Here is a 106,114-nt window from a genome sequence, read left to right on the forward strand (position 1 = left end):
TAATAATAATAATAAATAATTCCTTGCATTCCAATAGGGTCTTCGCACCATTCGGTGCTCGGACCCTAATAATCATAGATATGGTCCTTTGTAAATGATAAAGATGGTCTAATTTGCATGTTTTTTAATTAGATGTTTAATTTCTAATCAAACGTTTGTTTTCCAAAAATGTATAATTTTTTAAAATTTTAATTAAAATCTAATACCAGGGGATCACAGTTAAAACAGTGACGATGACGGTAATGACAAAGTGAAACGTTTTATTTGTTATCTCAGTAGGAATCAAATTGTATTAAACAGCATTAAATCTGAGTAATTTTAGCGTGCATCTCCTTGAGACTGTCTAAGCTGGCTTCAGGTCCATCTTCTGAAGTTACATATCCAGGGTAAGTGGGGTAAAACTGGCGAGACGGTGGTTTAGTGGTGTTTCCTTCTGCCCCTAACGACGGAGGCAGAAACAATGGAATCAACTTGGCGTGAGCATAGTCAATCTCAAAACCCTCGAAAATAAGCCCCACCCCCCAGGCACCCAATCCCTCCTCAAGGAGTTGCGACACCTTCTTCGTAGCCAAAACCAGGCCTGCATAATCTCCTGGTTCTAGTCTGAATATGTCAGAGGTCAAAGGCCGGCGTGGGACCAACACAGTAAACCCTGGAGAGTTGGGGAAAGGAGTGAGAAAAGCCACGTGAGTTCTGTCCTCCCAAATCCGCCACTGCTGCTCCTCGCCACGAACAATACGCGAGAACAGGCCGGGGTGAGCTGGATCGTCCCCGAGGAAAGTCACATCAGGTGGGGCGTCAGGGGAGGAGAGCCTGGCTCGAATCTTACTCTGGATTTCAGTGAGTCTGGAGTCGCTCCATCGAGGGGCGGTCTTGGAGGTGCAGTACCCAGGGTCATGGGCATTGTGCTCCTCTTCTCCAGCCAGGTGAGGGCGCCACTCTGCATCCAGACCATGCAGGGGGAGGATACGGATCTGCAGCGAACACCATGAAAATAAACGTTCCCTGACAGAAGTTTACAGAGCAGCAGTTCTCTCTACAACCAGCTACTTAAAGCTGCTGTTTGATACACATTTGGGCTGATGACCAGTATAGCTGTGGTACAAATAAACTGGTAAACTGCTAAATTAAACAGGCATATTCTCTCTCTCTCTCTAAAAAGAATGGGTTCAGCTGAATTACAACATTGTGACTTCAATATCTTGAGTCTTGTTATATCTTCCATAACAAGATGCAGTCCTGCTCATCATCCCTGTAACACCACCACATGCTGTATATACAGTTTGATGTCTGTACGGATTAAACAAACATGAGATGATGCGTTAATTAGTGAACTGTTAGGTGGATGATTAACTTTGTACAGAAGCAAGTTAAGGCTTTATGCTAAGCTATCATTAACATATCAGCACATAGGCACAAAAGTCACCTTGACTTCTCATATAACTCTCAGCTAAGTATTTCTTCACAAAATATTTAAAATACATTTTAACACACTATTCATGAACTTATTAGCATTTTTGATTCTCAATAGTCTCACTAGTTAATAGTATTAACATCATTAGTGTATAGTGTGCAACATCCACTGACTGCACACTGTAGTGAACCAGTGTGCAGTCAGTGGATGCACACTGTAGTGAACCAGTTTACCAGCTGATCAGAGAAACTCTCACCTGAACAGGTGTGTTTCTGTGAGGTCTGCTGACCAGCGCACACCTCCGAACCTTCAGCCTGTCACACAGCAGCTCAGCAACAGCTCTCGCCCCCAGCAGCCAGGATAAATACTCTGCTTCCTGTAGGTGGAAGATGCTGCCTCCTGGGCTGCCAGGGCTGCTGCTGCTCTCCAGAATCACAGAGCCGGGGGTCCAGGGTCGGGGGTGGAGGTAGGCCACCAGCCCCTCCGACTCCCAGATGACATGACAATGAAGAGTAGAGGACATGCTGCAGAGCCGGGAGGAAGAGGAGATAGTAGAAATGAGTGGTTTTTCCTAAGCAATTTTCAATTACAATGAAAGTCAAAAGAAACACATTTTTTAAAAGAGGGGAATTTCAAATGTATTTCTCAAAGTTAAAAGTTTTGCAATAAGAACGAACAGCGATAAATGCAGCTACAGTCAGCCACATCAGTGCTGATGACATGAAACGGGCACATTAAAAACCACTTTTAGCCTAGAAAACACACTGCAGCATATGAATGGTTCACTTCATCACGCCTCCTACTTCCTCTGAATTGCCTCCAGCTTCTTCTTCTATGATAGAATTATTAAAAAAGGGGGCTTTCAAATGTATTTCTATTTTCATAGACGTGGCATCAGGTAAAACTAACCGGTAAATCCAGAATATTAAGCCATGCATCACTGCTGTTGTTTTTATTGTTTAGTGTTATCTTCATATTTACTAAAACTAGTTTGTCTGGGGGGAAAAAACAAAGTGAAACAGTATCTTTGTGGATATATTTGGAAAACATGCCTGGTTTTACAAAATTGTTATGTAGAACAGGAAAACATATAACTAACAGATTTTTTAAAACATGGTAAAGATGATTCTTTAAATCTCTGTGTTGGTCTGTAGTCCCTAAAATCCTTCTAATCATAATTTTAAACCTTAACAGTTTGCTTTTATAATAATCCACTGTGGGTAAGTTAAAATATAGTTCAACAGCCAACCAGCCACAAGTTTAGAATATTATCTGAGTCTAATAAGTGAGCAGATGCATGATGTTTTGTGCTGCAGAATAAGTAACAATAGTTTATTTTAACAAATATATAGTAAATATATAATACACATATCAGTTTATCTGTGTGGGTTGAACAAAGCCTTACTTTTTAGTCTGTTTGGTGACTAATGCAGTTTTTTAAGATGTTTGTGATGAACATGTGATGAAAATGTCCAGCTGTTGATCACACATCTGTGACTCAGGCTCACGTGACGGACGGCTGGAGCGCGAGGTCTTGTGATCTGCAGCTAATGTCGTTTGCTAATTTATGGTCGTAAACTACGTTATTGTGACCTTCTACTGGAAAGTTAAACGCCATTTACAAAAAAAAGTTTATCCAGAGTTAAAGAAAGTAAAGTTAGTTCCACCTTCAGTAAGCCGCACTGCACCGAAATACCTGAACTAGTTATAAAGTTATTCATCTCTCAATAAAACTAAAAACTCTGCCGACTTCCATTAAGGAGGACGGAGTCTGCTTCAAATATATCTTCCATTACCTGAAGTGACCTACCTTCTGCTAATGAACCTCGTAAACAGCATAAAGTTGAAGCAAAGCTGAATGTGAGGCTCAAACCGACCTGTCTTCTTCTGCTCCTCTGAGGTCCAAGTTAAAAGTCTTGTAATAAAAACAAACAGCGATAAATGCAGTCAGTGCTGATGACACGAAACAGGAACATTTAAAACCAACTTTTAGCCTAGAAAACACACTTCAGCATACGAATGGTTCACTTCATCACACCTCCTACTTCCTCTGAATTGCCTCCAGCTTCTTCTTCTACGATAGAATCATTTGCAAACCTGCTTAGAAACACATTACTGCCATCTGTAGGACGGAATGTTGTGGAAGCCCGTTTCCGCCACTTGGAAAAAAAGTCAAATGCTATCTCATAATATTTATGAGATACAAAGTCATAATTATGACTGACTATCTCATAATTATTATGAGATAGTAAGTATGAGATATTATGAGATAGTAGAACAAGGCTTAAATCAGCAGTCTGCCAACTTAGGGAGAAGCTATTTATTATTTAGAGTTGTCGTGTACTGTGCATACAATGTGTGTATTCAGAGGCACCCAAGTGCAAGTTGACTGAAAAGTTTCCACACAGAATGATAAAACACATAAAAGCAGGTAATCGGTAAAGCATAAAGTTAATCTTTTTTTGAATCCTTTGTTTTAATGGTAGAAGTATAAATTCTTATGGTTTGCTTTTCAAAATGCTTGACACAAACTCTTGACAAGACATGTTTTGCTTTAGTAGAGGGTCAGAATAACCTGTGTCAGGACAGCTTAGTCATCAGGCTTGCAGGTCACCCACTACATTCTGATAAAAGACTGACAAAGGCTCACTTCTGACTCATACTTTAGCCTTTTGAACTTGAACTGCCAGAGCGTTCAGGCCTGCTGACCCCTTAATAGGAAATAAAGGCCACATCGTAATGTTTCTTTTGTTTTAACAGCCTTCATATATTGATTTATTTTTCTGAAATTTGGAACAGAAAATCTTCATTTGCAGTTATAAAAAGCGACATCAGAGGGCATCCTTGAGCTGCAGACAAAGAGCCGTGACTTCCTCACTGATAGGAAAGAGAGCAACACTACAGCTAGCATGAAACATTTTAACTTACTACGTATATCTATGACACATTCTGTCCACACTAATAGACTTTCCTAATTAAAGGCGTTAGAATTCCTCGCAGCGAGCAGAATCTTCTCTGTGGCGCATTGTGACCTACAACTCACTTCCTCCTTCTGCAAAATGTCAACATAAAAAACTCACCTCTCAAGTTACTATGGAATGAAATGACTCATGGGGCACACCCACATACTTTTACACTTGAGAACCCTTAATGACATAATGCCTGTCCTTGTCTCTAATCTTATCATCGCAACTACTACCTAAACTTAATCCTCACCCTTAATCTAAACCTACCTTGAGATTTTAACTTTTAATCAAGTCTTAACGTTCAAACAGCAGTTTGAGGAAGTGAGGACCAGACGTAAAGTCCTCGCTTTCAAAGCACGTCCTCTTTCTAAAGCCCTAAAAGTTCCTCACAAAGACACACATAGGAGGTCATACACTGTTATACATGTGAGCCAAAAAGCTTTCACTGCCACTTTCAAAACGTCTGATGTAAATAAAAGGAAAATGACAAAAGATTACTCCCCTCATGCAACCCAGTCACTGTAAACTTCTCATGTTGTAGAGATGGTTGTGTTATATATGTGTGTTTACCCTATGTCAGGAGAAAATGTGGTGTACAATCACTGTATTTAGACACATGATAATATACTGTTGTGTTTTTAGACAGGGTACATTTCAACATAAATTCAATAAGATTTGCACGTCTCACATAAAAGACAGTGAAGTAGAGTGAACAAATGTGTTGCCCCACTTTCTGGGAGTAAATCTGTCTTCCTAATCTGCTGCCCATGACCTCCGTAATGAGCTCAGCTGCTCAGAGAGCTTCGCTGAAGGATGTCAGCTGAAGACCAGCACGATGATTCACTTTGTCAGGGAGGGCAGAGGGTCAGACTGGGTGAAACTAAGAAGTAGATACCAAAATACCTGAAAGTGTTGTGTAAGAAGAAGCAAACGGGGTCTAATGCAGTTTTCAATGAACACAGGTGAAGTTTTTGGTGAAAGCAACAAGAAGATCATCTCAAATTACTCATTATTAGAGCTGCATAGTTGAAGGTTGAATCCCCTTTTTCATATTTATGGTATAGTGAAACAGGAGCAGGATTCAAAAAGTAAAGACATGCCTATACATTCAAAAGACACAAAGGACAGCTTCTGTACTGCATTATGGGAATTTAAGAATTTTAAAAAATAAGTAAGGAAAATGAAAATAAATATATAAATGAAATAATAATGAGGAAGCAGCTGAAAAACATGTAAGGGGACTTAAAAATGTCCAAATGCAGCTACACAGACAATGGTGGGCATTCTTGTTTCACTGGCTGGTGCAGGACAGACATGTGATGTAAGACACTCAGCCTGTATCTGAAGACAAGCCAACTGACCTGCAAACAGTCTGATTGTAGGAGGATTGAAGTTTCCTCAGTATGACAGAAAGTGAAACACCCTCCCCCTGGGTGATGCAAGGGCTAAGCAATCTGGGAACTGACCTTTTGCTTTGCAGTATCCGTATTTGTGCACTTATTTTGCTTAGCATCTGCTTGATGCTTTTGCCACATCCAGTTAAAGAGTGTTTTCAGCTGCGTGCTTCCTTGTCCTAAATGGCAGGAGCTAAAGTGTTGTCATGTGTTCCAGCCTTCACCTTCTTCAGCAAACTCAGCACATTCATAGTCTGATAGAGCTGTTTCACCACCCACTCGTTTTCTTTCCCGTTTCTGATTTCCTGTCTTAACATAATCGTGCCGTGGTTTAGTTATGGCCTCAGATCAACGCTAATTGTCATCAAATGAACCTCATGATAATATTCATTAAAATCTGCTCATTTTCTAGGAAAAAAAACTATTTAATTCATTTCACTGATGTCACGAGTGGGAAAGCTCTCGGATCACCGTGGGCATCTGAAATGGAGCATGAGTCAGTTTTAAAGTTTAATGAGGTAACTCAGTCGTTTCTGTAGAGTGTAGCTGATTTAGCTCTGAAGACTCTGTGATACTGGAGACACAGTGTTGATATTTAGCTATAGCATATTTAGATTATTATCACGTGTCAGTTTTATCTTCCCCCTCACCCCCACAGCTCCCCTTTCTCCCATCTGCCCTCCCACTCTGTCTCCCCTCCGTCCTCGGCACGTGTGCACATGTCCAGGACACGCTGGAATAGTGGTGCTCCGTTTCAGCCACTTTTGTTTGTTTCCCATTTACAGAGTCAGGGCCAAACAAACACCAGAATTTTTTAGCACACCCACAGAACGGACAGCTAATAGAAGCAGGAGACATTCACAAATTTGAAAAATAAAGTGTATTGACTTAGGATCACTAACTTTAGCTTTAAGGTTATAAAACATTTGTCTCAACTCTTGATCATTCTGTCATTCAAATTTGTCCCAGAGCAACATGAAAATCCCTACAAGTTACAGCTTACTCAGAAGATGTTAGTCTGAAGGTAAATATAAAATAACCTGAGAAGGAAAACTATTTGCAGCATAAAATGCAATCGAGGAAAATGAACATAACTGATAAAACACAATTTTACTTGATTTTTTCCCCCCTGCTTTTACTTAAATGGGATCTTTATTTCTTTGTGGTTAATACCAGAAAACAGTGTTACCCAGTGTTAAATAGAACGATGTATTCTGATCCAGTGCTATTCTTTGCCGTAGCATTCATGATTTATTTGTTTAATGTAACAGCAAAACCATTCAACTTACAAGTGAATCTGTAGTGTGTAGTTAACTACTGAGTTAAAGACTGTTGGGAGTCACTACCTTAAAGTAGGATTTGTTTAGTCTGTGTTCTACTTTATGTAAGACGCTTATTGAACTGTCCTCACCAACAGTGAAGACTTTATTTACAGTTTATTTATCCTCAAAACAACATCTGGATGGATGAAAATTTACAGTCCTATATGTTTTTTTTCCTACAGTTTTTATGCTTGAGTTTCTATTTGTAAATATAAATGATTTAAACACAAGAATAACTCCCCCAAGTGGTATCATACTCCCTTAAAATCATCCTGTGCTTCGATTACTATCAATATGGCAGTAACTGCAGGTGGAGCTCGTACAAGATTATCCCCCATATGACGCCCAGGAGCTGCAGTTAATATCAGCCAGGAATAGACCCATGAATGTGTCAGATTGCTTGGCCATCACAGTGTACAGTAGACAAACTATGAATAGCCTTACAGCCTTACTAGGTTTCATCTCTATGATGAGCCAAATGCCATTACTTGTAATGTAATGTGAAATGCAGTTGAGGATTGTTTGGCCTGCCTGAGCTAAGCTGCTCATGACATTAAATTACTAGCTGTGCACGTGTATAAGTCAGAACTGGTTTTACTGGGTTGGCTCCAGGCAACAAGTCTGAGAAGAAACCAGAAGAGGGCTTCAGTCTGTGGGAAATTTATTGGCATGTTTTTGTTTGCACACACCCAACCAGTACAGCCTGTAATAAATCCTACCTCCATTAAGGTGATCATGGTTAATATAGGATAATCTGTACTGAGAATAGACTAAATATTAGACTGTGTAACACAAAACTACTCAACAGCACCAAAAACTATTGCTTAATAAATACAGAACCCACTTATAGTAGTACTGAGAAACAATTTGGAAGAAACAAAATAAAAAGTCAAGGAGCTCCAGTCTGTACTTTCTCTGAGAAGTGTAAGAAATTTAGTGTTTGTGAATTTTAGGAAACACACTTTCTTGCTGAGAGTTACTTGACAAGATTGATCTCATCTCTGACAATAAATATGCTACAGAGAGCATACATTTAGCCTAGCTTAGCATAAAGACTGGAAACTGTGAGAAAGCTAGCCTCACTCGGTTCAAGTGAGCTAACAAAATCCTACTACACTAGCTTTATGGTCTGTTACATTTGAAATAAAGAGCTAAAATTTCTGTATTCACTGTCATAACTCTCAACTGGAAAGTCCTGAGTTACATTTCTGTTTGGGAGAGTCAGAGGAACCTCATCGACCTTTAAAATTCAGTATGGCTGCTTAGAACAGTGACAGTAATGGAGATGCAGTGTTTAACAACACTTCTGTCTCATCTGTGTGTCATTAAATGAGTCGTACCCTGAGTGTAGACATGTTGTCACACTGTTTGCATACACAAAACACTATGTGGCTGTTATCAACTGGTATTGCTAACAATGGCCAGCAATGGCTATGCAAAAAACAACTGTTTTCTGTGGACATCCATCTTAAAATTTGTGTCACTCTTCACTCTGACCTCTGATTTAGTCGGACATAGCAGTAGATGTGTTGCATGTATCTCATTCATTTAACAAAATACATTATTATTATTATTATTATTATTATTATTATTATTATTATTATTATTATTATTATTATTATTATTATTATTATTATTATTATTATTATTATTATCATTATTGCCTTTATTTAACCAGGTTTGTTGTTTTGAGATCCAAGATCTCTTTTACAAGAGAGACCTGGTCAAGAATGGTACATACAGCTAAAAACAACAGTTTTAACAAACAATCACATTTAAACACAGACATAAAAATTACAAATGATTAGTTTTACTAGATTAGTTAAAATAAAACATTTGCTCTCAATTAAAACATTTGCACTCCAGAAGCCGGGATATGATTGGATTGATCACAGCCTTGAATGCATTCAGAGATACCAGATATTGGAGTTTGAGCTCTGACTGCAAAATGTTCCATGTAGTTGGAGGAGCAGATCTAAAAGCTTTCTTCCCCATTTCCGTTCTGACCTCAGGAACAGTGAAATGAGGCTGTAAGCCCTATTATTCCTGATTAAAAGAGATGATAAATAAGATGGGATCATCTCAAGAATAGCCTTATAAATCAAGAAATACCAATGTTGGAGCCTGCGGACATGTAAAGAGGGTCAGTTTACTTTAGAATACAAGACACAGTGATGTGCTAAAGCTCCACAGTTAGCAATACACCTCAAAGTGCCATGATTTTATTGTATATTGTAGTTTTATTGTTGCGTTGCAACAGCAGATATTTCAGATATTTTCATTTGTCAGTTCTATTTAAATACATGCAAGTGTGCTAAACACAAAACAAGCATCCCAGTGAATGCCACAAATATTATTTCAAAGATTCTGTTCTTAAAAAGGATGGAGGGTGTTACTATTTACAGGACAACCTCTGCCGCGATGTAAAACAAGACTTCACTCTAATTAAGGCATGAAAACCTCCTAAAGTGAGACACATGACTGCACACCAACATGCAGTTCCTGGCCTGACACTGTGTTCGTCTAATTAGATGAGACACTGTGCTGTGAACATATGAACTGAATGAAGCTTTTGTGATCTTGATTACTATGGAGCCCAAGAGGACGTGAGGGGACAAAAATAATCTTTGCTTGGAGTCACCACACCCATCATCATGTAGCAGAGAAGGAATTTTCTGTCAAAAATGACAACCAGTACAGACAGTCACATTTGGAGGACACTTGCAGGCTAAACTTAGTTTTAAATCAACTTCTCAATCTTTGTAAGGTCTGTGTGTAAAGCATGTTCAGGGCTTCCCTTTCAGTAACTGGACTCCACATGCATGTAAAGCTCAGTCCTGCCCTGGATTCTTAAGGTCACTGTCACGTGGAGATGAAACATATTTTCAAAGCACGCTCAAACCCTGTGTCTCACACCCACACACACCTGGATTTAAAATGTGTAAATATTGCAGATGTCATTAACCAAGCAGAAATTGCATCCAAATACATTATATTTAATCTACACCCTGGTATTGTAATCTCATATATTAAACACTGAAAAATAGTCCATATACAACATTCCTCAGCTCCACACTAAAGTCAGAATAGGTGCTTTGCATTTGAAATTATTCCAAAGATAGCCTCTTGATATATCTTATTTTCTTAAAAACATGAAACATGCAAATGAAACATTACATAACATGCACTACAAATATGCAAATACAGACAGCAAGACTACATAGACATTTACATTCAGGTGCCTAAGATAAGACTCAGAGGTGTTTTGATAGACAATGTAGTAGTAGTTCTGTCATACCACATTCTAAGCAGGTTTCCAGTAGATGCATGCTGGAAACGGGACAAAATAAGGTTTACTCAACAGTGAGAGTGAAAAACACGCAATTTTTCAGCGTGTTGTTGCTGGTCATTGTTCCACCACAATGCAACGCACAAAGGAAACGGAGGAGAAAACTAAAACTCAGTGTGGTTGATGTGAAGCACCTCCAGAAAGATCTTGTAAAACAAAGAAGTATTAAAATAGAAGAAAGACTATTTCTCTGTGTGAAGTTTAACTAGCAGTTTGTGACAGCATTTACAGTTATCAGGTAGGATAGAATTAAAAGTACTTCAATAACCTCCCTAAACTCCAGTGCGGATTTTTTTTTTTATCTCCCTACAAACATATTTTATACAAGCTCACTGTGGTAATTCTTGACTGGGATACTGTGGCATAGCAGTCATAATTTACTGTTATTTTTACTGTGGTGTAATCATCCTGAGTGGAGGAAATCAAAGACAGATTTTTCTTTTAACAGATACAGTAATTGAGCAATTAGAGAGACCGGAGAGTAAAGGGTATGTTCATGTCATTAGTCATCGACAGTCGCTGCAGTTTCAACTTGGAATCAACTCATTCATAGCTGAAACATCAAAGTCGGAACAATTATCTCTCTTTCTCTTTCCTGTGAAGCTCACTCCTTCTTATCTGTGTCTTCTCAGGAGGGCAAGGCCTCTCTACTGAGGAATCTATCAGGGAGGGTGTGTGTGTGTGTGTGTGTGTGTGTGTGTGTGTGTGTGTGTGTGTGTGTGTGTGTGAGTGTGTGCTTAGGGGGTTTTACTGTCAGGACTAAACTTACACAGCTGCTTGACAGACGTCAGCACACTGAGCTGGCTCTACACCACACACAATGACGAGTTTTTTTTCATCTTATATTTACTTCCCAGAGGTTTTACTGTTATCATACTCACTTAAATAAGAGTCTGTCTTAATTTCTGCTTTTCTGTGTTCCTTTTTTGTGTCCCCAATGAAATATTTTGGCCTGCAGCTCACCACAAACATTTGTGGCACTCCAGCTCTGGATGAAACTAAATGGAGACATCTGTGCCTTCCCCCCCCCCACCTCTGTTACACCCACCTGTGAAAGCCACCCTGATAGACTAGAGAGTGTAGTCTGGTTTCAGAATTACAAGGACCTTCCCGTAAAACAGTAGCCCAGCTGTTTCTCTCTTTCTTCCTCCTCATCTCTCATTTCCTGAAAGACTTTAGCTTCAGGCGGCGAAATGTGACCCGGCCTGAGCTTCTTGCAGCTAGTTCACCACTTGGTACTTGCTGACCCAATAACATCAAGGGAAACTACATACACAAAAAAGAAAATTCATTGATTTAGTCTTTTTTTGTTTACCTCTGCTTGGGACTGATCTTTAGGATGTGGAATAGATACACAATGTGTTTACATTGGTGGCCGTTCCTTCTCCTCCAACAGACCAGTTGGTTCAACTCGATGCAGCGCTCAGGTTGTTCTAAAGTACAGCAGTCACACTCTTATTTCATGACTGTTTAATCACTCCAACTCAGTGTGGGCAGAGGATCAGGATTCACGTGTTGAAATTGCAAATAGTACACTGCAACTCTGTGGGACGTGACTTTTCCTATCACGGACTTCATTTTCAAGGTTTCATGTGTGAATGTGTGTGTGTACATATATATATATATATATATATATATATATATATATATATATGTGTGTGTGTGTGTGTGTGTGTGTGTGTGTGTGTGTATATATATATATATGTATACACATATATACACACACACGGTATTTTATGTCTGTTATTTCACTATAGGAAAGTCTTGATGTTCTCTGCATTTGGGAAGGAAAAATTGTGCATAGATCAATATTGACAGACTTCCCCAACACATAAATGAGTGTAAACACACACATAATACATATAAATATATATGTAATTTCATAACTAAGTTAATGTATTGTTTTCTACACTAATTGTAATACTGTTAATATACATTCAGATGGCAAAGTAACTAAATTATATTTGAAAATATCTGGCCCCTGTATTTCAACAGACTCAGCTCTCATTGAATAAAGTACTTCACACATCACTGGAGTACTGACAGATGTTTATTAGAAAAAAAGAAAAGCAAAGCATTTTACAAGCCAAACACCTGTGCTAAGAGACTGTGCTACTCAAGACATAATTAGGTTTTATCCAGCGTTAAATAACAAAAGCCAATTGGCAAGCAAAGGAGGATTAAACTATGTACACGAAAAAATATGTTGACAGTGTAACGTCAAGAATTCATAAATAGGCTGAGGCCCCTTTCTGGACTTGAAGCTGTAAAGAGGAAGGTCAAATGGGGTGACAGTAGGTTAAAACAGGACAGTGACATTGTGGTGGTGGTACCTCACTTTACTGACACTAATTTCACTAAAGCTGATCTAGGGTGGGGCACAGAATTGATACCGGGAGAGTGAAGGATTATCTTGTTAATGAGTTATAAGTCTAAAACACTACTAGATGCTATGGTGGCTCATGTTTTGCATGCCTAGTCTCCAAAGACAAACATACACTCTGCCTGTTTGTACAAGTGTCTTAGTTAAATGGGGACTACACAAAGGGATCCAACTAACAGGGGACTGAGAGACAAGCATGTACAGATGCTTCACCTGACTACCTCCCAGCCCCCTGCTCTACACTAATCTCATCAACTTCCATGAGCTTTCCATTTTTCATCCAGCCATTCCCTCATTACTGTCCAGTGGCAAGTTTCATGCATCCACTCTCACACACTGATCTAATTTCTTACAATATACACTCCTAACACTACAGTGGATTTCTTTGTTGTGACATGTGAGTATTGGATCAGAAACTTGACCTCCATCTCTGCTCTTTAACAAGAGATCGAGCCACTTGACCTTTCTGTTGTCTAAGCCACTGAGCTGGTCTTTCCACGACGGTGCTTACGGACTTCCTCCATCAGGTCCTTGAGGTACTGGATCTCTCTGCTGATGGACTCTGCTTTCTCTGACAGCTCACAGTTCCTCTTCTCCAGCTCTTCACACTCTGTGAGCAGCAGCTCCTGCTCGACCCTCTTCTTCTGCCTGTAGCGAGTAGCTGCCGTCTTGTTCTGTTCCATCTTCTTCAGTTTCTTCTCCACCACTTTGGGAGCGCCAGACACTGATTTGACCCGGGATGCCTTGGGGGAGGAAGTAGCAGTGGGCTCTGGTTTGGAGTAGGGTTTGGTCCTAGAGGAACCAGCTGTGGGGGAGGGAGTGCGAGGAGGAGAGGTAAGGCGACCTGGTGAGCCGGCAGCTGACTCGATGCCAGAGTCACTGTCGCTGTCGCTTGATGGAGAGGTTTTGATGGTCTGATCAGGGAGCAGAACCGGGGACGATTCCTCTTTTTTGGCGAGCACCACCAAATAATGACCAGAGGCAGGAATGGAGAGCACAATGGGGCTGGGTGTTTGAATGATACCACTGGGATCTGGGATGATGGTGGCAGTGAGGGGTGTCACAACTTTCTCTGCATCCAGGACATCCACTTCACTTCCCAGCTCCAGTGTGTAGGCTGGAGAGGAGGGGCAGGGAGAGGGAGGCTCAGACTTCACAATAACCTCCTGAGCAGGAGCCACCTCTGTCTTCTTGGCCTCAGGTGCCTCAGGGAGAGGGGGCTCTAGAGGCAGGGAGGGGATGCTGGGCAGTGACAGGCCCAGCTCTAGGCTGCTTTGTGGGTCGGGGATGGTCACCTCTAAGGAGTCGAGATCCAGATCCATGTGGGAGTCAAGTGAGGCCAGGAGATCCTCGGGAGAGCTGGGAGATTCATCGGCTGAGCAGGAGCCAATGAGCGAATCCAGGTCGAATTCACTCAGGTCTATTTTCTCTGACATCCAGTCCATGCCCATGAAAGCATCATCTGCTGACAGAGAGGATTGTTAATAGTTAAAATGGAAACAGATGTAAAACAGAAGCACTTCAGCCATTTTGAAGTGACTGTATGGCAGCTTCATTTGCAATGAACACAAAAGCAGATTTTATTTCACTGACATTCCCTATCATGATGACCTTATTTACACAACAGATGACCTCAATTTCAAACTGGTCTGACCCTCTCCCTCCCTCTTTAACGATTCTGTGATGCATTAAAATATCCTTAAACTGATGCCAGTAACCACAAAGTATACGCGTCACTGTCACAAAGCCGGTCTGAGCCAGTCTCAGCTAGTCCCTTCAGAGCCACACCTACAAGTTGCTAACCAATGAGTGTTCCACATTACACAACACACCTACCAATTACTCACTCATGGCTTTAATTTTGATGCTCATTGTCTAGAAAACTACACAAGTCTGAACATCTTATGTACAAAATTCATTAACTCACTAAAACAGGCATATCATAGTGTGGCACTGACTCTTACAGGGACAGCCACTAAGTACAAACACATTTTAAAATCTAGGTAATTCTGCCTGCAATGCACCCTCAAATGTTTACCTAACAAAACCACACATAAAATATTTACTGCAAGTCTGAAAGCAATTAACATTCCCAAACTTTAAGACATGGATAAAGAGATGGAAACATTTCCAGGTGGAGAAAAGACCTTACTAAGACAGAGAATAAGCTTTTGACTTAAAAATCTTCTGAATATCTGCTACATTTTGGCATAAAACTTTCATTTCTTCATTTGTATGTATTTTCTATAGTTCAACTGAACCATTCTTAGAATCATTAGATTCTCTTTGAAGACAACTGGGAAGCATTATGTTGCTGAATATCTAATAGAAGTCGTAAAGTGACTCTCACCCTCGCCATTGTCTGCTCCAACACGGGCGTCGAGCAGATCGCCGGCACCGAGCCAGGAGAGGGACGAGTCTGTTCCGGCCTTGGTTCCCAGGAACGAGGAGGAATGGGTGGGAGGAGGAGAGGGAGGTGGGGACAATGACAAGGTCTGATAAGGAGACAGGGAGGATGCATAGGAGGAGGAGAAAGAGAGGGGAGGCGAAGCTGGCTTCCCCTCTAGAGAGGAGGAGGGAGAAAGAGCTTCTTCTTCATCTTGGTCCAGAAGGGGCCCCATGGGGTCAGCCATCAGAAACAAGGGCCCTACAAAGACCAACTCCATCAGTATCTAACTCGTCATCCACCTTATTCTACACACTAGCAGAGACACATTAAAAAACAATCCACAGAACAATGCCACAAAATCAAATATGTACCTCTGTTTTGACAATGACGTGAAACTGTGCTTAAAATTTCCTTTAATTCCCAATGACAGGTTTGAAATTACTCCACCTATTATTCAAACTGGCTGCTTTGTATTCAGCAATGCTGGCAGCTGCTCTAGGGAACATGCGTCATCACAACACCAACCTGAGTACAGGTCCTCCACGTCCTCCAAGGCGAGCTGGGAGAGTGTCATGGCTGCTGCTGGTCAGTGGTAGCCGTGAAAAGGTGTATGAAAACAAAGGTGAGTCTGTTGACGTTGTCAAGTCGAGGGGTTCGGTACTGCTGTCGACGGCAGCAAAGCTGAGGGTGGTTGCCGAGAGAGACCTGGGTGACGGAGATACACAAAAGGCACATCATATTATTGGGAGAAAATGAGGAATTGGCAAAAACATTTCTGAGAAGTTACTGCTGAATATAAAACATCTGTATTTGTATTCTCAAGGGTGTTGGAGCATAATACAGGGTGTCCCAAAAAATTTGACATCATTTCACAGGCCAATAATTTTGGCAATTCTTGTTGAAATGACCTAAAATTTTCACAGAATATATAGAAACATCAAGATTTTATATTCAATGTTTTATATTTGTTCTGTTTTAAGGTTGATCCATGCCATTCACTCCCAAAGAGAAGTCATATTGCGTCTTGGAATATGCTCGCACACAGTCGCCCAAGACTGTGCCGCGTGCCGTCAACACAACATTTGGAAAAACTTCACCAACTGGCAAACAAATTTGGACTTGGTATCAAAAATTTAAAGAGAAAGGCTGTTTATGCAGGGCTAAAGTATCTGGATAATGTTACCAAGACATGCTACAGCGTGTTTGGCAAGAGCTTAACTACAGACTTGACGTGTCACAGGCGGCGCACATATTGAACACTTATGAAATCATTCCCATAATAAACTTATGATGTTCAAAACCTAAACTGTTGAATTCCATTGAGCTAGACTTGGTAGTTTCCAAGATAATTGCTTTTAAAATGATGTCAATTTTTTTGGGACACCCTGTATATTGAGGCGTTTGATAATCAAAGTCACATGGCAGGAAACTTTGTCGAAAAATTCCCTAAAGCATGTGTACTTCCCGAAACAAGTACACATTTCTCCACTGACAACCCTCATGCAAACTTCCTCATTGGGGTGTTCTCGTGTCGTTCAGACTGCTGGCGTTGTCTCGCGTGGGGGAGGGAGAGCTAATAATAGCTAATCCGCTCCTCTGAGGTGTCACAGGCGCGTTGATGGGAAACACTCCGCCCTCCACCGGGGGAAAACATTCCCTAATTTGGTCATGATTTGGCCGGTAACTCCGCCCTCCCGCATGAGTCACCGTGGAGATGTGGGAGGGCAACCGCCATTTTCACAACAGAGCAGTCTGAGCGAGGCGGGGATCAGAGAAAAACGACAGTGCGCGCCATTTTGGACACGCCACGTTGTCAGTGAATAATATATACAAACACTACAAATATATGAAGATTAACACCAGCAGTCGTACTACCGGTTTCATAAAACAATAAACTCACATTACGGCCATTTATTGTTTTCGTTTCCCGTCGAGGTGACCGTGAAACGCCTTACAGATTCAACACAAAACGACACTAACTGTAGCCGCCTGGGACTACTTCGGCTGACGGTCTGTAATTCGACACTGACTCACACCGACTTCAAACCAGGAAATCCACATCTCAGTTTTCATTTCCTCAGTAGTCTTTCGATACAATTTCATTTTCTTAACGCCACTCAACAGGTATGTTAACTTTATTCAACACCTGCCAGCCCAGCCAACGTGTAAATTTCGGACGACGGAAGCTCTAAATGTGAAAACATCATTAAAAATACTTACGCCATTTTGCCAAAAATAGCCAGTGCACTTAGCCGTTGCACTGCCGGGTTGTTGCCGCTGCAAAGATCGCCGCCGCACGCCTTCACACTGCCATTTTAGCGCGGTAGAGCTGCCTCTAAACCACGATATTCTCTATGTGTTTTGAAGAAACGAAAGACGGGCGGAGACAGGCGTATGAGTATATAAAGAGTCGAAGCACTGCCGAGTGTATTCCTCCGCAGCGTCACTCCAAGGGTGGGTTTGCTGTGTTTAAACTGGCAGCGCGTGTGAGAGGAGCTTCCGATTCAGCCAATAATTTTACAAGCACTCAAAATGGTAGCTCCGCTCAGCTGGGCAGGGGTTTAGCCTAAACAAACACATCCTCCTGAGCGGGATCCCTCCGCTCGACTCTTGTTTGTAATTGGTTGAATGCATATCGTCTATACAGCTGACAAAATAGATCCATATGGCAAGTGACTTCCTACGTCAGATGTAGGTCAAATGCAGAATGTAAACATTGAGGCAGGAAATTACCTTGTGGGTCTTTTACATTGAAATAAAACCTGGGAAATATATTACGAAATATATCTGATATTTTCTCATTTGTTGCGAAATACTTTAAATGTTAAATCAGTGCTATATTTTGAATGTCCAGCGCGTCCTGTTGCATATGTCTCAAATTTACCTTGACCAAACCTTTGTTATTTATTTATTCATACCAACAATCTCAGTAACTCAGTCGTAGTCTGGATTTTTACAGATTTTTTTTTTCCATCGGCTGCCTTGTCCTTAAATTGTCCACATTAAGTTCCAACCTAACTAATTATCTAGGTGTTATACACAATAAGAGCTGCGTGTTGATATCTGTTGTATTTCCAGGGCTTTTCTTTGTTCGTGGCCTCTCTCCTTCACTACGTATCTTGTTCCTGTGTTGGTTGCTGATTTCCGCATTGCCAGTGTGTAAGTTTCCAGTACAGTCATTGCAGATGGTGGTTAAACTTGATGAACTCGTCTGTAGGTCACAGAGTTTGGAACTTCACTGCCCCCTGGTGGTCGGCTTCAGCTCTTCAGTGGTTTATTTTCAGACTTTCAGATGAATACATGATTAACAGAGTGTGAATTGGACATTTTACTAGATCCATTGTTTTGATTAGGAAAGTATCTTGACACAAGCATTATGCAATGCGACTAAGAAGTTCAAATATTTAAAGCGGGAGAGGTAAACACAATCAGTTACACACTGTATTCATAATTATTACATCCATCCAAAGCAAACTGTTAAATCTAGCACTAAAGCTACAAAAATATGTTTTGACCTGCTCCGTGTAGCAATACCCCGTATCAAACCCAGCGTCTTTGAGTTTTTGGAAAAGCGCTTTATAAATAAAATTTATTATTATTATTTATTATCAAACCAAAGCCTGTAGTAACAACTAAATGCATAAAATCAGACAAAAGATCTTCAAGTGAAAGAAAAAACATCACACTTCTTAACAATGCTCACTGAACATGTCTTTGATTTTGATGAGCTCATCCAATCCCATCTCGAGATCCTCTGCCAGCCTGCGGATTTTCTTTGCAAACTTTGACTCGAGGCCCTTCTTCACCTTTGGCCCATCTTTTTCTTGGACGAAGAAGAAATCCATCCCGAGGGCGAAGCCTTGTATCAGTCCAGATGCTTTACTGTTTGCCTCCAAGGCCAAGGCACTTGCCCCTCCTGTGGCAGCCAGCTGCACCACCTTGGTGCCCCTCATTGAATCCATTTTGGTTTCACTCAGGGCAGACAGACCGTGCGACCTCAGTTGCTCCATGCCCTCACTGATGAACTTCAGGCAGGCCTGAATCTCTATGATGAGCTTCTCGTAGCCGTGCAAGGTCTTGTCGATTTTCTTTTTGTCCTGCGTCATGTTCACCTGGGAGGACAAATTTCATGATGTGTTAGGCTGCAACTTTAGGCAGATGATGGCCTGAAAGTGAAAGCTAAGATTGTGTACTTTTCAGGGTTATAGCATTTTTTTGTTTTAGAATTATGTACCATAAAATTACGGTTATAGAGAAATGAAACAATCTTGATGGAAATGTCACACTGGTAACAATGTTTTCTTTGTGCTTTATATAAAGGCAGATTTTTTTTGGCATCTTTGTCTGAAATACTTCTATTTTAAACACACTTACTATATTATACAGGCACTATAAATACATTTTCTTTTTGTGTTCAGTGTTCTCATCTGTTTTCCTCATGGAGTGCATACTTATCTAAGTAAATGTTGTGAGCATGACGTTCTGTCACTTGAGCACCCTGAAGTAAGACAAGGTGATTTAAAAAAAAAAAGAAATCTTCTACATCCCATTACATGTTCCCAGAATGTGCTTTACGCTGCCTTCAAATCTGTAATATGTATAGCAGAATACAATCAATAAAATACAAGAACGTTTTAAGAGAGAAATGGCAAAAAGTACTTTAAAAACAAATGGAAATAAGATTGAAGAACATTTTTAAAGAGCCAGACAATCTGCTCAACATGCACAAACAACGGTTTAAATTCAGACTTTCACTACATCTACATGATTATTGCTGCTAAAATAATTTATTACAAAGATATTATCACAATATCTGCAGATTTTTAAAAATTAATATTCATCTCTAACTTTGGTTGTTGTGTTTTTATCCTTTTTTGTCAAATAAATTATTCTTTAAATTCTAGTACAGCAAAGTAAATAAAGAAGAATTTCTCTTAATAGTAAAAAGGCTGATGAAAGATTCTCACAGCCGAATAACTGCCTGCAATACAATGTCAACTGAAACATCTTGTGGGAAGCAGGGTGCTGACTACTGTGTCTGCCTCGTTTTTACTGTTGTTGTTTGTTTGTTTGTTTAACATTTTATGGGGCAGCTGGCAGCGAGCATTACCATCACTTACTGTGTTCGAGTGTCGACCAAATATATTATTGGCGCTGGATTATTTACAGTATTATAACGCGTATTGTTAACATGAAATCTTTACTACATTTTTAAACCCCTACTTCAAGTTTAGTATTTTAAATTTGTGTCAGATCTGGTCACCTTGTTTGCGATGGCTGCAGATGCACCAGTGACGCCGCCGGCTGCAGCCACCCCGACTCCGACTGCAGTTAGTGCCAGCGAGGCTCCCAGAGTGAACGGAGACAGAATCACACCAGCAGCTGCCGCCACACCTCCTGCTACAGTTGTAGCTCCTCCTGTGATGCCAGCAATCTTTGTCCCCTTTGAAACCTTAAATGAAAAAAGAAACCAATGAAGATAGTTTTACATTCATTTAATTTTTATATAGAGTTTAACTCTCCTACTAACCCGAACAAAAAGTACTTTTAATGAAAGTTAAATTAAAGTAGTAGTAGAGTCTAAAACTTGAGAGGCTTAGCCTTTACATACTGCATTTCATTTACAGCTAGTAATAATTCAAGTTATAAAACTGAGTATCATTTAGTAATGCAGGGCCTTTTATTTTCATGTGTGGTCTTGTTACCTTGTCTAAGTTGTCAGCAACGCAGCGCAGCTCGTGAATGTGTTGTTTCAGGGTTTCATCACATTCAGACATCTTTTTGATGTAAACCTGGATAGTGTTAGAGAGCTGCTCAGCTTTAACCATGATGATCCTGGAATGTATTAGAAGAGACAAATTTAGGTCGAGTCATTCTGTGTGCTTTGGATCAGTGAGACACATCATCTATCAGGCTGAACATTAATGTGGATTTCAAAAGAAGTATCACACTATTAACTAACAAATAAGCCCTTATTGGACATCAGGACTGTTGGTGTTGTCAGTCTGTCGATCCGCCACTTTGCCCAGACTGAAATGTATGGATCACCATGAAAGCAGATGCAAATGACCACGGTGCCCAGAGCCTATATCTTAATGACTTTGGTGATGCTGAAACTTTTCCTCTAGCACCTCCATGATTAGTTTTTTCATTCACTGCTGCAACAGGATTAGACGTTTGGAAATACTCTAAACTGCAACCTCCTGACCATCCCAAATACTTGTTTTTTTCCTCCCAAAACATACTCTCTAACTGACAAGTTATGGATTTAAAGGCTTATTCAACTCAAAGCTGTACATAGTTTCTATTTTGTAAGTTTTTGTGGACTACAAACACTACATCCCTTTGGAGTAAACAAGTGGTGCTAATGTCAAACAAGGCTCCTATAACTGTAGTCCTGTAAATGCAGCCTCCTCTGCTGCAGACATATTACTCAACTTCTGGGGCAAAAAATAAAGCAAATGTGGAAGTGGCAAAAACTGCAGTTCCTCAAATGGCCACTTGAGGCTGCTTTGAAATGGAGTCCAATCTCTATAGGCCCCCATGTTAAAATGCCTAATTTTACAGCATAAAAAAACATGTTAACAGCACACTACAAAAAAGATTTTGGTCTTCAATACTAATTTTCCCATTCATGATACTGGTATGATGGGTGAATATTTATGTGACTCGTCCTTTTGAATTGTATTAAGGCCTCCATTTTAGCATACAGGTGGGTCATGTCATTGTGCAGTCCTTGGTCCAGAGACGTTCCACCTCTTTGCTCATTTCTGATTAGTTTGTCAGGCACTGCCAAGATTTGACGTCCGGAAGCACCAGACTGGGCTTCAAAACTGCTGTTCAGAAAACCTAAGGACGACTTCATGGAGGAGTTGTCCATGTTTACATACAGCTTTGTGAGAATCCATGGCATTCCCTTCAGCCACAGCTGTGCTGTATGTTAGTAGTACCATGCTAATCAGCAATTGTTAGCATATTATGATGTCATGGTATACCTGCTTAACATAGCATGTTAGAATGGTCAGCATGTTAACGAAGCACCACTGTACCCGCCACACAGAAAGATGTAATAATCTACTTACTCTGCATCTGTCGCCCGTCTACGTTTGAGGTCTTTGGCCAGAGTATTCCAGGCTGTAAGTCAATGAAACTGCAGATCAGCAACAACCAGACATCGCATCACAACATCGTCAGAAAGAAATCTTCTCAGTGTGGCGTTTCACTCACATGTGTATTCATTGTTGCAAGTGGCAAGAGCGTTGGCATCCTGATTAATGAAAGCAGGTTTTAACACACTAAAATACTAGCCAATCATTGATATCAATTCAGCATGATGGCATATTAGGGCCACTGTAGGTTTAAAAGAATAAAAAAAAATCCTTGGGGGAAGTGGGGTAATAATAGTAATAATAATAATAATAATAATAATGGGATTTAAAAAAAAACAATAACTCAGAATTTTGAGATTAACGTTGTCAATTTACAAGAAAAAAGTGTAAAAAAATCATAAAGTCACTTTACAAGAGAGAAAAAACAACAAATTCTCTATAATTAAGACTGCAAATGTTTGAGGGACAGCACTGCTTGCCATGATGCAACATGCCTGCAGTGAATAACAATTAAAATATACTTTGCAATCAGATTTAGCAATAAGAAAATTGTTATGTTTTTTAGCCAGAATCACCGTATTATAAGCACTGAGAAGACACTGACATAACCTGGGTCTATTCAGATGAAAACCTCATCCTGATTTGAATGAGGTGATCAGAACTTACAAAAGGCAATGGATCTAAATGGACAAATACAAGGATGTTGCTGATTTTACCTTCAAGTAATTCATTTGGGATTTGTGGTCCAGCAGGACGAAATACAGTAGATCATCAAATGAATCAGTCCTCAAAGTGCTGCAAGAGCGCAGCATCAGGACAATAAAGGGCCTCATGCTATTTGGAACATGAAGTCCAACAAGAAACTGAAGCCATAAGAGATGAATGGCAGAAATGGGTGAGATATGATTCGACTTTGTAAAATGAAATGATGGGGTTCAAACAAAAACAAACGAAACAGTAACCTATTTTTTCAGGGGTTTTTTTGTCATAAATTTGCATCTCTTATTCTCAGAGAAAATGCACTCTCAGAAATTCTTTGAGTGTTTTTCCCTGTAAACTTCTCCATTTCTGACTTGTAAATTTACCACTGTACACACTTAGATCTTGGAAATTTTGTGGGTTTTTTCTCACCCACTCCCCCCAGTTCTGCATTCTACTGTTTTTACCTACAGTGGCCGTACTGCGTTGGTGTAATTAGGTCCAGTAATGGTTGTAAATGATTACCAGGCTTTCATAGCCATGTTCAAGCTCCTGTTTCAGCAGCTCCACAGGCGGCAGAGGAGGTTGTTCCTTGCAGTCATCTTTAGATGGTTGTTTGACCACCGTCTGAGAAAACATGTGACAATCCAGTTTATCAGGTTACTGTTAAACTTGTCAAGTGTGTGTGAGCAGTGTTTGTATTTGTCATCGTGAATAGTTTGATTTTGATGACAGAGATATGCTGTCTTATTTTCATTCTTTGAATGCCTTGCCTGTCTGCATGATCTCCTCATGTTTGATCTTGCATCAATTTTACATTTCTATTACACATTTACTGCTATTCATGGAACCTTTCAAAACTCAGTCAGGGGTTTTCTCCTTTACAGCTGGTATGAATGTGTTCCCTGATCCACTTGATCCAAAGTGCAGAAACTGTGCTTTAGATGGAGTGTCGTTCTATCATGTAATTGAGAAGTTTAGTGCTTTTACCACCTAAACATTAGACCTAGGATATTATTCTTGGAAAATATTAGAAATCCCACATGTTGTGGCTTCTGTAACTAAAAGTTTGTTCACATCTGCCTACTAGTGAGCTGATTAGTTGATGGACAAACGCTACATGAACATTAAATGTTGCTGCTGGAGTTTCCAGAGGCAAAGTCCCCTATGTTCACTCGTACTAATAATAACTGAGGTCAAGGCTGGGTGCTTTGACAAAATATGATGGGAAATCTCTCATTAGCTTCAACTGCTTTTGCCATATTAGCAGATTTTGAAAGGGAAGATGATGTAAAAAGAACATAGAACAGTGGTACCTTTACTATTTCCACTACGTCAATGCCAGTTTCACTTCCTCCCGGCCTCTTTTTAACAGTCACCTTCTTTGGTGGCACCGGTGGTGGAGCTGAGCGACCCAAACCGCTCTGAGTTCAGATGGGAAACAAAACATTGAGTCACCGTGCAGAATGCTGAACTCCGGTTTAAGACTCACACTCTGACACAAGTGCAGCTTTTTAAACACAAACCTCTGGAGATTTGGAGGGTGACCGAGGAGTGGGACTACATTTTACCGGCTCGTCGTCCTCCGTTTTAACCGGACGATAAAAGTGTGTCCTTGGCACGGGAACAGGAGGCTTCGGCTGCAGACAAGGATATAGCTCAACCACTTCAATGCATCCAAACACAAAATCTGAATGGAATATCTGATGGCACGTTGCGCAACATATTACAAAGAAGTTGACGCATTTGCAGGACTTGATTAGGAACAGGCTGCTTATGTGGACAGTTATCAGTATTTTACAGCTGAAGTGTACAACTTTAATGCATGTTTTTAGAACTTTAAGGATTCATCTAAGACGTATGCATATACAGTATATGGTTCTAACTGGATCAAATCCTGTGCTCTAACTGTTCCTACTTAATAATTTCTGTCATTAACAAAACATTTCAAAGCTACTGCTCTTTAGATTCTTATCAGCTATTGTTTTGTGTTGGGACAAAATCGTGAATATAATCGAGACATAACATTGCTAATCTAAATTCCTAATCTGGACTGTGATATTAATCAAAGCAGACATGGCCTCCACAGGTTTAATTCAGGACCAATGAAGCATGAACGAGTCTGGTCTGACTTGCCAAGCACGTCAAACTGACTCCATCTCTGCAGCAGCTTTTACAGCTTTCACTTTTACTTTCAACAGAAATCTCAGCTACTGCTAATTTTATTCATTAAAACATGGTCAAAGACATTCAATATCAAAGCACAAGTGTTTATAGTGCTGAAATTACATAACTGTTATCTTCTATGAAATAAACAAGCCAGTGTAATAGCTATGAATACTTGGTTAATTTAGGCTCTAATAATAAATCTTAGGAGTTATTGAGGGCTTCATGCTGCAGGTTTATGAATAGAATTATACTTATTAATACAGAAATAATATCTCAAGATGGCCTCAGATGTCTATGCAGTCAGTGGAATGGAAATAATAAAGTGACACTATTAAGCACAGTTAAAGATGTTTTCAAATGTTCCGAATTTAGAGAATTAGTAAATCAGAAGTTTACTGAAATTACAATATTACATACATAATATAATTTTACCTTTCATTGTTGACATCTAGCTGCTAACATACTGGTTTTCTTGGCTATGATTTGAAAATATCAGTGTAAAACTGTCTTTTACCACCTCAGTGCAGCTGAGCAAGATCATGTTTATGGTTCACAAAGCCTTTCAAAGAAGAAATTTAACAACAACATATTATATACAATCACACAAACAGTTTACAGTGAGAGTTTTATTCTGGAAAGAGTCTTAAAAATGTCAGTTCAATACTGCTTATTTAATTCCACCACCTTCAGAAAATCTCAGAATAAGTCTCCCTACTTGAACACCACAAGTAGTTTATTTTCTGTGATTCTGATGAAATGATTCTCCATCAGAAGGAATCTGCATAGCCACCTTTTAGTAAACATTTTTGTAGCTTAAAACTTTTATACTCTAAGCATAACATTTAGTTTCATTCCATTTCTTACCTGTGGCATTGTGTAACTCTTGCTGTTGTTGCTCTACGATCACTCTCCTTTGCTGTACTCTCACTGGCTCTTCAAATTTCAAAAGCTCATCCCATAATCTGAACGGGTTAGACGTAAAAATGATTGACACGTTGTGGCTCAACTGGTATGCATTCACTGCAGTTCAGGCATCTGCGTTTGTCTTGTTGCTATTGTTGCAGTGAAAAAGATCTTTTGCAGCCAACTGCACGTTCCACAGATAACAAATCTGATGTCCTTAGAAAGCAGCACACACTGAATGCACCGTTTCACATCTCTACAATACGATGCACAGTGATGTACACTGAATATTTTACCTTCCAGTGACTGTTCACAGGTGAAACCAGTTTTTCTGAGTCTAATTGGCTGCAATCATTGTTCAACTCACAAAGAGACGTCTATTTTTTAAAATCCTTGTGTGTGAATTGACTGTCATTTCAACTTGAACAAAAATATTATGTACCATTTTAATTTCCGTTGTATTGAAAAAAATATGACGTCTGAACTTCTGCTCACCCAGAGAATACAAATAACAATAAAAACATTTGGAGGAAAACATTTGGAGGAAAACAACCAATAGAAAAACCAGAGGAAAACAGGAAGTTTGATAAATTCAATAAATTTCTTGTAATTTTGCATCTTTTTTTGACAAAAATATTTTAATGTGTGACAATAAAATTACATAAGTATGACTACAACATCAGGTTTGCATTGTTTAAGTATGCCCTGCTTTTACTGAATGCACATATTTGAAGCATCTACAGTAAGTTTTGCAAAAAATACCTCTTGAAGTGAATTTCAACCAATCATTTTGGCCATGATGAAGCTTTTGGCAGGAAAAACACTGAAGACTCCATATTTCCCGTATGCAAGAGAATGTGTCTGCAGTACATATGAAGAGAAACCAACTTCCAGAACATACTTAGATCCACTTTGACCCAGAAAAAGCAGACCTGGTGAGTAGTGGAAATTCACTGTATTAGAGATAACAAGGAAGCACTGCTGCCTGCCTCACTGGGCAGGTTCTCCCTCTGACATCTTGTATATCACAGTGACTGTCTCTCCTGCTGCAGGAAAGCGATTTTGTGCACATTAAAGGAAAACCAAGGAACAACAATCCTGACTGTATGGTGTGTATTGATAAGTTGAAACCTCCACAACAGGAGCTTCAACTGTGGCTGCAGTGTCTTGGCTGCGTCTCTGTGCTTTATTTCTTCTCCTCGACAGTCCTGCCAAAGTATTCCTTCTGGAACTGCTGGAACTCCTCCTCAGTGAACAAAGACTGTGTCTCCTTCGCCTTCTTGGCAGGTCTGTCTGGGCGATTTCTGGACTGTCTTCCTGGGAGTTGATTCACAATCTAACAGACGGACAGACAGAAATCAAGTCACCACTTTAGAACAAACTCATTTGCAGATAATAGAGGTAGTTTGGCAAAATTCATGATGACATTAGCTGTGAATCTATGTTGGTTATCCACAAGACAAAAATAATGAGGAACCCAGAAGAACATCTAAGATTCTGCTTTTGTTCACAGATTTGTTTTCTCTATAAAGTACAACTCCAGCAAATCCAAATGATAAACTATTAGAAATATGAAGAATCACACATGAATCATGAGACATAAAACTCTTGTTGGTAATTCAATCAGGTCTGTTTTAAAAGGCCAGTACATTTGCACTATTGCACCCCACCTCTCTCAGAGTGGTATGTTACAATTCACCATTTCAGTGCATGAAGATACCGTTCAACAGAGTTAATTTCCCCTTTGTTCTAATCCCAAAATGAATGTTATATACTTTATGTTCTCTGTTGTCTGTCCAATGAATGCAACTGTAATTACTTATTTCATATATTTCAAGTCTTTTGTGATGATAATTCCTACTTTGTCATGTCTGCTATAGTGAGTCTTGTAACTGCAGCCAGGATGACTTTCTTCACTTTGTATGTGGAACCCTGTTCTACTGGAATCATATTCACTCTAAGGAAACTGTGAGCTGTTTCTGGCTTTACATTCAAATTGATTGTATTTCTGTCTTTCTATTTTACCCACTGTAGGCACATTATATTACTGGTAAGTTAGATAGCTGAAATTGTATTGTTGAATCCTGCCTGATCTGAAGAATAGGGGATTCATTTGCTCTTATCTGGTACCAGTGTGTCTCTCAGTCCCACCTTGTGCCGATGTTATGCATGGAGGGGAAACTGTTTAGGAAATCTAACATTTAGTTGCTTCCATTGATTCTTACGTTGTTTATTTCTCTACCTTTCAGAAACCAGACAAACAAAGGCATCTTTCTACACAATCTGTAGAGGCTTCCTTAAGTAATAAACTTCTCTTCACTGGAACTTCTGGACTACTTATGATTAAACCAGTCTGTCAGTGGTGGGCTGAGATATCCCAGAAACCCGGTGTAGAAAAGTAGCCACTGTCAGTCCTTGTCTTTCTGTGATCGTGTGCTCAGATCCCTCTTAAATCATTGTATTTAATAGTTTAATAGTAGTACTATGAATTTTAAACTGAAAATTGTAAGCACTAGTAAGTCTAGTGCCAAATAACACAGCTACAAATGCACTGTAGTAGTGACAAACTTCAACAACAGTAGGTGTGTTATTAGTCTTTCTTACCTTCAGTGTATCAGAATCTGTTGCTTTGAAGCCAGTTCCCATGAAGTACTTGAGGTTAGCACTCAATTGGCTCTTCCCCTGTTTCTTCCTGAACTCCTCTACAAATAGCACCAAAGGAGAAAGAGATATGTAGAGCAAGAAGGTATAGCAGATGTTGCAAAGCAAAACAAGCACCATCAGATCACGTTACATCACCTGAGTACTAGACAACAGAAGAACTGGAATTAGGCTATCACTCTGGGTCAGTTTGTGTCAACTAAGCGAAGGCGGTTGCTGAAACATCTCAGAATCTGTTGAAACTTTGTAGGAACGATCTTTAGCATCTGAAACTGACATATGCCATTTGTTTTAGCTGAAATTTCACCATTTCCTTAATTTTTTTACCCAATAGAAATCTTCAATAAATGTCGCGTGAATTGGAAATTGAACGAAATGCCACTTTCAGATATCCGTATCTCATGAAGTATAAGTCCTACCGTCTTCAAACTTTCAGGACATGTTCAGAAGATGACCATCCTTCCCATGTTCGACTATGGCGATGTCATCTATAAAATGGCCCCTAATTGTGCCCTTAACAGGCTTGATGTTCTCCATCATTCAGCCATCCTCCTTGCCACCAGTGCATCTTTCTCCACCCACCATTGTGACCTTTACAAACTGGTGGGTTGGTCCTCCCTTTACACCAGGCCACTCCAGCACTGGTTTCTACTCATGTACCAGACCCTATCAGAGAAGACACCTCAGTACCTCTCCATCCTCCTACATCCCTCCCGTAACAACGACCACCTGAGGTCCAGTGATCTCATAACACTCTCTGTCCCCAAGGTTCTCACTGTCTTTGGCCAGAATTCCTTTTGCTTTGCTGCAGCAATCGATTGGAATTCCCTCCAAAAATCTCTGAAACTGTCATCACTTCCATCACCTTACATCTTTAAACAGAAGCTGCAGCAGACCCTAGCTGACCGCTGCACATGCTGAATGTTTCACTGAATTGCTAACATTAATTTGGGGTATTTTTAATCTCTGTTTAAACACTTGTGTGTCCTTTTTTTGTAGATGTATTGTTTATTTGTTAGCTTTCTTCCTGCTGGGGCCTTTTGCCAGGTCATCATTGCAAATGAGAAATTGTTCTCAACTGGTCTTACCTGGTAAAATAAAGAATTTTTTTAAAAAAAAGGTTTCCGGTGGATGGAGAGAACACACCAGCCACCTGGTATATTGAACGACAGTGTGAAATGCAACCAGTCGACTGACCCACTGCAGATTTGATCCTCTTGTCTTTGACAGTGGCTTTGCTCTTCCCGGGACCGAGGCGGCCCTGCAGCCTCTTCACCTGCTTGGTGACTCCCTGCCGCTTGGTGCTCACCAGCTCCATCACTGTGGCTGAACTGGGAGTCTGCTGCTTCTTCTTCTGCTTCCCTTTACTGACATCTGGAAGGATGACAGAGAAGATAATGTCAGCTGAAAACAAGGTAATATGGTACTTTATGTTGTGGGTAACTGGCCGGTGTAGTATAATGTGCTTCATAACAACATTTAGTCCAATTAAACCATGTAGTCTGTTGGTTTTAACTCCACAACAGCGAATTTAAGAATGTTGGGCCATTAATTTTGAACATGTTGAACGACACCTGAATGGTTTATTTCGGTTACAAAATTACAGTACAATAATTTCATTTTGTGCGTTCAGTTATCAAAAAATATTATACATTCTTACAGGAAACTTCTTTTCTTTCTCTCTCTCTTTCCTCCAATTTGTGCTCAACAGTAACGATTTAATAACACTAAAAATGGACAACGCCGGTCGGAGCTAATGCTAATGTTAGCCGGCTGCAAGCTAAGAGGCTAATCTGACCTTTAATGTCGTCGCTCAGCAGCTCCAGGCCTCTTCTGATCAACGACGCCGACATCCCGGTTAAATACTGTGTTGTTCCGTTAGTCTGCCAGCTACATGTGGAGGAATGTTCTCTTTCTGCCCAACAGCAACATGTGAGTTCATCAACAACCACTGAGCTCCGCGTGTGCGTCGGTTGAAAGCGCTCGGCTGGACAACAATCGAAGAGGCACCAAAGTTCCTACCTGGCTAAAACAGCAATACTACTACTACTATTACTATTACTACTACTACTACTACTACTACTACTACTACTACTACTACTACTACTACTACTACTACTACTACTACTAATAATAATAATAATAATAATAATAATAATGGACAATAATCAGCATTTATTAATTTAATACATAAGACAACTCAAGCAAAACTAAGAGAGTTAATGAAAAGTAGAGTAGGTTTTCTACTTCCAGCCCCTTCTACACAAATGTTTAGAGAAAAATCCAAAACATTAAAACACTGACTGCAAAAACTGAGAAGAGTGCTGCATGGGGTCAAAGAGGTGTATTATGTGCAAGAAAACTAAGTCAGGCTATTTAAAAATATAGGTCGAAGCAGTGCACTGAATTAGAAGAGGATGAGAATTAACCCATAAAGTTGCCTAAACTTTATGGGCTAATAGCAAGGCAGTCCTAATTGTGCACGATTATCACCATGGAGGATGATAGCCTAATAATAATTTAGATTTCTGTTGGGTTTAAATTAAATGTGCCATGTTGTGATGAAGTGACCTGCACACTGGGGTTCTTTTTTTTAATATTACTGAGTTTAAACAAGCAATTTGCAGACTAGTTACAGAGTAATGCCATTACTGTAACGCGTCCCCGCCTCCGGTCACTTCCAGCTGTTGGAAAGTGGGGGCGTGATGGATGTTACGCGCTCTGCCTCTCCACCGTGCGCTCGCTTTATCTGCCGCTGTTAACCTTTGGCACAGGATCAGATCCATACAGTAAAACTACAGTAAACTTTGCAGCCTCTTTACCTCTCAGGACTTCGCATGGCGCTTCAAGCTAGAGCTCTGGTCACCTCTAAGTGGCTTGCGCAGGCTGTGCAGGTTCAGGGGAAAATGCGCATTTTGGACACTTCTTGGTATTTGCCCAAACTGCGCCGAAACGCCAAGAGCGAGTTCAAAAAGAGGCACATACCAGGCGCGGCTTTCTTTGACATAGATCAATGCTGTGATAAAACTTCCCCTCTGGACCACATGCTGCCAACAGAGAAGATTTTCGCGGATTACGTCGGGCATTTGGGAATAGACGGCGACACGCACGTCGTGGTGTATGATGGCAGCGAGTTCGGCGCGTTCTCGGCGCCCCGAGTGTGGTGGATGTTCCGGGTGTTCGGGCACAGTGCGGTCTCTTTGCTCAACGGGGGGCTCAGGAACTGGGAGCTGGAGGGTCGACCGCTGACCGACCAGCATGTCAGACAAACAGCGACCGAGTTCAAGGCCTCTCTGAACCGCTCGTGGATAAAGAACTACGAGGACATCCTGGATAACCTGGACACCCAGAAGTTCCAGGTGGTGGATGCCAGGCCCACGGGCAGGTTCAGAGGACTGGACCCTGAACCCCGAGACAGTGAGTAGCTTCTGAAGAAGTCTTTATGATGTTGATGCTGCTCTGGTTAGGTCTCCTTAACCACACAGCAGAACCAAACTGAAAGCAGTGGTGCAGAAATGATAGCTTCATCTGGTCTTCAGTTAGGTTTGAAGGCATTCTTAAATGAAAGTTAGATCAATTTCAGTCTTGCATGCTCCACTTTATCATTTGCTGTATCCTTAAAAATTGCTTTGATCCTGACAGCTTCATCAACATTCAGCTAATCACAAATTTATGTTATATTTTAAAGAAGACATCAATGAACATTTTCTTTTGTGCACATTTCTTCAAACAAAACAAATTCAAATTACGTTTTATCTAAATTCTTTGAAAAGATTTTCAGGTCATTACCACCAATTCTTATTTTGTCTCATTGTTATCTTGTTGTGTAGCACCCTGGGGTCTTCAGACTGGGGCCCCATGCTGAGTGCTGTGTGTGTCTTTGTTCTATTTACTGCAGCCTCTTAAGGATAAATCCACTGACAGTGACGGTAGTGATAAAGATAACTGAAGCACTAACATCTGTTTCTGTCACCACGCTCATGAAATGGTTACAAAATGACACTGACTGCCAGGATTTAAGGTGTGATTCATGCTTCATATGAATGAGACACTTCTTAAGAATTATTTCTAAAATAATACACAGTAGACTTTTCAAAAATCACAGTGTGATAAGTTACACATGTCAAGCTCTGCTATTTAACATGATTTTTTCATGCTGCTAAATGTGAGAAAATGAGTCGCTATAACTTCAGTGGCAAGCTTTTAAATTTAACCAACTAAACTATAAATGATATAATTCTTCATTGTCCATGTGGTGATTTTGTCATTTCAATGTCCCTGTTTGTAAGAAGAAATTGTTTGCATAAATCCAGTTATGTGTGTTTAAGTCTCTTTGATCAGAGACTGCTTCATTGATCAGAACAGGAGAAATGATATCACTGCAGTATTCAATAGTCTGTTTCTTTGTGAAGATGTATTGTGTGAATAATTCCGTTATTCAAACAGGAACTTGCAGGATGGGAGACATGATTGATTGTTAGATCTTCTGCACTAATTGCACTCTCTTTGAAGCATCATTCTATGAATATAAATGCTTTAGTCAACGTTGAATGTTGTTTAGTTTGATCCATACTTTTAGTCATTTATTCCAGAAATCTACTTTGTTAAATGTAGATATTTTCTAGATGGATCTCCACCGAATGTCTGCAATGAACGTCAACTGTTAAAAAGTCATGGAGTAGCTCTTGAGATTATTACCTTGTACTTTTCGTAAGTGTTTCTTAACAGCGGTAGTTTTATCAGTAGTTGAATAATGTTTTAATAATGTAACCATGCTTCTACTTGATTACAGATTTCTTCATTATGCTTTAGTTTTATTTTATTTCATAATGTCCAAAAAAGACAAATGGGATATTTAACAAACAAACGAACATACAGAAATGAAACAATCGGACCTCATGAAAAAAATAAAATAATAGTCCAAACAAGAGCATGCCATTGTGTGCTAGTTTGGGCTCAGTGTAGAACAGGCTCACTGTGGAAAAACCTTAATGTTCCACTTCCTTGTACGGAGGCTTTTTGCAGAGTTTGCTCTGGACAAACACACACAGTGATCTGGGCCTGAATCACTGAACAACACAAACACTCGATGAGAGGGAGCAGACAGGACATACTCACATAACCATGCATTTTACTGACCCATATGCTCACACTCACTGACACACACACAGACACACAGACACACAGACACACACACACACACACACACACACACACACACACACACACACACTGCTGGACAGCAGCAGACAGAGTGAATGGTCTATAGTTTATATACTGTCCATCCTTAGATATGTGGATCTTTGCAGATAGCAGTTAGACTAGAATGCAGTGATAAGACTCTAATAGTGTGTGTTATCTAAGTGAACACACCTCTCACACACACATGTGCCCGTATATTTGAATATTGTACTGCACACACACTTTAACTCCATCTGTTCAAGCTGCCTCAGCAGTGAACTCTGATCTCAGGCAAACTGATTGTTGCCATTGAACAGAGAAGTTTTCTGTGCTGTGTACAGTCCAGGGAAAAACAAGAAGGCCTCAAAATCCTGTTTTTACAAAAATAAAGTAATGCTTTTATAGGATTTATCAACTACATTTATCACTTTGGAGAAAAACTTTCAATTCTGTCTTGGCATCAAACCTCAATATTAAGCAAACATTTTCTTACATTCACAGTTTAGACACTTTACACTTTAACATATAATATGTTAAGACAATATTCAACATTTGAAAAGGTCCTTTCTGTCAGATGTTGAAAAGAAAGTTAAATCACTGAAAAAAAGTTTTATATTGATAAACAAGCTAACTGGTAAAAAATGTGTAAAAATATAAAACAATACTCAGCCATATAATCAGCAGATGACAGTGAATATACTGTCTGCCCCAAAAGGTTTGTGTTTCTCCCCCTCCTGCTTTTAAAGTTACTCTTCTGCAAATAAACATTTTTTGGTGGAAACATGAGGAAAAGGTAAAAACTGCTTCATAAGTCTGGTTTTTTAGTCCACATGGTCCTTCCTGTGGCCAGAAGACCACAGAGTTTACAGTTTTGTCAGTGATCAGAGTGATGCTTGGATGAAAGTGTGCATCTTTTTATCTTTCTTTGAAAGTGACACTGTCATCTTCATTCGCTGACTTTGCACAGTCTGTCGTTATCCAGCTCTACTCCTGCTGAGTAGCTGATACCGGGGTGCAGCTGGGATGATGTAACACATCTTGTGACCTGTGACCTCTTACTCTGTATGATGCATGCACATGGGAAAGTTAGTCGAATAATCTGATCTAAGATGTTCTGTGAGGGAGAAACTGTGGGGGCCACCACACACTGGTTGTGTTGGAGGTTGGGGGCTTTTGGTATCAGCATGAATGCTGAATGTTAATAATAGCACTGAAAATGACTTAATTCTGTTCATGTGTCCCAGTAAACCATGACAGCGGGACAGTGATCCAACGTGCACAATACCAGGACCCTCAAACTTAAGCACCAAAAAAGGAATTTATAAGGAGTTGATGAAGTCTACACCTGTGACTTTACCACAGTAACATGTCAATAAGTTCTCCACGAGAAAGGTTTAAAACACACTACTAGAACACAATGCACAAGACCTGTCCTGGTCCACACTAACTGACAGATCCCAGCAGTAAAGCAGGTACAAACACTAATCTTTATCATGATGAGAAACATAAAATTCTTGTTTTATTTGTGTTTTTAATTACTTTGGCTGATATGCAGGCAGAAGTTGGGTGGAGCTAGGCTGAAACAGCTTCAAACTGATAATATTAGGTGTGTTTGTCTTCGACTTTGACTGACAGTAGTAGTGCTTGTTTATATGCTCTCATTCAGCTAAACTGTCATTGCTCAGACAATCACAATCAGTATTGTTTTAAAGGATAGAAGCACTACATCAACAGCCTTCCATCCACAATTCATTATTTTTTTGTGGTGGGAGGATCAAACAACCTGTGAAAAACAGGTTGTTTTCACTACTTTGAACTCGTCCAACCTAATGGAAACTGCTAGGTCTAACTCTGCATTTACTGAACATTTACTCAAAGTTGGCTCTAATAATTAACCAGCTAATTAAAATGTCAAAGAAGTTCTCGGTGTGGCTGCATTTTGTTCAAACAGATGGCCTGAAAGTTGTGTGTGTGCACTTGGTAAACAGTAGTTAGCAAAGTACAGTCAACTTGGCAGATCATCTAAGTTCAGTAGGCTAGGTTGTCTGTGGTATATTCCTTAATAGTTCTTATGCTGGGATCATCTGTAATATAGTTCAAAAAAAGATGAATAACATCAGACAGTAAGTACAATTTAATTTGACAAAGATTTTCTTTAGTTGACTACAGTCTTAATCCAATCCACATAATAATAACAAAGGAGAATCAGATGCAACCAATCTAAGAGGAGAGTGAAGAATATGTGAAATAAGGCATAAGAAAAGGTTTAGTCAGACAGTTGGTGAAAGTCCCTGTGTGGGAGGATCGTGGCTACTTAGGATCTTTGATAAAATGCTGCATTGAGAACAGCTCGACTGGTGATACAGGATCTGCACCATAAACAGCAAACTGCTAAACAATGCTGGAGATAAATGAGTCAGAGTGAACTCAGAGGGCACTTATCAAATCTGATATTCTTTATTTGGCCACACATATCATTTACAATACCGTTAGAAAACATGCCTGTGTATAAGTGGTTGCTTTTAGGGGCAAAACAACCTTTTCAATGCATTTTATTGTCTTTCAGCTTGTTTTTGGTTTTCCAGCCTGCAACTCTTTCTTTTGATTTTAGTTCACTGTGACTGCTCACATTAGTGTGGCTTCCAGCAACAGCATGCAACTGTTTTTGATAAAACTTCCTCTGTACACTACCTGCCCAGCCCCAAACAGGAGACACACAACATTAGCGATTAGCTGGTAAACAGTGGGAGACTTTAAGCAGCTAAAGAGCTATGAATTTTTCTTACAAGGTGGTGAAGATCAAAGAAGAGTTACAGCAAATCAGAGGTAATATTCAACTTTTTGTTGGCATGAAATTGAAACCAAACCAGTGGGTAAATTAGACACTTAGCTTTCTTTCAACTTTTAATGTTAGTACTACTATCACAAAAATGCCAACTTGAATTACCATCTCTGAAAGTATCTACAAACCCCAGACCCTGTGTGGGACAGGACTGTTATATTCTACTATGTGTTTCTGTTGATCTGTCCATATCCTACAATTTTAAAGTAAATTGAGAGAACATGTTATCATAAAAAATATTCTACACATCTGTTCTTTTTGTGGTTGACAGACACAGAACCAGGCCACATCCCCGGCTCCATCAGCGTCCCCTTCCACTCCTTCTTGTCCTCTTCAGGTCACTTTCTGCCCAAGGAGCAGCTCCAGGGACTCTTCTGCCGGGCCGGCGTGGACCTCAGCCGCCCTATCTGCGTCTTGTGTGGCTCTGCTGTAACTGCGTGCCACGTGACGTTGGCGGCCCACGAGTGTGGCCACCCAGGAGTGTCGGTGTATGACGGAGGGTGGTCGGAGTGGTACACCCGTGCAGTGCCCGAACACGTCATATCGGAAGGCAGAGGGAAACATCTGTAACTGGATCAAACTGGGGCTGGATCACAAGAAACTCTTTACTTGTTGTTGGGGAAAGCATGCTAAAATTTAAAGGAGTTTGCCATTTTGGATCTTGTGTCTTCATGCTATGAGGCTACAGACAGTAATGGGTTAGATTAACTTTAACATAAAGACTGGAAACAGGAGGACACACGGACTCTTTCTCAGCCAGATGTTTAAGACTAGGCCCATCAGCACCTCTGAATTTTTCTAATGTACACACACTATATGCTTTGTTTGATCTGTGTAAACAGAATTGTTAAACAAGTCCACGATATCTGCTTCCAGTCTAAGCTAAGCTAAGTGTCTGCTACCTGTGTCTTCATATTTAGCATACCCAATGACAACTCGTCCTTTAATACATTACCAAGGACACTAAGCAAGACTCATTTAATCAGTCTTGAAGCTGAAGAAGGTTTGTATACAGCTAATGTTTGAATAAAACAGATGTACTTTGATTCACACAGAGTCTGGATTTTTTAACGTATCATTTACATGTACTCTTCAGTAAAATATGTCAGCACATTCATATAGGCTGTAAGACTGACAAAAAGGGCACAAATCTGTTCTGAGAGCAGAGTCTTGTTTGTCAGGTCGGTAGGAAATGCAGTTTGACCATTGGACTGAGCTGAATATTCAGGATGCTGATTAGAAGATCACGGACAGACTGGAGTGTTTGTTTTTCTTTTTAAATAAGATGTCCTCTAGTGACAAAGAAAAGAGTTTGTGTCCAATAGATAAATAAACTAACTGGGTCAAAGCATCTCCACAACAGCAGGTCTTGTATGCAGTGGTTAGTACCTATCAAACGTAGTCCATCAGAACAATCAGTGAGCTGGTGACAGGGTTATGGGCACTGCTCAAGATCCATTGATGGATTTCAGTAATGAAGGCTGGTCTGTGGTCTGATCCCTCTGAAGAACTACTGTATCTCAATTTGCTGAAAACCTAAATGCTGACTATGATAAAAAGGTGTCAGAACACAGCATCACAGCTTCTTGCATATGGAGCAGTAAAGCTACAGAAAGCTCATACTGACACCTCTCCAACTGGACCATGGAGCATTGGATGAAGATGGTCTGGTCTGAAGAACCGTCTTTACATCTTGTGGATGACCTGGTTCATCATTTGGAGAGGAGATGTCACCAGGATGCTCTGCAGAAGAAGCCTGAGGAAATTTGATTCTACAGACAATGTTCTGCTGCTAAACCATGAATGTGGATTCTGCATTGACAGATAGCAGCTATCTAGCCGTTGTCACAGATATCATACATTGTCATGGCAATTGCTTCCCCCACGTTCTGCCACTTGACAAAAATTGTTCAGGAATGTGTTGTGGAACATGATAAAGAGTTCAAGGTGTTGACTCTGCCTTCATATTCTCCAGATCTTAGTTCGATCACCCCACCTGGCAGCTTTCAGGACTTTAAAGATCTGCTGCTAACATCTTGGTGCCTGATACCACTGGACACCTTCAGAGGTCCAGGCCACAACAATTCAGAGCTTTTTTGACGACACAGGTGGCCCCTCAGCAATATTAAGTAGGTGGTTTTAATGATTTGGGTGATCAATGTATATGTTTGAACATATCTCAGAATCTGAATGGATCCTCCAAATTTTCGGTTACAATACACTATTTAAAATGTTAATCACTTGTATTTTTTTGTTAAATGTTTTTTGTATGTAATTCTTTACTCAACATTACTATCCAGAATTCTCTTTGTGTCTTTCTTAAAATTAAAGATATTTATTGTCCTAATATCTGAAACATAGTCTTATAGTACACACATTTGACACCAACATCATTGTGAAATATTATCAGTGTTCAAACTTAATTTGCGTAGGAAAAAAATAAAAATGTGTTTCTAAATGTATCTGCAATGTCAAGTGACTGGGACATCTGTGAGTTAAAAAGAAAAAGAAAAGGAAGTGAAAGGCTCAAAGTTTCCGCATTTCTCTTTTCATTTTAAGTGGTCCTTTGTTAGAGTAAAGTGATTCCCTATCAGTACGGCTGAAACATTCTGTTGTCTGAATGTTGTACAAGTCACACAAAGAGGAGTCAACCAAATTCATCTCTGCTGTTCCACGCTGAGGGAGTCGCCACATTTTTCTGGTCCTAACTGGTGAGTGTGTTGATCTGATAAAGAAATTATCTCTGTTATCTCACTGGAAACACAAGGTCCCCTGGCACAGTTTTTGGAGCTAGGTCACATGGGGACTACGCTTCAAAAAAAAATCTTTATTTTGTCCAGTTTTATTACTTGGTTTAAAAAGTGTATTTGCGCTTTTAATAAGTAATAAAATTGAGTGTTTCTTTTAACAAACAGAAGACATTTTCAGGACAGTTAGTAATGTGTAATGAACAATACTTAGTCAACATTATATTAGGGTCTTTGCAGTTTTTTAAGCACAACATCAAACTGTCTGATTTTCTGACCTTTGCGACAGTCATATGACAATGTTTTTAGCTTCCACTGGAGGGCAGCACAGTTTCAGATCAGCGTTTAACCACCTTTGACAGTACAGCCTCAGTATGAGCTCAGATGATAGTCTCGTCATTGGTGAATAAGACGGTTGGACTCTAAACATGCAGAGGTCACTAAGGCTGTTCAAACAGAGAAGTGAGAGCTGCTGTTACGAGAACAGAAGTTATTTCTTTCTGTGGGTTTACAAAAAGCTGAAGTTAAATGTCTTGTGTGAACTGAATGGGTGAGGTGATACTGGACAGCTTCTGTTTTTACCCGCCAGTGTGTTGTAGAATCAACATATAAAACTGACATATAATGGAGAATAAACCAAAATGACTGTTTCAAATGTAAGAGTGGACTTAGTTTTTCCACTAGCAATAGGAATGTTTAGCAGGTGTGTTCACTGTTGTTTTGCCACGCTTCTGACGTAAAGAAGATCACATGTGATGACCAATTAATGCAGAAAAGCGAGTAAAACCAAAGGTTCACTTCCATGTTTTTGCCTCAAGGCCTCCCTGTAAAACCACAACTTGTAGTTGGGCTTTTGTTTGGAGAAAACAAACAAGCTATGATAAAATGAGGTGCTGGTTGGCAGCTTTTGGTACTTTGTTGCCTTCAGCAAACTCTTGTTGATAAAACAATGTTGCTGTTCTTCTGTTTTTGTAAGGACAAGAAGAAAGATTTTATTTAATAAGCTTCAGAAGTTAGGGAAGTTAAATTTAGTTACCGCTGGACACCCATTTTTTCATGCTTTCAGTCTGTATGCTAGCTGCTTGCTGTCGCTTTATATTTATTGTACAGACACAGCAGCGATATCGGTTTTCTCATCTGAGTCTATGCAAGAAAGCAAATGTTTCCCACAAATGTTAAACTAGTCTTTTAAAATGGACTTTAAAAAAGACTGAAAGCTAATTTAATTTAATTTTGGCTTGTGATATACATAGAATTGTTGCCACAGACCGTTACGAAGGGCAGTCGGACTTTGCGCATGCGCGATTCATCCGCCGTCTGGCCGCGGAGCGATGTGGATCTCCTCCTTTATATACAGTCTATGGCAGCCCTATTCAATTAGCGGCCCGCGGGCCACATGCGGCCCGAAAGCAACCCTCGAGTGGCCCTAAAGCAACTACTGAGTGATTGGGCTGAGAAAAACAGAAAAAACATCTTTCAGTAACACTGACAAGTTCTTACAAAAATTCCAACATTATTGCAAACATTGAATGCAACACCTAGCAACTAACCCACAATGCATTGTGTTGAGGAGACGCGTTTGAAAAGTTAACATTAGCAGTTCTATAGAGGTGAAAATAGCATCATGTCTTTTTCTATCCTGAAACGACAAATCGGCGAGGAAAACCGTCGGTTTAATCCTGCGTGGACTGACAAGTATTTATTTATTTACCACCAAGTCCGAACGCCAAACCAATGCGTTTACTCTGCAACGAGTGCGTTTCAGCGCTGAAAGATTATAATGTCCGAAGACACCACGTTGGAAAAACATGCCGCATTTCGGACAAACTTTCCCGAGGGATGTCATGAGAGAGCGGCTATAATTTAGAGTTTGACTGCATCTTACAACCGGAGCTGTACTACAATGAAGCGGACCTGCACAGCTCAGGAAAGGGCCACGAAAAAGAGGCCGTTCACAGACTTAGAAACTGTGAAGGACTGCATGTTGGCTGTCGTGGATGAAGTTTTAACGGACGATAAAGTTTAGACGAGTGTGACATCTGCTATCAAACAGGTCTGACACGTCAAACATTCTCGCCACAGATGTCTTCGAGACATGGTAAGTGCAACAAAGCAGCGTGCTGTAGCAGACACTAAAGGTAGTTTTATGTATTTATGTGACTATTTTCTGGTCACTTATTAGAAGTTTAATATTTAAGAAAGACATTTTGTTTTGACAGTTATTTCACTTAGTTGCACTTTATTATGCACTTTGACGTCAGCTTTATTTCGTTTCAAAGGGATAGTAACTATCACTGTGCCTACTGTTTATTTTTTTTGATTATATGCACTGAACATGTGACTGTCTCAGATGAGACCAAATATGGACAGGGACAAACTCTGTTTTTTATTATTTCAAAAGAAGAATAATGTCTCAAGTTCTGAAAAGTTACTGTTAAACAAGTTACTTTTTAATGCACTTTGAGATGTGACCAAAACAAAAGATGGTGTTTCTAATCTACACTTAGTTTTTATGTTCATATGCACCTTAACCTGTGCTTATATTTACCTATCAAAATGTGTTGAAGTTGTGTTTGAAATGTAAAATTTAAAGAAGCAGTATTTCAGCACAGGTTTAGTTTAAGTACTGCTCTTCTATTGTGTTTATGTCCTTTTGGATGTGGCAATACGTTTATAAACATCCAGTGTGTTTGTTATCTGATCTGTTTGTGTTTATTTTAAATGGTTAACTTTGCTCACTGTCTGCTAAAAACATCCGGCCCAGCTCATGTTCTTAGTCTGAAAATCCGGCCCGAGTCAGTTTTTAAGTGAATAGCCCTGTTCTATGGTCTCCTCTGATCAGACAGTGGGATGCTGCTGGTTACTGGATTGACCGACTGTTCTTTGTGAAGGGGAGGAGCTCACAGCGCCACCTGCTGCTCGCTGAGGACAGTAACTGCAGAATGATCCGAGCTTTCGTGTCAGTGTCTCCAAAACGTCAGAAAAATGTCGCTAGATTTGTCACTAGTCGCTTTTGCCAAAAAAGTCGCCAGGAGGCTTTGGAAAGTCGCCAAGTTGGCAACACTGCTGAGAGCAGGTGAAGTTTGAAGCAGGCAAGTGGCTAACTGGTGGACTAGCAGGAAATAGCTGGTTGGATGTGCTAATGGCTGAGGTAGATCTAAACACTCTAGAGCGAACTGAGGTAGAAGGTGAATGAGCCAGCACTTTTGGGCAGCTTCACGGCGTGCCTGACACAAAACATTTTCTCTAAGCTGAGGGTCCATTGCCCCTTTCCAGGGGCCGTTCATGGAACAGGAAACGGAAGGCTGAGGTCACTGTCCAATCCAAAATGAGCAGAGTGCTGGAAGATATGCTGATGGGAGTTGACTGGAGGCTTCCTCTAATTCGAGGACCTCGCCGTCCCTTAGGAGTTAGGTTTATTGCCTGTCCGGTTCCCACGAAAGGAGACTCCCAGCCATACGCAGGTGAGTTGAATGGCCTTGATTTCTGCAGCTGAGTTTTATCACAGCAATCAGCACCAACGCAGACAGGTGATGCAGGACAGTGAGAGACCAAGGGAGACAGGCAGACAGATACAGAGGGGGACAGAGGGACAGGACAAGCAGGGAGAGAGAGAAAGGAGATGATATAAGAGGGAGAAGGAGAAAGAAGGGCAGGGGCTGGAGCAGGGATCAGAACACAGACGTTTGGTTCATGTGAATGTAAGGACTTTAATACGATTTCATCAGTGCGTCATAGCCTTAGTCACCGTTGTGTTGCCTCATTTGGCAGCATATAGTGACTTGACACATCAAAATGGAAAAACCTTGACACTTTCAAGATGAATTTGCAAATTAAGGAAGAATAGAGGCATGAAACTAAGGCTCTCTGAGTTATTGATGAGTCTACACAACGCTTTGCAGTTTTTAGTTCAATTTGTATCATCAAAATGAAGCAAAGGAAAAATGGGTTATCGCTATTATTTTTTTCAGGTACTTCAATTGAATAACTGTCTCTCTCTGTAATTTTTAATTGTTAATGTTGTTTTTTTGTTGTTTTTTAGAATTAGATTTTTGAACATTTAAAAAAAGAAAACCATCAGTTTTTTGCTTGTGGTTGGACTGTACCATTGGTGCTCGGGAGTCTCCAGCCAGTAATGGACCCTAGAACCTACCACAATATACAGTATGATATAAACTGAGACACAACCATGCAAGAAGTTATCAGCTACACCAAATGTTAGACATTCATAAAATGTAACATCCCTGTCTGTACCATCATTAGACCTTTTTATTTTTTTCATTTATTCATTAATCCATTTATTAGCATGTAGACTATATTTGGTTTTTATCATTACACACTTAAGCAAGTATTTGAAGGCTACAACTATGAAATCCTACCACTGCTTACATGGACAGACATGATGTGAACAAAGAAGCAAAGTGTAACATGAACAATGAGGCGTCTGTGTAGTACAGGGATTTAAGGTCTAGTTTTGGAAAGCACTTGACTATCATTTCACACTACATGTCATAGTAACACTCTGACACATATTTAGAGGAAATAATAAATTGAAACTCGGTTTCTGCTGTGCCTGGGGTTAAAGCGTAAGTTGAAACGAACAGCAGTAAAGAGGGAACAGAAAGAAGCTAAGCAGTTCAGCAATATAAAGAAATAGGGATTTCCACTGTGTTGTTTCAAACTTTTTGAAACACGACAGGCATGTCACGAAGGTAGTAGCACCATTAGGGGAAACCACATAACCACGTCTTACTCAGAAACCTTTCCTATACGTCACTTTTGATCCTGAGACAAGATAGCTGAAGGGAAACAGACATTTTCAGTCAAACCTGAATGATTCTACAAACATGTAAATGATCAGTCACGAAGAACTCAAACAATAAGGAACAAGCACAAGGGTGAAAGAGCCAGAACACTACTGGACAGGTAGGTTATTGTGTGGCTTAATTTTGATTAACAGCTGTTCTTCTGATGTAGATCAAGCATCTTTTTTCAGTATAAGGAATGAATGAGACTGTGGCGAGAAATGATGAAAAAACAGACATGATAACGATGTTGGAGAGGCTAATAACGATAAGCGGTTTTAGAGTGAGCACACATGTTCGCCGTACTCTAACCATGATAATGACATCAGCTGTGATGGTGACGAAACTGCAAGTTTTTTTTTTTTTTTACTACTGTTTTTAAGCGATTTCACTGGTTCTTACAGCTGCAGATGTTCCACTGAAATGACAAAGTTTGGGTGTTTAGGCAGTTTTTGTGGTTGGTAAACCTGCCATTAAAGCAAGCATACAATTTTAGAAACTTTTTTAATGAATGTGTATTAGGTGCTGACAATAACCTTATGTTACTGCAGGGAGAATGTTTGCTCAAATGGCTTTTGAAAACTCATACAGAGTTATTACACACTCTAACTGATATTTGACCAGCAAAATATTTAGATCAGATTAATATAATAATACAGCATATGAAACACCTTTTGTTGTGCTGACAAGAAGAGCTTCAGGAATTGTAGGGGGAAATATTTAAGCTGAAACATAATTATAATAACTCGTTAGCTGGAATCTATACAAGTTAGGGACTGAAATGTGAACACAGATACAGTGGAGCCACTAAACTTAAATCTATATACATTCATTAGACTAACAACATTTATTTAAACTAACAGCACAATAACAACTAACTGTGACGTAACAATAACACACATTTAAACAAACAACAATACAAAACAAGCAATGTGGCGAATGAGAGTGAGGGAAAAGGGAAAGAAGAGAACAGGATATTACAACATTGGGGTCAATATTAGGGATTAAATCCAGTGTAAGGGATGAATAGACCACACCTGGAAGCAGCTGCTAATTTGATGGTAGGCTAATTTTGAATTCTAGGAATTTGTGTTTTGGGGAAAAAAAGAGAATTGAGAAAGTTTCACCAAGTTTCAGTGACTGGAAGTTACTTGTATGAATGCTGTGATGCTGCGGTGGTGCAGCTGATGGATTGTCTGCATTTAAGAATTTAGGAAGGATTTAGGTCGGACTCTTGGGAAGTAAGACTCTGGAAAACTCTTAGAAAGGTTGACTTGGTAGTTTAAGGTGTGGTCTTTAAAAAGGCAGTATTAACCCTGGACCAACTTCCTGATGAGGACTGATGTCCAGATGTCCCTCACAGAGTTACGCTGTCAGATAGTTTTTGTGGTCCATGTAATTTCAAAATAGTACAATATGGTGACACATCGTTTACATGTGTGCACTCCTGATAGACAGCTAATCAGAACAAGACAAAATACACCCATATGACATGAATCATTGTTAAGCCTCCAGTTTATGATGTGAACTTGCAAATGAACAACAGATTTAAAAAAGAGGGCATGGTGTAATGATAATTCTAATGATGTTATGAAAATCACTGTTCATAGTTCAAAGTTCTGATGTTTCATTGTGGCATTGTTGGCATGAATGACATCCTTTTGAAGTTGCCATCAAGATTCTGACCCCCACTTTCTGCAGGGTCAGAGGTCGGTCAGAGTGTTTCTAGCAGGATTTGTTCCCTCGTAGGCCTGATACTTACTGGAGGTTTGAGCAAGTCAGTCAGTCAGTCAGTTGCATCTGATGGTATCAGTGACATGAATTAAGTTCTTTATCCAGCTCCCTGTCCAACATTGCAGTCAGAGGTTCTTTGCCTTCCAGACCAGTGTCGTCTTCTAAAACCTTCCTTAATGTTGTCCTAGGCCTGCCAACCCTTTTGACAGCATCAGGTTTCCATAGCAGCACTCGACCAGCTGCTTCACTGTGTCTCACCACATGTCCATCCAGGGCTGGTCTACGTTGCCAAATGATAGTTGACCAGCGTGGATGTGGACCATACAGTGACTTGTTGGTGAGGTGCGATTTCCAGGAGATGTTTTGTACCATCTGTAGCATTCTGGTATAAATCCCATCAATTCTTTTTAAGAGAGTCTTCGTTATTGACCAGTCTCTTGGCTAAACAAGGCCCAATATGCATCCTGGATGTCTGGAGGTGTGTGCTGTGGAATCTTCTGAAGGTCTGCTTTCTTGTGGCCTCCTCCTAAATAACACAAACTTCACACCATCCTGACAGATCTGGAAGGTGTCTTCCTTTAAGACTGCATATCTGGTATGGTCCCTTAGCATCACTGTTCCATTGATCACAGTTGATCCTGTCTACAGTTTGTGATTGTAAATGGATAAAATTTGCTCTTTTTCTGTCTTGAAGTTTAATATGGTTTATTGATCCTGCATTATTAATATTGGCCAATATACAGGTAAAAAGCACTTTGAGATGACTTTTCCAAATGGAAAATTTCAGCCCAGTAAACAGTTAAAAATATCTACTGTCTTTTTACAAAAAAATTTATGAAGTTGCACACAAAGATTTCATAGAAAAAAGGAAGGAATGAGAAGCTCAGAAACAGTTAAGAAGAGAGCGACTAAGAATAAGGGGAAAGCCCGCTTGAAAATGAGAGATGTGGTGTATGTGGGAAGATGACAGGAAGTGGAAGAAGCGAGAGATAAAAAGCAGACGGTGTGGAGGAGTAACAAGAGATAAAGAAGGGGCCCACACTTAATTTAAAGGTCAATGAAATGGTTTCATTATTTTTTACATTATTGCCAAATAAACTAAAGTTTACAGTCTGTGTGGCTGTGCTTTGACACTCAAACACTCACAACCTGCTGGTAGTTCGTACCTTTATTCTACTGATCAGTGCTGCTCTCTCAGGTTAAGCTGTTCACTCCTACATGCTACATCCTGCTGTTGTGCCTCATGATAATTTCTACCACGCTCAACCCATCCAGTTACGGAAAATAGCTATGGCTTTATAACCAAACCAACACAATCATTGGATTCCAGTTAATAAAACTAGTGTGGTCCTGCAGTTTACTGTAGAGCCATGTACCAAACAGATCCCTCTGTGATGTCTCTGACTGATCGTTTTTCAGGGAATCACTTGTGATAAATGGGATCTTTTCCCAAACACTGGCAACTATTCTGTCCTTAGCCTTCCAGAGCTACAGAGACATGCACTGACAATGTAAAGGGATCTTAAATATCTACATGTACACTCCCTCTGATTAACTGAATAGCTGCCAAAGCTTACTTTCATGTACCCACATCTAACCTCAGTCAACTCAGCTGGTGACATGTTGGTGGTGTTTGTACTGAAATCAGCCCTGCAGGATACCAAGCAGCTCCATTGGTGGCACTGTGTCACTTCGGTTAGTGATGAGACAAAAAATATGATCCTGGACGCACAATTTAAGCTATAGATTCAGAAAACTTTATAGTTCTGAGTTTTAAGGCTCATCAGATGCCACAATACTACATAGTGGTTTATAATACTCTGCAGTGCCTTGTAAGATGATGATGTGCTGCATTATGACAAAAAATGAGCCAAATTCACATGAATGATGAACATCGTTACTTCATTTGCACCTGTCAGTTTGAATGGAGCCTAAGTCTGGTGATCTGATTAACCTAAAAATGGTCATTGAGACTCTATAATGATCACCCTCTGCACAGGACTATTATGAGAGAAACCTGTTGTCGCAGCTGTTAGTATTAATGCGTCTAAATGCTAGAAGGTCTGAGAGTAAAAAGAAAAGAAGCTCATTTTCTGCCGTTTAGAGGTTGGAACCTCAGAAGCCTCTGCACCAGTATTGTCAAGAAAAAATGCAGCACAAGAAAAGATGAAAACACTTACTGCATAGTAAATGAGCTGGCGGTTTTTTTATGATTGGAAACAAAAGTTGCTTTCTGGGAAGGGGCTCGGAAGTGGTTTGTGTGTGTGTTTAGTGTGTGTGTGTGTGTAGTTTGTGGTTGAATTTGTGTCTCGCTGAAGCAGAGAGGAAAGAGAGGAAGAAAGGAAGGAGAGAGAGATAGAGAAGAAAAAAGAGTCAGCTTTTTCGTATTACTGTTAGACCACATTAGGGAAAGTCCAAAATGTCAGAAGAAGATAGATCTAAACAGGACATAAACATACCTCAGTGTAAAAGGTTAGGTGAAGGTAGACTGCAGGACCTGACATATTGAGACTAGACAGAGTTGTTGATTTGATAATGTGACCATTAGTGCTGCTCACCCAGCAGGTTGTTTTTCATCATGTGACTAGTGTTCATTGCTGAAGCTATTCATTTGGAAAGTCAGTGGACTGTCCAGCATGTCTTTGAATCATGTTATCAGTCTCATGACATCAGATGTGATTCAAAAGAAGTTGAGTCTTATGAAATTAAAAGCTTGATAGACTCAGTTGTCAGAAGCAGTGCAGACCAGAGGTTCACAGCATTTCTGTGTTTAAGGACCAGACAGCAGGTATCATATCTGTGATGGACCAGTTGGGGAGTACTTCACTACACACCTGATGTCAATCTACTACTCATGTCATGTTAAGATGTATGAAACCTGGAAAAAGCATATCTTAACCTTAACTACTGACAAAGACATGAAAATCAAAACGGAACTCACCATTATTGTGAGCTTTGAGCCAGTTTCCTGGAGACAAAGATGCCGTATCAATGTTTATGTGAGTGTTGGTGGCCGTCAGAGCTCCAGCCGCAAAAAAGTACGGGGATGGGAATGTCTTCAGTGTCTTTGTTGAGAAATGTGAGTATTCTCATTAACTTTAACCAAGAAGGATGCAGTAGATTTAAATTTGTAAATATAATCTTTAGTTCTCCATCTTTTAATAACTCCAGTAGTTTTTCCTTTTGTGCAGATGATGGAAACAGTAGAAATAAAACAATTGCCTCACATCCATTGCAGAGAGGAAATAACTCTCATACTCTACTGACAGCAAGCTAACTACCTTGCCAACTTTTGACTCAGATTTGACCTTACCAGTAAAATGTTTCCTTGTCTGAAAAAAATCTAAAAATTCAGCAAAAAAATCCCCCAATTTTCTGAAAATTTGCAAAACATTCAGGAAGAAAATTCCAACAATTCCTTAAAAGTTTCCCTTAAAAGTTTTATTTTAAAAAAATCCCCCAAATTTGGCAGAAAATTCTTGTAAATATTTTCAAAAAATGAATAAAAATCTTCCAAAAAAATCCTAAAAATATCAAAAGTGATTCCATATATATCAGTAAAACTTCTAATATATATTTTAAGAACAGTCTTATTAAACGACCTCCGACCCAGTACAGGTTTGAGGCACCACTGACGTAGACTTCTTCTACAGCAGACAGAGCACAGATGTGATAATGATGGCTGCATCCCACTGGGTGGTCCTGGGTTGTGGTCATATTAAGCTATCTTTCACTGCAGGAAATTGTGTGCTGTTTTAGGGCAACCTGAACCTTTGTACATGTTGTTTCTGCAAGAACCGACCCTGTAGAACCACTTTCAGGGTTCTTATTAGGGAAGATAAAAATACCTAGTGATGGGAATGTACTTAGTGATCTGCATAGCCCTGAAAAACTGCTGGGCACCTCTGAGTGTCGTTAAACTCAGACAAGACAAATGCTGGCTAGTTAAACTCAAAAAGGACTTCAAGTGGCATGCTTCTGCACTCTTGATATCTTCATCAAATAGAAGTCCTCTGCACTCTAAAATCTCTTTTAACAATGTAAAATTCACTATACAGACTGACATAACAAACCCTCCATTGGTCTTTTTGCTACACGCTCATAGAACTGGCATTACATCCAGTAAATGCTTTTTTTGTTGTTCTGCACTTGAGTTATTGATGTGGTTCAAGCTGTTGGATCCTTTATCACAATGGAAACAAAAAAAGACTGAAAGGGTTGATTATGGGACCGTTTCTATAAATATTCTGTAAAATGATTACAACTGAAAGCTACTTATAATTATTTTTTGCTTGGGAAGGATTCTGAGTGAAACGTTAAATTCTATAAATGCTTAAAAAACAGTGCTTCAGTGCTTTCTGTCTTATTCCTGGATATACATGTCATTTTTCTACAAAAGGGAAGGAAACAATGCAGTTCCACAATGTCTTACAGCAGCAAAATTCTGAGTAATGCACCATTTACAGCAGAACTGTGACACCAACCATCTGTTGTCGAATGATTACACAAGTACAGTTGCAATCTCACTCTCTTATCACCGGCGCTTTAGTCATCAATTATCCTTTATATCTCTCATTGACCTCCAGGTATTGTCCATTAATGTCATGTTTATGTCATTTTTTGGACTATTTAACAGCAGCCCTGCTGTAGAGCATGCTGGATCACTGCCATGACTTACTGCAATGCTTAGGAAGGAACTGAGTTGATGAAATCTGCTCCACCTCTACTTTTCCTGCTTTGGCGAGTCAAAATGTCTGGTGTGGAAACGTTCCAAGAGCACATGAGTAAGTCCATTTAAAACATTAGCATTTAGCATTCAGCTTCAGAGCTCTGATAGACAGCTATCAAAGGGGAAGATTTTATTTTTGAAATGGCATCAATGGAGCACTTAAACATTTACACTTCCAATAAGTCTCTTTTTTTCTTAAAGGCTGGCCAAATTCAGCAATATCCTGGATTTTAGTACCTAATTTTATTCAACTATGAAAAAAATAATGCAGTCTGATAGTGTCGTTTGCTGAAACATTTCATGTCTGGTAAATGTTCAACAACATAAACCCAGTTTGCTGGAATTGCTAAAATGATGTTACAGTGCTATTCTCAGAATCACTCCTCATTACTATTAAATAATACATTATTAGCATTTATTAGACTTTTTCAAGAACTTGGGATAAATATACAAATACTTGTCCAAATTCTTGACCGGGCATGTCAGTCAGAAAGAGGGATTTAGCTAATGACATCATATGACTTGTTAAAAAAAAGAGTTGACTCTATATATTAATGTACATCATGAGAGAAACTGACTGTTTATTATTGTGATATGACAGGAAACCTCAAACGATACTTTGATCAAGAGCGTAACAGCTGTTTTTCATAAAACTGTACTTCACCTTATTTGTCAGACAAAAATTCTGTTTTTCTGATCAGATAAGTTTCACTGAAACCAACCCAACTTACAGCAGACAGACTCTGAACAATGGTTACAAAACTGTGAATACAGCTAAGTAGTTTTTAATCAGCTATAGCACAGCAATAGCTTGGGCAGTCTACTACACAGTGCTGTGAACAGATTATTTATGACTAGATCAGGCAGACTGCTCCTAATGAACATGAATATTTAGCAACAGTAATGAAATACATTTGTTTGATAGCTGTAGATGGGCACACCATTGTTATGTGCATAGTCCAGGGAACAAAAGAGGAACATCAGCAGATATAAGCATCCCATCACATCCCTGCACTAAGCACCATCTGTAAAATCAAATTCAATTCAACACAACAGCTCAACACGCCCAGCTGAGCGTCACTTTGTTGGAGTTCTCCTTGGAGAATGGAAAGGTGGCCTCTCTGTGACTGAGTGTTGTAGAGGGGAAAACTCTGACTGGTGTTTGTGCTTATGCTCTGAACATTAGTTCAGAGTATTCAGCCTCCCTGGAGGCTCTGGGTGGTTCCTGGAAGGAGTGCTGGCTAGGGACTCCGTAGATCTCCTAGGTGACTTCAACGCTCATGTTTGCAGTGACGGAGAAACCTGAAGGAAGTGACTGGGAGGAACGGCCTGCTCCATCTCACCCTGAGCAATGCTTTGTTATTGGACTTCCAGTGTATGCTTTCTCTTTTTTCCTACATTTCTCTCAAGTTTAAGAAGATCCCCTTTGTCACAATGCAAGCCAGTCATAGCTTGGCCATAACAAACGCTGTGTTTGAGCATAAGGCAGAAGTGTACCTGGTACCAGAGCACCTTCAGCCAAAGGTTGGTGATCGACTTCTTAGTCGTGTCATCAGACCGTATGTCTCGGACCTTCGGGTGAAGAGAGGAGTGGAGCTCTTAACTGATCACCACCTGGTGGTGAGTTGGATCTGATGGTGGGGAAGGCTGCTGGACAGACCTGGTAAACCCAACGTATAGCGAGGGTGAGCTGGGGATGTCTGGCGGAGGCCCCTGTCCGTAAGGTTTTCAATTCCTTGATCCGGATGAGTTCTCCTGCATTCCGGGGAAGGTTGGGGCCATAGAATCAGACGTGTTCAAAGCCTCTGTTGCAGAAGCAGCTGTTAGGAGCTGCAGCCAGAAGGTCAGTGGTGAGTGTCACGGTGGCAAGCCAAAAAGGAAGCTGTCAGACTGAAGAAGGAGGCTTTTGGGCCCTGATTGGCTAGAATAGAATAGAATAGAATAGAACAGAATAGAGTTTATTGCCATTTGCACAGGTACATCACAGTACAGGTACATTGGAATTCCTGTACGTGACTCCGAGTCGAAAAGAAATTTAGCAACAATTAAAATAACAAGAACCCTGAGATAAATCACACTAAAGCACATTATCAGTGCAAATATTAGCATAAATAGATAAACAATAAACACAACAATCAATAAAATACTTGTTTGCAAAGATACTTATTGCACATCATGAGGGTATTGCACATTTGTCCATTATAATGTGTGTGATGTCACCATATTTTGATGTTATGCCGTGTTATAGCACTTCCCCTCCCTGGAAACAGCTGTTATGAAAACGCTGTACGGACTCTGATGCTCACTGGTCTGCTGTGTCTCAGACCGTAGTCCGAGTTCCCCCACCAGAACAGGCCATGAGCTGGATGGAGGTTGTCCTTCAGAATGTTCTGCGCTTTCCGCCGGTTGCCGAGGTAGTTAAGAACCTACTCGGTGCCAAGTACAAGTGTCTTTAGATCAATGCAAAGGTGGCCGTTTATTATCGTTTGACCAAGCTGGTGAGCAGCTAAAGACAAAAATTTATTTCTTTTCCAGAAAAACATTATGTTTTTCAAAATAACGTGGAAAGATACTTACTGAAGCAGTTTTTTCATCAGTACAGGACGTTTTTACATCCATGGCTCTGCTAGCAGGCCTTGGATGCTGTTTGTCAGTCTTTATTAGTACTGATGCTAACAATAATACTGAGGTTGAGTGGTCCTCCCTCTCTGTAAGGACTAACATCATTGGGTTTTACTTATTCATAAGGCTCTTGCTACTGTTTTACCCCAACACATTACACACGGATGTTTTTTATTGCAAGTCCTCATTGAACACACTCTAATAACCACATTTTGCTGCAGGTGCCAGGTATTTTTACTGAATTTGGGAAGTCCAGTTTCACTCATTGTGCACCTGCAGACAGGAAAAACTTGCAGAACAATTTAAAGCTTGTTTATTTCACTGCTGTTTTTGTTTGACCTGACTGACTTTGTCTTAAAGCTTAACTGCTCTGTTTATTATTTATGGTTTTATTATTGTACTCATTTACCATTTTTTAAATCAGGTTTCTTACTGGTATTCCTACATTTTCTGCCTAATTGTATTCTTGCTCTGGAACACTGTAAAAGAGGCCTCGACCTCACTGTTACTCCGAGTTTAAATAGAGATGGATTGATTGAATGAATGATACGAGCAGTTACGGCAGAGTGACCGGAATCTTTCAGAGGATCTGTTCAGTTCTGGTTCCCTTTTCTTCCCTTTTTATAATCAAATGAGAACATGTTTATTTATAGCATTCATAGCCAGATTATTGATACATTTGCTCGTTTCATTAATTCCACACAACTGAAAATGTACACTTCAGTTTTTAACATCCATCATTCTGATGATAACTTGACATTTATATTGACTGAGGTAATGATCGGAATCTAATTATTGCTGCTTTTAGAACTGTGGGTGTCGTTAGCAGGAAGTACACCTGTCAGATTAACGGAACATTTGGTTTCTCAGAAAAACACTCTGACCTTTATTAACTCTCATAAACAGGTGACCGGAGAGACAACAAGTAAGTGGGCTTTCCCCTGTCAACCGAAATGGAAAAAAATAATACTGTGCAAAAGTTTTACCTGTTAAAATAAAGTGAGCTCGCTTTACCTCAAATGCATTTAGTTTAACAAATAATCATTTAAAAAGCTTAAGTTAAAACTAAATTTGTCACAATCACCCACACAGTACACTTGCACACAATTTCTTTCCATCACTTTGCAGGCAGGTTGGTCTGAACATTTTGGAGAATTCATCACAGTCTGTAGACTTTTGGCTGAAGCTGGTCTTTTTGAGACTTGTATGTTTGAAATTGCTGTCGAGCTGCAAATTTAAGTTAGATACCCCCCGAATGTGTTGTGTAATTGATAAGAATTAAAACATTTTGAGGCATAAAGCTTTTGCACTTAGTATGCAGTAGATATAAATGCTGTTTGCAAACTGCAAAAAAGCATAAGAGGGCAGCACAGTGGTGCAATGTTTAACACTGAATCTCTGAGTTGACTTGGTTCTTTCTTTGTGGACTTTGCATATTTTCCCTTTGTGGATTTTCATGCATAGATGAACTAATCATTTTTAAATGGCTGCAGGTGTGAGCGATGGTTGTCTGTCTGTGCTGGACTGGTGAAATGATCACTGGGATAGACCTCTCATGACCCTCATGACCCTCAGGACAGGATAAGCAGGCATAGAAAATGGATAGAGGAAAGAAAATGTGGCTTTAACATGTTTTTACACAGTTAAACTGTGTGAAAAGATTTTTCAAAAGTGAAAATTTTTCAAAAGTGAAAGTTGTAAATGGGGCTAGTGGGTTGTGATAACCACATGCCACAAAATCCTACCTGAAACACACACACACACATTTATTTTTCATCCTGTTTTTGAGTTTAAATGTCAGTGTGCTTCTGAAGCAAAGCAGCCACTGTTCAGTACATACCAGTTGATCAGTTTGCCACAAACGGCAAGTATGGGTAAAGAAAAGAGCACATAGCAAAAACACATTAAATGACAGACTGTGTTTCTGTGTCTGTAGAGTTGCACCGGGTCCATACATAAAAGAAATTGGGGAAATGACGGACTGTAGTGAAGTAAAGGTGCATAAATAATAAAAACACTGAACTAGCCAGTATGCACCGGTGTGGGTTTTTTGTTCGTTTCTCTTGAACTGTGTCAACTACTAGATACAAAGATAGGATCAAAAGAGGTCTGAGTATAAAATACATCCTTATTTGTCTGTAGAAGAACTAATGTAGAATGCACTAAAATGTTAATAGATATCATCTCAAACACTCAAAGGTGAGAATTTTCACACATTCAGATGTTTGTCAGGAAGGGGGTTGGATTCAAATCGAGAGTGGACTTAGAAGATCCGTCCTGATTCGTGGTTGAATTTCTAAGTAGTGACTTTCAGAGATCTCAAACAACGTCTTCTGTCTTATCTGCTCTCGGGGCGTTACTTAATGTATGACAGCAAAACTTTATGTCTGGTGTTTTTCCACAGAGCATCAGATGGAATCAAGTCAGCATTAGAGGCAGATCCTGGGCAGCTTTAACAGGTAAGACACCGATGATCATATTTTATGCTTCTTTATAAGATCAGGTTGTTTAATGTTCAGTAAGTAAGAGGAGCTGAATCACATATCGTTCCATGTCATCAGGGGGTAAAACAGAGGCAGCAGGTAGGATGCTGCCAATTGTGGGGATTCTTTTAATTTATTCTTTGTGAGAAAATGGTGTTTTGACATTATTGAAAATGTTTCAGTGCACCCACATCTAATGAAATGTGCTGTGATTTGGTAACAGTTTGATTATTCATGTGTTATTGTTGTGCTTGTTTTTGAGATGGATCACATTATACTGACATTAGCTGCAATGTTATCGATTCAAAGTCATAATTTTATTTGTGTAAAAATATAAAAGATGCAAGAGTACAGGTGACAAAGCAAGATGATATTCTTTATTTATCATCTAATTCACTCTAACTCAGTCATTACAACCAGAGTATTCCACTTGCAATTTTTTCATGAGCCAATACTGAATTAAAATAATTATGGTTACATATATTATATGCACAGATAACTTGTTCTATTTCTGGCAACAAAGAGCCAAAATGAACAAATTAACTTGTATCTGCAAATGCATTTCCTACAATGTAAGACCATGAGTCAGAAACTGACCTGGAATATTTACAACCACATCATTATGTTTTCCAGCTGTAACGTCGCAGCTAAGCGTGGTCCCTAATGGCTTGTCAGAGGTTATATCAAACCTAATGCTTTAGCTGCACTCATAACATATTAAAAGTTAAAAATCAACTGTGCACAGGACATACTGTACAGCAGCTCTTGATTTACAACTCCACAGTTCTGTTGGTTCCTTGTCATTCCCAGATTACTGTGTTTTAATTGGCTGTGGTGATGTGATTGCAGATTTGTTAGAGAATGTGTGCTACTTAAGCACAACATCAGCAATTGCTGATGTTGTGCTAATAAAACATTGGGCCAGGGTACATTACTCCAGCGTAGGATGGACTGGTTGACTTTTGGCTTTGGGCAAATTAATGAAGCTGCAGTTTCCAGTCTGCTGTGCTTATCGAGAAATTGGAGGTGACGGGATACATATCAAAAGGGTTAATTTCTATTTTTCAGTAGTGGGTTGTGTGAGTGGCTGCACAGTGGTGTAGTGGTTAGCACTTTCGCCTTGCAGCTAGAAGATCCCCAGTTTGTCTCCCGACTTTCCCGGGATCTTTCTGCATGGAGTTTGCATGTTCTCCCTGTGCATGTGTGGGTTTTCTCCGGGTACTCCGGCTTCCTCCCACAGTCCAAAAATATGCTGAGGTTAATTGATCATTCTAAATTGTCCGTAGGTGTGAATGTGAGAGTGATTGTTTGTCTCTGTATGTAGCCCTGTGACAGACTGGTGACCTGTCTAGGGTGTCCCCTGCCTTCACCTAAGTCAGCTGGGATAGACTCCAGCCCCTCTGCGACCCTAATGAGCATTAAGTGCTGTACAGATAATGGATGGATGGGTTGTGTGAGTTATTTATCCATAACCAGTTTATTACCTACAGTAGTTTGGAGAAGCAGACAGAAGGACCACAATGCAAACATTCCTGGATAAATCTCAAAGGACTGTGGGGGTTTGGCAGACAGTGAAATGTAACGGATTCAGTTTCCTGTTGGAAAGTACTGTCTTTGAAGTTAAAGTGGTGAATACAGTCAAGCCCGAAGTTATTCATACCCCTAGCAAATTTTGACTTAAAGTTACTTTTTTTCAACCAGCAAGTTTGTTTTTTTTTGGTTGGAAATGACACAGATGTTTCCCAAAAGATAATGAGATGATGTACAAGAGGTATCATTGTGGAAAAACTAATTTCTCAGCTTCTATTCAAGTCAAAATTTACTAGGGGTATGAATAATTATGAGCTTCACTGTATATTCCAAGTATAACATATCTCTAAAGTGATCTAGTTTTTTTCTATCTTTTTAAGTACCTAAAATATGTTACATTCTGTTGACTCCAACCACATCAGTTCATCACTGAGCTTCAATGCTGCTACATCTATACATGCCTCCAAACTGGGGGTCCACTCATCGCCAGCTACTGTAGATAATATCTTGCACATTCCCACTTTAAAAACAATGAACTAACTAACCTTTTAAAGGGATCATATTGCACAATTCTTTGGTTTGTTTTTGGTCATATTTTCATGTCCTCAGTGTGTTGAGAGGCAAACGAAATGTAGTTGAGAACCATCCCGTTGTTTGCTCTTTATTTCTGATTGCCTTAGATCAGAAAGTGTGTCTCTTGACCAGTCATTCACTTTGCAGCCTGTTGTGACGTCACAACAAGCTTAAACAAAGGGTTAGCAGTAAGTAGAGGATTAAGAGTAAAATTCTTAACAGCTTAGGAAGCTTAGATTCTTTTCATTATATATATATGGAAGTCAACTTCAAAGTTCAACCTTTCTGACTTCCAGTAGTCAAACTTGTCACTGCAATAGTCAGTGATGCTACCTACAGCCGTGAAGGAACAGGTTTAAAGAAAATATTCAGAGAGCAACAATCACTACTTTTCACCTGGTGTTTCTCTATGATAGTCTTTAAATTTTGTAGCTTTTGAACAAGATGATGGATTCCAACTGGAACAGTCAATAAAATAAATGATAAAATACACAATCAAGAACATAAAATAACATGTGGCACTGATGTTGACTTTTAAAATCTTACTGAATCAGGATTTTCTACCAGCACACATAAACAGGTGGAACCACAGCAGATGAGCCAGGATCTGAAACAATTCTCTTTCTGTTGTTTTCGGTCACCTGTTGCTGTCACACCTGATACTTGCTGTATTTGTGATCAGGGGTGTTTAAGTGTGACGCTTGATGCAGAAATATACTGTGACAAAAAGGACAAAGTGATGAGGAGGAGCAACATAAAGTGTGTCGTCTTTTTGCCACGTGACAAATGTGGTATGTTTTTATTTGCACAGGATGAGAAGAAGAGGGTCGTGAGAAACAAGCACATCAAACTTCTGAATCTCCCAGTCACCTATCTTTAGATACCAACTGGCCTGATGGTTTGAGATGAGTAGTGATGACAGGATAAGTGGAGATGGATAAGACAACTCCTCTCCTGTTTGTTCTGCTGCACCTTCTTCAAGTCTGTACCATCAGAAGTCATGACTGTCCCAGCCTTCCAGTCAAGAGTTAGTGATTTTGGTTAATTCCTAAAATGATGATGAGAGGTGAAATGATGAAAACTTTCTTGTGTCACCTGTTTCATGTCATCTCATCTCTCTGCTTTCTCATAGACCTTACTTGTTACAATGACTACAAGCGGAACATCACCTGTGAGTGGAACAGCACAAACGTGCCTGATGACGGAAACACTGTCTGCAAAATACATGCTGAATGGAAGGGGACTTATTCTTCTCTCAGGTAATGACAGCAGGCACACACAGACAAACTAGACAGTTATGTATGACATCATCCATCCATCCATCCATTATCTATATACCACTACAACCTCTGTAGGGTCGCGGGTGGCTGGAGTATATCCCAGCTAACTTAGGGGGAAGGCAGAGCACAACCTGGACAGATCGCCAGTTTATCACAGGGCTACACATAGAGAGGCACAATGAAGCACACTTAAAGTAAAATCATTTCTTTTTGTGCCCATTTTTATATTTATTTTGGTTACAGCAAATACAGTGGCATATATATATATATGTATATATATATATATATATATATATATATATATATATATATATTTTTTTTTTTTTTTTTTTTTTTTTTTTTTATAAACTTATGGCCCACCCTTTAGATATATATATATATATATATATATATATATATATATATATATATATATATATATATATATATATATATATATATATATATATATATATATATATATATATATATATATATATATATATACATTATGCTGAAAATGGACTGGTACCTGTATAGAAAAGAAAACTAACTGCAGCTGTCCATTTTTTGAAGTGATGGAATTAAGTCCATCACTTCAAAAATGGAGCGTAATGATATAGGACAGTTTAGAAAAGGAAAAAATAGTCAAAAGAGTGGATAACATATGAAGTTATCTATTTGTAACTAAAATAAAAAATAACTTACAGATGGATAGAAGCAGATCTTGAGAAAACAAATAAAGACATAAAATCAGCATCCCGTTGAGTTAATTACATTGAGGGATTTAGGTATATCTGTTTGCACCTCTTGTGTTCTGTCACTCAACTGTAATCTGTAATCAACTGTGTTCACAAAATCAGAATATAAGAAGGAAACAACAGAAAAGAAAAATAAAGTAAATTGCACTTGTATGTAAACTCACTGGACTTTCTGTGATTGTACAAAATCATGAAATTATTACAAGTATGAAAAAAATAAAATAAACATGTTTTCCTCACTTCAAACTGCAGGGCGTCCTGTAACCTCGAGCCTCTTGATGTCTCCAGACCAGCCCGGAAGTCTTGCTCTCTGATCTTTTCAGAGTCATCACATGCCTACAAGGTGAATGTGTACCCAAATCTTCATCTCCTTCACCTCCTTCTCCACCTTCTCCTTCTCCTTGTCATTGTTATAGTCCCTGATTCAAAAGAATGTTTCATATCTCCAAATATCAAATTAGAGAAAAAAATTAATCACTGGATGTTTAACTGGTAGCTAAATGGCTTTCTTGCTGAGAGTTAGATGAGAAGATTGATACCACGCTTTTGCCTGTAGGCTTAACAAAATTTAAAATACATATAAATATCATATCTTATGTTACATCTTAAACTGCATCACATCATGGACAGCACAACTCAGAAATTAATTTCAAATAATCCACCTAATTAAAGTTGAAAAATGACCTTTTTGCTTTGGGATGAGGAGATTCGTCGTCCTTCTCAGCAGCTACTATTCTGAACTGAATCGCAGTCTGTGTTAGGTATCAGCTGACACCAAAAATAGCTCACAAAAAAGTAAAAAATAAGCAACCAAAGGGAAACTATATTGTTGGGAATGATGAAGCCACTGCTAGGTTATGTCAGGCTCTTTCAGCACCATGGACAGCTCACTGAGTGACAGAGAGGGAAAAAGCCAAGAGGGAGAGACAGATCCAGCCTTCTGGAACAACAATAATTGGAAAGCTACCTTCACATATCAAGTGAAATAACTGCAATTACCAGCTTTATTTCTGCTGTAAAGGCCTTCCTGGTTTAGTCCAACATGGTCCTGTCTTGGACTTCCTCTTCCCAAGCTTTAGTGCTGAGAATGCATCAGAGAAAGTTCATCAGCATTCTCGTTTCCTCTTGCTCAGCTGAAATCTGTGATAGAGCCGACAGATGAGCTGGAGCCTGGTTGACCTAAAATGCGTTTGAGGCATGAGAAACTTTTCTTTCCACTTGCTACAGTAACAGGCACTGTCACCATGTAGTGAAATGCTGAGGCTGGGATACGGTTCAGTGACTTTGGATGGCCTTTTTCATTTCCTCTCTTCCATAAATAAAGCCAGACAGACTGGAAAACGACTCCATCATCTTAAAATGTTCATGAAAGCCTGTGATGGCAGAGTCCACTAGTGGACTGACAACTATTCTTCTGAGCCCTTCAGTGAGTGTCCCTGTCAGGAAAGGCCACTGACATCCTCATCTCAGCTGCGTCTCTGGCATCTGTTTGAGTGGATTAAGCACTGTTCTGTTGGTATTCCTTAAGGAATTAGAAAACATAGTCCACCTCATGCTGGAGCACATTGATTTCCCCATGTGGGGTCTGGAGCAGCTTGCTGACATGATTCACCTCATGTAAGACATTGTACCAGATGCTAACGGTCAGCAGCAATTCTTTGACATGATCTCCTGTTGTGTGTCTGGCTGCAGGCACAGTTTCACTGTCACCTAACAACAGTGGGGCGAGTGTTCAGATCCTTTGCTTAAGTAAAAGTACTACCACCACACTGTAAAATAATGTTATTTGATCAAATGTATGTCACTATTAGCAGCAAAATGGTGAAATGACTCATTCTGCAGTAAAATGGTTGGTGCCATTGTTTTACTGTGACATCTAATATTTTTGGATCAGTATTACTGCTGCATTAATGTGCATGTTGCACATGCAGTTTGAGCTAGATTTCCCTACTTTCTGTACAGTTGTGGAATTTAATCAACAGCAGAGCATCATACAGGTGCTGGACCAAAGAAAGAGCTCACTTTTGGGACAGAACGAATCCTTTGTGTTTTAACATTAGAATTAGACCATCTTTAAATGAAGTAACTTGCCAGTCACCATGACCACATTATAAACACATTTTTAAAAAGTGGGTGAATTATTCAATGCTTGCAAGGGCCCTTTGAAGCAGCTATTATAATTGAAATGGGTAAAACATAGCTAAGGCTGCCAATATGTGTTAATATTCATGCAAAAACCCTGCAAAACTATGAAAATAGAAAATAGAGGGGGAGATCAATCAGTAACCAAAGACTTCTAAAGATATTATTAGACAAATTTTATTTAATCTTGGACAGAACCAGCTTTGTTTCCTCTTCCTGTTCTCCATTTTTATATGAAGTGAAATCAACCGGCTCCTGATCATAACTACTACTATTGTTCACAAATAAAAAAATCTCAATCACTTCCCTGAAACAGTTCAGTTCAGTTAAGCTCTCAGTGAGATCCAAGCAGACGGACTAATTCTAATGCAAATGCGAATGCTAATACTAATACTAATACTATTGTTGTTGTTTTTTTATTAAGCATCCTTGTTGACTATTAAAAATGAATTCTGGTTTTAAATAACAGCAGCAGCAGCAACAACAACAGCAATAATATTTTTATTAAACATCCTTGCTGGCTATTACAGGTGAATGCTAATAATAATAATAATAATAATAATAATAATAATAATAATAATAATAATAATAATAAACAAATAAATAAATCTTTTGAATTAACTGATGCAAATAATTTACGATAGTGAAAAGAGCTGCTATGATTACTGACATTACTGAATGTCAGTAATCATAACTTCATATTTACTGTACAGATAAGACATTTCTATCCATCTTCTCATGTCATTCTTATCAAGAACACATAACTCTCAAAATGGAGAATTGTTCTTTAAGCAAATAGTACCTCTAATTATGATCATTTCCAGTAAATGTAATTTGTTGTAAAGTTTCCTGATTAACACAAATACAGTTAATCTTTTTTGTAGTTTTGCATTGTTTTCTTATGAATGTTTTCTATAAGTAATATACTTTTCTTTTTTTTTTTTCCAGTTTCAAACATTTCACAATATCACTATGAATCTTACCTGTAACCCTGTGAAGCAAAGTGTAATCATTTACTATGAGCCAGTTTGTCACAGTGAGTATGATCAACAACATATTACCTCTTTGCGACATACCCTGTGAGCTTTTAATTGTGACTGAAAACAAACCGTGTGTGATCTTGCAGTAAAGCTGGATGCTCCACCAAAACCAAACATCAACTTTACCACTGTTTCCTGGTTGGTCCAGGACATGGAGCATCGTGAAATCAAACATTACAACACTGTGCTGCAGTGGAAGCAACAGGCTCAGCCATGGAATGTATGTATATATTTAGTAGTAGTAAGAGTGGAACGATCTGTGCAAATGCCCCGTGAATTGTGGTTGCATGAAATCCAAGCATTAGCCAGTAACCTGATGTGACAATTAGCCTATTAAACATCCACAAACTGATTTCTTCCTTGTCAGGATGCCACTCTGCAGCCAAATCCGTGTAAGAAGGAGTGCCATTACCAACTGGAAAAACAAAAGCTGATACAAGGTGAGCGGTATGAGGCCCGCGTTCGTGTGCAGTCCATTATCGATTCATGCAACGGAACCTGGAGTGACTGGAGTCCTACTGCATCATGGGTGTCACGCGTAGGAAGGGAACCTCAAGGTAAATGCTGCCTAATGTGATCAAAGCTAACTGGTTTAATCTGACGAATTCATTCAGTTTATAGCAACATCATGCTAAAGGCAGCAACTTCTAAATTCAGGAGTTCACTTTTGCCTTCTGGTCCTACTGTGCTTAGTTGTTCTGTACCCTTAAATACAAATCTCAGTTCAGTGTGGTTTAAATGTCCCTTGAACATACCGTAATGCAGCTCTTTAGAAGTCCTCCCCGTCACGCTTGATCTGTTGAAACATCTTTGTCTGCCCTCTGATGTGGCAATAAATTGCATTGTGTGTCAGGATATTTGCTACCCAGTTTATTTACAGCAGGAGAAATGTGGCGGCTTTACTCTGAGCTAATGGTACGTGTCTGTCCTGTGTTTGTCAGGTACCACGGTGGATTTGTTACACATTTACATCATAGCAGGAGTGATGGTGTTCGTCTTGTTGTTGGCTTTTGTGATTTCAAGGGCTGACAAAACCACCTGGTAAGCAGACACAGACACAAAGTACTTTGTGTTTTGTTCTGCCTCATTGTATTACATCATTATCATGTATTCAATTCTGCTCGATGGTGTTTGAAAGAAGCAAATTTTTTCCAACAGCTCTGGTTTGAGATTATGTCACTCTGTGTTTTCAGGATTTACATGGTGAAGTGGATCCCGAACCCAGCAAATTCCTTCCTGCAGGAGGTAACTTCATGGCTTCCTATTTTTTTTTCCTCTTTATTGAGGTTTTGAAGCAATTCTAAAATTGTGTACAAGTGAGATTGCTAATATAATAAAGATGCTTGCATAAATATTTTTGACCACTTGGGGCATGTTAGCAGTAAACTTCCACATTTAGCAAACAAAAATCATCCTTAACATTAATTCTGACTCATGTCTGAGCGACATGTGCAATAAAGTCCAGTATTCACTTTTCATTTAACGCTAGAAAACTATTTAGCTGCTTTACAACTGTCATTGTCTCCAGTGAACTGTTGACTGCGCAACTACTATACTGTGGTTTATCACTAAAACTTGCAAGTCAGTAAAATGCTAATACTGTCTGTAAATCTGCAAAGTTGAAAAATATATCTCTGTGCATTTGTCACCAACAGGAATCTCTTTTACATTTAAAATGGCCACTTCATTCATTTTTGATTTAAACTTACATCCGTGTAGCTTTAAAAAAAAAAAAAAAATCAATAGCACAACGCAAAAAACATCAGAAAGGACAAAAACAAAATAACAGGATGTTTACTGTGTAGGCTGTGAAACCAAACAGAAAAAATGACTCAATCAAATGATTCAATCCTCAAAGGTTCAAATATGAGAGCGAATAGAGACCAAAACACTACAGACATGGAACTTGTGGGGGTGTCCTGTGGTGTCTGGCACTGACTCATCCACATGAACAGCAGGACTTTTCCCACCAGAATATTACGCTGTAACAAGATGACCTCGCCCATGTTGTGGCCGATTGGTGTACATCCTCACAGTCAAGTGTGAAATGAATGTTGGATGTATTTTGACCTTCCTCATTCCTCTTGTACTCCCCACCTTTGTCATTTTCTCCTCCAGAGCTGGTTGAGTCCGCACTTCACCAAAGAATCCTTCCATTCCTTCTTGAAACCAGTGGATATCATCTCTGTGGAGATTACCTCCACTGTGGATGTCGTCGCGTCCTGCAGACCAGATGAGAAGATGATGAGAAACGAGAGCAGCTACGAGTCCACCAGCTCCAGCTTCTCCAACCCAAGTTACTCCAATCTTTGTGCCCCTCCTCCTCCTGTTTCCTTGCACAGTGCAGGAAATCTGGAGCCCTGTGATGCCGATACACCTTATGGGCCTGTTGCTTGTCAAAGCGAAGGAACCAACACAGGAAAGGACAACAATGATGTGACAGAGAAAGAAATGGAGATCCTAAAGTTGCTTTCCAAAGGCAGCAGCGACAGTGATCCAATGCAGGTGATTTCAGATTATGAGAAGGTCGAGAAGGTCCAGGTCGAGCGCTTCAGACTCTGGAGCCGAGATTCAGGCATGTGCAGTTGCGAAGAGGTCATTCCAGAGAGCTTGGAGGCAGATAGCATCAATGTGGCTGACAGCCATGATCAGATGCCTGAGGAGGATGAGAAAAAGGAGGGAGAGCATGGCATAAAAGTGAATTTTCTGAAGCTGCTTGGAAGCAGTGGAGCCATTTTTGGCAAAGAGTCTATTCAGGTTTGCTCTGATTACGAGCGAGTACAGGCTGTTCATAGTCCAGAGGCTGACAGCCCAGAGCTTCCAAGCCTGGATTCAGGTGTCAGCAGTGGGGGTGAGGAGCAGGTGAGTCAGGAGGAGAGCATGGAGGATGATAAGTCCACTGAATCTACACGCTTCCTCTTTCCTCCACATCCTTCCAGTGCCTTACCATGCTCCATGCTCTCCATGAAACAGCTGCCTTTGAACTTCTCAGGGTCAGGTTTTAGTCCAGCCCTGAAACTGCAGCATGATCATAGACTTGAAGACGTTATGCAGATGTCAGGCAGCAGGTCAGTTGAGCCTTGTGCTGATGGTTATATGCCAGTGGGACAGGAGCAGAGCTGAGATGAGACGGACACAGTCGGTTACCGTCAGCTGACCAGTAACAGTAAACGCTGTGCAGTAAAGTATGTAGCATGTGGAGGATTCCTCACAGCTAGCTGTTTGATATAAGCTTGCCTGATAAAAATACTTGATAGTAACTCTCAGGATCATCTGCTTTTCAGAGAAAGTAGAGGTTTTAATGAATGTTATATTTTATTCAGTTATTTCTGACAAGTATTTAAATGTACAAAGATGCAGGTTTTAGTCACTGAAATGCTGAATATCTGTGGACTTGAGAACTTAATATCCCAGCATTTACCTTTTGCTGCCTTAATTTTATTGTATCCTGATAGAAAAACATAAATCGTTATGCTGCTTTACCAGATTTGAGCTGCTGCTACAGTATCTGCAGATGCCACGTCTGCAGTCAAAAATGAATGCTTCACCTTTACATGCAACGAGTCTGGCTGCTTCTGATGCAGCTCCGTTATTGTTGACTGCCACCCAGTGTACCAAATTTGCATTACACACACACACACACACACAAAAAGCAAATGGCTAAATGACTCTTCCACAGGTGATTAGAATGACCACTCTTTAGGTACTATGACGTATGATTTTAACAACTAATAATTCATGTGATCATTCATTACACACTTCCAGAAACTCCACATTAGAGTTCAGTGACATACTGACTACAGAGATAAGATGATATCCTGTCAAGTTTTCACACTATGTCCTAGGGTCATATTGAATGCATTCCTCAATGCAAATTGTAATTTTATTTTTTAATATATTTCTCACTTTCCTGTTCTTTTCTATGTTTTATTATTTATCATTTTAAAGGTGCTTTTTTATGCTTGTCTGAATGTTTCCAAAGTTTTTAATAGTTTAATGTAAAGCACATTGAGTTGCCCTTGTGTATGAAATGTGCTACACAAATACAGCTGCCTTGCCTTGCCTCCTAACACAACTTGCAAAGCTCTGTGTGTTATATTATGTTCCTTGTTCCCCACCCCCCTCTTCTCTTATCCCTCCCCCTTTCTACCCCTCTACCTCTCTACCCTCCTTCCAGCAGCAGATGGGTCCCCCACATAAAGAGCTGGGTTCTGCAAAAGGGTGTTTTCCTGCCACTGTCTCCTTAGGGCTGCTCTGGTGTTCAGGCATATGGGTTCTGTAAAGCGTCTTGAGACAATTTGATTGTAATTGGCGCTATATAAATAAAATTGAATTTGTTTTTTGAATGGTACGAAGCTTGCACAACTTCACACCAGTTTACAGCCTTTTTCTCTTCTTCTTTCAGTGGTACATTACTATTGTTCCATAAGTCCCAGCTATAAATGTCCTTAGTTGACAATAGAATAGTATTTCTTGTGCTTATGGCTTGTATGCGAGTGCTCTCTGCTGGTACAATATGACCGAATTACAGTCAACAAAACAGGATAATCTGGGGTCATCTGTCAGCATTTCTTATATATTTTTATTTTTAATGATCAAAAGGCTTCCATGTTATGAATTTATTTGTTGTTTTGTCTTCATGTAATGTAAAAAGAAATAAATGCTCTTTTGAAAGAACTAAAACTGCTTAAGTTGTCATTGTTGTGCATCTACAGTTATTTTACAAACCACTTTGTATTGCTGTTTGTCTACAGTGTGTTAATATTGTATTTAATAATTTTTATGTTTCATCATTGTGCATACTGCACATATTATTATTATTATTATAAATATGTTTGTTTCTGCTGTAGAAATGTTGCTGCTTTAACAGTGTGAATTTCCCCTGGCATGGGGAGCAATAAAGGATTATCTTAATCTTAATAACATGAAACCAAATGAGAAGTGTGCATATTTTATAGGTTTCCTGGTTGAGAGTTATACTTTTTTTTTCTCAGAAGTTTTATTGTCATCCCTAAAACTCACTGCAACAACTCAGAACACTGAAAAAAGCTCCTGGTAATGATTTTGTGAGAGGTTCAGTTCAAGAAGCACAGAAATAAACAACATCACAGCATCTTTAGAGCATGAATTAAAATCCACAAATCCTTTCTTTCTGTGCATCACACTAATGTTTTATTTCACATTAGGATATGCTGTTTGCATGGAGAGGGAAATAACTCTGGAGAAATGAGCTGAATATGTAAATAACCAGTTTCATTCCCAGCAGATTTACCTGTACAGGTGAGCTGACTGGGTGCATCCGTGTTGCTAGGTGACAAACAGCTGCTGTGCTCCTGACTCACTGCTACGTATGATTAGTTATATGAAGCCATCAGTTAGAGCCTTGTGGATGCATAGAGCTAACTCAACCTCTCTCTGAGCAACGTGCAAATCCAAAAGGGCTTTGGGAAACATTGACTGACTTTTGTTCTCACCTTTGGACTTACAAACAGAAAGGGAGCCGTTCTCTGTTCGTCGGAGCAACATGTAATTACCAGAGATGCTTGGGAAAAGCTGTAAGATTGAAAATTCTAACATCAGTGAGGCCTTATGGACATTAATATGATTTCTTAAGGAGTAAGGACTGTAGAGTAATGCAATGGCACTCGGGCATGGCTCAAAAAAGTCAATTTCATGTGACCAGGGGGTCACTCCTGCTGCTCAGGACAATGAGGTCAGTAATCCCAAAACACTGAAATAGTTAGTTTTTATTGCTCATTATATGGAGATGATTGTGTGTCAAACCTGTGAAGCTGTTCGAGCAAACTAGTGTTGAATGAACCAGAATGATATCAGTCTTTTTCAAAATGGAGGCTGTTGTTTTGGTTTTGAATGCTGTCGATGTGACTGTGATTGTGACTGTCCACTAGAGGAAAAAGCTGCATTCATATGGTCTTGGTTTCAGTGTTTGGCACTTAAATCCCCCTCCTGTCATGTGTTGCTCAGTCTCACTTGACTTTGTCTGTTTCAGAGTGTCTTGTCACATAAAGAACAGGCTTAAAGAGAAACTAGGGAGCAGTGGCTTTTGTGGAAAGAAAGATGGATTGTGTCAAGTCATGTCACTTGAATCAGCAGTTTAGCAGGGAGACTACAAGTGTAAAAAAAATCTGAAGGTATGGAGTAAGAAAACAGTAAACTTGAACTGCAGCCTGCTCCTCATGTCTGCTTGAAACCGGCAGCATTAACCACCACTAGGATGACACACCTGGATCTCCAACACTTGGTGATCACGATGCACTGCGGGGAAATCTATGACATGACATGAATATGTGGAATGGGATTTTTCTCATTTGTTTCCACAAGCTCTGTTGGCATGTTTTGCAGTGAGACTAGACTGAGGTGAAACTGGAAATACAAAGTACACTGCCAGTGACATTATCATGCCTAAAGTTTGCAGTGTTGAAACACCACTGGAACTAGGATCCTGTATGTGAAGGAAACAGATACAACAGACTTTTTTCCCCACAATAATACACCATTATCAGCATTCACAATATATTATAGTAAAGTAAAAAATGTTTGCTTTGTCACTTTTTAAAATTCACATATGGGTGATTTTTTTAACCTTAAATGTTGCCTAATTCAACTCAGCAGCAGCAATTCAGGAGTAATTGTTCAGCAATCTCTGACAGTAAAGGACATAACAAGGAAAAAAGTCAGAAGAATTTAGAATTAAAGGAATGCATGTAAAATCATTCCATGGTCAGTCAAGGGAAAAATCTCAGGGTAGATTTCACCAAGAGAGAGACAACTGGAGCAGCACCTTGGCTAAATAATCCTGTGGGAAACCATCTCAGAGCCTGGTGTACTCTAACTCAGACACTGCATGAAAAGACACCATTAAACACATTTTCAGGTACTGTGGCATATTGACTGAAGGCCCACATTCTCTGTAGGTCACAGGGAGTTCTTGTTTGTTCTCTGCAGATTGGAGCTGCCACACAAGCTGTGGTTCGCCCAGCCAGGAAGAGTCGGTCCTGCAAATGTCTCCTTGCCTTCCTCATCATCCTCATCATCATCCTTATAGCTGCAGGAGCCACGCTGGCCTGGTATTTTCTGGGTGAGCAGTTCTTTTTCTCTCTATGTTGGTCTTGATTGCTTTGTTCACGTCCACCACCACTAAAAAATTACAATTGTGGTCTAAAAGGAAATGTCTCAACTGTTAGTGGATTGCCCTAAAATTAGTTGAGATAATCATGGATGAACTGTTGTCATGTTCATGCAGCCGCATCATCCAGTCATCCAGTGATTTGTTTAACAGCTAAATACCACCAAATCTACTGACATTTCAGTCAATCTTAGCTGTACTTTGTTATTCCTGCTAATTTAGCATGTGTGCTAACATGCTGAACTAACATGGTGAACAAAACAGAAGCAAAACAGCAGCATCTTAGTATTGTTAAAGTGACCACATTAACACGCCTCTAAAAAGCCTCACAGAACAGCTAGTGTCTGTAGAATCTCTGTCTTCTTGTTTATTAAGGTTGTCTTGATCTCTTCTGTCACAGAGTACAGGGTTTGGGTGTTAGAGGCTCGTGTGGAGCAGCAGTACACGGCCTACCTCTCCATCATCAACAGGAACTTCTCTGCTCATCTGTCCTCCCACAACAGTCCTGCATTCAAGAAAGAAGCCAAGGGAGTAGAGAACGTGGTGAGCAGGGAGGGTGAACTCCTCTGATACTAATGCACACCAAAATAGCTTGGTTCACATCCTAAGGGATCCAGAGCTGATGCTTGTCTGTTTTTTCTGTAATTTTTTTTTTTTAAATTAAGATGCCAAATAGAACAAATCGTAGCTTTCAGTTACACCATATTGGTAAATAAATTTACTCTGATCAATTACCAGAGAGAAATGTGATTTTATATTTATTTATACAAGTAATGCAACAAATAAGAAAAACATTTAAAATAACTAAACTTATCTAAAGAAACTGTAAAACCACCACTTAAAATTAGGAATAAATTGCAGTTTATATCACTTTTGAATCGGTCACTGCATTATATAAAATAAAAGAATATGTCACATCCTTGCATCCAGGTGAGTATTTGCTGCAGCAGCTGACATACTGGATTATGTCCTTTCAAAATTATTAACATCCAACATGCAGCTAAATGTTCAGTTGTGACCAACTGGTACAATGTTTTGTGTTTTTCAGGTACAGAAGATAATGAAATGCTCAAGTCTTTCTCGATACTTTAACTACACCACCGTGTTCGCCTTTGGGTATGTGGACTTTTTCTTTACATACTCTACAGCAATAATGACCAAAACGGGAACTTGCATCCAGTGAATCTGCTAAAAAGTTATGGTCTATAGTAGATGCTTTTTACTAGATAAAGAGCAACAAACAACTTTCTAAGACAACTTGCTCTGACACTACCATCATTCCAGTAGTTCTGACTGAAAGTTATGCCCTGTAAACCTTGTATTCAGGTTCAAGTTTAAAGTCTTTACTTGTTGCATAGACATGAAATATGTTGTAAGAAATGGCAGTGAAATGCTTTAGTCTACAATTGGTATTGACTAGTGTTTTTTTCTCTCGTCAATTGCACAATGCTTCTAATATTCCTCACAAAAATAATTCAGGAAAAACCACAATCTGTCCTAAAACAAAACCTTCAGCAGCTGAAGATTGCTGCAGTACAAAGCATTTCAATGGAGGAATATCAGTATTTGGTGATGTCCATAGGTTCCAAACTTCAGGCAGTCAACTACAAAGGATTTACATGCAAGTGTTATGATTATATTTGCTAGTCCAATTCCCAGATACTTACAGACCCGACTGCGCTTCATAGTGATAGTGGCATCACTCACACAGGTGCATCGTAACATACTTCAGCACTGACCCAGAGGTCACAGGTGCTGTGTGAATGTTTGTTTGTTTTTGCAGGGAGGGAAGTGTCGTGGCTCACTTCTGGATAGTGCTGTCCATACCCAGCAGCCACGTCGGGAGAATCACCCTGGAGATGGTCACCGGAAGCCTGGAGGAGGGTCTGAAGGGGTACAGAGGGTCAGAGGTGGAAGAGACAGCCTGCGTTGATGGATACCTCTTCCACCTCCCCACACTATCTGTCAGTGGTGAGAAAAACAGAGTGTGTTTTAGACAGAAATGACAGAAGTATGAAGTGGTGAAGAAGGTACAGAGAGAGAATTGGTGTTCCATTTAGTTTAGTTTTATTTTCTGTCTTTTTGTTCTGTTCCTTACAGAAACCGACTCCAAAGTTATAGAACTTTTGAAAGCCTCCTTTGGTATCACACTTTATCTTCATTTGCTTGTTCTTTTAATTGTTTAATTTCTTGTTTGGAATTAATTAATCAATTCTGACTGAGCTGTAATTAGCATGCAGTACAGTACGCTGTATATTTGCTTGAACAAAAATTTAATGCATGGAAAAGACTGTGATGAGAATGCACAGTATGCTTTTTAAATATAATGTTCTCCACCGTATCTCCTAATCATAGAAAACCCTGTTATACATGATTATTCTTCTATGGGATGAAAAATTAGAAATTTTTTCCATTGCTCAAAATGAGATCTAACTGGTGAATAATTAAAGTCATCGTCTTGTATTAATGCTAAGTACATTGCAGGGGTGGTCACCGGTGAAAAGATCTTTCCAGAAGATTCAAATTGATGGTTTTTCATGAAGATGCCATGTTGACGTTCACAAATACACAACATTTAACAATTTTCACCCATTAATGCCCAATCAGAAATCATACCTGCAACCCTTTAATTGCAATCCTGTGTCATGCTCTACTGAGTTGTGTTAGTCTTCTTTTGACTTGCATTAAGTGGAACTGTGCAACATAGTGTAACATTAGTTAGCTAATGTTATGATAATTAATGGCCCTGGAAGAATGCAAGAGGTAAGTAGTAAGCTAGTTAGCTAAATATGCTAATACTCCTATGTGTTCCACTGCAGGCCTATATATATAGATAGATTAAACCTTTATTGATCCCACAGCTGGGAAATTTGCAGTGTGACAGCAGTAAAGAGAGAAAGAATATATGCAAAAAGCTGAGGATCTACTGAAGTTGATAAACTATAAAACCACTGGTAATGAGTTTACTTCAACACAAAACTTTCTTTCTTTCACAAAATAATACCTCAGCTCCAACTCTCAGTTTTGGCTCCTTTGTCCCAAGACTGTTACAGCTACCAGAAGGTGGTGTCCAGCAGCCCTGTGGCCCTCCGTGGCCCCAACACACAGCGCTCCTCCTGCCTGTGGCACCTCCAGGCTGCCCCCGGGGCCCAGCTGGAGCTCCACATGGAGTGGCTGCTGCCGGAGTGCCGGGACCGGCTGGTGGTGTACAACTCCCTCACCCCCTCCGATAATCAGCTCATCACATCGTGAGTTCATCCCTCAAAGACAAGAAGAATTGGACAGATATAAGCTAACAAGGCATTAACATTAATGGAATGGGGAGCGTTTACCCCGTTTAGTCCTAAATCTAATAATGTGCTGATCTCACTGGCTCTGGCCATCTTTCCCTCTGTCTTTCTAGTGTTTACGGCTGCAGCAGACATGAGCATGTGGTACGCGTCCTGTCATCAGGAGAGTGGATGACAGTGATTTGGAAACAGGGTCTCTACAACTACAAGGATCCCTTTTCTTTGTCTGCACAGGCCTGGGATCATCAAGGTAAGATTTAATGTCTCTACCTTCTTACTGGTTCAGAAATGTGTCATACAATAGTTTACAGAGACCAAAACTAGAGAGACAGTTAGTCAAATGTAGTCATGTTTGGTTTTAGTTAGATTAAAACTAACTGAAAACGTACAAGAGGAAACTTTAAGATTACTTTCCAGAACTAAGAGTCTGTGACCATGCTCATAATGACAATACTAACATGTAATATTGTTTGTGTTTAGATTTTCTCATAATCCATATATCCTGTGTTTAGTTCCTTTCTCATAATTAGTGACTTACCGTTATGAGTTTTGGCCACCATTTTTTTTCTTTTCTAAATGCAATGCACTTCTGTGACAAAGTAAAAGCAAAGTTGTTGTATTAGAGTATATGACCTGAAGATCTGTCCTCCTGTTCACCTGTATATTCCAAAATCTTTGGCTTTTTGAACCCTTTCCAACATGCATTTCTTAGTAATTTACGTTAGAAGAAGTCACTTGTCCACGGGGCACTCTGTACAGTTAGTGTGGCTTCATGTGATCGTCTAAAAGACGTATGCTTCTGCACCAGATTTCGTGGTAATCCAACTCACAATTGTGGGGCCGTTTCAATCAAACCCACAAATGCCAGACTTGTGGAGGCACTGGAGGAAACATCAGGTCCACACCAAAGTCTTTAGAATACATTGTCTGGGAAACATGAATGTCTGTGCAAATCTTTTTTCCAGTCTACCCTGAAGATGTTTAGATGTCACACAGCATAAATGGCTGCATGAGAGCTGTTAGGGGTGCAAACAGGGAATCGCCAAACTCAAAGAAGAAAATTCCACCTCTGTGCAACATGGACATAAATATCTGCAGTTTTCTGGCAGTCCAGCTTGTTCTTACCAGACCAGGTTGCATCAAACCTGGCAGGTATATGCAGTTGGTAGAAATAAGTCCTGGATGCCATTCTATTTAGGATGTATTTATTTTGTTTTGAGTTATTGACATCCACTGATGCTACAAGGAGACTGAAATGTGTATTTCAGATTATAGAATCTCTCCTACTCTCTGTCTTTACATGTCTCAGAGTGTAATTCCAGTATACAGTTGAAGGCAGTATCAGGGGTTCAGGGGACACTAAGGACACCTTTCTTTCCCAGCTACTACCCTCCAAGCACCAACTGTACCTGGAGCTTCATTGTAAGTCACTCCTGCATCCATATATACACACAAACATCTACAATAATCATTTGAAACTCTAGACTCTTAACAGCATGTGCATGTCTATTTTGAATTCTATATTTTTTTGGATTGACTGTCCGGTGTGTGATTTCAGATGCCCAGTGCAGGGATGGGCTTGTCTCTGGAGTTTGAGGGCTATGAGCTGAGCAGAGCCAGCTACAACCAGGCCTGTACCCAGGGACAGTGGATCATCCAGAACCGCAGGTAGACTGCACCACATTTAGTCTTTGACTTATTCTAATTATCTGTTAAGCAGCACCCCAAGTCTCAGTGACAGCACCAAGCAATGAGAGGAGCGATATGATTCACATCACCGGAGATTGCCCACACTATCTGGTCTTATTTCTCGTAATTACACAACTTAATGTACTTTTCATGAAATGGGAGAAGTGCCTGGATCAACCAGCAGAAATGTGCATGCCAATTCTTAGTGGTGGGACCTTTTTTTCAAATTGGTGAGATCGCTTTTCTGTCACATTGCCTTTTTAATGCTGTTTTCTTTAGTGTATTGTACAGGTGCTGAGCCCATGATATAGACTCATATTTTAGGTTTAGTCCTACTTCTTCTTTATCCTCCTTACATTCAGACATCACACTGCATGCAGGTGGCAGCAATAAATAGATGTTCCATTTCTGCTACACTAAAGAGCAGTGAGAACAGAAAAAATGTGCGTCTTTTAGGCAGAGAACTATTTCTTCCCAAGGGCCACCTGTGTATAGTTTGGTGTCTGACTGGAAGCAGCAGTGCACATTTTACATGCAGGTCATAATGTGTGACTTTCAGTTGGTTTAATGATATATACAAAGCAAAAATAGACCAAGTTGCACAGCAAAAATGTTTAGACCATGACATGCTCTACCGAACAGCAGGGGGCAGTGTTGTTCCATTTAGCCTGCCGTTACATGTCCATACAGTCTTTACATGTGAGGCCATTGCAGCTTCAGTCAGGGTTCAACCTACTAATTTTTTACTTTCTAATTGTTTAGAAAGATTTATCAACCACTTCTCCAACCATCTTGTTGTCTCTGCAGGAAAACATGACTGCAGTTTCCACTGAATTTCAGTGTCTCTTTCCTCTTCTCAGACTGTGTGGTACCAGAGGCCTGCAGCCCTACAATGAACGCCTCTTCCTGCTCTCTATGACGACCACAGTTGTCATGACATCCGAGGTGTCGCTCACAGGGCCGGGCCTCCAGCTGCACTACAGCATCTTCAACCTGTCCGATCGTAAGTTGTGGAGGCAGGAAAGACAGTCAAGAAATTTTGAATATATAAGATGGAAAGTTATATTTATACCTTGTGTATGAACATAATTTGTGTGTGTTTATTTGTATATTCTCTACAGCTTGCCCAGGCCAGTTCTTGTGCAGTGTGAATGGCCTCTGTGTTCCTGTCTGTGATGGAATCAAAGACTGTCCCAATGGACTTGATGAGAGGAACTGTGGTATGTTTTTTATGTTTCCAATTCACACACCGCACATAAATAAGGACATTTCTGGATGGTCAAGATCGAATAAATGCTCTAATACTGAATGTGACACTCAAAGACAGTGAATCGCAATGCATTTAGATACTTGTAAATTTACTGTATGCCTCCACACCACTTGTGCAGCTACTTGTGACACTTTTGAAGCAGCCAGCCTTGTGTGACTGGCATAGCTGAGGGTAGGAATGTTCAAGCAGAACAACTGTAATGCGAACCTTGTCAGTGTTCTGCTAATGAAATCTGTCTGGCTTACAATTTGAGGGTGATGCTGATCTGATCTGACGGGCCTGTTCTTTCTAAATCCTTTGAATTTCGGATGACAGACAGTATATACTGATTGAAAACCTTTGAGATTTGGCAGCTAGTCAAGCTACAAGGTTGTTATTCATTCAACTTAGGTTAGGTACACATTAATTATATGCTGTTTTATAGATGGTGAAATAATTTTTCAGCATTCCAACTAAGCAGACATATGTCAATTGAGCCGTAATGGTTTGCCAAATAGAATTTATATTTTATTAAAGCATTTCTTAATAATGAAACAGTGAAAATCCACTTTACTGTCTCTAAAGCACTCTTTTTTTTCCCAATTGCACCTTACAAAGATAATCAAACATGAACTTCAATGAGAAACACAGCCGACTACCTCTGTACCAATCCACACTATATAGTTGCCTCACAATGTCTCTCTGTTTTTATACAAAATTCCATCACCTTAAAGCAGGGGTAGGTGGTATTTTTTGACATCATTAGACAAAAATTCCACTCTGAACTGCTTTTCGCATGTTGTCATTCAAATGGTCTGAGAGGAAACTACACTTCTGCACCTCCAATTCTGGCTCTGTATTAATGCTTTAGAAAATCTAGCCCTTGGTGGGAGATTTTAGCCAATCATAGGGTCTTTCACTGATCAGAGTATAGATAGCAACAACAGTGAGTCCACAATGAGAAGATGATGTTATCCTACTTTGGGATAGATGGTGGACTTTAACTTGGGAGTGATGTTTGAATCCTGGCTGAAGCGTGAAATAAAACAAGACATTTAGCTCGACTACTTATGTTCATTTGAAGCACATGTTCATCTGTTGTGATGAGCTTAGTGCAGAGAGGTAAGGGTTGCAGCAGAAGGTCTGTAGATTTCAAAATCTAAATTTTCTTTTTTTTGTTGCATAGAGTTTCCATGTTCTCCCTGTACATGTGTGTGTTTCCTTTGGGTTTTCCAGTTTCCTTCCACAGTCCAAAGATATGCTGAGGTTAATTGATTATTCTAAATTTGCCCATAGGTGTGAGTGTGATTGTTTGTCCTGTTTTAAGTTACTGTATTGTTTTTAAGTCTTTTTCTTGTTTTGTACTGTGAAGCACTTTGGTCACCCTTTGGGCTGTTGTAAACTGCTATACAAATAAACTTTGATTGACTGATATTTTTTTCCCAGATTTCTGCGTACTGCATCTTCAAGTCATGTCACTGAATGTTACTGAATTTATGAGCACACATGGAAGTTAATGCTACCATTTCTGTGTGTGTTTCAGTGTGTGCAGCACAATACAAATGTCCAGAGGACAGTCAGTGTGTGGACTACTACAAAGTGTGTGACCAACACCCAGACTGCCCTGAAGCCACAGATGAGATGAACTGTACTGAGGGTAACAAACTCACACCCACAAGTGTACTTGCACATATTCACACATGATGCACCCCTTGGCAAAAAATAGCTGAACTCTGTTTTTTAAAGCATTCTGGGAAAAAAAAGCCTCCTATGTACAATCAGATGTGCAACATTAAGAAATTCAGCCAACTCTGTCAGTCCTAATTTGCACAAGCACAATGGACAGCATCAACACAAAGTACTAAGCAGGGTGTATGTGTGTGTCCAGCTGTGCAGTGTACAGATATGACCTATGTGTGTGCTGATGGGACGTGTCTGAAGAAGCCAAACCCCGAGTGTGACTCTGTTACTGACTGCCCTGATGCCTCTGATGAGAAGCAGTGTGGTAAGAATACATATTTAACTTTATGCTTTCTCTGAACCAATTTCAAGATTTTCTTCAGGGTCATATTAACCTGGTGCTTAATGTAATTTAAATAAAATGAGTCAATACAATCTGTTTGAGTTTATCTTGTGCTGCTCTTGTTGGTCTTAGAAGCATTAGACAAACTGGATGTATTTGCAGGTTATTTATTTAGCACATTTCTACCTGTGTGTGTATTCAGACTGCGGCCTGAGGCAGTTTTCCAGCCGTATCGTTGGGGGTACCAACGCCGCTGAGGGGGAGTGGCCATGGCAGGCCAGTCTGCAGGTGAAGGGCACCCACATCTGTGGTGGTGCGCTGATCTCCGACCAGTGGGTGGTGTCTGCCGCCCACTGTTTCTATGACGACCGGTAAGTGCAGGAAGTGAGAAAGACGCAATGTGAAAAGAAAATAGCTGTTAAAAGACAAACAACCTGAAGCGCTGTGTTGTGCAAAGATGAAAATATTTTAATTTGCCTCTTTGACTTTGATGGAGCTTTTTTTTTTTTTTTGGGCATTTTTATACATTTTTTAAATCAGGTTGTTTTCTAAATCTCAGTTCTCAGTCCTGCTGGTGTGTCCTTGCTGTCCAGGCTTTAGCAGTGACAGCCTGTCTAACTCAGAGCCAATGGATTTATGTATTTATATCTGCTTGTGTGTTCAAACCCAACTCAACTGGCTGGACCGTATCCAAAACTATAGCTGCAACATCCTGTAGAGGATTAACTATTCTCCTCCACTGAATTTTCATGCATGGTGATTAAAAGCATTTGCAGCCTACAGCAAGTCTTGTCATCTCCGTGGATAAGGAAGATAAAGAAACAGTGGCTTAAATATCAGTTGCCGTCAGTCAAAAACTGTAACTGTGTGGGTTTTATGTTATTATAAATTGGACTCATGCAAGAAAACAGCACACTTACTGCGTCTTTAACACATTAGAGCTCATTGTTGTGCTCCTGCTGCAGCCTCTACTCCCCCTCAGTGTGGACTGTCTACTTGGGTAAACTCCTGCTCAACCGCAGCAGTCCCACAGAGGAGGTGGCGCGAGTTCAACGCATCCATCTTCATCACTACTACGACGACGAGTCCCACGACTACGACCTGGCCCTGCTGAAGCTGGACCGGCCCGCCTCTGTGCTGCTGGCTGGACATGCTCGACCTGCCTGCTTGCCCCCACCCACCCACCAGCTGGAGCCAGGCCTGCTCTGCTGGGTCACCGGTTGGGGGGCGCTCCGCGAAGGAGGTGAGCAGGGACAGGTGGGAGGCTTGGGGGATGTGGAGAGAATATGGAGCAGGGGTGTCAAACATATGGCCCGTGGGCCAAAAACGTCCTACCAGAGGGTCCAATCTGGCCCGTGGGATGACTTTGCAAAGGGTAAAAGTTACAGAGAAGAGCCTCTTCTACTATGTCCTGTGACTTCCAGGCGCTGCCAGTAATGTGCTTCAGAAAGTGGACGTTCGTCTGGTCAGCGAGGAGGCCTGTGTTCGATCTTATGGCCACCTGGTCACTCCCAGAATGCTTTGTGCCGGTTATCGCAGTGGAAAGAAAGATGCCTGTCAGGTAGAAACGCATACACAGAAGATGTTCACTTCATTTCACAATCCAGTTCGGATGTTGTCAATATTTCTAAATACGCAATGGATCAAATTGTTAGATGCTAATAATGCTCTAAGAGATTTTTTTGCATTCTTGAACTCTGAAATGTTTGAGTTTTCCAGCAGCAAAGAAAGCTCTAAACCCTCTGTACACTCTTGGCTCAGCACAAAGCAGCAGACAGAGTTAAAGACTAGCTGTGGAACATAGTGAAGTAATTCACCACGAGTTGGTGGAGAGCAAAACAGAGCTGATAGGAATATTTGATTTATAGTTGGTGAGATACACGTAGCTCCAAATGCTGATATTAAACAAAAAAATAGGCTCTGGGAAACACATTCACCATGTAAACTACATATTTTATTGTTGTGCCTGAAGCTTGAAATTTAAATTTCATTATGGATTTTGTAAAATCATTGAGCCATATTACAATATATTTAATCTCTCTTTCTCTATTTGTGCATATTTGAATACAGCCGACTAAATGAAACAATCTAGATCCTGTGAATATCTCTTGAGGGTCCTCTGGGTGACAGTCAGGCCTTAGACAGGCCATAAAATGAGTTTTAAAAGCTAGATATCCAGGCACCCAGTGATGTCACAGCTGAGTCACTGTTAATAATGACAAGCTTTGTTAATTATTGTGGTCACTTTGTGCTGCAGAGACATTATAATCTGACTCTTTCCCCTTTAACATTGGCTGTCTTTGTCAGGGAGACTCAGGTGGTCCATTGGTTTGTCAGGAGCCGTCGGGTCGCTGGTTCCTGGCCGGGGTGGTGAGCTGGGGCAAAGGCTGCGGGCGTCCAGACTACTACGGCGTCTACACTCGCATCACCAGGCTCACAAACTGGATGAAGCAGATCATCAGCAGCTCCTGAGTCACTGAGAATCTTCATCATCCTCCCATCAATAACCCCAAGCTTTTTGCAAATGAAAAAATGAGCCACACAATGACAGCTGGTGCCAGCAGACGATTTGCGATTGCTTCTTCTCCAAATAGCATAATGGTAAAATGTGAAAGGCTTTATAAAATCTTTTTTATGTGACACCTCGCAGCGCTAATTTGAAGTGTTTATCAATTGTATAAAGCATGCAGTAAAAACATGTCAAATAGCAAAAATGAAATGAAATTATTTTAAAACACAGGACTGAAACATAATGGATAGTGTTAATTGTAAGAAGTTTGAAGTGCTTTTTATAGCATCCCTTGGTTGATCAATTACTGTATGACAGACTTTTTTTTTGTTATTTGAGAAATATCAAGCTTAAAGCTTAAAGGCCTAATAAAATTTTAGTTATATGCTCTGTGTTTGCATGTCTGACTGGTTGATATGAAATACAAGGCAAGTGTACAGTGATGCTAATGGCTTTGAATCCTGAAGTCAATATGCAAACCTGTTAAAAATGAAGAACATTATGTATGACATGGTCACCATCTTAGCTTAGCATGCTAACATTTGCAAATTAACACTAAATCAATCAAGTGTCATGCCATTCAGCGTAGGATTTAAGGAGACGTGAAACTAGCGAGACCATCAGGAAAATGTTTACTGTGGTAAACCTCAACTGAGAAAGCTATTTTCTCATTATCGTTTATACAATCCGACTTATTTTTCCAACCTGAAGGGTCGCCCCCTGCTGGCTGTTAGAAAGAATGCAAACTTTAGGCATTAGCTTTACCCTTTACACTCAGATCCATATTTCATATACAGTCTATGGTGCTGCAGGAGTAATAAGGGGAAATAGACAGCTGGGAGCAGAAGGAGTGGCAGGATGGAGACTGGGCAAGGAGGATGAAAGGGATGATAAACAGAAAAACAAACCTGGCTCAGAGCAAACATGCAATGCTAATTAGTACTGAGGCGGATGGATATAATTAGCTGTGCATACATTTAGTCATAACCCAAAGTACTGAACTAATTACTCCGCCAAGGAATGCGGCGGAGTTATGTAAAGATCGGCGTATGTTTGTCTGTGAATCTGTCTGTCTGTCTGTCTGTCCGTGTGCAACATTATTCAAAAACGGAATAGCGGATTTGCATTAAATATTCAGGGGAAGTCAGAAATGATACAAGGACCACCTCATTAAATTTTCACAGTGATGTGGCTTATAGCCTGGATCGATGGCTTTGTTAAAGATTTCCCATTGCCAGATATAGCTGCCAGCATGGCGTCGATGTAACCATGACAACAAGTGAACACCGTGTCAGTTACCTGCTGAAGATCACATGATTACGATCCTACTACAAAATGACCATGATTTATCAGTTGGAAATCATACAAGGCTATTAAACTGTGGGGTGTTTCTGAGTCCCGCTACATATTTAGGTCATGTATGTGTAACGGAGTTAAAAATTCATTTTATTAATTATTATTTTCAATTCATGTTAGTTGTTGTTATGTTGAGTGTTTTTGAATTTTATCTCAATTAGTTATTTTTATTTTCCATTATTTTATTGATTTTGTAAATGTGAATTGCTTTTCTGCACCCTGCTCTGTTTGTGCCTCCTGGGCTTCTGTAGCTCCTCTCGGGCTTCCGTAGCTTCTCCCGTATATCCCACACAGTAGTAGTTTACCTGCTGCGGTTAAGTCGCTGCTGTGATGCAATGTTGATTTCTTTAGAGATTTAGCGTTTTATGTTGTAGTCTTCGGTGTATATTATTTATCATTGTGTATTATTTTGATGTCTAGCTGTATTGTGTTGTTTTAAGCGTTATTAGAGGTTTTATGGATGTTTCTTTGGTTATGCTTTTGTCAGTAAAGGCGCACCCTGTGTATATTCACGCAGCTCGGGTGTTCGTTGTCCTCGTTTAGATGTTTAGGAGCAGAGTGCAGAAGAAGAAGAACATTCAGCAGAAGAATTATATGTATTCATTTCTTCTGCAGGTATGTGTTTAATTTTAAGTTCTAAGTTTTCTTTCTGTTCAGTCATCCCACCCTGACACTGTGTTAATGTGGCCACCAGAGGGCATTGTTCTTCGTTTTGTGTTTGATTTATCTTCATTGTTGAAAGTGTACTTTCTAAAAAAGTTACACAGTAGTAGTTTACCTGCTGTGGGAACAGGGTGCAGAAGAAGAACATTCAGCAGAAGAATTTATATGTATTCATTTCTTCTGCAGAATAAAGGCTGAAGGAAATACAAGTGGGCTGTCTTCTTTGATGTCCTGATCACACATGTACACGTCTGTTACATGTGCAGCAAACCCAGCCAGACAGTGGTGAAGCTCCTGATGTTCCACAAAGCCTTTATTTACGTTCAGCCTTATTTTGAACACAAATTCACCTTTCTGTCCTTCCCTCCTTTCTTCAGGAAACACCGAATGGTGACAAAATAAAAGCCCGTAACATTAAAAATGCGCCTTCATAATAAAATCATGGAGGGAACGGTTATTTTAAAACTAGCAAAACAAAGGCTGGCCAAACGTGATGAACTGATTAACAGACCTTTAAAAGAGTAATTTACACGCAATTTGGTATCCATACAGAACATGCACATGCATAACACATGCCTGTGCTCAGCAGGTCATTTTTTATTAAATATTTCATCCGTCAGAAATGATACGTCAACTGAGCAGCCTTGGCGGAGGACTGTGCTCTCTGAGTGCTTTTCTAGTTAAGATTTTGACATGAGGAAAGCAGATGGAAAGGATATCACTAAAGTCATTACAGCTCATGAACCAGTTGAGAAATTTCGTGACACCACAAGTGTCAGTCTCTTAGCGGTGCTGCATATAAAGTCATTAGGAAACATCCTGGCTTCCTGTTAAATCTAGAATAGAATTCAAAATCCTTCTTCTGACATATAAAGCTCTTAACAACCAATCTCCATCATATCTTAAAGACCTGATAGTACCATATCATCCTAGCAGAACTCTTCATTCTCAGACTGCAGGCTTACTTGTTCCTAGAATCTCTAAAAGTAGAATGGGAGGCAGAGCCTTCAGTTATCAGCTCCTCTCCTGTGGAACCAGCTCCCAGTTTGGGTTCTGGAGGCGGACACCCTCTCTATTTTTAAGACCAGGCTTAAAACCTTCCTTTTTGACAAATCTTATAGTTAGGACTGACTGGGGGACCCTGAGGGGTTCAGCTGGAGTCTTCCTCTTGGACGTCCCTTAGTTCTGCCCCTAGTTCTGCTGCTACAGGCCTAGGCTGCTGGAGGACCTCTCTGGATGCACTGAGCCCTTCTCTATCTAGCATTATATTTAATATATATATACCATTATTGCATTACACTCACTCTGTTTCTCCCTGTGTCCTTTCTCCGAGTGTCCCTGATCCCAGAGCTGGATGCTTCAGATCTTTGGTTGTTCTCCCACCAACTGGCCTAATCTCCATCTGTGGGATGCTGCTGCTGACCTTCCTCCAGCCCACTGCCTCCAGCTGCCCATTTCCATCAATCTACTCTGCATCACCCTCACTATACTTGATTTGCTCATCTACATACTGTTTGAATTTTACCACCAGCTATATATGTAGTATATTTAATGACAGAGTCATACATCATAACAGTAAACTATAATTAGTTTCAGTGCTAGCTTGTACTTTGTATGAATCATCTGTCTTATCATGCATGTATCCAATTGTGTGTTACATGTTCCTTGTTCCCCACCCCCTCTTCTCCCATCCCTCCCCCTCTCCACCCCCGTACCCCTCTATCTCTATCCCTCTACCTCTTCTGTCCCTCTCAACCCATCCGGCCAGCAGCAGATGGATCCCCCACATAAAGAGCCGGGTTCTGCTCGAGGTTTTTTTCCCTGTTAAAAGGGTGTTTTCCTGCCACTGTCTCCTTAGGGCTGCTCTGGGGGTTCAGGCATATGGCTTCTGGAAAGCGTCTCGAGACAATTTGACTGTAATTGGCGCTATATAAATAAAATGGAATCATCTTGGACATACAGACATTTGTACCAACTGTTGTACCAGTATTAAAAGTAGGCAGAGAAATTTCAGAGGATAAGTAAAAACTAGGGCTGGGACTTTAATGCGTTAATTTCGATTAATTAATTACATGGAAAATCTTAACTTGATTTAATCGCACCCTTCTCGGTTCCCTAATTTGTGGCACACTGATGAATACTCCAGCCCAATAGGGGGTGCTAATGAACTAATTTGAACTGAAAATAATTGCTTATTGTGTCAAATATTGCTGTTTGACAAAATGCGATTAATTGCAATTAATTAATTACAAAGTCTGTAATTAATTAGATTTTTTTAAATTGTGTCCCACCACTAGTAAAAACCCAACCTTCTATGTTAGAAGAAAACTGACAAGATCACCAAGGGCATTTGGATCCATTCTCACACCATGAATGTCTGTTTTACCTTTTAGAGCAGGAGTGCCCAACCAGTGGATCGCGGTCTACTAGTCAACCTCCGGCTACCATGAGGGTTGTAGGAAAAAATTTAAAAACAAAGTTGTTTTTTTAAAAAAATGTGTGACTGTATGTTTTGTTGTGCACCCTATCAGTCTCCTAAACACTTCCACATAAATAAAGTATTTTAAAAAAAGAGAAAAAGAAAAAAGTAGGTCACGTTTAACATATGGTAGCGGGTGACATGCATGACAGGAAGTTGACAGCTAATGTTGACAGCTGTCAACACGTGGCCGAAGGGAAACGGGCCAAGACATACCATTTTGACCCTGAATGGGAGGAAGATTATTTTTTTGTTTACTCTAATTCCAAGCCTATTTGTTTGATATGCAATGCAACGGTGGCGGTGGCAAAGAAAGGGAATCTGGAGCGGCATTTTAAAACAGTACACGGGAGTTACGAGAGGGATTTCCCGACAGAAACGCCTTTGCGCGCCACAGAAGTGAAGGACTTGAAAGCACAGCTCGCAGAACGACAGTGTTCACCAAACCGAAGACCCAGGGTGATATAAGGCCGCAACTATTGCTTCCTATCGCGTCAGTCACGTCCTTGCTAAACACAAGAAGCCATTCGATGACGGCGATGTTGTGAAGGAAGCCTTTCTCCAGGCAGCAGATAACCTTTATGACGACTTTAAAAATAAAACAGATCGTGAAGGCCATTAAAGAAGTGCAACTCTCCCGCAATACTACTACAAGCTGATGTGAGGGAATGGATGTGGATGTGGAGGAGCAACTGAAGAAGGATATTGACGCTTGCGAGTGTTTTTCCCTCCAATCTGACGAGTCCACTGATGTGGTGGATGTGACTCAATTGTGTGTTTTCATCAGGATGGTTTTTGAAGATATGAGCTTCAAGGAAGAGCTACTCACCATTTTGCCATTAAAAGGACATATTAGAGGTGAGGATTTTTTTAATGCTTTCATGGGGTTTGTTAGCTGATCTCCAGCACAACTGATGGGCCGCACCGGTGGCTTTATTACACTGTGCAAAGAATGTGAATCTTTCCCGGATATCCTGAACTATCATTGTATAATTCACCAGCAAGCGTTGTGTGGAAAGATTTAAAATATGAAAGAAGTGAGGGATATTGCGATGAAGAGTGTGTGTTCAGCTTTTCCGTGCTCACTTGGAGGAGAATGATGCTGAGCACACAGACCTGCTGCTTCACACGGATGTTAGGTGGTTAAGCAGAGGTACATTTTTGGCCAGATTTACGCAGCTGTTGCCTGAAATCAAGGACTTCCTGAAGCTTTCAAAACATGTGGATTACCATAGAAAGCTAAAGGACCACCAGTGGCTTTTTATCTTTCCTCACTGATCTGACTGGTGAGCTCAATGAATTGAATTTAGAGCTGCAGGGTAAAGATGTAGTCAACATGATGAGTTCAGTGAACACGTTTAAAAGCAAGCTACAGCTCATGTCCAGCAGGCTGCAGCGTGGTAACCTGCACAACTTCCCTCACATGCAAGCAGAACTACAACGTCAAGGTAAAGGTGTGACACAGTTTGACAGTGCACGTTATGAAGAGCATGTTCAGAGCATCTCCTCAGAGTTTGAGAGACGTTTTACTGACTTTGCATCCATCGAGCCTGTAGCCAGCTGTATGTGTTATCCATTTGGTGCAAGTATTGATGTTGGTGACATTGCCGCCAAAGTCAAATCACTTTTTGACTTGGAAAGCTCCGCTCTTGAGGATGAGATTCTGACATTGCTAAATGACATTGAGATCAAAGCCAGATCAACATCCGCTCAACCTGGAGAGCATGTGGTGTTCTGGAAACTACTGGTGGAGGAGAAATATCCCAATCTCAGAAGATGTGCCTTGAACCTGACAGCTCTTTTTGGATCAACTTATTTGTGAGTCTGCTTTCTCGCACATGAAAATCATCAAGTCCAAGCACAGATCAGCAATGACTGATGGCCACCTTGCAACCAGCTCCTACACTCCTGACTACGAGAAGCTAGCCTCCTCCTCCCAGTGCCACGTCTCCCACTAAGGTAGGAAGTGATTTCCTTTTTTCAAACTCAGAGAGCTATTTGTTTTTTATCTTGTTTATTTTTCTGTTTAGCTCATATTAAGGTCAGTTATGGCTATTGCTCACCATGCAGATTGGTGTGTGTGTGTGTGTGTGTGTGTGTGTGTGTGTGTGTGTGTGTGTGTGTGTGTGTGTGTGTGTGTGTGTGTGTGTGTGTGTGTGTGTGTGTGTGAGAGAGAGAGAAAGGAGCAGAGAGAGTGGGTTTGTGCTACAGCACACTGTGCAAACTGGCAACTGTGTGAGAGGAATTTGTCTATGTGTGTCTGTGTGTTTGAGAGAGGGAGGGTTTGTGATGTGATGTCGAGTGGTTGTGTGACAACAAGAAAAAGTGTTGTTCGGTTAGTTACTGCAGGCTGGAAATGATGTGTGTGGGTTTGTGATGTTGACAATGGACTGGTAGATCTTGGGAGGTTGGCTATTTGAAAAGTAGATCTTGGGTCAAAAAAGGTTGGGCACCCCTGTTTTAGAGCAATCTGTTCCAAAATTTTTGGGGTATTTTGATCAGGATCATAATGATGGACCAGCCAACCAAAAGACCAACCAATGCTGCCATCCTGAATTCTGTACAGACCTAAAGCTGAGCCCCCAGACTCCACATCTTACAGGCTGGAACCCAACTGGTACTGATGAATGCCAGATGAATGTGGCTGGTGAGCTTAAAGTGCATTTCCCAACTAAACCAGTAACAATCCTGAACAGAACTTTGTGTAGGCACCAACAACATTTTATCTGTTGTCACAAAAATGAAACGCTGTCTCTGTATCTTTGGGGATTTTAGGAGGTTCTGCTTTTGCTTTATTTCATCCATTCATGTTACTAGCTCACCAGATTAGTGCCATACACACCAACTACTTCTTGTATCTGTTTTTGCTTTCAAGTGAGCATTCCTACTTGTGACATACTGACACGCATCGAATGCAACCCACAGTCAGGGAGTTTAAAAACAGAAGAACATTTTGCATTAGTTATACTTGAAAGTAACCTCACCCAAGACCGACCCAAAAAAATACTCCATATACGCAGTGTACAGGCTGGCGAGTAACAACTTCCTCACTTGGAAGTCAGTGCAACTGCAGCCGAGGTAATGCCTCATCCTTTGGTGACCGATTTCACATGATACACTTTGCAAACATAAGGTTTAATGTTCTCCTTCACAAGTGGTTTTTCAGTCTAAGTGGTTATTTTCGGGGACTGTGAATCACTGTGTCCAGAGAGAGGCAATTCTTCTTTTCAGCTGATTTTATTATGAACAACAATGATATTCTCAAAGGGGCTGAGAGCAGGTGCCAGAGCTTGGCATCCCTCCCTGTGGCTGGATGCTCATGAGTCATAATGAGTCTAAAAAAATGAAGAAGCCTTTTTCTAAGGAGCTGGAGTTAATTCTGGGGGATGACTATCTAAGCATCCATCCATCCATCCATCCATCCATCCATCCATCCATCCATCCATCCATCCATCCATCCATCCATCCATCCATCCATCCATCCATCCTTCCTTCTATCCTTCTCTTCTCCTCTGTGTCTCATTAACTTCTCCTCATCTCTTTCTCTCACTTGCTCATCTTTTTCACTCTGAAAATAAGCCCTAATCCTCGGGGGATGTTTCAATATTTTGAAGTTCCCATTTTCAGTGTAATTGGTCTTTTATTAGGCTGTAAACCATAATGGCAGTTCTGCTCTATGAAGCATAACTACAGTGCTCAAACTGGCCTCTGGGGGCCACAGAAGCCATCCATCACGGCAGTTACCTATACAATAATGTTCAGTGCTTCTAAATGACCTTCACAGTTTTAAGATTGTGTTTTAAGTGCTGTTTCGACTGACTCAAATCTTTACAGAGCAGATATGTTTGTTAAAAATTTAAAAGAATAGAAGAATACTTTTGTTCAGGCTGAATAGGAAATGACACCACATTCCATTTGTGTCTTGAACTTGAAATAATTTTAAAGCTATTCCCTTGAGGCACCATTAGGTGGAGACATTTACACAGAAAGCAAGCGGATGTTAAAGGCTGAACAAGGTAATGATTCATTGTCAACCTTTAGAACTTGCTGGTTGTCATAAACTCACATCATCTGCCATTAATACAACCCAGGTGGGACCTGTACCCACAATGCCCAGCTCCAGAGGCTGATGCCTTATCCATCAGGCCAGTGGGCTGCAGAAGATACTACATGATATTCAAAATACAGGCCTGCTCCATTTTGATGTCTGCAAATGTAATTTAGACCACTGAGGTAAACATAGAATAAAACTGTGTTATGTAGTTCTCATCTGTGATTCCAAATCTACCAAAAACTAGGCCAGTACGCTACATCTGTGTATGTGTTAAAAAGAGACTTTCCCAGCATCCTAGACAATGTCACATATATTCCCAGAGGTTGTTGTATAAGTTTACCCTCTATAAATATGATGGTTGCCTTAAAATATGCGCCTGGGATTGTTTATTTTGACTGCATAATAAGCTGTGCCCCACTCAGCCTCAGAGAAGTCGAGGTATTTTCAGGTCACTGGTCGGCAACTGTGTGGAGGAGAGTGCCAGACAGAAGAAGTAGACAGACTCTGATTGAGTTACAGGGGGAAGGTCAGCAGCTTAATCAATCAGCATATTCAAACAATTCACCAATCCATCCATATAGAAGAGGAATCAACTAGTTTACTGATTGGGAAAGTAGAGGAATATAAATGAGTGCAGTCTAAAGTAGAAGAGTGATTAACAAAATTGTGCAGAGGAGAGAGCCAGAAGGAAAAAGCCGGCAGACTTGGCATGGGATGTTGATTAAATTATGGCCATCGGCCATCTTACTGCTCTTATGTTTTCCTTTGCCTGGGAAAACATTTAGGAGGACAGATGGAGCTGGTTTCATTCCAACTAACAGAGCACCATAATGTATATCTTGTCTATTCTCGAAGCTTATTAGACACTGACTACAATATTTACAGTAGCTATAAACAAACATACCACACTGAAATATCAGCCACATGGAAATTTATGTTAAAGAATCCAGAGCCAGTCCAGAGTTACATTTTCTAAAACTCTGTGTGTTTGCATGAGTTAAATAAGTCAAAACCAAAGAACAAAACTCAGTCTGCACCGGATTTTACGAAGTTTAATGTTCTCATTAATGCAGCTAGATGTCTTTACAGACAAAAAAAAAAAAAAAAGAAACAATAGTCAGAGTAAGAAAAAATCCCAAAACATGACATCAGAGCTTGTAATTAACCACAGCAATGAACGGATCCAATCTCCATGGATTGTTTTTAGGATGTTTATAATTCTGGACTAAAAAGTAGAGAATTACTTGGAAGCTTCATATGGCTGGAATCAGCTTGTCTTTTCTTTTGAACTGGCACAGCAGAACATATTATATCAGTGGGGAAACAAGGGAGAGGTGATAGCCAGCTGAGCCTCAGGTCTGATGACTGGAAAAATACAAGCTGTAGTCAACTGTTCTTGGCTGGAAACTGATGACTGACCCCAGATGTTTCTGTGGTCACTCAGCTGTTTGGGGAATAAATGAGGTGACTTCCTTTTTGCAGTTTATATTGAGACACTTTATCTTTTTAAACAGACAAACACTAACATCTACTGAAGAAGCACCAGCATGACGACACAGAGCGAACTAATTATTTTTTAAATTAGCATTAAGAGAGGTCCTTAACAGGATACTCCACGACCCAGGTGGGACTTGAACCCACAATCCCCAGCTCCAGAGGCTGATGCCTTATCCATTAGGCCACTGGGCCGCAGGATTTTGCTCTTACAGAATGAGCAAATAACACAAGTGTAAAACCAGACTGTTGCACTGTTAGGTGATTGGGTCTGAAAACACAGTTTATATACTCCACCAGCTGAAATGTTGCATCTCATCTCTTGTTTTTTTTCCTACTCTGTAAAGAACAGCGCTGCAGCAAAAGCTCCTCAGCGAAACAATAACAAGCATTTAAAAGTGCTGGATTGGAATAATTCATATCTGCTGCTCCAACACTGACACATCACTCAGATTATGTTTATTAATGCTTTAAAGCTCAATATACATTATTAGTACCAAAGGTACTTTACCACTGTTTTTTCCTGAAAGAAAGCAGGGATGATGTAACTTGTAGCATCTCCACCTTGACTGTTGTGTGCAGCTTGGATTTAAAGACGTCCCATGTACTCTAATGCAAACAAAATTTGATTACACTCAGTGTTACTCACCAAAATACATTATGTGTGTCCTTATAAGCACTCAATTTAGTTTTCGATTTTGAGTTTTTCTGTTGGCACCCAAAACGTTCTTGATCTTGATCACGCTGAACTGAAAACTTGGCTTCCACCTGACACAGCCACAGAAAAACATTTGTTGGTTTAGTGTCTAGAACAATATACTGTAGGCGGTAGGGCAGAACTGAGGCCCTCTTGCTCATTACAAGATTCATCCTTTTTTGTTCATTCTGTAAAATATGAAATATGTAACTGGGCCTGAGTGTGGCCCAGAAAAGGTTACCTTGAATCTGTTACAAAATACTGACTTTATCTAAAGAAATCCACTCTGTAGCTGTTTAGTTTGATTGCTTGAATGTGTCACTCATGACTCAGTATGGCAGCATGACAGGGAATGACTGGATGCTGGCTGCTGTGAGAACAAATCTATCATAATGACCTCTTCTTATAAACAAATGGTTCAGGGTCAAGATACGAGTATTTAGGCCAAATACGAAAACGCCCTCAGATGGAATTGAAGGATCCAGCAATTCCAAAGAGCCTCTTTGACCTCAAAACAGAGAGTAAGTAGGTTTCATATTTTACACTGCACAACTGAACAGCCACAAGAAAGTCTGAGTAGGTGGTCTGAGTTCACAAACACATTTAAATGCTGCAGGGAAATAAAAACTTGACATTTTAAAGGTGTTCGGTAAAAGTTTTTTACCTTGCTAACGTGAAACGTGGTGTTTTATTTCTCTGCTTGAAGCCATATCACGAGTGAAGTAAGAAGCCAACATTATAGCTGAGCATTTCCACCGTCAAACTGCAGTGTCCAGATGACAGAAAAACATGGAATCTGACTTTCAGGGTTTTGAACAAAACAGACGTAAGTAACCAATCCTGTCAATGTGCAGGTTTGAGTTTTTCGTATCGTTCTTCTTCAGAATTGGTTTCTAATTCAAACATGTGTGGCTGAATTTCTCCAGTATTACAACATGCCATTGTGTAGCATACAGTAGTTTTACAGTGTGAGCAGAGTCCTGAGTGGGCACATGTGAGATGGGTGGAGAAAGAGGTAGGAACTTTATAGATCATTTTAGAGAAAGCATTGGTGTAGAGATACATCTAAGTCCCTTTGAGGCCAGAAAGGATTATTTTAATAGAAAAAAAAATATGAAACTTTGATACACAGAGATGAGTTTTTAGTGGTTAAGTCAACAACCGGAGCAGGACTTTAATAATCTCTTTGAATAAATGAGCATTCCCACAAAACTGCAGTGCATGAAGAGTGTAAAGTAAGTTTGTTTATCTGGGACCTTTAGACAACTCACTGGTAGAGGTTAGCACATCACATACATCTTAATAAACGAGATCAAGCACAAAATAAATTCGGCTCAGTCTTTGCTATAAGATTGCAGGTATAGCTATATGCTTATGTGTGTGTGTGTGTGTGTGTGTGTGTGGTAATAACTTTGTCCACAGCAACATGAAATCCACTTAATCTCCATCTAGTAGTTTACTTGCTGTCCGCAGGGCTGCTAGATTAAAACATCTTCACTGCACTCACTGAACCGTGAACACCGGCCTTGCAGTACTGTAAGCAGTGTCCTCGCACACAATGGGATTTACAAGCCAATTTTTCACAGTTATGGAAGAACTGAGTACATGCCATGGATGCAGGCTAAGGCACAGTGCATTTATCATCATAACTTGCACAGAAAAAGCAACAAACAAACAAACAGAGGAGCATGAAGGGAAGCTGCTGTACTTTTGACAAAGACGGTAAAATAGTGAGAAAGTTGCATATGTTCCACTCAACATGAAAGTTTTCACGACTTACCAAATAAACTATGACCTCTGTTGAAATCTGTGAACACACTTCTGTTAAGTTTATCTTCTTACGAGCAGACCTGTGTGCCTCTATATTTCCAGTCTGTTGTGATGAGTCTGGCTTTTTAACAGTTCTGGTTCAAAAGTGCTTAAGTCAGATGAAACTTGAGGCACAAATACAAAAAAGTATCAAATTATTTGTAGTTGACTACAAAGCAACCTTCCCTTTTAGATAAATTACATTGCATTTTACAAAACGTTTAGCCTCACTTTCCAACACTCAGAAAAATGAAGGTGCTAACTGTTTTTTGCAGTGATGCCATAGAAAAACTATTTTTAATTTTACAAGGAACCTTTTAGCGAAACGATCTTTAAAGAACCAACACTTAAAACAGTTCTTTAAAGAACTGCCAGAAGTGTTTCACATAACTATTAAAACAACAATTTCCTCAAACACCATAAATGGTGCTCTAAAGAACTTGAACAAAAGTAGGTTCATTAAGGAACCATTTTCAGGATAGTGGTTTGTGGAGCCACCCAGTTCACTAAAGAATCGCTTTCAAATATATGTATTTTTTCCAGAATAAATGGGTCTTTTATGATTTGCACTCAAGTGGTTATGTGTGCTAATTAACATAGTTGCTGGCTATTTTTTCATGTTCCTTTACACTTCATTCATGCAAGTAAGGTACTAAAGATGTGAGCTTTACACCTCTAAAGCCTTTAATTTAACGATGGAGCCTAACCATTATAATACATGTAATATTTTGGATTCTGGGCTGTCAGTTATACAGAACAATATACTATAAGACTGGGATTTGGGAAAATGTGAACAGCATTTTTCACTGCTCTGATGGTTAATTGGCTAATGGAGAAAATATTCTATCGATTTTTCAATGAAAATTGAATGAAAATAGGTGTAGCTCTAATTTCCTGCTATCTTTTGCCAAAAATTATAACTCCAGTAAAACTGAATAACTTTAAGCACTTTAAAGCACCACATAAAGTGTGTGAAGAACCACCCAGCAAATAAAGAGGATCTTGAATTGGTGATGGCTCTCTAAAGAATCTGCTAGCGTGCAGCATTGTGGTAAATTAAAGTCTTACATAACGGAAACACTGAGATTGCAGTCAGTCTGCTTTTGGAAAAAAGGGGGCAATAAAACCCTAAAACAGGTACATGGACTTTTACTTTAGCAGGATTAATAATGCAGGACTTTTACTTGGGATGGAGTATTTCTCCATTGCTGTGCTGGTACTTTTAGTCAAGTTAAGGATCAAACCCTGCAGAGAAGTACTACTGCTCTTACATTCTAGTCTTCTGACTTATGCTGTAGATTTATGGTGGTTAAGTCTTGTGAAGTTAAATTTACTGTCATCTTTTACTTGGTTGTGGTATTTTTGCTACTGTTGCTGAAGCTGTGAAGACCAGTTGCCTGTATTTGTTTAAGTCTCTTCCTCTACTTTAAACGTTCTGTTTATAATCACAGCCAAGTAGCTTGTATAACTGGCCCATAACAAGGTGGTTGTTTTATGTGAACCCATCTCTTCCTGTCACTCTCTGTTTAAACTAATGTTCAGATTGTTGCCAGAAATACTCCAGTTTTCTGTGCGTCTAAAGCTGCCATATGCTGACAAAGTGGAAAGATTTACCTTTTTTGGTGGAGCAGGATGACAAATTAGAACTCATAATTTGTGGACAAATTTCACAGCAATCTATCCAGTAATTGTGACTTAAACACTCTGTGATGACAAATTAACCAAGTGACATTGCCATAGACCCAGGCTGATCAGGCTGATGGGTGGATAAAAACAGCTGCCCACATTTAACTTTCTCTGGATTGACAAAGGTCAATAGCTCTGTCCAAAACTGACAGCTGTGAAGGCCCAGTGGTGGGAGATTATTCTGTCTCACTCAATTTTTTAAAGCTCAGCAACTCAGTCAGACACTGACAGGTCTCTGACTAAACATCAGTGGAAATCATTGTTAAAGATCAATCCTGCACACGAGCAGCTCAATTCAAGTAATGGAACAAAAACAACCTAATGGGTCGGATCTGACAGAGGCAGAGTGGAAGACGCCAGCAGGCAGAGACTGACCTTCCTTTGAGTTTTTCACTTTAAACTCCTATTTTATCTTGATGATTAGAAGAAATCATAGAACATACTTATGAAATGTGGGCACAGTGTTAAATTATGAATCTATGGTTAATTTGAACTTTATACAGAAGCAACACTTGGGTCATGATTTGGTTTGCTACATGATCAAACAAACTGCTTTTGACTCAGAGTTGTGAGGCTTGTTGTCTTGATTCAAAAGACAGCCAAACAGCTTTTCCTCAAAAAAGGAACTTTTTTTTCTCTCTCTCTCTCTCTCTCTGCCTTCTCCATCTCTCCATTGCTCCCCTGGGCTCCTTTCCTTCAATGATAGGTTAAACAGCTGAGGGCTGTGTGTGTTTTCACTGTGGTTTAGATTCATCTTGGGAGTAGTGGTTAGACTGGGAGAGAAGGAGGGCGTGGGAGGAGGCTGTTTAGAGTGTGCAGAGGTTCAGCACAAAATACAAAGGGAGAAGGAAAGACAAAAGAATTACTAAAGACAGACAGAAGTTTAAGGAAAAAGGCATAGCTTGGAAGGACTTAGTAACATCTGTGAGCGAATAAGGCACTGAAGTCCTGCACCCCGTTCTTGCTTTCCTCCAGCTAAAATCTGCAACTTGACAGATGTTTTGGAGTTTCTTGTCCAAAAAAGACATGCTATGGAGAGAAAAAAATCTTCTGAAAGTTTCTGTTTGGTGGAGACAGTTGAGAATGAAAGCATTAAACAAGTTAAAGAACGCTGCAGTTGTCTTCTCCACTTCAGTAACAAATATCAAAGACATTTTTGAACTTCCGACCTAGATGCCAACTTTTAGGATTCATGTTAAATGTTTAGAAAATAGATTTAGAATTAGTTTGTGGCCATAAATGGGTGTATATATTTCTGAACTTCACATGCAAAACAAAGCACACAATCTTAATTAAAACCTGATGAGCAACACTTCAGCAGCAACTTGACCAGAATGACACTGCAGATGGTCAGCTTGTATTCAGCATATAGATGCAGAAACAGCTGGAAACAGACATCTTGACTGAAAAGAGTCAGTGCACAGGGCCGACTCGGTGGGACAGGAGACATCAGAAGTCCAGCTGAAATAATAGATCTCCGGTTTTGAAGTCTTTTGCTGGACAACCACACATATTTTTTGCAGGAACACACTGCATTGGCTCCCACCCAGTTTTTTAAATGAGGGGGCTGCATTTTGTCACACAGAATTGTTTGACCATGAGCTACACATCGGAAAGCAAACTTAAACCTTACGCCTAAAGCCAGTATAGCTTTTTAAATGTATAAATGAGGTTATTTTTTGAGAATAGTACTGATGAGCGTTGGCTGAGATAGCGATTTGCTCATGTGGTCATAATAACCTGCATCCACTTGGCCACATAATGCTGTAGCTGTGTCTTATTTCAAGTTAAATCTTAACCTTTCACACTAAAACCTTAAACAATGCTGTTTTTTTAAAGATTATTTGAAGGATCCTCTAACCTTGTCAAGCTATAATGACATTTTCAGCCTTGAAGTAAAGACTTTGAAGGAGGTAGCCTTTACCTTTGATGAAGGACATGCATAGATCCAGTCTAATAGGGATCATGTGTGCCTCATTTTCCTGCTTGGATACTCATGGCTGTTTTCTTGCTTTCCATGGTGATGTTTGCTATTTATTTATTTTTTTCTAAAGCTAAACAATACAGGCATCACAGCATCAACTTAAGTAGCGTCACCTGCTGTGTTCATGTGTGTTTTAGTAATCTACACATGCCACATCAGTCAGTGAGTGAAAACAGGCAAAGCAGGGTAGCAGAGAGAATACTGACATAGAAAACAACATAAGGAATGTGTGATTTGCTTTAGAGTCTTGCAGTACATGCGTGGGCTTTTGCCCTGTGCAAAAGCGAATCGTAGAGCCCAAACTTGCAAGTGGGAAATCACAGTAAATCGCAACATAAAACAACCACATGGATGAGTCATCATGAAAACTGTGCTGTGTGCAGCAGTGAAGGAGTGGAGGATAGCAATAAACCTGTTTTTATACCACTTATTTCTACAGACTTGTGATTCATAAGAACCAAAATAAGTCAGAGAGACATGGTAAAAAGCAAAGGTATAAAAGCCTCACTATATTTCCTGACATTGTGAACAAATACATCTCTGATTATTCTCAAACACATCCACTCCGTTTGATATTGAATCGAAACTCTGTATGGCTCTGCAGCTTAGTGTAGCCGCCCACAGTGTGCAACTCTAAAGAGGAAGTAAGCAGAGGACGAGTTGGACACACTCATTTGGATCAATTAAAAACTAAATTTACATGCAAAGTATTTTACATTTATTGTTGCGGCTTTTTTTTTTACAAGCTTGCTCCCATCATGGAAGTGGCAAAACACATCGATTTTCTAGATTTTCTGATGAGATTACTTCAAATATCAATATTAATTACATTGAAACACACACAAATATATGCTGTTGGTTGTTGAAAATACTGCCATAAGAATGATGGAAAGCAAGAAAGTTGAGCATAAGAGAAAGAAGATGAGGATTGGACAGCGGGGTGGGGAATTAGACGTTAATGAAAATTATAGCATTGGAAAGAGGAAGAGATTAATTTCCTTCTCTTACACAGCATCTATTTACACCATGTTTTGAGAATGCTCACATTAAAAGAATGATTAAATGAAGTACTTTGAAAGATGTGAGGATATGTGCTTGTCTTACAATTCAACACTCAATAAATGAAGAGAAACTGCCTTGAAAATAATGAAGTCATTTGTGGACAGCGGTTAGACACCTCAGGAGCATTTATATACAAGTGAGCCTCAAGCCTAGCCACATTTAGCATTTAAAATGAACTGCAGTTTCTCAAACAGCCACATGAGGCTGCCTCCAAAAACGAGTCAACTCCCATAGACCCCCATGTTAAATGTCCAACTTAACAGCAGAAATAAACATATTTGCTGCCTTGAACAAAAATAGTTTTGATCTCTGTAACATACTTCGATGTAATGTCAATTTTTCATGGTGTGAATTTTTGGATAACTCAACGATTTAAACTGCTCAGCTGACATAGTCAAGGATCAAAAAGTTAAGATTTTTACCGTGAAATGTCATCATACATGTCTGTGTCTAGATTTTACAGTGAAAGAACATTTCAAAAATCTACCTGCTTTCCCTCCAACTAGTATTGTACTTTAAATTCTGGCAAATGTAAGAAGATTCTCCAAAGGTAAGTATGACAGTCGCATACCGAGGTATTGCATGAAAAGACAGGAGTCAGCTTCAGAATACAAGAACAGGCAAAAGTACAAAAGAACAAAACATGAGACAGAAATAGGCAGGAAAGAAGACAGTACAACAAAAAGGAGAGCATATATAAGACACAAAAAGAAGAAAAAATCTGAGAGAAAGATGGTGAGGAAAAAGAGTTTGAAGTTACTTCAAAAAGGAGATGAGACATTAGGAATATAGGAGGAGGATATGGGAATAAAACAGACAGGCAGAAAAATGACCCCAAAGCCACAGCATGGGAAACTCCACAAAGGCCAGCTCCAATCAAATAGACAGCATGACCGGGAGATGAAAGGAGCTAAATGATGTGAGGGAGTGGGGCTGGAGAGCGAGGAGGAAGGGAGATGACAGGAGGAAGGAAGAGGACAAAATTGGATTGAAAGACTGAGGGAGATATTAGAGTGAAAAAAGAGATGGAAGAAGAAAAATTGTGGGTGCAGATAGAGATGGAGAGAGAGAGACTGATTGTGGGGGAGTTACGTACAGTGAGATCTTTGAATAGGCGGATAAAAGTCACGTTGGACTCCGATTTCAGTCAATTATGACTCCAAAGTCATGCGTGGGAATGGAGTCAGTCATTCACTGCAACACGAATGATCAAACGTTTTTAACAGGTTATCAAGTCCACATGTATTCACTTAACAAATAGATTTGGCAGGAAAAACAGAACAAAACATATATGACAAGATTACATTTCTTATCTCCAGTGAATGGCTTTAAGGAATTATGGCAACTAATGCCATTAAAAATGAGCATCTTTGTCATTAAGAGTAGGATTCTGTCTTATTTGTTTGCTCTGGACACTTCCTTTTTTCTTCTCTTTGCTGGAGTCGGTAGTGCAAAGATCCTTTAATATTATTACATTATTAAATGAGGCTAAGTTAAGGCTCAGACATTTAAATGAACAACATTTAATGTTGTTCATTTAAATGTCTGAGCCTTAACGCCTCGTTTTTAAAGTTATACCAAACTGTTTGGACACAGAAGAGATATCTTTGTCTGAATAAATTGGTTTGTTCCGTCTCTGACAGTGTTATCATGGAATTGCTGTTTTATCAGTTGTGGGATGTAAGGCGCTAACTACACACACTACTGAAATGTTGTCCCCTCTGGCTGATTGTACAAAAAGGAGCTCAAATGCTTGCAATTGCGATGAATTAAGAATTTTTTCCCCCTCATCACTTTATGGTGTCTATATGTGCAGAGGAGCGAGACAGATGTGTCTGTTTGAAGCTGCTTCTGCAGAGTTGATTCAGCTCTGTGGTCAACGTGCTTTTGATTTATTACTATTATTTATATTTTGGAGTCCAGTGGTGTTGGACTGTGTTTTACTGAAAGTTGTTCATAGACTTTACTGCATTAAGGAGGCAGACCATTTATAAAAAGCTAGTCAGTGTAATGAAATTCAAAAACACCACCAAGTACAATATCATACATTCTGATAACATTTAAATAACATTTACCTTGTCAGGCTTTATTGATAATGTATTGGATTGCACAAAATTGTATGTATATACAGTCATAAGCAGAGTTACCACATATTTGGACATTGACCGTGACATAAAAAAACACAACAAAATTACTTATGAATTATATTTTTTTAAGCTTCTAACCACATGTAACAGGTAATTCTTACAAAGTCCTGCAAGACAGGAGAGATCTGCAGGCTGTGGTCACGGTGTACACATTTCAAAACTCATAAAACCAGTTTTTTACACTCAGAACCAACAATATTTCAATGTAAAGGAGACCATGTGCAGAGAACTTTAGGTATGTGAGCTCGTAAAGATGCTGAACTGACAGGAGACAGAGAAACACAGTGTAAACACTGTGGAGCAGATCTGCATCAGTGGCACTAAGTCATTCAGTGGACGTCCACTTCTGCTTGGAAAGGACAGAATAAGATCATGGTTACAGTTATTAACTTTCTGAAACTTTTTGGTTTGAACGTTGGCATATTAAATGATAAAACCTTCCATTGTGAATGTGATTTTTATTACATGGGTTGATGTAAAAGACACTGATAAATACAGAGGAGGTAAACAGAAAATGAAGTCAAACAGTGAAAAGATGTTATATGATGTTTATGTGTTTTTGCTAAACCTGCTCTGTAATTAGTCTTTCAGTTCAAGATTGAGGTAGTGCTCAGCTTTTAACTCATTTATCACTTTTTACCATGTCAAAGACAGAGAGACAGCAAAAACACAAACACAGAGACAGACAGACTACTCCCCCGTCTCCCACCATCTGTCTCATGTTTTTCCATCTTGAGTTCCCATAGATCGGACCCAAAGGTCCCATGCAGAGCTGGGAGATGATACAACTCAATGACGAAAAGTTGTCGAGAGACAGAGAAGAGCTGAAAGACAACGTTGCAGTAAGGTAGTATTACAAAGAGGTTTATATTCAAATAACAACATACCAGACCAATCAGATTGTGAATACTTTTGAGTCACTTGTGGATCATTTATTCTGCCTCAGTTAGAAATGCACTGCCGTCATACTTACAGTTAATATGTCACCACAAAGCTCACAGCTTCATGGTAAAGTATAGAAGTTTTTATCATCCTGTATGTATGGTTTCACCAATTCACATTCATCTAAACTTGAATTCTATTTTCATTTATCTAAACTTGTTTGGCCATTTTGTTGCACCAAGCCAAATTTAAGTATGAAATTGTTTGAAATCATTCTTTTTTTGTTTGTTTTTGGTCACATGAGGAAACAAGACAAGGCTACAAACATATTATGGAATATTACAGTTTTATGGCACATTTTTCTTTGTGCACATCCTGCAGACATAAATATATATTTGGAGTGGGTTCAATCTGCTGAATCTCCTCTTTCAGCTCTGCTTCGGTCTTCAGCAGCCCCTGAGGGGAACAGTTGGCTCTTTAGGAGGTAAATGCATCACTACTATCACCAGCTAGCTTTGTTTTTTCAGCTTGATGGGCAACAGAGAGGATTTTTAGAAACATTGCTGCAGCTGAAAACAGTACAGGTGAGACTAAAACCAACACAGTGAATTCAATCCAATGTCAGCATAAAACCACTGATTATAACAGCTTTTAATTTATCAGTCTTGTCCCAAAATATTCACATGGTTCTTTTTTTTGTCTCATTGTTACTTCCTGCACTTTTTTTCTTTTAGCATTTTCAGATTTTTTTCTTATCTAAAATAGTCATTTTTCTTTTCATGCTTTTTGATTTTTAGTGTGTATTAGTTGTATGTGCCTCAACACCACTGAAAACGTCCCTCAAAGTGTTCTCCAGGTTTTTGAATAAAATAAAATCATGAAAAGAATGAATGATAGAGGCATAAATATCTAATCAAACCATTATAAATTTTTTTTTGTTAATGAAGACCATATATTCACCTTTTTATGCACATGGGACTCTGGTATCTCTATGTTCACTTCTCCACCTACATGAATTGTCACATTTCAACTGAAGCCTTAAAAGCCTGCTAAAAAACCTCCCGATTTACTCTCCTCTCAGTTGTTACAATGAGCTGATCAGCTCAGCAAACTCCAGTTCAGACACAGACAGTCATTTAAAGTCACATCTGCAGTCAAGTCATGCACCACCCTGAGTCTTCTGTTAATGGTAAACTCTGTATATACACGCATAGTATAGCTGGAAGCGGATGAATAGAAGGAGAACTGAGAGAAAATGTGGACTAATTTGGAACATATGGAGAGCAAAAGCATGAAAGAACAATGACTGCAGTCTTACATGTAAATGAAGAGCACTTCTTGCCAAACAGGCATCCTCTGTTAAAAATATGTACAGAAATACCTGCTTTGAAGATTGTTGGTTCAAGTCATAAGCCTCCTGGCTAAATCTGAGCTGTGGGAGAGTGAGTGATGCAAACCTCCCCTTCTTTAGTAAATCAATACTGAGTCACTTTTAAAGTCTGTGTAAAAGAAAGGAAACTCAGAGACTTGTTTCTAACTAGATTATACATACCACAAAATGATTGCTGAAAACGTTCAAAAACCTGTCAATTATGTCGGACTGAGTTGTGAAATTAGACCGTTAAACTGCGTTTCATCATTTCTGTGTTCACAAAGTTAGGTGCAACCCCTAACTTGACTTTGCATTCAGTAGCCTATCATCATTTTTATGTAACTTTAGCTGATGTTAGTGGTTGTAATGTTATATTGGGCTGGTTACCAGACACAAACATGGACAAAGGGATGCCTCGCCTTCCCAGTAGGGTGTAAATTTAACATTAGCACCCATCACCTGCTAAATCCAGATGATGTCTTGCTTTGGTGTTTACCAAACAAACCCTTCAAAAAATTGGTGGATCGTTTTTATTTAAAAAAAAAAAAAAAAAAAAAAAATACAGAAACTGCCAACTACACCAGAACAATAGCCATAAAATGACAAAAAATATTCCGCACCTAGAGTGATTTCACCACTAATGTTTTTGGTGCAGTTGAAACAAACTCATGCCTGGTTGTTTGGTTAGTACCTTTCATCTGGGTGGTGAGGACACTGTCAATCGAACCCTGGTGCAGATCAAACAACCAAACCATGGCTATGTGTGAAGGTGGGTCAAGAGGACTCTGGTGTGGCTCATCTGTACTGTGAAAGCAAATTAACCAACATGTACAGCAGTACAAGTCCAACAGCTGCTAAATGGTGCATCCATTTCTTAGTTCATAGTGATTTGGCACTTCAGAGTAGCTGCACGTTTTTCAGCCACTTTAGTGGACATCTCCCCAGAATTTAGAGAAGAGAAGATAATACAGGTTATTTTTTCATGATTTTGAAACCTAATGTTGTTTACTTAACATTTTATAATCATTTAGATTTACCTGAACGGTTAAGAACAAATGTCTGTGTGGTGGGACCAACTCAGAACACATTTTCATTACTGCTTTACATGGAGCTGAGGCAATACGCTCAACACTGTGTTGTTATTTTTCTAATGTGTTTGTGTCTTGTGTCATTTTGATGTATTCCCTGTGGAGGTGTAGCAAAAACAAACAGAAAGCTTCTGATGTTTATAGAGTTTTGTAATTAAATGAATTCCCCATTGTTCCTGTTCATGCCAGAAGTAAAAGAAACTATCTCCTCGATTCACTAGATTTTTCAATTTTTTTCATGAAATAAAACATAAACATGGTCAAAGACTCAATGCATTTATGTTTAGAAGAACACTTATCCATTTTTCCTGTCAAGTATTGTAGCAAAAAAGTACAATTCAGAGTACCTGTTTGTCAGCAGGATGACTCCAAGCACTAAACTGTTGCAGACTGTCGATACATTTCACACTGTAATCAATACTAATATTTCTGTCAGACTCTGATGATGTGAAAGCTACAATAAGCCCCAAAGACTAAAATCCATAAATGTAAATGTGGAGGACTCAGAGGAGGAATGGATTCTGGAAAAAGAAGAGTTAGGACACTGCTAAAGTGCACTGAGTCTCCCTAGTTACGCTTTGTTGGGAGAACTCCATGCCACTACTCTCTTTACATCAGGTCCACACAACCACAAACTCAAACAAATCATATTTCCAAGTGGCGACAACCTGCCCCTCTGTGTCAACCTCAACTCCATCCACTCCCTTTTTAGATTGTTGACTGCCTTAAATATTAAATATTTAATGTGGAGCTGTCTTAAAGTTTACAGTTTTTATTTTACTTAACGAAACAAGACATTTTTTGGTGCTCATTTTCCAGACTCAGGGTCACAGAGTAATATACAAGATTAGAACTGTTTGTGTCAGCTGTATTGTGTTGTCAGGTTTAGCTGCAGGCTAAGTCCACGGTATCCCTGTGAACAAGGTGTGTCAAAGGTGTAACACTCAGTAAACAGATCAATATTATACTGTACATGTGTTTAGAAGACGTATCTGTGGAGGAGTGTTCAGCACTGTTTCTACGGCTACATCCAGAGAATATGCTGGAATTTAATAAAGAGAGAGAAAACAATCTCCATCTAAAAGATTGTTGAAACACACATCACATGATCTTTCACTTGAATTTGCTGAAGTGAAGATTCCTGGATTCACAGGCATTAGTAGCATGATAAAATGCAGAATGTAACTGCACACCTGTTGCACAGTCAGTAGCCTTGCATTGCCAGATCATTCTACAGTTGAGAACAATCTGACTGCATCTCATTATCATTATATTATAGGGAGGGAAATGCTCTGGCTTGTTTGTTTTTGTACAAGTCATTCTCAGTTCTGCTGGGCGGAGCTAAGCAAAGATGTTCCATCAAACAGTGTACTGGGGAATTATTTCAGTGGAACACTTCAATTGGGAAGGCCAACACTGTCTTTGAAATAGCTAATTGACACACACACACAAAATAAAAATAAATAAATCCAAGCACAATATCCAAATCCTTGGCAAAATCTAAATTTTCAGTGAGGTAGGTTGTTGCCTGAAGGTTGTTGTTTATGTTTCTCATAGTTCAGGGGATTTTTAAAACAGCTATTGAAGAGCTGATACAGTCAACATGAGTCAGACCACAAGGTCCGCAATGTCTGTAATTTGTTATCCATGTTGAGCTAACCACTGATAGTCAATCCTTATGCCTTTGTTTTTTCTTCTTCTGGAGAATGGTGATGTGATAGGGTCGTGACTAGTCAGGAAGAATCCGCAATGAACGATAACACCCAATCAGAAAGCAAACATGGAGCCAGTATCATTGTTTCCAAAAAGAGGATAATCATCCAAATTATAATTAGGTTTAAACTAGCATTTCATTCATGGTAAGGTACAGTCGTGAACAAAGGTTTACAAACACTTCCAAAGACCATGTATATCGGGGCAGAGTTTCCAAAGACTCCTATAACTCTGGATCAATAAAACCCACGTCTTTGTCACAAAAGACAAAACAATCATGCATTTAGTTTTTTTTTTTCATAGATTCATTATAGGTCTTCTGGAAATATGACAAACTCTCCTAGGTCAAAATTATACAGACAGCAGTGCTAATATTTGGTTAAAAAAATGTCATGATGAAAAGAAATTGAACCAGAGCCAAAACCCAAAGAGTCAAAAGAAAGTGAATTTGCTCTAAAAATGGAAGAACACCTTTTCTGTCCCAGCAAATAGCATTTTGTTTATAATTAGTGCAT

The 106,114-nt window shown here is 39.7% G+C and overlaps 7 protein-coding genes and 1 non-coding gene across 13 annotated transcripts; 3 read left to right on the top strand and 5 right to left on the bottom strand.

Moving 5' to 3' along the window:
- Positions 1–243: 243 nt before the first annotated feature.
- LOC111579885 (uncharacterized) lies at positions 244–3,471 on the bottom strand. The gene is made up of 4 exons (XM_035955881.2): positions 3,453–3,471; positions 3,225–3,329; positions 1,671–1,938; positions 244–974 (listed from the first exon to the last, which is right to left on the bottom strand). Exons 2-4 carry the CDS (start codon positions 3,251–3,253, stop codon positions 303–305), a joined length of 969 nt encoding a protein of 322 aa, XP_035811774.1. The 5' UTR covers positions 3,254–3,329; positions 3,453–3,471; the 3' UTR covers positions 244–302.
- Positions 3,472–12,477: 9,006 nt separating this feature from the next.
- Positions 12,478–17,597, bottom strand: atf4a (activating transcription factor 4a). Of its 2 annotated transcripts, none has more exons than XM_023287388.3 (4): positions 17,438–17,597; positions 15,743–15,922; positions 15,179–15,475; positions 12,478–14,290 (listed from the first exon to the last, which is right to left on the bottom strand). In XM_023287388.3, exons 2-4 carry the CDS (start codon positions 15,789–15,791, stop codon positions 13,302–13,304), a joined length of 1,335 nt encoding a protein of 444 aa, XP_023143156.2. In that variant the 5' UTR covers positions 15,792–15,922; positions 17,438–17,597; the 3' UTR covers positions 12,478–13,301. The 2 variants fall into 2 exon arrangements, with proteins under 2 accessions (XP_023143156.2, XP_035811776.2); XM_035955883.2 differs by having other exon boundaries at positions 12,478–14,293.
- Positions 17,598–18,463: 866 nt separating this feature from the next.
- On the bottom strand, positions 18,464–26,351 carry LOC111579886 (apolipoprotein L3-like). The gene is made up of 9 exons (XM_023287397.3): positions 26,059–26,351; positions 24,552–24,665; positions 24,342–24,449; positions 23,551–23,652; positions 22,445–22,484; positions 22,300–22,351; positions 20,923–21,052; positions 20,481–20,669; positions 18,464–19,329 (listed from the first exon to the last, which is right to left on the bottom strand). Exons 1-9 carry the CDS (start codon positions 26,065–26,067, stop codon positions 18,907–18,909), a joined length of 1,167 nt encoding a protein of 388 aa, XP_023143165.2. The 5' UTR covers positions 26,068–26,351; the 3' UTR covers positions 18,464–18,906.
- A 328-nt stretch (positions 26,352–26,679) lies between these two features.
- On the bottom strand, positions 26,680–30,746 carry rps19bp1 (ribosomal protein S19 binding protein 1). Its single transcript, XM_023287395.3, has 4 exons — positions 30,557–30,746; positions 29,956–30,132; positions 28,702–28,799; positions 26,680–27,433 (listed from the first exon to the last, which is right to left on the bottom strand). The coding sequence occupies exons 1-4, from the start codon at positions 30,609–30,611 to the stop codon at positions 27,284–27,286; spliced, it is 480 nt and encodes a 159-aa protein (XP_023143163.1). The 5' UTR covers positions 30,612–30,746; the 3' UTR covers positions 26,680–27,283.
- A 737-nt stretch (positions 30,747–31,483) lies between these two features.
- LOC111579881 (3-mercaptopyruvate sulfurtransferase-like) lies at positions 31,484–37,827 on the top strand. The gene is made up of 2 exons (XM_023287391.3): positions 31,484–32,175; positions 37,053–37,827. The coding sequence occupies exons 1-2, from the start codon at positions 31,596–31,598 to the stop codon at positions 37,349–37,351; spliced, it is 879 nt and encodes a 292-aa protein (XP_023143159.1). The 5' UTR covers positions 31,484–31,595; the 3' UTR covers positions 37,352–37,827.
- Positions 37,828–39,376: 1,549 nt separating this feature from the next.
- LOC111579883 (colony stimulating factor 2 receptor subunit beta) lies at positions 39,377–67,883 on the top strand. Of its 4 annotated transcripts, XM_035955877.2 has the most exons (12): positions 44,361–44,454; positions 50,704–50,851; positions 55,823–55,877; positions 58,816–59,031; positions 59,137–59,263; positions 60,277–60,367; positions 63,115–63,202; positions 63,293–63,426; positions 63,574–63,763; positions 64,148–64,247; positions 64,400–64,451; positions 65,325–67,883. In XM_035955877.2, exons 4-12 carry the CDS (start codon positions 58,938–58,940, stop codon positions 66,327–66,329), a joined length of 1,881 nt encoding a protein of 626 aa, XP_035811770.1. In that variant the 5' UTR covers positions 44,361–44,454; positions 50,704–50,851; positions 55,823–55,877; positions 58,816–58,937; the 3' UTR covers positions 66,330–67,883. The 4 variants fall into 4 exon arrangements, with proteins under 4 accessions (XP_023143162.1, XP_054866114.1, XP_023143161.1 ...); XM_023287394.3 differs by lacking the exons at positions 44,361–44,454; positions 50,704–50,851 and adding an exon at positions 39,377–39,492; XM_055010139.1 differs by lacking the exons at positions 44,361–44,454; positions 50,704–50,851 and adding an exon at positions 41,126–41,626.
- Positions 67,884–68,617: 734 nt separating this feature from the next.
- LOC111579868 (transmembrane serine protease 6) lies at positions 68,618–81,498 on the top strand. Of its 2 annotated transcripts, XM_055009492.1 has the most exons (18): positions 68,621–68,919; positions 70,173–70,305; positions 70,754–70,896; positions 71,402–71,469; positions 72,137–72,324; positions 72,454–72,495; positions 73,397–73,601; positions 73,757–73,893; positions 74,953–75,065; positions 75,202–75,311; positions 76,193–76,335; positions 76,454–76,552; positions 78,125–78,238; positions 78,470–78,586; positions 78,807–78,975; positions 79,570–79,847; positions 80,029–80,165; positions 80,912–81,498. In XM_055009492.1, the coding sequence occupies exons 1-18, from the start codon at positions 68,845–68,847 to the stop codon at positions 81,074–81,076; spliced, it is 2,436 nt and encodes an 811-aa protein (XP_054865467.1). In that variant the 5' UTR covers positions 68,621–68,844; the 3' UTR covers positions 81,077–81,498. The 2 variants fall into 2 exon arrangements, with proteins under 2 accessions (XP_054865468.1, XP_054865467.1); XM_055009493.1 differs by lacking the exon at positions 72,454–72,495 and having other exon boundaries at positions 68,618–68,919.
- A 9,783-nt stretch (positions 81,499–91,281) lies between these two features.
- trnar-ccg (transfer RNA arginine (anticodon CCG)) lies at positions 91,282–91,354 on the bottom strand. Its single transcript has one exon. It is a non-coding gene; the product is annotated as a tRNA-Gln (tRNA).
- Positions 91,355–106,114: the final 14,760 nt, after the last annotated feature.

The sequence above is a fragment of the Amphiprion ocellaris genome, chromosome 4 (assembly GCF_022539595.1).
Source record: "Amphiprion ocellaris isolate individual 3 ecotype Okinawa chromosome 4, ASM2253959v1, whole genome shotgun sequence".
NCBI lineage: Eukaryota > Metazoa > Chordata > Actinopteri > Pomacentridae > Amphiprion > Amphiprion ocellaris.

What these genes read in the sequence shown, in the direction of transcription:
- LOC111579885 (XM_035955881.2), bottom strand. Translation starts at nt 3,253, where the DNA reads ATGCTGTTTACGAGGTTCATTAGCAGAAG. An exon ending in ACGAGGTTCATTAGCAGAAG is followed by an intron (nt 1,939 to 3,224) that starts GTAGGTCACTTC and finishes CCGGCTCTGCAG; the next exon opens with CATGTCCTCTACTCTTCATT. An exon ending in ACAGAAACACACCTGTTCAG is followed by an intron (nt 975 to 1,670) that starts GTGAGAGTTTCT and finishes TGTTCGCTGCAG; the next exon opens with ATCCGTATCCTCCCCCTGCA.
- atf4a (XM_035955883.2), bottom strand. Translation starts at nt 15,791, where the DNA reads ATGACACTCTCCCAGCTCGCCTTGGAGGACGTGGAGGACCTGTACTCA. An exon ending in CGTGGAGGACCTGTACTCAG is followed by an intron (nt 15,476 to 15,742) that starts GTTGGTGTTGTG and finishes TGGTCTTTGTAG; the next exon opens with GGCCCTTGTTTCTGATGGCT. An exon ending in TGGAGCAGACAATGGCGAGG is followed by an intron (nt 14,294 to 15,178) that starts GTGAGAGTCACT and finishes CCTCTCTGTCAG; the next exon opens with CAGATGATGCTTTCATGGGC.
- LOC111579886 (XM_023287397.3), bottom strand. An exon ending in AGACGGGCGACAGATGCAGA is followed by an intron (nt 21,053 to 22,299) that starts GTAAGTAGATTA and finishes AATACATTCCAG; the next exon opens with GATCATCATGGTTAAAGCTG. An exon ending in TTGCTGACAACTTAGACAAG is followed by an intron (nt 20,670 to 20,922) that starts GTAACAAGACCA and finishes TTTTCATTTAAG; the next exon opens with GTTTCAAAGGGGACAAAGAT.
- rps19bp1 (XM_023287395.3), bottom strand. Translation starts at nt 30,611, where the DNA reads ATGTCGGCGTCGTTGATCAGAAGAGGCCTGGAGCTGCTGAGCGACGAC. An exon ending in GCTGAGCGACGACATTAAAG is followed by an intron (nt 30,133 to 30,556) that starts GTCAGATTAGCC and finishes TCATCCTTCCAG; the next exon opens with ATGTCAGTAAAGGGAAGCAG. An exon ending in GAGGATCAAATCTGCAGTGG is followed by an intron (nt 28,800 to 29,955) that starts GTCAGTCGACTG and finishes TGCTATTTGTAG; the next exon opens with AGGAGTTCAGGAAGAAACAG.
- LOC111579881 (XM_023287391.3), top strand. Translation starts at nt 31,596, where the DNA reads ATGGCGCTTCAAGCTAGAGCTCTGGTCACCTCTAAGTGGCTTGCGCAG. An exon ending in GGACCCTGAACCCCGAGACA is followed by an intron (nt 32,176 to 37,052) that starts GTGAGTAGCTTC and finishes TGTGGTTGACAG; the next exon opens with ACACAGAACCAGGCCACATC.
- LOC111579883 (XM_023287394.3), top strand. Translation starts at nt 58,938, where the DNA reads ATGGATAAGACAACTCCTCTCCTGTTTGTTCTGCTGCACCTTCTTCAA. An exon ending in TCCCAGCCTTCCAGTCAAGA is followed by an intron (nt 59,032 to 59,136) that starts GTTAGTGATTTT and finishes GCTTTCTCATAG; the next exon opens with ACCTTACTTGTTACAATGAC. An exon ending in CGTAGGAAGGGAACCTCAAG is followed by an intron (nt 63,764 to 64,147) that starts GTAAATGCTGCC and finishes TGTGTTTGTCAG; the next exon opens with GTACCACGGTGGATTTGTTA.
- LOC111579868 (XM_055009492.1), top strand. Translation starts at nt 68,845, where the DNA reads ATGGCACTCGGGCATGGCTCAAAAAAGTCAATTTCATGTGACCAGGGG. An exon ending in GCTGGCCTGGTATTTTCTGG is followed by an intron (nt 70,306 to 70,753) that starts GTGAGCAGTTCT and finishes CTTCTGTCACAG; the next exon opens with AGTACAGGGTTTGGGTGTTA. An exon ending in GAAAGAAAGATGCCTGTCAG is followed by an intron (nt 80,166 to 80,911) that starts GTAGAAACGCAT and finishes TGTCTTTGTCAG; the next exon opens with GGAGACTCAGGTGGTCCATT.